The following is a 144,179-nucleotide window of genomic DNA, read 5'->3' as shown; positions in this document are numbered from 1 at the left end:
AGTTTGATCCACCGTCTCCTTGTGTGATTGCACAGTTAGAGCACTGCACACTATGACAGTATAGTTTTTTGCACTGTTTTTTGCACCTTACATACATGAAGGGCACTTTTTGGCATTTGCTGTATGATCGATGAGAAACTCCATATTGTAAATGTACGGTCCCTTACTAGACGTCCGCAAATGTTTGTAAATTCACGGATGTCGGCGGGCCGTGCACCGGGGCCAGATCTTCCAGGAAGTCATCGAACGAAGTCTCTCGGACATTCGGTTTCCTTTTTATAAAATTGTCACATTTTGGTAATTTTTCCTCTGTCTCGTTAAATTCCAGCAGATGGCAAATGGAATCTTATTGCAAATGTGCAAAACATCACCAATCACGACATGGCCATTTCTCCTAAACGGAAAAGACTTCGAAGACGAAACTTGGTGAGCATAGGTTGAGCATAATGGCCAGTTAGCCCCGAACAAGATGGCGTCGAGGCCTCAACGCTTTTTGAGTTAAGGCCTTTCTTTCTGGGATTAAAGGTCAAAAACGAAAATAGAGCGCTAATTTGACCGCTTTACGTCAAAGTACATGACCCTATGGTGTCAGGAAAGAAAGAACCAGACATTTATCTATCATAATTTAAGAGAAATCGTACAATGTACAATTGGAGATGTTCAAAATTATTTATTTATTTTTCTAAAAAGTTACAGATCTAGTTGCAGCGTGTTCAGACGAATCCGTTAAGGTGGGTTTCGGAGCTCTGCGAGATTTCTGTGATTCTCTGTGATTTTCTAAAATAACACACACTCATTCAACCCTCTGTAAATAAGTCAGTTCTTAACGTAAAGACTTAAAACACAATATTCTTTAAGAACCTACGACAAGGAGGATATGTGTTCACTTTCAGCTTCCTGTGTCAACCGGAAGTGCATTAAAATGGTGTCATAGGGGCTGTTTCGAAGGATTAAAAAGGTCAGATCTTTTGAAAACTTCATATGTGCGATTAGGCAACCCTCATAAACTGTAAATCAGTAATTTCTCCAACAGATGTCAAAGAAAAGCTCACACACACACACACACACACAGCAAAAATGGATTGACATAGTGCGTGGCTTAAAGACACACAGAGCCTTTAATGGCATTACCATAATCTCTAGGCTGTGCCGAGTTTAACGAGATGCCCCGCTTGACCGTAGCTCGCTCGGTCTGAGCGCAGCGACCATGGAAAAAAGTAGGCCCATAATGAAGCCTGGCCCTAAATTTCAGGTGCTTTTGGGTGACAGCGGGAGAACCGTTAGGGTTAGAAGCACAATTCGACCTCAGGAACGTTCCTGAGGTCGTCCCAATCTGTGCAAGCCTAACCTTGACCGTGTGGCATTAACCCTTAACCTCTATGGGACCGGCGGGACGAATTCGTCCCACCTACGTAACAGCCAGTGTAATCCTGTGGCGCGATTTTCAAAACGTTTGAAATGCTATTACTTCAATTTCTCAAACATATGACTATTTTATAGCTATTTAAAGACAAGACTCTCGTTAATCTAACCACACTGTTCGATTTCAAAAAGGCTTTACAACGAAAGCAAAACATTAGATTATGTCAGCAGAGTACCCAGCCAGAAATAATCAGACACCCATTTTTCAAGCTAGCATATAATGTCACAAAAACCCAGAAGACAGCTAAATGCAGCACTAACCTTTGATGATCTTCATCAGATGACACACCTAGGACATTATGTTATACAATACATGCATGTCTGTTCAATCAAGTTCATATTTATATCAAAAAACTGCTTTTTACATTAGCATGTGACGTTCAGAAAAAGCATACCCCCCGCAAACGTCCGGGGAATTTACTAACAATTTACTAAATTACTCACGATAAACGTTCACAAAAAGCATAACAATTATTTTAAGAATTATAGATACATTACTCCTCTATGCACTCGATATGTCCGATTTTAAAATAGCTTTTCGGATGAAGCACATTTTGCAATATTCTGAGTAGATAGCCCGGCATCACGGGCTAGCTATTTAGACACCCACCCAGTTTAGCCTTCACCAAAATCACATTTCCTATAAGAAAAATGGTCTTACCTTTCCCAGGACTTCTACTTCAATAACAAATGTAGGTTTGGTCCCAAATAATCCATAGTTATGTTCCATCAGCGACGTTTTGTTCGTGCGTTCTAGACACTATCAGAATGGTAAATCACGGTCGTGCGCATGGCGCATAACGTGACAAAAAAATTCTAAATATTCCATTACCGTACTTCGAAGCATGTCAACCGCTGTTTAAAATCAATTTTTATGCCATTATTCTCGTAAAAAAGCGATAATATTCCGACCGGGAATCTGCAATTAGCTAAACAGCCGAAGGAAAATACTGCACAGGGTCGAATCGGGCACGCGCCTAATTCCATTGTCCTCTGATGGGCCACTTGGAAAAGGCGATAATGTGTTTCAGCCTGAGGCTGCCTCGTCATCGTTCAGGTTTTTCCCGGGCTCTGAGAGCCTATTGGAGCCGTAGGAATTGTCACGTTACAGCTAAGATCCTGACTCTTCAATAAACAGAAGCAAGAACAACAACACCTTGTCAGACAGGCCACTTCCTGCATGAAACCTTCTCAGGTTTTTGCCTGCCATAGGAGTTCTGTTATACTCACAGACACCATTCAAACAGTTTTAGAAACTTTAGGGTGTTTTATATCCATATATAATAAGTATATGCATATTCTAGTTACTGGGTAGGATTAGTAACCAGATTAAATCGGGTACGTTTTTATCCGGCCGTGTGAATACTGCCCCCTAGCCCCAACAAGTTAACAGTGAAAATAAGGTGTTTACATCAAACAGTTTGCAATGACTTCTCTCCCCATAGGAATACATTGACTGCTCCCCTAAATTCAACCTGAAGCCTATGTGGGTTATGAATGCCTTATGAACCTGTCTTCGATGACAATTCATCAGGTCACTATGAGGTCTACCTGTGTTGATTCTAAGCTTCCTGGAGCAACCGGAAGTGGTTAAATTTACCCTAAAGGTGTTTTGATGTACCAAACCTGCAGTTTGTGAAAATCACAGCATTCAACCCTGTGTAAATCAGTCGATTCTTAAGGTAAAGACTATAAACTCAGGATTCTGTAAAAGCCTACCCCAATGAGGATATGTGTTCACTTTTACCGGTTGTGCCTTAACTTCTGTGGGCTAGGTGGGACGTTTGCGTCCCACCCTAGTCCACAGCCAGTGGAATCGCGTGGCGCGAAATACAGTGGGGAAAAGTATTTAGTCAGCCACCAATTGTGCAAGTTCTCCCACCTAAAAAGATGAGAGAGGCCTGTAATTTTCATCATAGGTACACGTCAGCTATGACAGACAAAATGAGAAAAGAAATCCAGAAAACCACATTGTAGGATATTTAATGAATTTTTTTGCAAATTATGGTGGAAAATAAGTATTTGGTCACCTACAAACAAGCAAGATTTCTGGCTCTCACAGACCTGTAACTTCTTCTTTAAGAGGCTCCTCTGTCCTCCACTCGTTACCTGTATTAATGGCACCTGTTTGAACTTGTTATCAGTATAAAAGACACCTGTCCACAACCTCAAACAGTCACACTCCAAATCCACTATGGCCAAGACCAAAGAGCTGTCAAAGGACACCAGAAACACAATTGTAGACCTGCACCAGGCTGGGAAGACTGAATCTGCAATAGGTAAGCAGCTTGGTTTGAAGAAATCAACTGTGGGAGCAATTATTAGGAAATGGAAGACATACAAGGCCACTGATAATCGCCCTCGATCTGGGGCTCCACACAAGATCTCACCCCGTGGGGTCAAAATGATCACAAGAACGGTGAGCAAAAATCCCAGAACCACACGGGGGGACCTAGTGAATGACCTGCAGAGAGCTGGGACCAAAGTAACAAAGCCTACCATCAGTAACACACTACGCCGCCAGGGACTCAAATCCTGCAGTGCCAGACGTGTCCCCCTGCTTAAGCCAGTATATGTCCTGGCCCGTCTGACGTTTGCTAGAGAGCATTTGGATGATCCAGAAGAGGATTGGGAGAATGTCATATGGTCAGATGAAACCAAAATATAACTTTTTGGTAAAAACTCAACTCGTCGTGTTTGGAGGGCAAAGAATGCTGAGTTGCATCCAAAGAACACCATACCTACTGTGAAGCATGGGGGTGGAAACAGCATGCTTTGTGGTTGTTTTTCTGCAAAGGGACCAGGACGACTGATCCGTGTAAAGGAAAGAATGAATGGGGCCATGTATCGTGAGATTTTGAGTGAAAACCTCCTTCCATCAGCAAGGGCATTGAAGATGAAACATGGCTGGGTCTTTCAGCATGACAATGATCCCAAACACACCGCCCGGGAAACAAAGGAGTGGCTTCGTAAGAAGCATTTCAAGGTCCTGGAGTGGCCTACCAGTCTCCTGATCTCAACCCCATAGAAAATCTTTAGAGGGAGTTGAAAGTCAGTGTTGCCCAGTGACAGCCCCAGAACATCACTGCTCTAGAGGAGATCTGCATGGCGGAATGGGCCAAAATACCAGCAACAGTGTGTGAAAACCTTGTGAAGACTTACAGAAAACATTTGACCTGTGTCATTGCCAACAAGGGCATATAACAAAGTATTGAGATAAACTTTTGTTGTTGACCAAATACTTATTTTCCACCATAATTTGCAAATAAATTCATAAAAAATCCTACAATGTAATTTTCTGGATTTTTTTTCTCATTTTGTCTGTCATCGTTGAAGTGTACCTATGATGAAAATTACAGGCCTCTCTCGTCTTTTTAACCTGTTAGGGCTAGGGGGCAGTATTTACACGGCCAGATAAAAAACGTACCCGATTTAATCTGGTTACTACTCCTACCCAGTAACTAGAATATGCATATAATTATTGGCTTTGGATAGAAAACACCCTAAAGTTTCTAAAACTGTTTGAATGGTGTCTGTGAGTATAACAGAACTCATATGGCAGGCAAAAACCTGAGAAGATTCCTTACAGGAAGTGCCCTCTCTGACAAGATCTTGTTCTTCTTGTCTCTGTTTATTGAAGACTGAGGATCTTTGCTGTAACGTGACACTTCCTACGGCTCCCATAGGCTCTCAGAGCCCGGGAAAAAGCTGAATGATATCGAGGCAGCCCCAGGCTGAAACACATTTGCGCTTTTGGCAAGTGGCCGATCAGAGGACAATGGGCTAAGGCGCGTGCACGAGTCGACCCCCTGCTTTATTTTCTTTCGTCTATTTACCTAAACGCAAATTTCCGGTCGGAATATTATCGCTTTTTTATGAGAAAAATGGCATAAAAATTGATTTTAAACAGCGGTTGACATGCTTCGAAGTACGGTAATGGAATATTTAGAATTTGTTTGTCACGAAATGCGCCGTGCTCGTAACCCTTATTTACCCTTTCGGATAGTGTCTTGAACGCACGAACAAAACGCCGCTGTTTGGATATAACTATGGATTATTTGGGACCAAACCAAAATTTGTTATTGAAGTAGAAGTCCTGGGAGTGCATTCTGACGAAGAACACCAAAGGTAATCAAACTTTTCTAATAGTAAATCGGAGTTTGGTGAAGGCTAAACTTGCTAGGTGTCTAAATAGCTAGCCCTGTGATGCCGGGCTATCTACTTAGAATATTGCAAAATGTGCTTTCACCAAAAAGCTAATTTTAAAATCGGACATATCGAGTGCATAGAGGAGTTCTGTATCTATAATTCTTAAAATAATTGTTATGCTTTTTGTGAACGTTTATCGTGAGTAATTTAGTAAACTGTTAGTAAATTCACCGGAAGTTTGCGGGGGGTATGCTAGTTCTGAACGTCACATGCTAATGTAAAAAGCTGGTTTTTGATATAAATATGAACTTGATTGAACGAAACATGCATGTATTGTATAACATAATGTCCTAGGTGTGTCATCTGATGAAGATCATCAAAGGTTAGTGCTGCATTTAGCTGTCTTCTGGGTTTTTGTGACATTATATGCTAGCTTGAAAAATGGGTGTCTGATTATTTCTGGCTGGGTACTCTGCTGACATAATCTAATGTTTTGCTTTCGTTGTAAAGCCTTTTTTAAATCGGACAGTGTGGTTAGATTAACGAGAGTCTTGTCTTTAAAATGCTGTAAAATAGTCATATGTTTGAGAAATTGAAGTAATAGCATTTCTAAGGTATTTGAATAACGCGCCACAGGATTCCACTGGCTGTTACGTAGGTGGGACGATTTCGTCCCGCCGACCCTAGAGAGGTTAAGTGGGAGAACTTGCAGAATTGGTGGATGACTAAATACTTTTTTTCCCCACTGTACATATATCTCAAACATGCTATAACTTCAATTTCTCAAACATTTGACTATTTTACACCATTTTAAAGACAAGACTCTTGTTAATCTAACCACATTTTCCGATTTCAAAAAGGCTTTACAGCGAAAGCAAAACATTAGATTATGTCAGGAGAGTACACTGCCAAAAATAATCACACAGCCATTTTCAAAGCAAGCATATACAGTGGGGGAAAAAAGTATTTGATCCCCTGCTGATTTTGTATGTTTGCCCACTGATAAAGAAAGGATCAGTCTATAATTTTAATGATAGGTGTATTTGAACAGTGAGAGACAGAGTAACAACAAAAAAACAGAAAAACGCATGTCAGAAATGTTATAAATTGATTTGCATTTTAATGAGGGAAATAAGTATTTCACCCCCTCTAAATCAGAAAGATTTCTGGATCCCAGGTGTCTTTTATACAGGTAACGAGCTGAGATTAGGAGCACACTCTTAAAGGGAGTGCTCCTAACTGCAGCTTGTTACCTGTAAAAAAGACACCTGTCCACAGAAGCAATCAATCAATCAGATTCCAAACTCTCCACCATGGTCAAGACCAAAGAGCTCTCCAAGGATGTCAGGGATAAGATTGTAGACCTACACAAGGCTGGAATGGGCTACAAGACCATCGCCAAGCAGCTTGGTGAGAAGGTGACAACATTTGGTGTGATTATCGCAAATGGAAGAAACACAAAAGAACTGTCAATATCCCTCGGCCTGGGGCTCCATGTAAGATCTCACCTCGTGGAGTTGCAATGATCATGAGAACGGTGAGGAATCAGCCCAGAACTACACGGGAGGATCTTGTCAATGATCTCAAGGCAGCTGGGACCATAGTCACCAAGAAAACAATTGGTAACACAATGCCGTGAAGGACTGAAATCCTGCAGCGCCCGCAAGGTCCCCCTGCTCAAGAATACATATACATGCCCATCTGAAGTTTGCCAATGAACATCTGAATGATTCAGAGGACAACTGGGTGAAAGTGTTGTGGTCAGATGAGACCAAAATGGAGCTCTTTGGCATCAACTCAACTCGCCGTGTTTGGAGGAGGAGGAATGCTGCCTTTGACCCCAAAACACCATCTCCACCGTCAAACATGGAGGTGGAAACATTATGGGGTTAGTGGTTAGATAAAGGAGAGGCTTGTCTTTAAAATGGTGTAAAATAGTCATATGTTTGAAAAATTGAAGTTTTTGCATATTTGAGATATTTGTAATTCATGCCACTCTATACCATTGGATATTGTCCCTAACAGGTTAACTGCCTTGTTCAGGGGGAGAACAACAGATTTTAACCTTGTCAGCTCAGGGATTCAATCTTGCAACCTTTCGGTTACTAGTCCAGTGCTCTAACCACTAGGTTACCTGCCACCCCAATTGAACGACATCTATTGCAGGATAAATCAATGTTAAAGTTTACATAGCTGGCCATATATGGATGTTGCATTTCACTTTATGGGTTGGTTATGTCTGCTTCTTCTACTACAAATAATCAAAAGTGTGCTAGTTTGAGCATGTGTCCATCAGGCCTATTATGGGGGTTTTCTGTTTAGAGAATGTGTTTTTGTTAAAAGGTTGAATAGCACTAAAGGGAGTAAGCAAAGGCACTATATATAATTGTAGTGAGGTACGTACTGGCGGCAGAGAAGTCAGGCGCAGGAGAGCGAAAACTGATTTACAACGGTGTCGTTTTATTAAACATAAAACCACCGTCAATAGGACAATACATGAAATGGGTCAAACAAAACCCGGTAATAACCAGCATACCATGCACAAGCACTACAAGAAACAATTACGGACAAGGACATGGTGGGGAACAGAGGGTTAAATGCACAACATGTAATTGATGGAATTGGAACCAGGTGTGATGGAAGACAAGACAAAACCAATGGAAAATGAAAAGTGGATCGGCGATGGCTAGAAGGTCGGCGATGGCTAGAAGGTCGGTGACGTCAACCGCTGAACGCCGCCCGAACAAGGAGAGGGACCAACTTCGGCGGAAGTCGTGACAGTAATCCTGGGATTGAGTGTATTTATTGGTAAAATTCTATAATATCCTATAGTTATCTGTACTTAATCCTATAATCGCCCGTAGTAATATTATAGTCCAGCAGCATACCACCCTGCATCCCACTACTGGCTTGCTTCTGAAGCTAAGCAGGGTTGGTCCTGGTCAGTCCCTGGATGGGAGACCAGATGCTGCTGGGAGTGGTGTTAGAGGGCCAGTAGGAGGTACTCTTTCCTCTGGTCTAAAAAGATAAAAAATATCCCAATGCCCAGGGCAGTGATTGGGGACCCTGCGTAGGGTGCTGTCTTTTGGACGGGACGCTAAATGGGTATCCTGACTCTCTGAGGTCATTAAAGGTCATTGCAGTGATGCAACTCGTCAGGATGCTCTCGATGGTGCAGCTGTAAAACCTTTTGAGGATCTGAGGACCCATACCAAATCTTTTCAGTCTCCTAAGGGGGAATTGGTTTTGTCATTCCCCACCATAGTTTGTTGGTGATGTGGACACCAAGGAACTTGAAGCTCTCATCCTGCTTCACTGCAGCCCCGTCGATGAGAATGGGGCGTGTTCGGTCCTCCTTTTCCTGTAGTCTAGAATTATGTCCTTTGTCTTGATCCCGTTGAGGGAGAGGTTGTTGTCCTGGCACCACACGGCCAGGTCTCTGACCTCCTCCCTATAGGTTGTCTCATCGTTGTTGATCATTCCTTTGCTGACAGTTGATCATTGGAGTGTTAGTATTAGTGGCCCTGACACAGTGTTGCCTGGGAGGCAATACATCTTTACCTTCGAGGTGAACTGCACTGTCGACCTGGACTACTCCATGCACTGGCCGTTGAGGGGGGGTATCCTCACTAGCGCCTACCTCTCCGTGAACAGGGACATCCTGATATGGATCCCGTCGGAACCTGGTAAGGTCCAGAACTTCACCTGTGTGGTGGAGAACACAGCAACTGGATGCTCTACAGAGGCAATCAAGACAGTGAAGATCACAGGTAGTCACTCGTGTTTTATTGTTGGATAAAATGAAGCTTCACTGCAGAATAAATTCTTGCAATGGCAGTTTGTGATTGTAGTTTGAGGGTTCCTAAGATCGTGAATAGATGACTCTCCAGACAAACCCTGGATGGAGACTGATTACTCTTTGGCAGATTTAATGATGAACTGACCACATTCATTCAGCCATGCATAAAGGTAGATAATCAATTACTATCACAATTCCAGACAACTGATTCACCATAATGTAAAAGTACACTACACTTCGGCTTATATAATAATATCTCTCATAAAATATTCCTACACTATTATCACCATGTTATCGTGATACAAAATGTATTAACTCATGCTTAAACCCAGTTGTAGGTACTGTTAAATCTAAATATTTCAATTGAAATGCTTTGTTTTTTAACATAGCTAGAATACCTGCGTACTACATAGTGTTAGGTTCTTATTTTTCAGAGTAAATAACTCACGCACACTAGAGAAGCTTTAACCAAGTTTAATCATTCCCCAAAGGCTCTGTACAGCTGAAAACAGACAACTCAACATTTGTCCCACTCAGATATATATATCCAACTTAAGACACTCCTCCTTCTTACAGTTTATGGCTCCACAGACTGAAATCATGTTATTGTTCCCTCATGCAGGACCCACAGTATCAGGATCTGAAACAGTGAGGCTGAGTGGAGTTTTAATAAGACTGGTCCTCTGTGTGGGTCAGCTGTTCCTCCTGGATCCCTAGAGGGGGCGCTATAAGACTACAGACGATGGGAAGGACAGAGGAGAACATTGAATGAGTTCAGGTTCATCTTCAGAACAAACAATAAAACAGGAACCAATGTTTTGAAATTCTTAATCCTGTCCAATAGAATGCTAATTTCTCAGAATAAGAATATAAGAATGTAAGAATGTTTCCTATGTTGTGGCATAATGATAGGTCAGTCATTGGAAGTTTCCAGTGAATTATGTTTATCATTCACATGCAGTGGATAATGATGAGACATTATCTGTCTAATATTTTCTTATTTGCAATACGTACTGTATTATTATTTGTATTATTTCTGTACTTTGTTTTTGTTGAGATGACCTTGTAAAATATAGTCCTAAATGAGTGTGGTAATAGATACCTGTCTATGTATGGAGTTGTCACTTTTGGTCTTTGATTGGCCGGGATAAGTGGCCAACTACTGTACAGTGGCACATTATATTAAAAGAAGGACCAACCATACCTCCAGATCCACTCCCAGATGTAACAGCAGAGTACACTGTACTGTCTCTCCTCTCACTAGGGAGCAGAGACAACCCTGCTGTCTCCTCAGGGTGTTGAGTTTCAAGGAAATAGTCCTATGAAAAGCTACTGTTATAATCACACCATCTTCACACCATAACATCACTTGTTTATGTGAGAGTGGTATTATGAGACTAGCCTGACCTACATACACAGAAGTCATTTCATAACATGATAGTATACTGTAGGCTGTCAGTGTGTAGGCTCATATAGCTACATCAGCCTACTTATTGCAAAGGCTAACCTGATGTACAAGTTGTACAAATCTTTACCCCAGTCCTAGCCCCATGTCCAACACAAACACACACATGCAAATGTCTTTGTTGGCAAATCACTTTCTGTGTGATAAGGTATTGTCAACCTCAGGCCATGTTTGCCTACCCTGTTTGGTCAGAGCATGACATGGTGAAATTGAACAATGGACACCATTTGTCATTGACCCAGAATACCACAAACTAGATATTGAAGCTAACCTCAATCCTGGAAATGGCACATGGAGAGAGGAGGCGTTCATTTATCAATACAACTGGCACAATACCATTGGTTATTTGTCGTTTACAGGGTAACCTATACTGGATGCGTCATACTCAAGCATCTGTTTTGATATACTCCTTCATTTATGACCACATCATTTGTGTCACAACTTCCGCCGAAGTCGGTTCCTCTCCTTGTTCGGGCGGCGTTCGGCGGTCGACGTCACCGGTCTTCTAGCCATCGCCGATCCACCTTTCATTTTCCATTTGTTTTGTCTTGTTTTACCGCACACCTGGTTTACATTCCCTCATCACTTGATGTGTATATAACCCTCTGTTCCCCCCATGTCTGTGTGTGGAATTGTTTGTTGTGTTTTGTGTATTTAGACTGGTTTGCGACGGGTTGTTTCAACCCGTATTTTGCTGTACTGGGTGCAATTTGGTTTTTGCATCATTAACCTCTCTAGGGGAGGTGGGACGAAATCGTCCCACACTATTCAACAGCCAGTGACAAATCAGAGCGCCAAATTTAAAACCACAAAATGTCATAATTCAAAGTACTCAAAGATAGGACTATTTTACACCATTTGAAAGATAAGACTCTCGTTAACCTAACCACATTGTCCGATTTCAAAAAGGCTTTACAGCGAAAGCAAAACATTAGATTATGTCAGGAGAGTACCCTGCCAAAAATAATCACACACCCATTTTTCAAGCTAGCATATAATGTCACAAAAACCAAAACCACAGCTAAATGCAGCACTAACCTTTTGATCTTCATCAGATGACACTCCTAGGACATTATGTTATACAATACATGCATGTTTTGTTCAATCAAGTTCATATTTATATCAAAAACTAGCTTTTTACATTAGCATGTTTTGTTCAGAACTAGTATACCCACCGAAAACTTCCGGTGAATTTACTAAATTACTCATGATAAACGTTCACAAAAAACGTTATTTTAAGAATTATAGATACAGAACTCCTTTATGCAAGCGCTATGTCTGATTTTAAAATAGCTTTTCGGCGAAAGCACATTTCGCAATATTCTGAGTACATAGCTCGGCCATCAAGGCTAGCTATTCAGACGCGCCAACGTCGGGGCTCAGTAAACTCAGAATTACAATTAGAAAAATTGGATTACCTTTGCTGTTCTTCGTCAGAATGCACTCCCAGGACTTCTACTTCAACAACAAATGTTGTTTTTGTTCCAGAAAATCCATAGTTATATCCAAATACCTCCGTTTTGATCGTGCGTTCAGGTCACTATCCGAAGGGTAACGCGCGAGCGCATTTTGTGACAAAAAAAATCAAAATATTCCATTACCGTACTTAGAAGCATGTCAAACGCTGTTTAAAATCAATTTTTATGCTCTTTTTCTCGTAAAATAGGGATAATATTCCAACCGGGCAATGTTGTATTCATTCAAAGAGAGAAAGAAAGAAATGGCGAGTTCTCATGACTGCGCATCTCCAGTGTCACTGTCCCCAGGCTGACCACTTACAAACTCTGCTATTATACTTTGCCCAGAGACAGCAGACACCCCATTACACTTTCTGGTGGCTTTAGAGAGCCAATGGAAGCCTTAGAAAGTGTCACGTAACAGCACAGATGCTGTAATTTCGATAGAGATGCAACAGAAGGACAACAAATTGTCAGACAGGGCACTTCCTGCATGGAATCTTCTCAGGTTTTGGCCTGCCATATGAGTTCTGTTATACTCACAGACACCATTCAAACAGTTTTAGAAACTTTAGAGTGTTTTCTATCCAAATCTACTAAGTATATGCATATTCTAGTTTCTAGGCAGGAGTAGTAACCAGATTAAATCGGGTCTGTTTTTTATCCGGCCGTGAAAATACTGCCCCCTATCCCAAAGAAGTTAACAAGTTACATCAATAAGAAACCACAGCTTTCACCTGGATTCACCTAGTCGGTCTATGTTATGGAAGGACTTTTGTACACTCAGTATGTATGTAAAAGCACCATTAATTAATTTATATGGTCCCTGACATATTATTATTATGGCATCCTACCATTATATCCTTAATCCAAGATGGCGTAGCAGTCAGACATCTTTGCCCTTCGTCTTGTCGTGTCCCATGTATATATCTTTTTATATATTTTTCTTTGCGTATCTTTTTTTATATTATTCTTAACCTTAACTTCAAAATACTCTCCTGCAACCCGCCTCACCAAATGTGGTGTGGATCTGTTTTTTTATTTTTATTTACTTCGGAACCGGAATCCCCCAACAGAAGCTAGCCAGCTCACTAGCTAGTAGTCAGCTAACCACTGCTAGCGGTCATCAGCTAACCTTTAGCTCGGAAAGCTCTCGCCAGCTATTTTCTCTCTATATCCCCGGATTCCTACCGTAAGCTCTGAACCTTTTCATTGGATCATCGCAGCTAGCTAGCTGCTATCCGAGGGACTACTCCTGGCTAACATCTGTCCCGAAACAATCACCAACTAGCCTGGAGCTAGCCCATGCTAGGCCAATTCTCCTGGCTAGCTGAAGAGGCTCATCAGCCACTCCTGGGTTACAATACCTGGACCCCGTCTACTGCCGGTATGAGGCACGGAAACCCACCGATCCTTCACGACTGGACTACCAACGTAACCTGCTCGAGGGGGTACTCAACTGGCCCCTGCGCCGCGATGTCCCCTGAATGCCCATCCGCTAGCCCGCTAGTTGTCTAGAGTATATACTCTAGTTGTCTAGAGTATATTGGACTGTTAGCTGAATAGATCCATGGGCCAATTTCTTGGGCCACTATACCTATTTTGCCAATTGGACTTGGACCCCTCTGCTACTAAGAACCCTACTAATCCATCAGGACTGGTCTACCGACGTCACTGCACGTGGAGGCTAAAACAGACTTTCCTCCGTCGCGACGTCCTTCTAAGGCCCTTCTGCTAGCTTGCTAGCCCCGGCCTGCTAGCTGTCTGAATCGTCGTGTCTCCAGCCAGCCCAACAACTCACTGGACCCCTATGATCACTCGACTACACATGCCTCTCCCTAATATCAAAATGCCTTGTCCATTATATTGTCATGTTTAGTGATTATTGTCTTATTTCACTGTAGAGCTTCTAGCCCTGCTCAATATGCCTTAACCAACCATTTAGTTCCACCTCCCACATATGCGGTGACATCACCTGGTTTAAACATCTCTAGAGACAATATCTCTCTCATCATTACTCAATGCCTATGTTTACCTCCAATGTACTCACATCCTACCATACCATTGTATGTACATTATGCCTTGAATCTATTCTATCGCGCCCAGAAACCTGCACCTTTTACTCTCTGTCCCGAACGTACTAGACGACCAGTTCTGTTAGCTTTTAACCGTACCCTTATCCTACTCCTCCCCTGATCCTCTGGTGATGTAGAGGTTAATCCAGGCCCTGCAGTGCCTAGCTCCACTCCTACTCCCCAGGTGCTCTCATTTGTTGACTTCTGTAACCGTAAAAGCCTTGGTTCCATGCATGTTAAATCCACTTCAATCAGTAGAGATGCTCGGGGGGAGAAAGGTTAAATAAGGGGTTTTAAGCCTTGAGACAATTAATATATGGATTGTGTATGTGTGCCATTCAGAGGGTGAATGAGCAGAAGAAAATATTTAAATGCCTTTGAAGGGGGTATGGTAGTAGCTGCCAGGCGCACAGGTTTGAGTGTGTCAAGAACTGCAACGCTGCTGGGTTTTTCCTGCTCAACAGTTTCCTGTGTGTATCAAGAATAGTCCACCACCTAAAGGACATTGTGCCAACTTGACACAACTGTTGGACACATTGGAGTCAACATGGGCCAGCATCCCTGTGGAATGCTTTCGAGACCTTGTAGAGTCCATGCCTGACGAAATGAGACTGTTCTGAAGGCAAAACAGGGTGCAACTCAATATTGGGAAGAATGGATTATGATTTCCATGGGACAATTTCACTTTGACGTACCTCTTCTACATGTGTAGAGTAGACAGGGTAGACAGGGAAGATGTAAGAAGGCAGGGCATGTTAATGGGGGGAACACAGAAGGAGAAGGAAGTGTGCAACATTAAAAAGAGCACTTACACCACCAAAAGGAATGTACACTAATATAATACATGGGTACTGCTCAGATTTTGTGTAAATATATAACATGAAATACAACACTTGTTACATGAGCAGGCAGAACATTCAGGCACTGAGATAAGTACAATGTCCCACTGTTCAACTCAGCTCTCATGTTTTGATGTTGTTATCATTGGGTGCCTGTTCTCTCTCTCAGGGCTTTATGTTGGTTAATATGACCTGTTACCCTCAACCTAAGAGCTTTGTAATGCAACATGTGGGTACTTATGTTGGTTTCATCGAATAGCTGAATGTCTTTCGCATGACCAGTTTGCTCCTCTATTCATGCTCCTTGGTTGGATAGTGAGATAATGACAGGCAGCATACCTTTTCCTCCACTGTTCAATAATCAAACCTGATCTGGCTTAGACACACATAGGTGTAGTCAGGTGTTCCCTGATAGGGACCTGTCCCCACAGATTAGACACTTCTACAGGTGTTGACCTGCGAGATGTGAAAGGAATGTGTTTTTGCCTTGTTACACACACACTGCCAGGAATAATTGTGAAATGGGAATGTCAATTATATAGGTTCTGTATGCTAAAGTATTACGTTACAATATCACAGACACGGTATATAATACTTGATGTACAGTATGTACCGTTCTATTCTATAATCGTTGACTACATTATAAACATTTAACACATTTTGTTGTCATGGTGTTTTTGTGAGACTTTAGTCCTGTTCCAAACCAGTAAAGCTGTCGTCAGAAAATATAGACTTAAACTACACACTATTAAATACTAAAGAAGTAATGCTATTTATGTACGTTTTTTTTATGTCTAATTGATCAGTGAAAATATTTGTAATGATTCTTTACTACAATACCATTGCCACAATAAGGCTACATACTGTATCAAAGTGTGAAGGAGTCAGACAGGAGGGATGAAGGGGGATAGGCGACTCAGAGATTACACACATTCTCTGTCACCATTTGTCAATCAGATTACCTTAATTGGTCATTCACACCATGCCACCAAGGAAAATATTTGTAGAAAACAAAAACGATAAAATGTGAGCCCTCTTTTGTAGTTTGACAAGAACGAGTACTATATGATGGACACTGGCATATAAAGATATGATATTAGCTTGTTTCCTGGGATTTTTGTGTAGGGGGCTGGACCCCAAAATACCAATATAAAAGAGTAGGTGCACTCATAGACCACCAAAACACAATGGGGGAGACAAGAGGAAGGGTCCCACATGTTCTCCTACTGGCTTTGATACAAGGTAACATGTCTTATTTTTCAATAATACAAGTAACTCAGAGAGTTAAGTTTCAGTTTCATTTACTGTGAATTTCAAGTCCAGAAGATGTAGAAATTAAAGTGTAAAATAGAGCCGTTTACAGTAAAATGTGAATTTATTACTTACAGCTTGTACTAAAGTGGATACAGTTTAAGACTAGATAGTTTGTGAAAACTTTTTTTGATTGAGTACCTTTTTATTTATTTTAGTATTATTTCATTACCTAAGAAATTACAAAGTTGTGTTTACCAGGTAGACTCTACCAAATGTCCCCAAAATATTGCATGTTAAAGACTAGTGACCTCAAGTTCATATTTGACCATCATAATATCACTTCAAAAATAACAAAAAATCGGTGAATTCAACTAATGTATGTCTAAATCAGCAACTGATTAGCTGGAAGAAGAACAAAAGTGGGTACACCCTGTTGTGTTCCAGGACCAGGATTGTTGACCACTGGATGCTAAAGACCCATCTTTCCACTCTTTTCCAGGTGTGCTGAGCTCCAGCACTGTGGAGGTGCTTTCCTCTGAGAACCCGGCCCATGCGGGCAACATGGTGACCCTGACGCTGTCTCCGGCCACTCAGCTGCAGAGCGGCAGCTGGGCTGTGGGGGGCGCTCAGATACTGACCTGGTCGGGGGGCCAGCAGGCTGTGTTCCTGAGCCACAATGGCAGTGCCTCGGTGGACGTCAGCATGGGGACTCTGACCCTGACCTCAATCACGGTGGTCGACTCAGGGGTCTATGTGGTCCAGAGCACCAGCCCTCAGCTCACGGCCACCTCCAACTCACTGTGATAGGTGAGTCAGAGACATCAGCCCAGCTCACTATTAGATTAGTTAGATTCGACAAGTAATATCCTGAAGGCCCTGTGGGTCCGTACTGTAACTGCTATTAAGATAACCTAGTGTAATACAATAATTCTGCCAGTCTGCTATGGCGTAGAGATACTGGTTTAGTTTGAGTGTGGACCTGCGTGTTCGGGAAGTATTCAGACCCCTTGACTTTTTCCACATTTTGTTACGTTACAGCCTTATACATAAAATCATCAATACTAATTTCATCAATCTACACACAATACCCCATAATGACAAAGCAAAAACTGGTTTTTAGAAACTTTTGCAAATGTATTAAAAATATCACATTTGCATAAGTTTTCAGACCCTTTACTGAGCACTTTGTTGAAGCACCTTTGGAGCGATTACAGCCTTAAGTTTTCTTGGGGATGGCTCTACAATCTTGGCACACCTGTATTTGGGGAGTTACAGCCATTCTTCTCTGCAGATCCTCTCAAGCTCTGTCAGGTTGGATGGGGAGCAATGGTGCTTCCAGCTTCCAGATGGTTTTCCATCTGGAAGGTTCTCCCATCTCCACAGAGGAACACTGGAGCTCTGTCAGAGTGATCATTGGGTTCTTGGTCACATCCCTGACCAAGGCACTTTTTTAAATTTATTTCACCTTTATTTAACCAGGTAGGCAAGTTGAGAACAAGTTCTCATTTACAATTGCGACCTGGCCAAGATAAAGCAAAGCAGTTCGACAACATACAACAACACAGAGTTACACATGGATTAAAACAAACATACAGTCAATAATACAGTAGAAAAATAAGTCTATATACAATGTGAGCAAATGAGGTGAGATAAGGGAGGTAAAGGCGAAAAAGGCCATGGTCGCAAAGTAAATACAATATAGCAAGTAAAACACTGGAATGGTAGATTTGTAGTAGAAGATACTGCAAAGTAGAAATAAATAATGGGGTGCAAAGGAGCAAAATAAATAAATACAGTAGGGGAAGAGGTATTTGTTTGGGCTAAATTATAGATGGGCTATGTACAGGTGCAGTGATCTGTGAGCTGCTCTGACAGCTGGTGCTTAAAGCTAGTGAGGGAGATAAGTGTTTCCAGTTTCAGAGATTTTTGTAGTTCGTTCCAGTCATTGGCAGCAGAGAACTGGAATAATTTCGTCAGATAATTTTAGAAAGAAAGGGTCCAGATTGTCTAGCCCGGCTGATTTGTAGGGGTCCAGATTTTGCAGCTCTTTCAGAACATCAGCTGAATGGATTTGGGAGAAGGAGAAATGGGGAAGGCTTGGGCGAGTAGCTGTGGGGGGTGCAGTGCTGTTGACTGCAGTAGGGGTAGCCAGGTGGAAAGCATGGCCAACCGTAGAAAAATGCTTATTGAAATTCTCAATTATAGTGGGTTTATCGGTGGTGACAGAGTTCTCCTGTCGGTGGTGGTGGTGACTTCTCCCCCGATTGCTCAGTTTGGCCGGGCGGCCAGCTCTAGGAAGAGTGTTGCTGTTTCCAAACTTCTTCCATTTAAGAATGATGGAGGCCACTGTGTTCTTGGGGATCTTCAATGCTGCAGACAATTTTTGGTACCCTTCCCCCGATCTGTTTCTCAACACAATTCACTCTCTGACATCTACGGACAATTCCTTCGACCTCATCGCTTGGTTTTTGCTCTGACATGTACTTTCAACTGTGCAACCTTACACAGACATATGTGTGCCTTTCCAAATCATGTCCAATCAATTGAATTTTCCACAGGTGGACTCCAATCAAGTTGTAGAAACATCTCAAGGATGAGCAATAGAAACAGGATGCACCTGAGCTCAATTTTGTGTATCATAGCAAAGGGTCTGAAAACTTATGTAAATAAGGTATTTCTGTTTTTATTTTTTATAAATTGGCAAAAAAATCTCAAAACCTGTTTTCACTTTGACATTATGGGGTATTGTGTGTAGATTGATGAGTAAAAATTGTAATTGAAGCAATTTTAGAACAAGGCTGTAACGTAACAAAATGTGGAAAAAGTCAAGGGGTCTGAATGCTTTCCAACTGCACTGTATGTATGTGTGCATTAGTGGTGCGCGGGTCAGCTGTTGTTCACCCGCATCTGCCCATAATTGCTAATAGTTCTTCCGCAACTGCCCGACTAGATGTGATAAAGTGAAAATCTGAGGCCCGCACCCAACCCTGACCCGCAAATATAGAATTGGACTGTAGGCTACAGTCAAAGACGGAATGATGATTTTTTTGACAGAGGATGCAGGATGTTTTTTTGCCTGATTTGTATACAGTATGTTTCTGCTTATAATTTCTGACATTTTGGTTGGCTACTTGTTAGTCAGTCAACTTGTCTATAATTAGATACATGCAGCTTCTCTTTTGTCATTATATGTTATAAACTCTTGCTCAACAAAATAATATAATAGATCGATAAAATGAATGCTTCAATCTACCCTGAACAAAAATATAAACGCTCCATGCAACAATTTCAACGATTTTACTGAGTCAGTCAGTTGAGGCCCTGATGAATTGTCAGGGGCGCAGCCATGGGTAGGCCTGGGAGGGTCACAGGCTTGTGCCTTGGGGGCCAGGCCTAGCCAGTCAGAATGAGGTTTTCCCCGCAAAAAGGCTTTATTACAGACAGAAATACTCCTCAGTTTCATCAGCTGTCTGGGTGGCTGGTCTCAGACGATCCCGCAGTGATGAAGCCGGATGAGGAGGTCCTGGGCTGGCATGCTTACATGTGGTCTGCGGTTGTGAGGCCGGTTGGACGTACTGCCAAATTCTCTAAAACGATGTTGGAGGCAGCTTATGGTAGAGAATTGAACATTAAATTATCTGGCAACAGCTCTGGTGGACATTCCTGCAGTCAGCATGCCAATTGCACGCTCCCTCAAAACTTGAGACATCTGTGGCATTGTGTTGTGTGACAAAACTGCACAATTTAGAGTGGCCTTTTATTGTCCCCAGCACAAGGTGTACCTGATATGACACACCTGTTAGATGGTGGATTATTTTGGCAATGGAGAAATGCTCACTAACAGGGATGTAAAAAAATTGGGCAAAACAATTTGGAGAAATATGTTTTTGTTCGTAATGAAACATTTGTGTGATCTTTAATTTCAGCTCATGAAAACATGTGACAAATCCTTTAAATGTAGTTGACATCGGTAAACTTTTCTCTGTCATCTTTTTTTTGCAGAGCAAAGACGTTTAGGATCTGGGGAGTAAATGCAATGACTGTCACGTCCTGACCAGTACAAAGGTTATTTGTTATGGTAGTTGGGTCAGGACGTGGCAGAGGATATTTGTTTTATGTGGTTCGGGGTGGTGGTTTTGTAGAAGGGTATTTGATTTATGTATTCCGGGGTTTTGGGCACTGTTCTATGTTAATGTATTTCTATGTTCAGTCTAGTTAGTTGTATTTCTATGTTTAGGTTAATGGGGGTTGGACCCTCAATTGGAGGCAGGTGCTTTCTCGTTGCCTCTGATTGGGAGTCCTATATATGGGTAATTGTTTGGTGTAGTGTTTGTGGGAGATTGTTTCTTGTTTTGTGTGTGTGAGCATGACAAGACTGTTTTGTTGATCGTTCGTTCTTCTTTTATTATTTTGGTGTTCACTTTAAGTTAAAAATAAATACAAGATGAGCATCCACATTCCTGCTGCGTTTTGGTCCTCCATTCCCGACGACAACCGTGACAGAATCTCCCACCACAAATGGACCAAACAGCGGAGTAAGGAGCAAGGGGAATTCGGTGAGGACCGGGAATGCTACCGGGGTACACGACTGGCGAGGAAACCGGAGAGGCAGCCCCAATAATTTTTGGGGGGGAGGCACACGGACAGATCGGCGGAGCCGAGGATGGAACCAGAGCTAGTCGGGGTAAAATTGGAGGTGAGAGAAACAGAGACAATAAAGGAATTGATGGGAAAATTGGAGGAGAAAAGGATTAGAGAGCTACTGTGTTGGTGTATTAGGCACGACATTCGCCCTACAGAGCGTGTCCTAATGATATCACCTGTGTTAGCGTTTATTACTAGTCCTGAGGTGCGTGCTAGCTGTCTGGTGAGGATAGTACCAGCACCACGCACCAGGCCTCCAGTTTGTCAGCCCAGTCCAAGTCGTCGTGTTCCCGCTCCCCGCACTAGCCCTGAAGTGCGAACCCCTAGTCTGGCACGTCCAGTACCAGCACCACGCACCTGGCTTCCAGCGCGTCAGCCCAGTCCAACTCGTCCTGTTCCCGCTCCCCGCACTAGCCCTGAGGTGCGTGTTCCCAGGCTGATACCTCCAGTACCAGCACCACGCATGAGGCTTCCAGTGCGTCAGCCCAGTCTGACTCGGCCTGTTCCCGCTCCCCGCACTAGCCCTGAGGTGCGTGTCCCCAGGCTGATACCTCCAGTACCAGCACCACGCATCAGGCTTCCAGTGCGTCAGCCCAGCCTCGAGAGTTTGGCAATAGTGTGCAGTCCAGAGTATCCGGCAACAGTATGCAGTCCAGAGTATCCGGCAACAGTGTCTAGTCCGGAACCGAAGGGGTCTGCCTGTGACCCGGAACCGAAGGGGTCTGCCTGTGACCCGGAACCGAAGGGGTCTGCCTGTGACCCAGAACCGAAGGGGTCTGCCTGTGACCCGGAACCGAAGGGGTCTGCCTGTGACCCGGAACCGAAGGGGTCTGCCTGTGACCCGGAACCGAAGGGGTCTGCCTGTGACCCGGAACAGGGTGAGTCTGCCTGTGACCCGGAACCGGGTGAGTCTGCCTATGACCCAGAACCAAGGGAGTCTATCAGCGACCCGGAACTGAGTAAGTCTATCGACGATCCAGAACTAAATATAAGTAACTGTGTTTCAAATGAGTCTGCCTACAGTGTGGAACGGAAGAGGTCTGCCTACGATCCGGAACGAGGGGAGTCTGCCTACGGCCCGAAACTGATCAAGTCTGTCTGCATTCTGGAGGACAGTAGGCCGGAGCCTGAACCACCACCTGTATCGGTGGGTTGGGGAGGGGGGGGTGTAGCACAAGTGCCGTCGGGGACGACAGCCACCCTCCCTTCCCTCACTTTAGTTTGGGGGGATTTTTTGTTTTGTTGTTTTTGTTTTTTTTGTTTATTTATGAGGTGCATCCGGGGTCTGCACCTTTAGAGGGGGGGGGGGGGGTACTGTCACGTCCTGACCAGTATAAAGGTTATTTGTTATGGTAGTTGGGTCAGGACGTGGCAGAGGGTATTTGTTTTATGTGGTTCAGGGTGGTGGTTTTGTAGAAGGGTAGGTTAGGGTTAGGTTAATGGGGTTGGACTCTCAATTGGAGGCAGGTGTTTTCTCGTTGCCTCTGATTGGGAGTCCTATATATGGGTAATTGTTTCTTGTTTTGCGTGTGTGAGCCTGACAAGACTGTTTTGTTGATCGTTCGTTCTTCTTTTGTTATTTTGGTGTTCACTTTAAGTTAAAATAAATACACGATGAGCATTCACATTCCTGCTGCGTTTTGGTCCTCCATTCCCGACGACAACCGTGACAATGACGCTTAAAAAACGGGAAGATTTTCTGTGCAAAATGTCCAAATTACATCTGTTTGACCAGGTGAAAGGACATTGAAAGCTGTGAAAACGACCCAAAGTGTTTCTGAAACATTTCAGTTCGGCTTCGATGCATATTTTCTGTGGTTGAAATACTATCAGATTTTATGATACTAACAGCATCTCAAGATGCAGAAATAAATACATCATATTTCTCCACTTCTGTTCCCAAGTCAAAATTGTGCCTACATTTGGTGTATCATTTACTGCAAGAAATACTTAATTCTGCAGGAGTTAATATTAAGGCTATGTGAGAGGTTATAGACCTACAGTCAGTGTCCAGGTTTCATTTTCCATTGAACCCATCTGAACAGTAGGCTACAGTTCCCTTGACTTGCCATAGGCCTATTTGAAGTCCAGTCTTGTGACTGTGGAATTTGTATAGCGCCTCACAATCATCACACATAACATCACACTGCTATCATCCTCTTTTACCATTTCACCAAATCTTTCCCAAACATTACTTTTCTGGCCCTACCTTCTCTTTATTTTCAACTCTCCTTTCGCAGCTTTTGTCTTATTTAGTTAAACTTCGACAATGTCCCTTCTGCCTCCGTGGATTGATAACTTTTTCTTCCTGTTCCCAAAAGCATTATTTGATGATTGGTGTGTAGGCTATCTGGCTCATGTACAGTTAAGCCCTGAAGTTTAGGTTTATGCACTAATGCCCGATAGCCTAAAATAACTAAAGAAAAACCTCAATGTAGCCTATAGATAAAAACTGCACAAGAATTAGAGATTTATAGATTTTTTTAAGGTATTGTTTTCTTTATTCAAATTGCCCGCCACCCACAGTCCCTTCAGCCACACAATACTTAATGACCATAAATCTGTCCACCCCACAGATATAACTGTGGGGACTGCGGGTTTAGAGTGAACCTGCGCATCAATAGTATGCATGGAAATGCTGACTACACTGTTGACAATGTCTGTGTTGGCATTTTCTCCGGGCCAGGTGACTGATAACTTGGCTGTTGGTCTCTGATCAAGCATAACATTGACTTTCTCATACTATTATACAAAATACAAGGCTCACAAACAACTAGTAACCTTCATAAAATTACCTCAAGCTGTTTTAATTGAACTAAAAGACAATCATACTGAAAGGCAGTGAAGTAAAGTTACTTAAGTCATTTTTTTGGGTATCTGTACTTTATATTTGTAACTACTTTTACTTTTACTTCACTACATTCCTTAAGAAAATAATGTACTTTTTAGTCCATACATTTTCCTTGACTCCCAAAAGTACTTGTTACATTTTGAATGCTTAGCAGGACAGGACAATCGTCCAATTCATGCACTTATCAACATCCCTGGTCATCCCCCCCTGCCTCTGATTTGGTGGACTCATTAAACACACAGGCTTCATTTGTAAATGATGTCTGAATGTTTGAGTGTGCCCCTGGCTATCCGTAATTTAAAAAAAACAAGAAAATGGTGCCGTCTGGTTTGCTTAATATAAGGGATTTTAAATTATTTATAATTTTACTTTTTATACTAAAGTATATTTTTGAAATTACATATACTTTTGATACGGAAGTATATTTAAAACCAAATACTTTTAGACTTTTACTCAAGTAGAATTTTACTGGGTTACTTTTACTTTTACTTGAGTCATTTTCTATGAATGTATATTTAGTTTTACTCAAGTATGACTTTTTTCACTACTGCTGAAAGGGCCATAACATATTTAGATTTGATTCTGCAAGTCATCATGGCTACAGACAAGTTTGGCCTAAAGATGGGCTGACACCAACAAACTCCACTAAAACAATGGGCATAATGGAAACAGGTTGTCTTTGTCCCTTTTCCCGCATGGTGTTCCTACTGGTTTCTGTTATGTGTTTTCTCTCTCTCTCTCTCTCTCTCCACAGAACCTGTTTCTGCTGTGAGACTGGTGGCCAACAACACAGGCGATTTATTGGAATTCAAAGCTCTGTCAGTCTGTTTTGCTCGTCCTCTGGCTCCTCCCTCTCTTACCTCTTACCGCAACTCTGAAGTCACAGCCAGTAATGGAATTCAGCTTAGTGATGGGAACAGCACTCTCACCATAGTCAATGTGACTCGATTCAATGGTGGGCCGTTTAGCTGTAATACTTTCAATGTGTCAGTAATGGAACCACTGAGCCTCTACATCTCAATATCAGCTGTGAGTATGAGAGTATGCACACTAACTCTACTTGATGAATTCACATATTTTGGCTGCAGTCCACATGTCAAGCTTTGACTGACACTTTACAGTGATTTGGGAATGACACAATACTGTAACATAGCTACAATCATACGACCAGTGATGTATGATCTATCATGATCAATTGATTTTGTTCTATAACACATCGGCTCCCTGAATATCCCTTCAAGCCACAGGTTCCTCTCTACCACCAGGCCTACTTGGGTATCACGACAGTAATTCATATCTCCCAACACAGACGGTTCAGATGGTGTGTCCTTCACAGTCAACGGGCTGAGCACCACTACCTCTTTCCTGATCGGGTCTACTCTGACCATGTCCTGCTCTGCCCAGTCCAACCCTCAGGCTGAGTTTCAATGGACTTTCAATGGGAAGGATCTGAATTGGACGAGTCCAGATCTGAAGCTATACAGGGCTGTGGAGAGCCAGAGTGGCCTATGCTCCTGCCTGGCCTTCTACAACAGGACAGAGCTACAGCAACATCACTAGACAGATCATCATCAGCAGTGGGTCAGTGTCAGAACAGCTGGGGGTCAGTGTCTGGCTCCTTCTCCTCTCCTCATTGGCTGGGGTCCTCTTCTGAACGCCAACGGGAAAGCAAGTCTCACTGACTGAAAAATAACACACAGACCAAAAAATGCTTTCAATTAAGTAAACCAATAAAATATATTTATTCAAACATTAATTTCATTTACGTAGTGCCATGGGCCAGGGAAATGTGAATAAATTATGCAATTGACAAAAAAATCGTTTTATAATATGGTAAAATAATGTAATAGATATTGCTATAACCAAACATGGTCACTCTTGTGCAATGATCTCTTATTGATGCCACTTGTTACAGTACATCCACTTCAATCAGTGTAGATGAAGGGGAGGAGACAAATTAAAGAAGGATTTTTAATCCTTGAGACAATTGAGACATGGATTGTGTATGTGTGCCATTCAGAGGGTGAATGGGTAAGACAAAATATTTAAGTGCCTTTGAATGGGGCATGGTAGTAGGTCCCAGTCCAACAGTTTGAGTGTCTAGAACTGCAATGATTCTGGGTTTTTCACACTCAACAGTTTCCCATGTGAATCAAGAATGGTCCACCACCTAAAGGAATCCAGCTAACTTGACACAACTGTGGGAAGCATTGGAGTCAACATGGGCCAGTATCCCTGCGGAACGCTTTTGACACCTTGTAGTCCATGCCCCAACGAATGAGGCAGTTCTGAGGGCAAAACAGGGTGCAATTCAATATTAGGAAGGTGTTCCTAGTGTTTTGCAAACTCAGTGTATTTAGAAAGAGAAAATACATTGCACCATATTCATATAGTAAAATATCCATCTATTCAAATATTAACAGAGAAGAATAAAAAAGCAGTAGAAATAATAGAACATGCCAAACTTGTCCGCAAATCAAGAATGCACTGTGTATCCTTATGGAACATTTTGATTTATTCAATAACAACCACAAAAATCTGCTTTTATATAGGCAATTAAGACATTTACTGTATGTTCAAGTCATATTAAAACAAGAACGTTTGACATATTTTTGTTATTCCATCAGGTCTTAAGATAATTACAGTACTGAGGTGTGTTGAAATACATGTTATATGATTCTTCTCAGTGATACTAATCTGGATAAATAACATTTGAATAAAGAAAAAATACAATAAAAAACTGTTTTCAGATAAATCATTCCTTTGCAATTACAGCAGAAATGTTCCTTCTCAGGATGACAGGTCCAAAAATCTGCGGAAAATACTTGTAAGTGATTGGGAAAGAGTCATGAGTCAGTTTCCCCAAGTTTTACTCCTGTAAATGCCATGGTGATGATGAGTGATGCCGTGTTTGAAATAACATCATAATGGTTAAATATATTTCTGAACAAAAATATAAATGCAACATGCAACAATTTTAAAGATTTTGCTGAGTTTACAGTTCATATAAGGAAATCAGTCAATTGAAATAAATTCATTAGGCTCTAATCTATGGATTTCACATGACTGTGCAGGGGCACAGCCATGGGTGGGCCTGGGAGGGCATAGGCCCACCCACTTGGGTGCCAGGCCCACTCAATGAGGAGCCAGGCCCAGCCAATTAGAATGAGTTTTCCCCCACAAAAGGGCCTTTTAACAGAAATAAATACTCCTCAGCACCCCAACCTCCCTCCCCTCCCCACACCCTTGATAGTCTACCTGTGCCAAGTGTATTTGAGTGGCATTTTGTATAGAAGCCTTCCTGTTTGTGTCAATCAGGGGATCATTTTACTGAGAGGACGGGAGCAGTGATGGTGTTTAAAAAAAAGTTAATATAAGAAATAGGAATCATTGTGAATGTAGTGCTTTTAGGCATTGGCACCCATCTTCCACCTAGACCTGCACTACTTCTCCCTGGGCACTCCCTCCATGAGTGTTCCAACACATTGTCTGTTTGAGTATGTAAATAAAACATATAAACCTAGTGGTATTTGGTTGTGAGAAATCTGACATTGCTCTGTTGAAGTCTGTCTTGTAGGAAGCTCCTGGAGCAGAAGATGTATGGAAATGATTACGTAATATAGAGGTTGTACCTTTCTTGTGACGCTGAAAACGACAATAAATTGTTGCATCCTAATATTGTTGTCTGATTCCCATGCTCCACTCCTTGATGCAAAGAACCTTTAGCTTAGTCCTGAGGATCTCACCTCACGTATAAAAGCTGCGTAGTATGGTTACAGGAATAGGTTACTGTTAAATCCCGATGTTACATGTTTTAACAGAACAATACCAACATTCACTAATGCTCCTTTTTATTTTGTGCTGACTGAAAACATGTCATAAATTATGATTCATTTGAGAGTTGCTGCTAAAAAAGTTCCACTCACCATGCACTTCAAACCCTTGTCCATAGATATACATGTTAATTTTTTTACATTTTCATTTCACCTTTATTTAACCAGGTAGGCTAGTTGAGAACATGTTCTCATTTACAACTGCAACTTGTCCAAGATAAAGCAAAGCAGTGCAACACAAACAACAACACAGAGTTACACATGAAATAAACAAACATACATTCAATAACACAATAGAAAAAGTATATATACAGTGTGTGCAAATGAGGTAAGATAAGGGAGGTGAGGTAATAAATAGGCTATAGTGGCAAAATAATTACAATTTAGCAATTAAACACTGGAATGATAGATGCGCAGAAGATGCATATGCAAGTAGAGATACTGGGGTGCAAAGGAGCAAAAAAATTACAATTAAAATAACAGTATGGGGATGAGGTAGTTGGATGGGCTATGTACAGGTGCAGGAATCTGTGAGCTGCTCTGATGGCTGGTGCTTAAAGTTAGTGAGGGAGATATGGGTCTCCAGCTTCAGTGATTTTTGCAATTCGTTCCAGTCATTGGCAGCAGAAAACTGAAAGGAAAGGCGGCCAAAGGAGGAATTGGCTTTTGGGATGACCAGTGAAATATACCTGCTGGAGAGTGTGCAACGGGTGGGTGCTGCTATGGTGACCAGTGAGCTGAGATCACATTTACATTTACATTTAAGTCATTTAGCAGACGCTCTTATCCAGAGCGACTTACAAATTGGTGCATTCACCTATAATATCCAGTAGAACAACCACTTTACAATAGTGCATCTAAATCTTTTAAAGGGGGGGGGGGGGGGTTAGAAGGATTACTTTATCCTATCCCAGGTATTCCTTAAAGAGGTGGGGTTTCAGGTGTCTCCGGAAGGTGGTGATTGACTCCGCTGTCCTGGCATCGTGAGGGAGCTTGTTCCACCATTGGGGTGCCAGAGCAGCGAACAGTTTTGACTGGGCTGAGCGGGAACTGTGCTTCCTCAGAGGTAGGGAGGCGAGCAGGCCAGAGGTGGATGAACGCAGTGCCCTTGTTTGGGTGTAGGGCCTGATCAGAGCCTGAAGGTAAGGAGGTGCCGTTCCCCTCACAGCTCCGTAGGCAAGCACCATGGTCTTGTAGCGGATGCGAGCTTCAACTGGAAGCCAGTGGAGAGAGCGGAGGAGCGGGGTGACGTGAGAGAACTTGGGAAGGTTGAACACCAGACGGGCTGCGGCGTTCTGGATGAGTTGTAGGGGTTTGATGGCACAGGCAGGGAGCCCAGCCAACAGCGAGTTGCAGTAATCCAGACGGGAGATGACAAGTACCTGGATTAGGACCTGCGCCGCTTCCTGTGTGAGGCAGGGTCGTACTCTGCGAATGTTGTAGAGCATGAACCTACAGGATCGGGTCACCGCCTTGATGTTAGTGGAGAACGACAGGGTGTTGTCCAGGATCACGCCAAGGTTCTTAGCACTCTGGGAGGAGGACACAAGGGAGTTGTCAACCGTGATGGCGAGATCATGGAACGGGCAGTCCTTCCCCGGGAGGAAGAGCAGCTCCGTCTTGCCGAGGTTCAGCTTGAGGTGGTGATCCGTCATCCACACTGATATGTCTGCCAGACATGCAGAGATGCGATTCGCCACCTGGTTGTGAGAAGGGGGAAAGGAGAAGATTAATTGTGTGTCGTCTGCATAGCAATGATAGGAGAGACCGTGTGAGGATATGACAGAGCCAAGTGACTTGGTGTATAGCGAGAATAGGAGAGGGCCTAGAACAGAGCCCTGGGGGACACCAGTGGTGAGAGCGCGTGGTGAGGAGACAGATTCTCGCCACGCCACCTGGTAGGAGCGACCTGTCAGGTAGGACGCAATCCAAGCGTGGGCCGCGCCGGAGATGCCCAACTCGGAGAGGGTGGAGAGGAGGATCTGATGGTTCACAGTATCAAAGGCAGCAGATAGGTCTAGAAGGATGAGAGCAGAGGAGAGAGAGTTAGCTTTAGCAGTGCGGAGAGCCTCCGTGACACAGAGAAGAGCAGTCTCAGTTGAATGCCCAGTCTTGAAACCTGACTGATTAGGATCGAGAAGGTCGTTCTGAGAGAGATAGCAGGAGAGCTGGCCAAGGACGGCACGTTCAAGAGTTTTGGAGAGAAAAGAAAGAAGGGATACTGGTCTGTAGTTGTTGACATCGGAGGGATCGAGTGTAGGTTTTTTCAGAAGGGGTGCAACTCTCGCTCTCTTGAAGACGGAAGGGACATAGCCAGCGGTCAAGGATGAGTTGATGAGCGAGGTGAGGTAGGGGAGAAGGTCTCCGGAAATGGTCTGGAGAAGAGAGGAGGGGATAGGGTCAAGTGGGCAGGTTGTTGGGCGGCCGGCCGTCACAAGACGCAAGATTTCATCTGGAGAGAGAGGGGAGAAAGAGGTCAAAGCACAGGGTAGGGCAGTGTGAGCAGGACCAGCGGTGTCGCTTGACTTAGCAAACGAGGATCGGATGTCGTCAACCTTCTTTTCAAAATGGTTGACAAAGTCATCCGCAGTGAGGGAGGAGGGGGGGGGGAGGGGGAGGAGGATTCAGGAGGGAGGAGAAGGTAGCAAAAAGCTTCCTAGGGTTAGAGGCAGATGCTTGGAATTTAGAGTGGTAGAAAGTGGCTTTAGCAGCAGAGACAGAAGAGGAAAATGTAGAGAGGAGGGAGTGAAAGGATGCCAGGTCCGCAGGGAGGCGAGTTTTCCTCCATTTCCGCTCGGCTGCCCGGAGCCCTGTTCTGTGAGCTCGCAGTGAGTCGTCGAGCCACGGAGCAGGAGGGGAGGACCGAGCCGGCCTGGAGGATAGGGGACAGAGAAAATCAAAGGATGCAGAGAGGGAGGAGAGGAGGGTTGAGGAGGCAGAATCAGGAGATAGGTTGGAGAAGGTTTGAGCAGAGGGAAGAGATGATAGGATGGAAGAGGAGAGAGTAGCGGGAGAGAGAGAGCGAAGGTTGGGACGGCGCAATACCATCCGAGTAGGGGCAGAGTGAGAAGTTTTTGATGAGAGCGAGAGGGAAAAGGATACAAGGTAGTGGTCGGAGACTTGGAGGGGAGTTGCAATGAGATTAGTGGAAGAACAGCGAGGCTTTACCTTGCAAAGACTTATATATGACCTGGAGCCAGTGGATATGGCGACGAATATGTAGCGAGGGACAGCCAACGAGAGCATACAGGTCGCAGTGGTTAGTAGCATATGGGGCTTTGGTGACAAAACGGATGGCACTGTGATAGACTGCATCCAATTTGCTGAGTAGAGTGTTGGAGGCTATTTTGTAAATGACATTGCCGAAGTCAAGGATCAGTAGGATAGTCAGTTTTACGAGGGTATGTTTGGCAGCTTTGTTGCAAAATAGGAAGCCGATTCTAGATTTAATTTTGGATTGGAGATGCTTAATGTGAGTCTGGAAGGAGAGTTTACAGTCTAACCAGACACCTAGGTATTTGTAGTTGTCCACATATTCTAAGTCAGAACCGTCCAGAGTAGTGATGCAAGACGGGCGGGCGGGTGCAGGCAGCGATCGGGTTGAATAGCATGCATTTAGTTTTACTTGCATTTAAGAGCAGTTGGAGGCCACATAAGGAGAGTTGTATGGCATTGAAGCTCGTCTGGAGGTTAGTCAACACAGCGTCCAAAGAAGGGCCAGAAGTATACAGAATGGTGTCGTCTCCATAGCGCTGGATCAGAGAATCACCAGCAGCAAGCGCGACATCATTGATGTATACAGAGAAAAGAGTCGGCCCGAGAATTGAACCCTGTGGCACCCCCATAGAGACTGCCAGAGCGCCGGACAACAGGCCCTCCGATTTGACACACTGAACTCTGTCTGAGAAGTAGTTGGTGAACCAGGCGAGGCAGTCATTAGAGAAACCAAGGCTGTTGAGTCTGCTGATAAGAATGTGGTGATTGACAGAGTCGAAAAGCCTTGGCCAGGTCAATGAATACAGCTGCACAGTATTGTCTCTTATCGATGGCGGTTATGATATCGTTCAGGACCTTGAGCGTGGCTGAGGTGCACCCATGACCAGCTCGGAAACCACATTGCATAGCGGAGAAGGTACGGTGGGAATCGAAATGGTCGGTGGTCTGTTTGTTAACCTCTCTAGGGCCGGCGGGACGAAATCGTGTCACCTACGTAACAGCCAGTGGAATCCTGTGGCGCGTTATTCAAATACCTTAGAAATGCTATTACTTCAATTTCTCAAACATATGACTATTTTACAGCATTTTAAAGACAAGACTCTCGTTAATCTAACCACACTGTCCGATTTAAAAAAGGCTTTACAACGAAAGCAAAACATTAGATTATGTCAGCAGAGTACCCAGCCAGAAATAATCAGACACCCATTTTTCAAGCTAGCATATAATGTCACATAAACCCAGAAGACAGCTAAATGCAGCACTAACCTTTGATGATCTTCATCAGATGACAACCCTAGGACATTATGTTATACAATACATGCATGTTTTGTTCAATCAAGTTCATATTTATATCAAAAACCAGCTTTTTACATTAGCATGTGAAGTTCAGAACTAGCATACCCCCGCAAACTTCCGGCGAATTTACTAACAATTTACTAAATTACTCACGATAAACGTTTACAAAAAGCATAACAATTATTTTAAGAATTATAGATACAGAACTCCTCTATGCACTCGATATGTCCGATTTTAAAATAGCTTTTTGGTGAAAGCACATTTTGCAATATTCTAAGTAGATAGCCCAGCATCACAGGGCTAGCTATTTAGACACACAGCAAGTTTAGCCTTCACCAAACTCCGATTTACTATTAGAAAAGTTTGATTACCTTTGGTGTTCTTCGTCAGAATGCACTCCCAGGACTTCTACTTCAATAACAAATGTTGGTTTGGTCCCAAATAATCCATAGTTATGTTCAAACAGCGGCGTTTTGTTCGTGCGTTCAAGACACTATCCGAATGGTAAATAAGGGTCACGCGCACGGCACATTTCGTGACAAAAAAATTCTAAATATTCCATTACCGTACTTCGAAGCATGTCAACCACTGTTTAAAATCTATTTTTATGCCATTTTTCTCGTAAAAAAGCGATAATATTCCGACCGGGAATCTGCAATTAGGTAAACAAACGAAAGAAAATAAAGCACAGGGTCGACTCGGGCACGCGCCTAAGTCCATTGTCCTCTGATCAGCCACTTGTCAAAGGCGATAATGTGTTTCAGCCAGAGGCTGCCTCGATATCGTTCAGCTTTTTCCCGGGCTCTGAGAGCCTATGGGAGCCGTAGGAAGTGTCACGTTACAGCAAAGATCCTCAGTCTTCAATAAACAGAGGCAAGAAGAACAACACCTTGTCAGACAGGCCACTTCCTGCATGAAATCTTCTCAGGTTTTTGCCTGCCATATGAGTTCTGTTATACTCACAGACACCATTCAAACAGTTTTAGAAACTTTAGGGTGTTTTCTATCCAAAGCCAATAATTATATGCATATTCTAGTTACTGGGCAGGAGTAGTAACCAGATTAAATCGAATACTTTTTTTATCCGGCCGTGTAAATACTGCCCCCTAGCCCTAACAGGCTAACTTGGCTTTCGAAGACCTTAGAAAGGCAGGGTAGGATAGATATAGGTCTGTAACAGTTTGGGTCAAGAGTGTCTCCCCCTTTGAAGAGGGGGATGACCGCGGCAGCTTCCAATCTTTGGGGATCTCATATGATATGAAAGAGAGGTTGAACAGGCTAGTAATAGGGGTTGCAACAATTTCGGCGGATAATTTTAGAAAGAGATGGTCCAGATGTATGTCTTGATCAGCAACTGATCAGCTGGCAGAGGAACAAAAGTCGATACACCCTGTTGTGTTCCTGTGACCACTGGATGCTAAAGACCCATCTTTCCCCTCTTCACCTGGTGTGCTGAGATCCAGCGCTGTGAAGGTGCTTCCCTCTGAGAACCCAGGCAGTGGGGACAACACATTGACCCTAACCTCCATTAAAGAGGTCAACTTGGGGGTGTATGTGGTTCAGAGCACCAGCCCAAAGCTCACAGCCACTTCCACCTTCACTGCGATAGGTGAGTCACATCAGCTGACACATCAGACACATCAGCTGATCTTACTATTAGATTAGTTAGATTAGTAATATCCTGCAGGCCCTGTGGGTCTCTACTGTAACTACTGTTAAGATAGCCTGGCTTGTACCATGACTTGCAGTGTAATACAACAATTCTGCCTGTCTGATATGGTGTAGAGATACTGGTTTCATTTGAGTGTGTACCTATGTGTGTCCTTGTCTCTGTTTGTACTTTTGTGTGTGTGTGCATAGAAATGCTGACTTAATTGATGACAATGTCTGTGTTGGCATTTTGTCAGGGCCAGGTGAGGGATGACTTGACTGTTGGCCTTAATCATCTACATCAAGCTGTGTGAATTGAGTATGGTTGTTTGAAGGTCAGCCGTACTCAAATGGCTTGTATTGGTAGAATTCTGCAAGTCACCATTGTTATAGACACATTTTTAATGGAAACTGGTTGTCTTTGTCATTTTCCAGCTTGGTGTTCCCTCTGGTTTCTGTTAAGTGTCCCCCCCTCTCTATCTCACCCACATTACCTGTTTCTGCTGTGAGACTGGTGGCCAACAACACAGACGACTTAGTGGAGTTCAATGGAACAACTGACCCTCTACATCTCAATATCAGCAGTGAGTATGTCAAGCTTTGACCGACTCTTTACAGTGATTTGGGAGTGACACAATAACATAGCTACAATCATATTGCCAATGATGTATGATTTATCATGATCAATTGGTTTTGCTCAAAAACACATAGTCTCCCTGAATATCCCTTTAAGCGACTGGTTCCTCTCAACCACCAGGCCTCATTGGGTATCTACTACATTTCCATAGTAGATTCACTGTATATACAAATGTATGTGGACACCCCTTCAAATTAGTGGATTCGGCTATTTCAGCCGCACCCATTGCTGACAGGTGTTTAAAATCGAGCACACCGCCATGCAATCTCCATAGACAAACATAGGCAGTATAATGGCCTTACTGAAGAGCTTAGTGACTTTGAACGTGGCACCGTCATAGGATGCCACCATTCCAACAAAGTCAGTTGGTTAAATGTCTGTCCTGCTAGAGCTGCCCTGGTCAACTGTAAGGGCTGTTAATGTGAAGTAGAAATGTCTAGGAGCAACAACGGCTCGGTCGTGTAGTGGTAGGATACAAAACCTCACAGAGCGGGACCACCGAGTGCAGAAGCACGTTGCGCGAAAAAATCTTCTCTCCTCTCAAGCATGACAATGGTCCTGTGCACAAAGCGTGGTCCATACAAAAATAGTTTGTTGAGATCGGTGTGGAAGAACTTGACTGGCCTGCACAGAGCCCTGACCTCAACCCCATCGAACACCTTTGGGATGAATTGGAATGCCGACTGCGAGACAGGCCTAATCGCCCAGCATCAGTGCCCGACTTCACTAATGCTCTTGTGGCTGAATGGAAGCAAGTCCCCACAGCAATGTTCCAACATCTAGTGGAAAACCTTCCCAGAAGAGGGAGGCTGTTATAGCAGCAAAGGGGGGACCAACTCCATATTAATGCCCATGATTTTGGAATGAGATGATTGACAAGCCGGTGTCCACATACTTATGGTCATGTAGTGTACCAACACGATCTGTTGAGTCATGATAGTAATGCATATCTCCATACACAGATGGTCCAGACGGTGTGTCCTTCACGGTCTTCAACAACAAAACCATGAGATACAGCAACGTCACCAGACAGATCACCATCAGCACTGGGTCAGTGTCAGTACAGTTGGAGATCAATGCCAAGAAATGCATTCAGTTAAGTGAACCCATAAAATATATTTATTTAAACACTCATTTCCTGTACGTAGTGCCATGGTCCAGGGCAATGTGAATACATTATGTAATTGACTGAAACAAAACTATTTGAGTTTTATATTATGGTGAAATAATGTCATAGATATTGATAAAACCGAACATGGTCACTCTTGTTTAATGCCCTACTACAGTGTACTTGCTGTGATAAAAGTAGAATGGCTATATTATCAGGAGGGTGTGTGTTCCCACTGGCTTGAAATATAAAGAAAGAGAAAATACATTGCACCATATTCAACTATTTAAATATATATATTGTCAAATATTAACAGAGAATAATACCATGGTATTTACAGGAGTAAAATTTAGGGAAACTGACTCATGACCGTTCTTTCCCAATCTCTTACAAATATTTCCACAGGTTACTGGACCTGTCATCCTGAGAAGGTGTAATGGCATCCTGATACAGAATATATATTTCATTACACTATCATGCTGTCAATGGAATTATTTCTCTGAACATTTTAGAATATTTTTTTTTTATTGTCTTTTTTCTTTATTGAAGCTTTATTCTTCCAGATTACTATCACAATGAGGAGTCATATATCATGTACAGTATTTCAACACCCCTCAGTGCTGTAATTTTCTAGAGACCTGGTGGAATAACCAAACTATATCAAGCATTCTTGTTGGAATAAGACTCTGACTTGAATATAAAGTTTTTAATTGTTTTTGATAAAAGTTGTTTTAAACAAATTATTATTTGAAATAAATCTAAATGTTCCATAATGGTACACAGTATATTCATTCAACATATTCTACAGTATATGGAAGGGAAAGGTATGATTTGATTTAACAGAACAATACTAACACATCACTAATACTCCTTATTGTTTTGAGCTGACTGAAAACAAGTCATTAAGCATGCCTCATTTGAGACAGTATAGATTATGCTAAAATAAGCTCCAAGCATCACACACTTCAAACCCTTAACCATAGTTATAAAGCAGTGTTCTATATGCCCTTGACCCTGTTTAGTGTTTACATCTGTCAACATGTTGGTGACATTCATAAGGAATGACTCTTCACAGCAACACTGCGTGTGAGCTGAATCTGCTGGGTGGGATCACTATACCATTATTCAGACAAATGTCATTTACCTGTCAAAAACACGAAGATCGTCACCAAGTTCTGGATGTTTTTAGCTTTACAGACAAACAAAACTCATGACATAGTGTTCTTGGAAGACACTATTAAATACCTTCAAATTACAACTTTAGCTCTAAAGATTATCCACAGAATTATAATAATTCTATGTGGTAGTTATCTTGTTCTTGTCCCTCATGCCCAGTAGTAATACCCAGACACCCGATACTACTACTCCTAAATATAGTCTGTGTTTTGTTAGATAGTGAGATATACAGTGAGCTCCAAAAGTATTGGGACAACGACACATTTTTTGTTGTTTTGGCTCTGTACTCCAGCACTTTTCCATATAGGGTACATCGTTTAGAAATTACAGCACTTTTTGTAAATAGTCCCCCCCATTTTAGGGGACCAAAAGTATTGGGACAAATTCACTTATGAGTATTAAAGAAGTCAAAAGTTTAGTATTTGGTCCCATATTCCTAGTATGCAATGACTACATCAATCGTGTGACTCTACCAACTTGTTGGATGCATTTACTGTTTGTTTTGGTTGTGTTTTCTATTATTTTGTGCCCAATAGAAATGAATGGTAAATAATGTATTGTGTCATTTTGGAGTCACTTTTATTGTAAATAAGAATAGAGTATGTTTGTAAACATTTCTACATTTAATCATATGCAAAAAGTGCTGTAATTTCTAAATGGTTCACCCGATATACAGTAGATGAAAAGACCCTCAATGTCAAGGAACCCTCCGGTACTGTTGCTCATTCCGTGCACCAGTTTCGGCGGTCTACGTCACCGGCCTCTAGGCACTGAACTGTCTAATTACGCACACCTGGTTCCTTTTTCCCACTGATTGTATTGGTATAAATGTGCCCTTTGTTCTCCGTTGGGCTGTCGATTATTGTTCCAATGTCTGTTGGTTGTGTGAGTAGCTGTGCCTTGTTGTTTTGGTTTTCGTGCCGCTTGTATTGTGCAGATGATCACGGGTCTCCTTCTGTGTTGTATCATTGTGTGCTTGTGTTTTCGGGTCTCATCCCGTGTACTTATTTTGCTCTTCGTTTGGGTCTCAACCCTGTGTTTTGTATACTTGTTTGTTTGGTCTTCGTCCCCATGCCTTTACATGGCACGCTGTAATTTGGGTAGTAATAACAAAAACTGTTACGCATTCCTGCGCCTGTCTCCCTATCCTTTCTACCAACGTGACACTCAAATTAAAGCTGACAGTCTGCACTTTAACCTCATAGTCATTGTATCATTTAAAATCCAAAGTGCTGTAGTACAGAGCCAAAACAACAAAAAATGTGTCACTGTCCCAATACTTTTGGAGCTCACTGTGTCCTGTATAAAGAGCCTGATCAAAATGTACACTGTGAGTCCTTCATTTGCTGTGGTGCAATAGTCAGTGCGTCACAGTTTGTCACACTTTGTGTGTAAAGGTGACCTTGTGTGTGTTTAGGTGTGTTACTCTCTTTCAGGTGGGTTGTGGGTTCTAGTCCCAGATACAATTAATCATATCTATTGTGTCTGACACCTGTGTTGTATTAATGTACATTTAAATGAAAACCCCAAGCCAGTATGGAAGCCCAGAGATCAGTATTGAAATTACTCTCTATCAAGGGATAGGTGGCATTTTTTGAAAATACATTTTACCATTTGTTAAATTTCCAACTTCCTTGTATCACAACCCTGTTCATCTCTCCAGACCAGGATGGTTACGGTATTTATGTCTGACCTTAGAGTTATTTACAGCTGGACCGTGTAGATACAGTAAACAGTGACTAGAGTGATGTGTGTGGAGGCAGAACCTGTGGTTAGTGGGCTTGTATAATAAAGGGTAAACAGAGAGACAGACGGATTCATGTCTCTATTAAATCCCAGTCAATATTGCTGACTGCAAAGCAGTCCATGAGCAAACATGCAATAATAAAGGGACAGCAAAAGGCTTTGATGTAGATGGCATATTCACTCTTAGACAAAAGGATTCCAAAAGGGTTCCTTGATAAGGGATAGGGTTCTGCCAATAACCATTTTCATCTGAAGAACCCCTTTTTGGAAGACGAGGGTTCTTTGTAAGGCAAAGGGTTCTACCTAAAACCTTTTTACCATCATTCTAAAGAAAGGGTTCTACCTAAAACCTTTTTACCATCATTCTAAAGAAAGGGTTCTACCTAAAACCTTTTTACCATCCTTCTAAGAAAGGGTTCTTTGATGATACTTTGGAAGTCAAGAAGGGTTCTAGATGAATAAGCTTTTTTATAGTCTTTTTTTCTTTATATTTAATAGTGAAATAAGACTTGAAATGTCTATATTTTTAAAACTTTTATGAGTGCAATATTTAAAGTTAATTTCAAATCGTTTTTTGTTGATGTTGTTTTGTGTCTTGTCACTTTTGTTTCTTGTTTATTTAACTTCATTTGGCTGTTTAAACATGTTTCCCATGCCAATAAAGTCCCTTTGAATTTAATTGAATAGTGCCTGAGCATTACTGTTTACCTAAATATCTATATCTATGTGGAAATTGTACCTATATGGGAATATTTGTACATGTACAGCAAAACAGGTTTTAGAATCTTTTGCAAATGTATTAAAAATAAAAAACTGAAATATCACATTTACATAAGTATTCAGACACTTTACTCAGTACTTCGTTGAAGCACCTTTTGCAGCGATTTCAGCCTCGATTCTTCTTTTAGGGTATGATGCTACAAGCTTGGCACACCTGTACTTGGGGAGTTTCTCCCACTCTTCTCTGCAGATTCTATCAAGCTCTGTCAGGTTGGATGGGGAGTGTTGCTGCACAGTTATTTTCAGGTCTCTCCAGAGATGTTCGATTGGGTTCAAGTCTGGACTCTGGCTGGGCCACTCAAGGACATTCAGAGACTTGTCCCAAAGCCACTCCGGTGTTATCTTCGCTGTGTGCTTAGGGTCGTTGTCCTGTTGGAAGGTAAACTGTCACTCCAGTCTGAGGTCCTGAGCACTCTGGAGCAGGTTTTCATCAAGGATCGCTCTGTACTTTGCTCCGTTCATCTTTCCCTCCATCCTGACTAGTCTCCCAGTCCCTGCCGCTGAAAAACATCCCCCCAGCATGATACTACCACCACGTTGCTAGGTTTCCTCCGGACGTGACGCTTGGCATGCATGCCAAAGAGTTCAATCTTGGTTTTATCAGACCAGAGAATTTTGTATCTCATGGTCTGAGACTCTTTAGGTGCCTTTTGCAAACTCCAAGCAGTCTGAGGAGAAGCTTCCAAATGGCCACTCTACCATAAAGGCCTGATTGGTGGAGTGCTGCAGAGATGGTTTTCCATCTGGAAGGTTCTACCAATCTCCACAGAGGAACTCTGGAGCTCTGTCAGTGTGACCATCGTGTATTTGGTCACCTCCCTAACCAAGGACCTTCTTCCCCAATTGCTCAGTTTGGCCAGCTCCAGGAAGAGTCTTGATGGTTCACCAGGCATAATTGTTTTTTTTTATTTTACCTTTATTTAACTTGGCAAGTCAGTTAAGAACAATTTCTTATTTTCAATGACAGCCTAGGAACAGTGGGTTAACTGCGTTGTTCAGGGGCAGAATGACAGATTTGTACCTTCTCAGCTCGGGGATTCAAACTTGCAACCTTTCGGTTACTAGCCCAACGCTCTAACCACTAGGCTACCCTGCCGCCCCAATGGGACCCATGTCGTCCAAAACGTTGATTCAAGTTTGGCAAAAATCATCTGGATGCACCCGGATTATCATCAAGACTTTTGGAAGAATGTTCTATGGACAGATGATTCAAAAGTATACCTTTTTGGATGAGATGGGTCCCATTATGCCTGGTGAAAACCAAACACTGCATTCCACAGTAAGAACCTCATACCAATGGTCAAGCATGGTGGTGGTAGTGTGATGGTTTGGGGATGCTTTGGTGCCTCAGGATCTGGACAACTTGCCTTAACGGAAGGAACCATGAATTCTGCTCTGTATCAGAGAATTCTACAGGAGAATATCAGGGCAACTGGCTGTGAGCTGAGTCATGCAGCAAGACAATGATGCAGAACACAATCTGATGTTTTGGAATGGCCTAGTCAAAGTCCAGACCTAATCCCAATTGAGATGCTGTGGCAGGACTTGAAATGAGCAGTTCATGCTTGAAACCCCCAAAAGTATCTGAGTTAAAGCAGTTCTGCACGGAAGAGTGGGCCAAAATTCCTCCACAATAAGGTGAGAGACTGATGGCGTTTGGTTGCAGTCATTGCAGCCATTGCAGCTAAAGGTGGCACAACCAGGTATTGGGTGTAAAGGAGCTGTCACGTCCTGACCAGTATAAGGGTTATTTGTTATTGTAGTTTGGTCAGGACGTGGCAGAGGGTATTTGTTTTATGTGGTTCGGGGTGGTGTTTTATGTAGTAGGGTGTTTGATTTATTATTTCCGGGTTTTTGGTCTATGTTCTATGTTTTGGTATTTCTATGTTCTTTCTGGTTTGTTGTATTTCTATGTTTAGGTTAATGGGGGGTTGGACTCTCAATTGGAGGCAGGTGCTTTCTCGTTGCCTCTGATTGAGAGTCCTATATATGGGTAATTTTTTGGTGTAGTGTTTGTGGGAGATTGTTTCTTGTTTTGCTGAGTGTGCCTGACAAGACTGTTTTGTTGTTTGTGAGTTCTTTATTTTGTTATTTTGGTGTTCTCTTGATTTAAAATAAATACAAGATGAGCATCCACATTCCTGCTGCGTTTTGGTCCTCCATTCCCGACGACAATCGTTACAGGAGCAATTACTTTTTCACACAGAGGAATTGGGTGTAGCATAACTTTTTAAATTAAATAAATAAGTATTCATTTATTTTATTTGTAAACGCAGGTTCCTTTATTCTAAAATTGGGTTTTGGTTGAAGATCTGATAACATTCAGTATGAAAACTGCAAAAATATAGAAAGTCAGAAAGGCAGCAAATACTTTTTCACTGCGCTGTAAGTGTTTCTTGTCAGGTTCAATGTGAACAGTGTCTTATGAGCCCACGTAGCCTTAGCCACTGTTGATAGATCATGAGTTTCGACAGGGTCAGAGATTCTATCCCCGGCCTCATTGGCCATGTACCATCCAGCCTTCTCCCAGGACCCGTATAGGACAGACAGAGTTGATCAGATTTACAGTAAACCATAATCAGCTTGAAAACACCCCTGTGTGTCAACAAAAAACACAGCGGGAAAAATGTGCGTGGGCAAAACAGGGCGTGGGTAGTTGGGTAGGTGTGGCTGAGTGTGTTCTGGCGACAGATAGGGTGGGTAGGTACATTTGCATCACCTGACTCCAGCCCCATTACATGATCCTGAATAAATATTTGTTGTTTAAGAGGAGACTGTGACTGAGCAGTATCGACATTTTCGGATTTACCAAGAAGTCTGGACAGTCATTTGGTTCATAGGAAAGATTACCGTTCATTTCTGATCCGTGGTGTTTGATAAGTGGTAGAACTATGGAGTATCCTCTGGTGTGGGTTCTCATCCTGGTGCTGCTCAACTTCACTACAGGTAAAGAGGACAAAACACTCATTCTGGAAATATATTGATGCCTATTTGCGCTATAACGCTTTGTTAAATAAGTAACAGGAAATAAGTAACAGGTTGTTCAAATGTCTCTGTTTGGTTGATGCACTTCAGTCAAACAGTATCAAGTCAGAAAAGTTGAGATTTCTATTTATCTGACATTGACAACAATGTCTAGAGTAGACATTAGAAATAGATAGTAGGTCATGTTGTAAATTGTGCGTTCAACTTGAAGGCACAAATTTGTAAACAAAAGCTTTGATTTCTGTTAAAGTGCCATAGTCTAAAGATTTGATTAATCTCAATTTATATATTTTAAAGAACTTTAAAGACTTTTGTACTGATTAATATTATCTCAAAACATGAACTAAACTCATCAATCCATCCTCTTCTAGGTGTTTCTGGCCAGGTGGTGGTTCCCTCGATGAACCCCTTAGCTGTGGGCAGTAATGTCACACTGAACCTAGTTCCTCAAAGCCCCATCAACATAGGGACCTGGTCATATGAAACTACAATCATCGTACTGTTCTATCCTGGTGGCAGTAGTGTGAGTACAAGTTATCAAGGCAGAGTCTCATTCAACCGCTCCTCCTCAGAGCTGTCCATAAGCTCTCTCCAACTCAACGACTCAGGACGATATACCGTGCAGGGAATGGAGCCAGTCCTGAAAGCTGTGGTGACTTTGTCTGTCCAGGGTAAGGAACTGACCTCTGCCTGTCTGTTTATCTTTCTATGATTGTAGACTCTCACTCACTGGCACACACGGTCATTTCCTCGCACACATGCTCACCCGCACACTTACTTGCCCATTCACATACCTTCTTCCACGCAGGTTCACATGCAAACATGTTTGCACATCAGTGGAGGCTGTTGAGGGAAGGACAGCTAATAATAATGTCTGGAATTGAGTGTAATGGAGTAAATGGAATGGTATCAAACACATGAAAACCATGTTTTTGATACCATTCCATTTACTCCATTCCAGCCATTATCATGAGCCATTCTCCCCTCAGCAACCTCCACTGATGGGCATACATTACCTATGAATGGTTAATCTCTATCACAACAATGAAAGTCATTTTCCTGACATAGAAAGCTAACACTTAAACGTGTCAATGTTTTCTGAACCTATAGTGAAGTTGACCTACATCATACCTTTGAAAAGAATGAACCTGAACAGATCACAGAGCAAACTGTTCTTTTCAAGGCATACACAATACTTTTTATGTGTGTGCAAAGAGACTAAGGGCTCTACATGGCTCAATCCTGAAACTTAGTCTCCATGATAAGTAAACAAAATAGCATATTTAGATTGATTTCCAAAACAAGTTTTACAGTGTGAAAGAAATATCAACTATATGGTTGTAATTCAGTAAGACACAAAAAAACCTTTCTTGAGACACATCCATCTTATCTTGACTGCCATCTACTCTCTTACCCACAGAGCCCATTTCAAACGTGACTCTGAGGGCCAACGCCACTGATCTAGTGGAATTAAACGACACTTCCATTTTCACCTGCTCTGTCTCCTCTGGCACCTCCCTCTCCTACCGCTGGCTGAATGGCAGCTCAGAGGTCACAGCCAGTGACAGAGTTTGGCTTGGTGGTGGGAACAGCACTCTCACCATAGTCAGTGTGACACGACACGATGAAGGGCCGTTCAGATGTGAGGTCATCAATGGAATCAGCAATGGCACCAGCCAGCCCATTGGCCTCAATGTTAGATGTGAGTATCAGAGTATGCAGTATACTGTACATTAATCATACACAACAGACATGGATTGTACCTTGTCATTGAGAGCCAGCATTCCATGCAATGATGTAATATGCCTATTTTCATCCCAAACCATTCCTCTGTGTACACATGATCCAGATCATTATTTGGAGAGATCATTAGTACACTGTGTTTAGTAGAGCAGGACAGAAACATATTCTAGGTAATGTTTACCCAACACTTCATTGTTATTTGTTCCTCCCATAGATGGCCCAAGTAACCTCACCATGATGGTAGTTCCTGAGATGACCATAGGACATACAGCCTACAAGACGGGCTCTGACATCATTCTGTCCTGCTCCGCTCAGTCCAAACCCACTGAGTCCTACAAGTGGAGGTTTAATGAGGCGTTCCTCAATGAGCAAAGTCCACAGCTCAGCCTGCAGAACACCAGAGAGAACCAGACAGGAAGTTACGCCTGCTTAGCCTACAACAATGTCACACTCCGATACGCCACCTTGACCACAATGATAAAGATCGTGGGTAAGGCAACATTCATCGTTACGAAATGTCATATAGTTGGTAGTGAATATTTGATTATTGATGGTTATGAATACAATGTTATATCATGGTATTTTTTACCACCAATCAAGTGAAGTACTCTTCCTCTTCCTTTCTTTTTACCATAGAGCCGATATCAGCGGTTTCGTTGAACCGTGATGGGAAGCCACCGATACTGGATCAGTCGTTCACTCTGCGGTGTGAGGTGACTGGACCTGTAGACTACATTCACTGGTTGATGAACGGCCAGCTTATCTCCCTAAACAACAGAACATTCTTCTCTACGGGCAACAAGACAATGGTTATCAACCCAATCCAGTTTTCTGACAGTGGAGAATATCTCTGTGAGGCCTTTAATGCTGTCAGCAACCTGACCAGCATGACATACAAGCTTGTGGTGAACTGTGAGTATTACAAGAGCTGGTAGTCTTTGTCTGATAAAAACAATTCAATGGCCTTGTAGTTAAGAGTGTCCACCCTGAGATTAGAAGGTTGGGAGCTTGCAGTGGTGTAAAGTCCTTAAGTAAAATACTTTAAAGTACTACTTAAGTAGTTTTTTGGGGTATCTGTACTTTACTTTACTATTTATATGTTGGACAACCTTTACTTCACTACATTCCTCAATAAAATGATGTACTTTTTACTCCTTACATTTTCCATGATCCCCAAGAGTACTTGTTACATTCTGAATGCTTAGCAGGACAGAAAAATGGTCCAATTAATGCACTTATCAAGAGAACATGCCTTGTCCCTACTGCCTCTGATTAGGCGGACTCACTAAACACAATGCTTGGTTTGTATATGATGTTTGAGTGTTCCCCTGGCTATCCGTACATTTTAAAAACAAGAAAATGATGCAGTCAAATTTGTTTAATGTAAGGAAATTGAAATGATTTATACTTTAACTTTTACTTTTGATACTTAAGTATATTTTAGGAATTACATTTACTTTTGATACTTAAGTAGATTTAAAACAGACTTTTACTCAAGTAGTTTTTTACTGGGTGACTTTCACTTTTACTTGAGTCATTTTTTATGAAGGTATCTTTACTTTAACTCAAGTATGACAATTGGGTACTTTTTCCACCACTGGGAGCTTGATCCCTGGATGAGTCATACCAGCGACTGTAAAAATAGGACCCAATGTGTCTTTACTTGGCGCTCAGAATGAAGGACTGTTTGGGGGTAAAGGCCTGTGATTGACTAGCATCCTGTCCAGAGGATGTACTTACACATCAAGCTGCAACACTCTACAGAAATAGGAGATAGGCTCTGCTCATATGAGCTGTTCCGACTTGCACAAGCCAAGGATTGTGGAAGACTACTTATTTACTAAACTTTGTCAAAATAGTAAAACCATAAGATTAACCATACTGTCTTGTGTTTAACAGTTGGACCAGAGAGATCTGCTATGACTAGTCCGGATATAGCAATGACAGGACACAGCGTGACCTTCAACTGCTCAGCCTCCTCTCAGCCTCCCAGCCAGTTCAGCTGGTTCTTCAATGGCTCCCAGGTGGCGGCTGGCTCAGCGTATGAGACTGGCCCACTGACCTTAGCCAGTCATGGGGACTACACCTGTGTGGCCTTCAACAACATCACTGGCAAAAACAGCACTGTCTCCAAGATGCTCACTGTTGTTGGTAAGACGGAAGAGACATCCAAACTGTTTAACTTGTAGATATAGGCCATTCAGCATGCAGTGATTGAAGTCAATATCTTGTAATACTCTGGTGTTTTCTTCACAGAACCAGTCACCATGGCCATGGCGAAAGCCATGGGATCCCAGCCAATACTGAACCAGACATTCTCTCTGACCTGTGAGACATCTGGAACAATTTACTCCATTCATTGGATGATGAATGGCTGGTCTCTGTATGCTGACAACAGAATAGACTTCTCTATGAACAACAATACACTGACATTCAACTCTGTCCAGCATTCTGACAACGGAGACTATCAGTGTTTTGCCTCCAACCCTGTCAGCAAAATGACCAGCCCATACTACAAACTGATCGTCAACTGTGAGTGGTTATTATGGCCCAAACCAAACTTGATATCTGCCAATTTAATTCCGATTTTGACCTATAATGAGGGCAAGAGGGAATTTTTAGTAATGGATTTGGGGTAAGTTTTGATCCCACTTCTGACACCAATGTAATAAAGCCAAGGGGATGGTTGGGTATTGCTGGGGTCAGACCAAGGCATATGCACTAATGGCAGTTCCAATAGCTAATCTCATTAATATCTTCATTACCTTGTGTTTCCCAGATGGTCCAGAGAGACCTGTTATCATGAGTCTGGATATAGCAATGACAGGATACATTGTGATCTTCAACTGCTCAGCCTCCTCTCAGCCTCTCAGCCAGTTCAGCTGGTTCTTCAATGGCTCCCAGGTGGCAACTGGCTCAAAGTATGAGACTGGCCCACTGACTTTAGCCAGTCATGGGAACTACACCTGTGTGGCCTTCAACAACATCACTGTCAGAAACAGCACTGTCTCCAAGATGCTCACCGTCATTGGTAAGACAGAAGAGTCATCCAAACTGTTTAACTTGTACATGTAGATATAGGCCTTTCAACATACAGTGATTGTGATTGTAGTCAATATTCTTGTGACCCTGACGTTTTCTTCACAGACCCAGTAACCATGGCCATGGTGAAAGTCATGGGTGCCCAGCCAATAGCAGACAACTTGTTTACTCTGACATGTGACACCGCTGGAACCATTTACTCCATTCAGTGGATGAGGAACGGCTGGTCGCTGTTTGCTGATAACAGAACAGACTTCTCTATGAACGACAATACACTGACCTTCAATTCCGTCCAGGATTCTGACAACGGAGACTATCAGTGTTTTGCCTCCAACCCACTCAGCAACATGACCAGCCCATACTACAAACTGATCGTCAACTGTGAGTAGTTATTATTGCCCAAAACCAACCTTATCTGCAAATTAAATTAAAATTTTGACCTATAAGGAGGGAAATATGGAATTCATAGTAAAGGAGTTGGGGTAAGTTTGGATCCCACTTATGACACCAATGTAATAAAGTCAAGGGGATGGTTGGGTATTGCTGGGGTCAAACCAAGGCAAACGCACTAATGGCAGTTCCAATAGCTAATATAATACTTCTATCTTCATTATCTTGTGTTTCCCAGATGGTCCAGAGAGACCTGTTATCATGAGTCCGGATGTAGCGATGACAGGACACATCATGACCTTCAAGTGCTCAGCTTCCTCTCAGCCTCCCAGCCAGTTCAGCTGGTTCTTCAACGGCTCCCAGGTGGCGACTGGCTCAGTGTATGAGACTGGCCCACTGACCTTAGCCAGTCATGGGGACTACACCTGTGTGGCCTTCAACAACATCACTGTCAGAAACAGCACTGTCTCCAAGATGCTCACTGTTGTTGGTGAGTCAGTAACTGCTACTTAAAATCAAGGGACTAAAACTTTCTTTACTTTCTTTGTGTTCATTTGGTTTTAGACACAGCCTAAGTGCTGTTGAACCAACAGTATAATTAGATGGAAGTTGAGATATAAAGTGCTGAAAAACCATTTGATCTACTTTCCACAGTACCTGTGACCATGACCATCGTGAAAGTCATTGGAGCCCAGCCAATACTGAACGAGAGATTCTCTCTGACCTGTGAGACCACTGGAACGGTTTACTCCATTCAGTGGATGAGGAACAGCTGGCCTCTGAATGCTGACAACAGAACAGAGTTCTCTATGGACAACAAAACATTGACCTTCAACTATGTCCAGCATTCTGACAACGGAGACTATCAGTGTTCTGCTTCCAATCCCCTTAGTAACATGACCAGCCCAAACTATAGACTGATCGTGAACTGTAAGTACACGCTTAGAAAAATTTGTTCCAAAAGGGTTTTGCTGCTGTCCCCATAGGAGAACCCTTTTTGTTTCCAGGTAGAACTCTTTTTGGTTCCATGTATAACCCTCTGTGGAAAGGGTTCAACATGGAACCCAAAACGGTTCTACCTGGAACCAAAAGGGTTTTTCTGTGGGGACAGCCAAAGAACCCTTTTTTGGTTCTAGATAGCACCTTTTTTTCTAAGAGCGCAGTTAACAAGTGCTATAAAGTTCAACTTTAACCCCACGGCTTAAGGTGGAATCTTTGAGAACTTCCTTAATAAATATTGTAGTAAAGTCAATGTAAATGTTTAGATCCCACCTCTAACATCATTAAAATATTTTGTTGACCCTTGACCTTCTGGCCAATAACATCTATTGAGTGACATTCAGATGTTGGGTCTAGCTGATTGTCTTTTGTATTATAGATGGACCAGAGATGCCTGTTATAATGGAACCTGCATTAGGAGAAACAGGACACAACTTGACCTTAAACTGCTTGGCCTCCTCTCAGCCTCCCAGCCAGTTCAGCTGGTTCTTCAATGGCTCCCAGGTGGCAACTGGCTCAGTGTATGAGACTGGCCCACTGACCTTAGCCAGTCAAGGGGAGTACACCTGTGTGGCCTTCAACAACATCACTGGCAGAAACAGCACTGCTTCCAAGATGCTCACCGTTATTGGTAAGTCAGACTTCAGAATCTTTGCTTTGTTGTGTTCATTTACAATCTGAGAAGAATTACAATAAACATACTTATCATACAAAAGAGACAAAACGTTTCAAATCTTTACTCAGTGAATATGTACAGCAAAATACATCCATTCAATACAGTGCAGTGTCCACTTATACCTTGAGCTCTCACCCCCTACTTCCACAAAGATGTACATATCCATCAGCCAGGATTTATCTGTGCTCCTCTGTGCATATCACAGGACTTCTCATCAGTCAGGAGAGGCCTTGAGAGTACACATTCTTACTGTCCACTGCAGTCCACTAAATAATTAAACTCTTCTCATACACAGAGTTTGAACCTAACACTACTTTCAATCTCTAAAGATATAAAAACTCATACTAAGAGGATATAATGATATAAAACAGGAAATATATAAAACAGTAATATAAAACAGTATTTTACAATCCATCAGATCGTACAACCATTTGTTTTATATATATAAACTCAGCAAAAAAAGAAACGTCCTCTCACTGTCAACTGCGTTTATTTTCAGCAAACTTAACATGTGTAAATATTTGTATGAACATAATAAGATTCAACAACTGAGACATAAACTGAACAAGTTCCACAGACATGTGACTAACAGAAATTGAATAATGTGTCCTTGAACAAAAGGTGGGTCAAAATCAAAAGTAACAGTCAGTATCTGGTGTGGCCACCAGCTGCATTAAATACTGCAGTGCATCTCCTCCTCATGGACTGCACCCGATTTGCCAGTTCTTGCTGTGAGATATTACCCCACTCTTCCACCAAGGCACCTGCAAGTTCCAGGACATTTCTGGGGGGAATCGCCCTAGCCCTCACCCTCCGATCCAACAGGTCCCAGACATGCTCAATGGGATTGAGATTTGGGCACTTCGCTGGCCATGGCAGAACACTGACATTCCTGTCTTGCAGGAAATCACGCACAGAACGAGAAGTATGGCTGGTGGCATTGTCATGCTGGAGGGTCATGTCAAGATGAGCCTGCAGGAAGGGTACCACATGAGGGAGGAGGACGTCTTCCCTGTAACGCACAGCATTGAGATTGGCTGCAATGACAACAAGCTCAGTCCGATGATGCTGTGACACACCGCCCAAGACCATGACGGACCCCGCTCCAGAGTACAGGCCTTGGTGTTATGCTCATTCCTTTGACAATAAACGCGAATCTGAACATCACCCTTAGTGATACAAAACCGCTACTCATCAGAGAAGAGCACTTTTTGCCAGTCCTGTCTGGTCCAGCGACGGTGGGTTTGTGGCCATATGCAACGTTGTTGCGGGTGATGTCTGGTGAGGACCTGCCTTACAACAGGCCTACAAGACCTCAGTCCAGCCTCTCTCAGCCTATTGTGGACAGTCTGAGCACTGATGGAGGGATTGTGCATTCCTGGTGTAACTCGGGCAGTTGTTGTTGCCATCCTGTACCTGTCCCGCAGGTGTGATGTTCGGATGTACCAATACTGTGCTGGTGTTGTTACACGTGCTTTGCTACTGCGATGACGATCAGCTGTCCATCCTGTCTCCCTGTAGCGCTGTCTTAGGCATCTCACAGTACAGACATTGCAATGTATTGCCCTGGCCACATCTGCAGTCCTCATGCCTCCTTGCAGCATCCCTAAGGCGCGTTCACGCAGATGAGCAGGGACCCTGGGCATCTTTCTTTGGTGTTTTTCAGAGTCAGTAGAAAGGCCTCTTTAGTGTCCTAAGTTTTCACAACTGTGACCTTAATTGCCTACTGTCTGTAAGCTGTTCGTGTCTTAACGACCGTTCCACAGGTGCATGTTCATTAATTGTTCATGGTTCATTGAACAAGCATGGGAAACAGTGTTTAAACCCTTTACAATGAAGATCTGTGAAGTTATTTGAATTTTTACGAATTATCTTTGAAAACAGGGTCCTGAAAAAGGGACTTTTTTTTTTGCTGAGTTTACACACACACACACACACACACACACACACACACACACACACACACACATATATATATATATATATATATATATATATATATATATTTGTTTTATGTATCCAACTATTGCATCGCTGGAACTAACCATTTGATAAAATGACAAATCTTGATACTGTACATAAAGCAATACTCTGTCCTCACAGAGCCTATAAAGTCGGTGATGGTGAAACGAAACAAAATACCAATATCATCTGACAACCTAACCCTGACCTGTGATGTCACCGGGCGCTATGACACCATCTACTGGATGAAGGACAACCTGTCTCTGGTCCTGAACAACACCTTGAACTCTGACATAACCATCTCTAACAACTCTCTGCACTTCAGTCCAGTCAAGCTGTCTAACGATGGAAACTATCAGTGTGTTGCCACCAACCTCTTTGGTCCACACACCAGCCCTAAATACCAGCTACTGGTGAACTGTAAGTACTGGTGTTTTAGTAATATTTAAAATATACACGTTTATGTAATGCAGAAACAGTCAGAAAGCCACCACTGGTATGATGGTTAGTGCTATCTGGGATACTTGGAATGTCCCTAGCCTAAACCCTAACCTTAACTGTTTTAAATTTCAACCTCAATGCCCCCCCCCACCTGTGTAGATGGCCCTCTGAGTGTGAACGTCTCTGGCCCAGTCTCAGCGGTGATTGGCTCAGTAATCACAGTCACGCTGAAGTGCTCTGCCGACTCCCGGCCAACCAGCGAGTACGGGTGGATATTCAACAACCAATCAGTGCTAGGGACTGGTCCTTTGATGGCTGTTATCGCCTCCTTGGAGAATGCAGGGGACTACACTTGTGTGGCCAAGAACCCTGTGACCAACATCTCAATGTCCAAGACCATTAGTCTGGATGTCACTGGTAAGTGGGTGGGTTCTTATACTAAGACCTTGGTGGGATGTACTGAGTAATTAAATGTCACAAAGTTGTTTTTATTATGTTGAATTTAATTTGGTTCTAGTTTGCATACGTGTTTGTCCAAGGATCATTTTCATGCATCAGGGAAATGCAATACAGACATTTTCTGAACTAGGGGGGTACAGACAGGAATAAAAACAAATACATTTTTTTAAAACTTCTTCACTCATTCTCTTTGTCCCCCTCTCCAATTCTTCGTCCCCCTCCTCTCCCATTCTCTTTCTCTCCCATTCTCCTTTCTCTCTCAGGCCACTCGCCTGCCCCTCCATTCCAGTCCAGAGTTGGTCTGATGCTGACGGCCCTGCTAGCTCTCTCTCTCTGCCTCTGATCAACCACTGAGACCACCACAGTAAGCACCCTGCATGTCTGTCTGCTGGCTGGGAGCCAATCATTCCCTTCCATCTACCCTCACTGACTCCCTTCACTGATCTGAAAAAGGACTCGATAGAAATAAATGGTATTGTTGATATTGTAAATTCCCCATCTTGCCACTATAGGGCTGGGTTTAGTATGCTCAGCTCCTTTCCAATGCTTTTACACTGTGAGGAGAGAGAACAAGAGGTCAGAAGGGAATAGAACCCAGAATAGAATCCACCTCGACAGTGTGTTTTTGTCAATCATCTCTATAAATATAAACAAAAATCTTGAAAACTGGTCTTCAACATGGTAAATCAAAGGGCAAACATCCACTGCTCAGCAGCACTGCCTAGTTCTGTTTCTAAAAGTTCTTAGATATTCACTGCCCTTGTGACTGTGACTGTTGCCCTGGAGTCCATTCACTGAGTCTCTTTCTGTTTTGTTCTGTGTTTGATCATGTATGTAAACTCTATTATTTAAGTACAAATTCAGGTTTATTTAACTTGTAAATATCTTGAAGGTAAAACATTTCAATTGATAGTACAGTTAACTGGTGTTTATGTAAAATATGGCTTGTTTTTGCATAAGCTTGTAAATTCTCGGAGGAGACGGAGGCTTGTGCTGTTGTCTAATGTTTATATTTCCTCTTCATTAATTATTGTCTTAAATAAAGTGTTGTCTTTTCACACCTGTCTTACTGAATGTTGCAATCTTGGGTAATTTCTTTATCGGCAGAATTGCTGTGAAGAAATGTGGATCTTGGGCCTCCTGAGTGGCGCAGCGGTCTAAGGCACAGCATCGCAGGCGCTAGAGGCGTCACCACAGGCACACTTTCGATCCCGGGCAGTATCACAACCAGGCCATGATCTGGAGTCCCATAGGGCGGCGCACAATTGTCCCAGCGTCGACGGGTTAGGGGAGGGTTTTGCCGGAGGGGGGGGCTTTACATGGCTCATCGCGCTCTAGCAACTCCTTGTGGCGGGCCGGGTGCCTGCAGTCTGACCTTGGTTGTCAGGTGAACGGTGTTTCCTCCGAGACATTGGTGCGGCTGGCTTCCTTGTTAAGCAGGCAGGAGTTAAGAAGTGCGGTCTGGCGGGTCATGTTTCAGAGGACGCATGACTCGACATTACCCTCCCGAGCCCATTGGGGAATTGCAGCGTGAGACAAGATCGAAATCGGGTAGAAAAGGGGGTAAAATACAGAAATAATGTGGATCTAATGAAGTAGCAACAGAGGGATTTAGAGTTGCACAATACACGCAAAAGGAAATATGAAATCTAGTGATAAAATGCTAAAATAACACATTGGAAATCACTCCACACGCATAGTGAAACTTGTTATAAAAAATGTGTATTACAAAGGAGTATAATTATATAATACATTTTTATTAAAAAAAACGAGTCATAGTTCTTGAGAGAGCAACATGAGATTACAAAACATTGTTACAAGGTTTATAAAGTAGTTATTAAAAGGTCAACTCTTTAAATTGGGATACTCATTAAGTTTTTGCCTTGGTCACCCTTTGACCTCTCTACCATTTTCATGATCTTCTGGCATTACCAATGATTCTGGAATCCTTTCCTTAGGCACATTGCCACAACTGGATTGTGCGTAGGTCAGAGAGGATGGGATGGGAGAGAGATACACAGATTGGTGACTTTGGGAGAGTCCATGGTAACAAGTATTGTAGAAACTCTTCAATGTACAGCTGTTAGTGTTACAGAAGCACAGGACTACTCACAGGCCTTCCTGGGCTTGCGGTAGGTATTGGCAGACTCCTGGCAGAGGCAACCTCCACTCAAACCCTCTCTCCTCCTCCCTGAGTGACACAAAGCAATCTGCTGTATTAGTCTGAGTGCCATTCAGTTTCTGCCAACTATTTCACATCCAAAAACATTACTATCATGGGCTGTCAGAAACAGAGTGACAAGCAGGCTAGGATTGTATCCCCTTACTGGACAAATAGCACTGATTTTCTAATCACTCACCCTTACAGTCACACAGTCTGTCATGGTGTCTGGGGGGGTTGATCTTGTCTCCAACTCTCCGTGGGTCCTCCGCTGTACCTGAAGCGGCAATGACACCGGAACGTTGTACATCAGTTTCAGGAATCCCTTGGTAGAGAGGATGAGAGAGAGAAAGGTTGATCAGAATGGATATGTTCAGTGCATTTGGAAAGTATTCAGACCCCTTGATTTTTTTCAACATTTTGTTATTACGTTACAGCCGTATTCTAAAATTGATAAAATGATTTTTCTCCCTCATCAATCTACACACAATACCCCATAATGACGCAAACTGTTTTTAGAATTTTTTGAAAATGTATAAAAAAAATCAAGAAATATCACATTTACATAAGTATTCAAACCATTTACTCAGTAATTTGTTAATGCACCTTTGGCAGCGATTAAAGCCTTGAGTCTTGTTGGGTATGACGCTACGAGGTTGGCACACCTGTACTTGGGGAGTTTCTCCCATTCTTTTCTGCAGATCCTCTCAAGCGCTGTCAGGTTGGATGGGGAGGGGCACTGCACAGCTATTTTCAGGTCTCTCCAGAGATGATTGATCGGGTTCAAGTCCGGGCTCTGGCTGGGCCCTTCAAGGACATTCAGAGACTTGTCCCAAAGCAACTTCTGCGTTATCTTGGCTGTGTGCTTAGGTGTCCTGTTGGAACGTGAACCTTCACCCCAGTCTAAGGTCCTGAGCACTCTGGAGCAGGTTTTCATCAAGGATCTCTCTGTACCTTGCTCTGTTCATCTTTCCCTTGATCCTGACTAGTCTCCCAGTCCCTGCCACTGAAAAACATCCCCAAAGCATGATACTGCCACCAACATGCTTCACTTTAGGGATGGTGCCAGGTTTTCTCCACACTAGGCATGCAGGCCAAAGATTTCAATCTTGGTTTCATGAGACCAGAGAATCTTGTTTCTCATGGTCTGAGAGTCCTTTAGGTGCCTTTTGGCAAACTCCAAGTGGGCTGTCATGTGCCTTTTACTGAGGAGTGGCTTCTGTCTGGCCACTCTACCATATGGGCCTGATTGGTGGAGTGCTGCAGAGATGGTTGTCCTTCTGGAAGGTTCTCCCATCTCCACAGAGGAACTCTGGAGCTCTGTCAGAGTGACCATTGGGTTCTTAGTCACCTCCCTGACCAAGGCCCATTCCCCGATTGCTTAGTTTGGCCGCGCGGCCAGCTATAGGAATAGTCTTGGTGGTTCCAAACTTCTTCAATTTAAGAATGATGGCCACTGTGTTCTTGGGGACCTTCAATGCTGCAGACATTTATTGGTACCCTTCCCCAGATCTCTGCTTTGACACAATCCTCTCTCCCGGAGCTCTACGGACAATTCCTTCAACCTCATGGCGTGGTTTTTGCTCTGATATGCGCTGTGAACTGTGGGACCTTATATGGACTGGTGTGTGCCTTTCCAAATCATGTCCAACCAATTAAATTGACCATAGGTGGACTCCAATCATGTTGTAGAAACATCTCAACAATGATCAATGGAAACAGGATCAAATCAAATGTAATTTGTCATGTGCCGAATACAACAGGTGTAGACCTTACCGTGAAATGCATACTTACAAGTCCTTACCCAACAATGTAGTTCGGGAAATAGAGATAACATAATATTTTCAAAATAAACTCAAGTTAAAAAAATATACAGTTGAAGTCGGAAGTTTACATACACCTTAGCCAAATACATTTATACTCAGTTTTTCACAATTCCTGACATTTAATCCTAGTAAAAATTCCCTGTCTTAGGCCAGTTAGGATCTGTCATAATAACAGTAGAGAGAATTATTATTTTCAGCTTTTATTTCTTTCATCACATTCCTAGTGCGTCAGAAGTTTACATACGCTCAATTAGTATTTGGTAGCATTACCTTTAAATTGTTTAACTTGGGTCAAACGTTTTAGGTAGCCTTCCACAAGCTTCCCACAATAAGTTAGGGGAATGTTGGCCCATACCTCCTGACAGAGCTGGTGTAACCGAGTCAGTTTTTTAGGCCTCCTTGCTCGCACACACTTTTTCAATTCTGCCCACAAATTTTCTATGGGATTGACGTCAGGGCTTTGTGATGGCCACTCCAATACCTTGACTTTGTTGTCCTTAAGCCATTTTGTGACAACTTTGAATGTAAGCTTGGGGTTATTGTCCATTTGGAAGACCCATTTGCGACCAAGCTTTAACTTCCTGACTGATGTCTTGAGATGTTGCTTCAATATATCCACATCATTTCCCTTCCTCATGATGCCACCTATTTTGTGAAGTGCAGCAGTCCCTCCTGCAGCAAAGCAGCCCCACAACATGATGCTGCCACCGCCGTGCTTCACGGTTGGGATGGTGTTCTTCGGCTTGCAATATGTCTGTATGATGGATATTTCTGTATGATGGATATGTCTGTATGATGAATATTAATGTATGATGAATGTCTGTATGCAACTACTATGAGATGGCTATGTCTGTTTGCAACACTTCATGAAACGCTCAAAACATCAGAAAGAAACAATCAAATTCACATGTCAATCTATAAGACTCCCTATGAGTTAAGAGCTAAATGTAGTGCTCTCACAGACACCTCACATGATGCACACCAGTAGCAGTTGTATTACGTGTAACCTGCTATAACTCACTGTACATGATGAAGCCAAATACATTCAACAGTAAATCAAACAGAATGTTTAATACTTTACCTTGCCCTTGGCCAGTGAATGCCAATACACAGAACAGCATTAGCATCTTTAATCCCATTCCTATGGCCACACCATCCTTGTGAATGTGCAATATAACCTCTGCAGCTACTGCTGAATGAACAACTAAACTCGGCAGTTACTTCAGCCCTTTATATAGACGTGTGTCTCAGTCTGAGATGAAAGGGCCATGTTGTGTGAAGCATGTGCCCCTACCTACAGCTGCCTTGTGGCTTGTTATATACGCCAAGAGTTTTGGAAAGAGTGGACGTTGGCCAAAACAACACCTCATAGTGTTACTGATGAGTGAAGTCAGCCTGACAGGTGGATGAGGGCCCTTTATGATATTGACCTGTGAAAGTGTCTATAGGAAAACACTATTCTGCCTTTATGGCTTATGTTCAATAAATATACCTTCTTTGAGAGCAAACTAACAAATAACTTTCATTAAATAGAATGTTCACCTGAAGACTTGAAGGCCGCTTGAAACTGTCAGCCAGACGCTGTGATTGTGTTTCCTTGGCAAACATTAAGACAATGATCAAATGTTCCTCTAGCAAAACAATGAGGAAATAAAAGTATCATTGATCTGATAGGTCAATATGCTGCCCAGATCATCATTCAAGCGATTAGAGCAAACTAAAAAATGACAGTGTGTGTGAAAGGTTTAGAGAATTTCTGTTTGCACCTAGTCAAATCTCACATTGACTATCACAGTACATGAACATTCTTTCACAGCATAACGGTTTGGTGCTTGCTGGATTCCACTAATCAGTCACGGTATTGGGCTCCACACCGCTACGCTGGATTGGCTGGATCATTCAACCCCATGTCGATGATATCTCTGAAGACCAACTTAAAAACAGATATTTACACTTGGTCTCTTGAGCTTCTATTTTCAGGCGTGTTAGAAGCTGTAAGGTGGAACTGGTAAATAAATACTTCTTGACAACTGACATTGCCAACTAACCATACAAAGGAGTGGGTCCAATGTCTCATCACAGTACTGTGTGTCACTAGACGGCTCTCTTGTGGTTCTCTGCTCAGGCATAACTCAATTCGTACAGGTACCGTATCTTGGATGTGCTCAGGGCATCACATGCAGGTATAAAACTGTTTGGTCATCCCAATCCAATACATCACTCCAATGTTGTGTTCCATGTGTACTCTTGCTGCACCCATTAGTTTGAGTACATTAATCAAACACACACACACTGGAACACACACACACCAGATGTTTTGACAAGCTACAGCTAAAGGTCAATTATTTTATTATTTTGGTTTAAAAAAAAAATCTTTGCAGAGCCGTCATGCAGACACACTTCAGTGGTTGGAAGCTGCAAACAAAGCAATGTCCAAGCTTTCATTGGTTTTAATGCATTGCATTTTGATGCAATCAACATTCAAGATCAACGACACAAACATGGTCAAGTACAGAGGCGGGTAGGCCTACATACACAGTATATACAAACAGTCAAAGCAGCCTTTTATAGGGAGTCTTGGGTCTCGTGGGGTGACTGCCTTTGAATAAAGAGTATAAGCTAGCTACACCACATCCATACACACTGACCACAGTATCATACCATATCCATGCCAAATACCCACCAGTCTCAGCGCTACTTTGAAATGCCCTCATCGTTCACTCCAAATACACCATACCCTTCCCTTTCATTCTCCATATGTGTGCAGCCAAAATAAGACATATTCAGCCTAAATCTTCACAAATAAAAAAAAAGCAACGGTGGTAAACAGACACAGGAAACTAGTAATGCTATAACAGTGGAGCCGACTGGCCAAGTGATGCCTTATTGCACCGTCACCGTAAATGGTCTACGTGTTTAAACACATGACACCATTAAAGAGATTTTAAATGATACTATTAGTAACCAATCAGATCAATAGGACTGTATATGTTTTCAAAGTGAAGAGAAAAAGACAGGAAGTGCGGTTATTTGACAGAGGAAACAAAACAAACCTTTAGTATTGTAGCTTTTCAGATTCTCCTAACCTTTCTGTGGGGAAGCTCTTATAATGTATCTATCAGCCAGAGGAGAGAGATCCTGGTATATTGTTCATCATATCACCATACAGCATGAAACTAAAGAGAAGGATAATCTCTCAAATCAGCTCAATCAAATCTCAGTTGGTGATAAGAGGTCAAATCTGACTAGCAACACAGATATTTGATCTTATTAGTGCTTAGAGATCCTCTACTCTGCCATTTTGGTGGTAAGTTACAGTATGGTCCCATAGAATGGAGTAGTGCAGTGGTTACCAACCCTGGTTCTGGAAAGCCTTTTTAGAGCAGGCTTTTCTTCCTGTCATGCCTGCTCCCGCTCTCCCTCCCCAGGATTACGCACTCCTGCCACCAGCAGTACGCACACCTGCTTTTCCCCGTCACTCGCATCAGCGATTATTGGACTCACCTGGACTCAATCACCTCTGTCATTACCTCCTTTATATCTGTCTGGTTTCCCGCTCTATTCCCTGCTGAAGCATTGCTTGTCGTATGTCCTTGTTTACCCGTTTGCTGAAGCTGTGCCTGTCTTGTTACCTGTTTATTCCTGATTAAATGTTGGCTCCCCGTACCTGCTTCACATCTCCAGCGTCGGTTACTTACACTTCCAACCCAGTATTCAAAACATAAAATGTGATTCAACTAATCAAGGACTAGATCCTTATTTGAATCATGGTTGGAACAAAAGGCTGTACTAAAATACTAAAAAGTATTCTTAAAGTAGTGAATGTGCTAAAAGGCTGTACTCTTGTGGCTCTCCAGGACCAGGGTTTTTACCTCTGATGTAGTGAGTGGGTCATTGGCCATCAGTTCTCCATCAGTTTGTCTTTGGCCCTTGAGGTGGGCATGTAGCGGCTGGCACACAGCCTGGTAGCCCCGAGGGGTGAGGTGGAGGTAGTCATACAGGTCCTGGTGGGAGATGCTGCCGTCCGAGTGCATAAAGCCAGGCTCTACGTTGGGGAGGGAGGACAAGTCCTCCTGGGCTTTCCTTGCCCATTGGGCATCTTACCCCTGGGCAGCACTCCCTGTGGTTGGAAACATACATGATAGCACAGGAGGCTCATAACAGCCGGAACAGAGCAAATGGAATGGCTTCAAACACCTAAAAACCATGTGTTTGATACCATTCCACTGATTCAGCTCCAGCCATTACCACGAGCCCCTTCTCCCCAATTAAGGTCCCACCAACCTCCTGTGCATGATAGTCACTAGATGGCCATGCTAGAAAGGACAAACGTGCCAATATACTGTAGTTAGCAACGATAGTTTAGGTTTGTAGTTAGCAATGATAATTTAGGTTTGGGTTATCATACAGGTTAATGGTTGTAAAGGGGATTTTACATGTGAGCAAAGGGGAGAGTAGTCAATCACATTAATCTAAATCATTTCAGTTTATTACAAGAATTCAAGGAGAACACTCCAGAGCAGAAGCCAAGAGAAATGTCTAATGGGCTTCTCTGAGAAGGCACATATCTATTAATCCCACAGCACCAAGTGTTGAGTAAACACCAGCCCGAGAGGCTTGTAGGAAGTCACAAAAACAGAATTACATTGTCACAGATACATTATCAGTGTGTCCTTGGCGATGTCTGGCAGCAAACCTTAACCATAACATTCAACACTGGCAGACATTTGATACTGGCAGTTAAACAGGTCAAAGATAGAACATCACTACTTAGTAACAGTAAATCAAATACAGGAAAACAATTAATAAAAAAGGTCCCATTAATGGTTTAAGTCACATTTGTGGTAGAAAAGAGGTAGTACAACCTACCAGTACGAGAGTGTAAGCCTTCAGCAGCTTGTCCTTGATGAGTTGAACTATGGCCATGATGCCTCCACAGATCTGTTCTGCAGTGTGACCATGATTATTGGTGTCCACCCACAGCACCACAACCTGGTGGAGGCAGAGACACAAACATCAACTTGGTGGGCAGTTTCATTCATACCACTTGATTTAAAAGCATGTTCAATGGGTCTGTGCAGCCATTAGGGATTAAATCTGAACAATGAGGAGTGTATGATCAACTCTAATATAATGTACTAACGTGTTGTCTGTGTGTATACATGCCTTTGGGCTGATGTGGGCCAACTCTCCATTGCTCAATCTCCACTAGGCATTCTATGTTGCGTCACCTTCCACCCCAAAGTTGAGAGCGTGGAGAACAGCTCTCGCCACATCTGATGAAGACACATCAACACAACACTAGTATGTCAGCTTGAACAACATAGTAGCTGTTATTCAGTTGTGCAACTGGTTACCAACAGTGGTAAAGAGCGCCACAGTCAGGCAGAAAAATCTGAATGTTCTATCAGTGAGAACAATTATTTTCCCTAACTGATACTTACAAATACATCCATTCTAAAAATGCATCTCTTTATGAAAAGGTGTCCACTGGTCTGTTTTGTCGACGAACTCAATGTATTACAAACACTGGTGGCAAATTATTAAATATTAAAGCTTTAAACCTTCCACTCAAAGCTTCACTCATACATAAGTTATACTTAAACCGAAAATGTTTCTCCAGTAGATTAATAATAAGGAAAGCTCATCCTTGTTCAAAAATGTTTGTTTTTTTGCCTATATACATATTACTTCTCATTTGCAACTAACGGAAAATGAAATTTTGTTTAAAGTATCGCCCTTTCTTAAACAAGCCATACAAAGCGGGGTACAATTTCAGTTTTATCCTCCAGAAAAGATAGAACAAATATTACAACAAATGTTATGGTTAAACTTAAATATACTGATTAATAAAAAAGCATTCTTTATGGAAGAAATGTTTAAAAATGTTATTATATTTACAGTTGAGGTCGGAAGTTTATATACACTTAGGTTGGAGTCATTAAAACTCGTTTTTCAACCACTCCACAAATCTCTTGTTAACAAACTATAGTTTTGGCAAGTCAGTTAGGACATCTACTTTGTGCATGACACAAGTCATTTTTCCAACAATTGTTTACCGACAGATTATTTCACTTAAAATTCAAATTCGCTCAGAAGTTTACATACACTAAATTGACTGTGCCTTAAAACAGCTTGGACAATTACAGAAAATGATGTCATGGCTTTAGAAGCTTCTGATAGGCTAATTGACATCATTTGAGTCAAATTGTACCTGTAGATGTATTTCAAGGCCTACCTTCAAACTCAGTGACTTTTTGCTTGACATCATGGGAAAATCAAAAAGAAATCAGCCAAGACCTCAGAAGAAAAAATTGTCGACCTCCACAAGTCTGGTTCATCCTTGGGAGCAATTTCCAAATGCCTGAAGGTACCACGTTCATCTGTACAAACAATAGTATGCGAGTATAAACACCATGGGACCACGCAGCTGTCATACCGCTCAGGAAGGAGACACATTCTGTCTCCTAGAGATGAACGTACTTTGGTGCGAAAAGTGCAAATCAATCCCAGAACAACAGCAAAGGACCTTGTGAAGATGCTGGAGGAAACCGGTACAAAAGTATCTATATCCACAGTAAAACGAGTCCTATATTGACATAACCTGAAAGGCCGCTCAGGAAGGAAGAAGCCACTGCTCGAAAACCGCCATAAAAAAGCCAGACTATGGTTTGCAACTGCACATGGGGACAAAGATGGTACTTTTTGGAGAAATTTCCTCTGGTCTGATGAAACAAAAATAGAACTGTTTGGCCATAATGACACAAAATAGATGGCATCGTGAGGTAGGAACATTTAGTGGATATATTGAAGCAACATCTCAAGACATCAGTCAGGAAGTGAAAGCTTGGTCGCAAATGGGTCTTCCAAATGGACAATGACCCCAAGCATACTTCCAAAACTGTGGCAAAATGGCTTAAGGACAACACAGTCAAGGTATTGGAGTGGCCATCACAAAGCCCTGACCTCAATCCCATTGAAAATGTGTGGGCAGAACTGAAAAGCGTGTGCGAGCAAGGAGGCCTACAAACCTGACTCGGTTACACCAGCTCTGTCAGGAGGAATGTGCCAAAATTCATCCTACTTATTGTGGGAAGCTTGTGGAAGGCTACCCGAAATGTTTTAACCCAAGTTAAACCATTTAAAGGCTATGCTACCAAGTACTAATTGAGTGTATGTAAACTTCTGACCCACTGGGAATGTAAAATCTGAAATAAATCATACTCTCTACTATTATTCTGACATTTCATATTCTTAAAATAAAGTGGTGATCCTTACTGACCTAAGACAGGGAATTTTTACTAGGATTAAATGTCAGGAATTATGAAAAACTGAGTTTAAGTGTGTTTGGCTAAGGTGTATGTAATCTTCCGGCTTCAACTGTATTAATGATGTTCTGAATAAAAAGGGAGGAGTTATGTCACATATGCAGTTATCGAAAGTATATGGGAATATCTGCTCAATCCAAATTTACAACCAACTGTTTGCAGCACTACCACAAAAATGGTAGAAGGTAGGGAAAAGGGAGAAGGTAGGGAACTTGTTTCCCTGCCACATATTAAATATACAAATTGGCTGAAAGGAACTGGCATAAATAGAAAAATATACCAGTTTCATCTGAGGACAAAAATGTTCACAGCTGCGCCATACAGGTTGCAAAATAAATGGGATGAGATTTTCAATGTACCAATTCCATGGCATATGGTTTATGAACTGGTACAAAAAATTACACTTGATTCAACACTTCAAGTTTTTCAATTTAAATGATTATGTAAAATTCTTGCCACCAACAGAATGCTGTATATATGGGGCATAAAACAATCTCAGCTCTGTAGATTTTTTTGTGAAGAGACAGAATCAATAGATCATTTATTCTGGTATTGCCCCTATGTAACTTGTTTCTGGTCACAGGTTCAGGAATGGCAAAAAAAAAATCACAACATGCACTTAAAATTAACCTTACAAATAGCAGTGTTGGGTGATTTGGAAAGCCATAGTCAGTCAATAAATAATATAATAATACTCATAGGAAAGTTTTTCATCTTTAGCTCACAATCTGTGGATAACATACAATTAGAAAGGTTAAAAAATGTTGTAAAACATCACAATTGAAAAATATATGCCACATGGAAACCAAACGAGGATGGTTTATGGTGAGAGGTGGGATGGGCTGAAAGTGGCTGAGGGTTGGGATTAAAGACTTTATGTTTGGTAATGTATTATTGTTATGTGACTGCTTTATATAAATATACCATGTATTTAAAATGTATATGTAAAATGTAAATGTAGCAAAATAGCAGTAAAAATATATATATTTGTCCTCCAAAGAGGGGTTTGAGGGGTTAATAAAAATAAATAAAAAAACACACTGGTGGCAACCAGATGATCCCAATAATATAGGCAGCCTAGTAAACGATGCCCCCCCCCCACCCCCCCACTAAGTCAAAGACTAAATGAACTGCAATACACTGGTCTCAAATATATTAGCATAACTAAGCTACACAGAACCACGGCCGACCAATTGCAAAATTATATATTTTTATAATATTATACAGTAACGTGTCCCAGTCCAACATGCCTAGCTCTGCCCATTGGGCCATGGCTTACAGAGCGCTCTTTGAAATAAGTTCTCCTCATCTTTGTATTTCCCCAGATCAAGTTACAGTATCTCACCACACTTTCTTCTATGATATCATGGTGGTCCGCAAACAAACGTTTAAAGTGCATGGCGTCACTTACTGTGCTGGAATGTACGATCAATCATGTTCTGCCCAATTCTGTACTACCATGAAAATAAAAGTTAAAACCAAACAAATCCGTACTAACTTCTACACACCCTCCCCCTTCCCCCAAAATCATTATGTATATCATGCTGAAATACTCCATCCTTAGGATTGTTCAGCATGTCAACAACCATTTCAACAGTAACATCTCTTTTGCCATCTCCACAATAACCTTCAACCTGGCATTTCTGCGTTCTACAACCCAAGTCGTATTGATAGCCTTATCAACAAAAGCTATGAAGTCACCTTTATTCATTATCAAAGTGTCCCTTGACACCGCACATTCATGAGCGCAATATTTCTGAACAGGCCTCGAGAACCATGCTAGGACCATCAGAAGCACGTGCCCCGATAGTAGACCTACTTAATACATGAACATCCATGTAAGCTCCGTCCATCCACATTGTATTTCTTCACTGCCTCAGCATATGACACCTTCTGCGCTACTCTGACTCTGGCCACCACCACCTGTCTCTCTTGCACCGGACACTTGCGATCCCCAGCAACATGGGCACCCCGACAATTGACACACACAATTCTATCCACTTAAACTACCAAATGCTATGTCCCATGCTCTCCAGCAACCCTTCCCACATCTTGAAATCTCCCTCCTACACACTGCTGCAACATGACCATAATTGTTGCACCTGAAACAAAGCAGTGGGTTTGGCACAAAAGCTCTGACATTATAATGGATATATCCTAACATGACATTGTCAGGTAAAAACTCAGACTCCAAACTCGAAGGACTGACAGTGACTCCTCTGTTTCACAACTCAAACCATCGAGTCTGAGTCGCACCAAACGGCAGGCATCACAAACACCAGGAATTTTCATCTCCAATTGCTCCACCTGCACACTTAACACATAACCCCAGAAATCACTCCTTTCAATGGTGTGTGTGCTGCAGGGTTGAAGCTATGAACACATAGGCTTGGCTATCTCATCCCTTACAGGCATCTGGGAGGGAGGATGGGTGGACAATGAGCCTGTCATAGTGAATGTAAGCAATGTCCCCATGTGCTCTGGCAGCTTTCATGGCTGTGTCAGTTCTTTCCTCTTCTGACGCACAGTTTCAGGATAGTCCTCGTTGAGGAAGATATACGTTCCTCTCAGTCACCGTATCCGTGTATGCGTCTAGATTATTTTCACACGCATTTTCGCACGGAACATATCCCAGTCCACGTGATCAAAACAATCCTGAAGTGTGGATTCTGATTGGTCAGACCAGCGTTGAAAAGTACGAAGCACGGGCACTTGTTTGAGTTTATGCCTATAGGACGGAAGGAGCAAGATAGAGTAGTGGTCTGATTTGCCGAAAGGAGGGCGGGGGAGGGCCTTGTAAGTATACCGAAAGTTTGAATAGCAATGGTCGAGAGTCTTAGTAGCGCGAGTAGGACAGTCAATATGTTGATAGAATTTTGGCAGCCTAGTCCCCAGATTTGCTTTGTTAAAATCCCCAGCTACCATAAATGCAGCCTCAGGAAATGTGGTTTCCAGTTTGCCTAAAATCCAGTGAAGTTCTTTGAGGGCCGTCGAGGTTTTCGCTTGAGGTGGGATGTAAACGACTGTGGAGATGATGGAGGAGAATTCTCTTGGGAGATAATACGGTTGGCAGTTGATTGTGAGGTATTCTAGGTCGGGTGAACAAAATGACTTGAGTTCCTGTATGTTCCTAGAATTACACCATGAGTCATTAATCATGAAACACAACCCTGCCACGTCCTGACTAGTAAAGGGGTTATTTGTTATTGTAGTTTGGTCAGGACGTGGCAGGGGGGTGTTTGTTTTATGTGGTTCGGGGTTTGTTGGGTTATGTGTTATGTAGAGGGGTGTTTGTTTAGAGTGTTCCGGGGTTTATGGGTTATGTTCTAGGTTAGTGTATTTCTATGTTAGATCTAGGGTGTTTAGTTCTATGTTTAGTTAATTGGGATTGGCCTTCAATTGGAGGCAGCTGTTCCTCGTTGCCTCTGATTGAAGGTCCTATGTATAGGGGTGTGTTTGTAATGGGAAGTGTGGGAAGTTGTTTTTGCATAGCTGTGTGTAGCCTGCAAGACTGTTTGTCGTTCGTTCGTTTTCTTGTTTTTGTTACGTGTCTCAAATAAAGTTAACATGAGCACTCAACCCGCTGCGCCTTGGTCTACTATATATTCGACGACCGTTACAAACCCTTCTGCTTCCCAGAGAGATATTTATTCCTGTCAGTGCGATGTACTGAGAATCCTGCTGGCTTTACTGATCCCGACAGAGTATCCCGAGAGAGCCGTGTTTCCGTGAATAAAGTTTGGGCGGTCTTGATACAACATTTTGAACAGAAATGCAATGGTTCATTGGATCAGTCTAAAACTTTGCACATACACTGATGCCATCTAGTGGCCAAAATCTAAATTGGACCTGGGCTGGAATAATACATTATGGCCTATCTCTTGCATTTCAAAGATGATGGTACAATTTTGTTTTTAGATATTGGTTGTTTTTTTCTTTGAATAATCTTTACCAGATCTATTGTGTTATATTCTCCTACATTCCCTTCACATTTCCATAAACTTCAAAGTGTTTCCTTTCAAATGGTACCATCATATCCATATCCTTGCTTCAGGGCCTGAGCTACAGGCAGTTAGATTTTGGGTATGCCATTTTAGGCAAAAATTGAAAAAAAGGGTCTAATCCTTAAGAGGTTGCAGTGACACATCCATAACCTGAGTGGAAACCAGATTGCATACCAGATAAAATACTATAGACATCAAGAAAGCCAGTCAGTTGATTATTGACAAGTTTTTCCAACACTTTGATAAACAGGGCAAAATAGAAATAGGTCCATAACAGTTAGGATCACCTTGATCTCGCCCTTTTAATAAAGGATGAACCATGGCTGCCTTCCAAGCAATGGGAACCTCCCCAGAAAGGAGAGACAGACTTGGCGATGATAGGGGCAACAACTTTAAAGAAAAAAGGGTCTAAACCATCTGACCCAGATGTTTTTTTGGAGTCAAGTTTCATGAGCTCCATTAGAGCCTCTGACTCAGTGACTGCCTGCAGGGAGAAACTTTGTAGAGGGGCAGGGGAAAAAGAAGTAGAAGCATCGGGGCTAGTCGCATTAGAAGGGGTGGGAGATGAGGAAATGTTGGACGGGCAAGGAGGCATGGCTGAGTCAAATAGGAATCCTGACTTAATGAAGTGGTGATTAAAGAGCTCAGGCATGTGCTTCTTGTCAGTAACAACCACATCATCAACATTAAAGGACATGGGCAACTGTTAGGAGGGTTTATTCTCCAAGTCTTTAACAGTTTTCCAGAACTTCTTGGGGTTAGACCCACAGAGAGAGAACTGCTCCTTAAAGTAACTAACTTTGGCCTTCCGGATAGCCTGGGTGGACTTATTTCTCAATTGCCTGAACAAGAGCCAGCCTGAGTATGCGTGTGCCGAGCGTTTCGCCAAAAGCAATTCTTGAGGTGAAGTAATTCTGCAAGATCACTGTCGAACCAGGGGCTGAACCTGTTTTTAATTCTAATTTTCTCTATGGGAGTGTGTTTGTAAACAATACCACTGAAAATATAAAAAAAGAAGGTCCAAGCGTCGACAGAGGGGATCGAGCTGATTCTATACCATTTTACAAAGACCAGTTCATGAAGGAAGGCTTGCTCATTGAAGTTTTTTAGCAAACGACTATGACAAATCAGTACAGGCCGTTTCACTGAGCAGGCTGTAAAACCGTGATCACTAAGGTCATTAAAGAAAACACCAGACTGATACCTATCAGGATTATTCGTGAGGATAACATCGAGAAGAGTAGCCTTTTCTGCGTGTTTGGAGTAGAGGTCGACCGATTATGATATTTCACTGCTGATACCGATTATTGGAGGACCAAAAAAGCCGATACCGATTAATTTTCTTTATATATATTTAAAAATATATATATATTTCTATACATATATATACACTGCTCAAAAAAATAAAGGGAACACTTAAACAACACAATGTAACTCCAAGTCAATCACACTTCTGTGAAATCAAACTGTCCACTTAGGAAGCAACACTGATTGACAATAAATTTCACATGCTGTTGTGCAAATGGAATAGACAACAGGTGGAAATTATCGGCAATGAGCAAGACACCCCCAATAAAGGAGTGGTTCTGCAGGTGATAACCACAGACCACTTCTCAGTTCCTAGGCTTCCTGGCTGATGTTTTGGTCACTTTTGAATGCCGGCGGTGCTTTCACTCTAGTGGTAGCATGAGACGGAGTCTACAACCCACACAAGTGGCTCAGGTAGTGCAGCTCATCCAGGATGGCACATCAATGCGAGCTGTGGCAAGAAGGTTTGCTGTGTCTGTCAGCGTAGTGTCCAGAGCATGGAGGCGCTACCAGGAGACAGGCCAGTACATCAGGAGACGTGGAGGAGGCCGTAGGAGGGCAACAACCCAGCAGCAGGACCGCTACCTCCGCCTTTGTGCAAGGAGGAGCAGGAGAAGCACTGCCAGAGCCCTGCAAAATGACCTCCAGCAGGCCACAAATGTGCATGTGTCTGCTCAAACGGTCAGAAACAGACTCCATGAGGGTGGTATGAGGGCTCGACGTCCACAGGTGGAGGTTGTGCTTACAGCCCAACACCGTGCAGGACGTTTGGCATTTGCCAGAGAACACCAAGATTGGCAAATTCGCCACTGGCGCCCTGTGCTCTTCACAGATGAAAGGAGGTTCACACTGAGCACGTGACAGACGTGACAGAGTCTGGAGATGCCGTGGAGAACGTTCTGCTGCCTGCAACATCCTCCAGCATGACCGGTTCGGCGGTTGGTCAGTCATGGTGTGGGGTGGCATTTCTTTGGGAGGCCGCACAGCCCTCCATGTGCTCGCCAGAGGTAGCCTGACTGCCATTAGGTACCGAGATGAGATCCTCAGACCCCTTGTGAGACCATATGCTGGTGCGGTTGGCCCTGGGATCCTCCTAATGCAAGACAATGCTAGACCTCATGTGGCTGGAGTGTGTCAGCAGTTCCTGCAAGAGGAAGGCATTGATGCTATGGACTGGCCCGCTCGTTCCCCAGACCTGAATCCAATTGAGCACATCTGGGACATCATGTCTCGCTCCATCCACCAACGCCACGTTGCACCACAGACTGTCCAGGAGTTGGCGGATGCTTTAGTCCAGGTCTGGGAGGAGATCCCTCAGGAGACCATCCGCCACCTCATCAGGAGCATGCCCAGGCGTTGTAGGGTGGTCATACAGGCACGTGGAGGCCACACACACTACTGAGCCCCATTTTGACTTGTTTTAAGGACATTACATCAAAGTTGGATCAGCCTGTAGTGTGGTTTTCCACTTTAATTTTGAGTGTGACTCCAAATCCAGACCTCCATGGGTTGATAAATTGGATTTCCATTGATTATTTTTGTGTGATTTTGTTGCCAGCACATTCAACTATGTAAAGAAAAAAGTATTTAATAAGATTATTTCTTTCATTCAGATCTAGGATGTGTTGTTTAAGTGTTCCCTTTATTTTTTTGAGCAGTATATATATATATGTTTGTAATAAATGACAATTACAACAATACTGAATGAACAATGAACACTTATTTTAACTTCATATAATACATAAATAAAATCAATTAAGTCTCAAATACATAATGAAACATTCAATTTGGTTTAAAAAAATGCAAAAACACAGTGTTGGAGAAGAAAGTAAAAGTGCAATACGTGCCATGTAAAAAAGCTAATGTTTAATTTCCTTGCTCAGAACATATGAATGCTGGTGGTTCCTTTTAACATGAGTCTTCAATATTCCCAGTTAAGAAGTTTTAGGTTGTAGTTATTATAGGACTATTTCTCTCTATACCATTTTTATTTCAAAGACCTTTGACTATTGGATGTTCTTATAAGCACTATAGTATTGCCAGCCTAATCTCGGGAGTTGATAGGCTTGAAGTCATAAACAGCGCTGTGCTTCAAGCATTGTGAAAAGCTGCTGGCAAACAGAGGAAAGTGAGGTTTGAATGAATGCTTACGAGACTGCTGCTGCCTACCACCGCTCAGTCAGACTACTCTATCAAATCATAGACTTAATTATAATAAACACACAGAAATACAAGCCTTAGGTTATTAATATAGTCAAATCCGGAAACTATAATTTTGAAAACATAACGTTTATTCTTTCAGTGAAATACGGAACTGTTCTAAGTATTGCTGTTACATTGCACAACCTTCAATGTTATGTCATAATTACAGTTGAAGTCGGAAGTTTACATACACCTTAGCCAAATACATTTAAAGTCCGTTTTTCACAATTCCTGACATTTAATCCTAGTAAAAATTCCCTGTCTTAGGTCAGTTAGGATCACCACTTTATTTTAAGAATGTGAAATGTCAGATAACAGTAGAGAGAATGATTTATTTGAGCTTGTATTTCTTTCATCACAGTCCCAGTGGGTCAGAAGTTTACATACACTCAATTAGTATTTGGTAGCATTGCCTTTAAATGATTTAACTTGGGTCAAACGTTTCGGGTAGCCTTCCACAAGCTTCCCACAATAAGTAGGGGGAATCTTGGCCCATTCCTCCTGACAGAGCTGATGTAACTGAGTCAGGTTTGTAGGCCTCTGTCACGACTTCCGCCGAAGTCGGTCCCTCTCCTTGTTCGGGCGGCGTTCAGCGGTCGACGTCACCGGCCTTCTAGCCATCGCCGATCCACTTTTCATTTTCCATTTGTTTTGTCTTTGTCTTACACACCTGGTTTCAATTCCCCAATTACTTGTTCATTATTTAACCCTCTGTTCCCCCATGTTTGTTTGTGAGTAATTGTTTATTGTAATGCGGTCAGTATTTGTGGCCTTGTATTTATACAACGTGTATTGTGATATTATTGAGTAAAATTGCTTTCATTACTCATATCTGCTGTCCGCTTGACTCATCTCACCAGCTGCACACAGACGCTTTACTGAATTGCTCACCTGAAATGGAGTCAGCAGGAGCAGACGACCCCCCTTCTGCGGTCGAAGAGCGCCTCCAGCAGCACGCGACCATGTTACAACGTCTGGGCACCGGCATGGATCGATTGCTGCAGACGATGGATAGATGGGAGAGAGAAGGATGTCTTCCAACGCCTCCACCAGCCCCACTACAGCAGGCTCCACTGTCCACCCCTCCTTCAGCGGAATTCGGCTCGCACTCCCGAGGGAGTATGATGGGACGGGGTTCCTACTCCAGCTGGAGCTCTACCTGGTGACCGTCCACCCAGCTCCTTCGGGACTCGAGAGTGTGTCCGCCCTTGTCTCCTGCCTCTCAGGCAAAGCCCTGGAGTGGGCCAACGCCGTATGGAGTGAGGGAGACGCGGGGCAGGGATACATTCGGCCCTCGACTTCACCTGCCTCCTCGAGTTTCTTTTTTGTGAGGAAGAAGGATGGGGATCTGCTCCCGTGTATTGACTATCGAGGTATCAATCAGATCACTGTGAGGTACAGCTATCCGCTGCCTGTCATTGTCAGTGCAATCGAGTCAATGCACAGGGCGCGCTTCTTCACAAAATTGGATCTCAGGAGCGCTTACAACCTGGTGCGTATCCAGGAGGGGGTCGAGTGGAAGACGGATATTAAGTACCACCTCAGGGCACTATGAGTACCTCGTCATGCCGTACGGGTTGATGAATGCTCCATCAGTCTTCCAGGCCATTGTTGACGAGATTTTCCGGGACCTGCACGGGCAGGGTGTAGTGGTGTATATCGACAACATTCTGATATACTCCGCTACACACGCCGAGCATGTGTCCCTGGTGCGCAGGGCGCTTGGTCGACTGTTGGAGCATGACCTGTACGTCAAGGCTGAGAAATGTCTGTTCTTCCAACAGTCCATCTCCTTCCTAGGGTACCGCATTTCCACCTCAAGGGCGGAGATGGAGAGTGACCACATTTCAGCCGTGCGTAATTGGCCGACTCCCACCACGGTAAAGGAAGTGCAGCGGTTTCTAAGGTTTGCCAACTACTACCGGTGGTTTATCCGGGGTTTTGGTCAGGTAGCGGCTCCCATTACCTCACTGCTGAAGGGGGGACCGGTGCGGCTGCAGTGGTCGGCTGAGGCGGACAGGGCTTTTGGTCACCTGAAGGCTCTGTTTACCTCGGCTCCCGTGCTGACTCATCCGGAACCCTCTTTGGCGTTCATAGTGGAGGTGGATGTGTCTGAGGCTGGGATAGGAGCCGTGCTCTCTCAGCGCTCGGGCACGCCACCAAAGCTCCGCCCCTGTGCTTTCTTTTCAAAGAGGCTCAGCCCGGCGAAGATAAACTATGATGTAGGGGACCAGGAGCTGTTGGCTGTTGTCAAGGCCCTGAAGGCGTGGAGACATTGGCTTGAGGGGGCTTAACACCCTTTTCTCATCTGGACTGACCACCGCAATCTGGAGTACATTCGGGTGGCGAGGAGACTGAACCCTCGCCAGGCAAGGTGAGCCATGTTCTTTACCCATTATCTTTTCACTCTGTCCTACAGACCAGGTTCCCAGAACGCTAAGGCAGACGCACTGTCCCGGATGTATGACACAGAGGAGCGGTCCATGGCTCACACTCCCATACTTCCGGTCTCTTGCCTGGTGGCACCGGTGGTGTGGGAGCTGGACATGGACATTGAGCGGGCATTACGCACAGAGCCCACTCCCCCCCAGTGTCCAGCTGGGCGCCTGTACGTTCCGTCTGCTGTCCGCGACCGTTTGATCTATTGGGCCCACATGTCACCCTCCTCTGGTTGCCCTGGCATCGGTCAGACGGTGCGTTGCCTTAGTGGGAAGTACCGGTGGTCCACCTTGGCCAAGGACGTGAGGGTTTATGTTTCCTCCTGCTCGGTGTGTGCCCAGTGCAAGGCTCCCAGGCACCTGCCCAGAGGGAAATTACAACCCCTACCCGTTCCACAACGGCCGTGGTCGCACCTGTCGGTGGGCTTGTTCACTCACGTCTTCCGTCACTACGTGGTGCCTGAGGACATAGTCTCTGATTGGGGTCCCCAGTTCACGTCCAGGGTCTGGAGAGCGTTCATGGAACTTCTGGGGGTCTCGGTCAGCTTCAGCTCAGGTTTTCACCCTGAGAGTAACGGACAGGTGGAGAGAGTAAACCAGGATGTGGGTAGGGTTCTGTGGTCATATTGCCAGGACCGGCCGGGGGAGTGGGCGGCGTTCATCCCCTGGGCAGAGGAGACTGAACGAGGTATGCTACAGGTTACAGCTTCCCCCAGATTACCGTATTAATCCCTCGTTCCATGTGTCTCTCCTCAGGCCGGTGGTGGCTGGTCCACTCCAGGAGTCTGAGGTGTGGGAGGTTCATCCGCCCCATGTTTGTGAGTAATTGTTTATTGTATTGCGGTCCGTATTTGTGGCCTTGTATTTATACAACGTGTATTGTGATATTATTGAGTAAAATTGCTTTCATTACTCATATCTGCTGTCCTACGTCTGACTCATCTCACCAGCTACACACAGACGCTTTGCTCGCACACGCTTTTTCAGTTCTGCCCACACATTTTCTATAGGATTGAGGTCAGGGCTTTGTGATGGCCACTCCAATCCCTGGACTTTGTTGTCCTTAAGCCATTTTGCCACAACTTTGGAAGTTTGCTTGGTGTTGTCCATTTGTCCATTTGGAAGACCCATTTGCGACCAAGCTTTAACTTCCTGACTGATGTCTTGAGAAGTTGCTTCAATATATCCACATAATCTTCCCTCCTCACGATGCCATCTATTTTGTGAAGTGCAGCAGTCCCTCCTGCAGCAAAGCACCCCCACAACATTATGCTGCCACCGCCGTGCTTCATGGTTGGGATGGTGTTCTTCGGCTTGCAAGCCTCCCCCTTTTTCCTCCAAACATAGCGATGGTCATTATGGCCAAACAGTTCTATTTTTGTTTCATCAGACCAGAGGACATTTCTCCAAAAAGTACCATCTTTGTCCCGATGTGCAGTTGCAAACCGTAGTCTGGCTTTTTTTATAGCGGTTTTCGAGCAGTGGCTTCTTCCTTCCTGAGCGGCTTTTCAGGTTATGTCAATGTTTTTCTGTGGATATAGACACTTTTGTATCTGTTTCCTCCAGCATCTTCACAAGGTCCTTTGCTATTGTTCTGGGATTGATTTTCACTTTTCGCACCAAAATACATTCATCTCTAGGAGACAGAACACGTCTTCTTCCTGAGCAGTATGATGGCTGCGTGGTCCCATGGTGTTTATACTCGTGTACTATTGTTTGTACAGATGAATATGGTACCTTCAGGCATTTGGAAAAAACTTCCAAGGATTAACCAGACTTGTGGAGGTCTACAATTGTGGAGGTCTACAACTGATTTCCCCATGATGTCAAGCAAAGAGGCACTGAGTTTGAAGGTAGGCCTTGAAATACATCCACAGGTACACCTCCAATTGACTCAAATTATGTCAATTAGCCTATCAGAAGCTTCTAAAGCCATGACATGCTTTTCTGGAATTTTCCAAGCTGTTTAAAGTTATGGATGTTTTTAGCTTTACAGACAAATAAAAACTCATGACATAGTATTCCTGGAAGCAACTATTAAATACCTTCAAATTATAACTCTAAAGATGATCCACAGAATTACATTAATTAAATGTGATAGTTATCTTGTTCTTGGCCCTCATGCCCAATAATCACACCCACACACCCAGTACTACTACCCCTAAATATACAGTACCTGTCAAAAGTTTGGACACACCTATTCATTCAAGGGGTTTTCTTTATTTTTAAGATTTTCTACATTGTAGAATAATAGTGAAGACATCAAAACGATGCATATCCAATCCCACTTGTCTCCAATTCCACATCCCAACCCTCAGCTTCCCTCAGCCCCTCCCACCTATCCCTGCTGGCCACCCTCTTCGGATTTCTATGCACCATATATCTTTCAACTATGCTGTGGTGATTAACATACAATTTCAATCTATCTAATCGAATAGTACCCATAGATTGCGAGATGAAGATAAATAATTGTATTAGTGTATTAGTATTAGTATATTAGTAATTGACTGACCCGGTCTCTCCAGATCTCCCAACAGTACTATTTCTAGGGTCAATTTTAAATCAATGTTTTGCATTTTCAGCCATTCCTGAACCTGAGACCAGAAACAGGCTACCTGAGGCCAATACCAAAATAAATGGTCAACTGATTCTGTATCCTCACAACAAAATCTGCAGAGCTTCGATGATTTAATGCCCCAAATATTCAACATTTTGTTGGTGGAAAGAATTCTATATAATAATTTTAACTGAAAAGCACGAAGTCTTGAATCTTGCGTCGTTTTATATATCAGCTCATACACCCTGTAACATGGAATCGGTACATCAAAAATCTCTTCCCAAATATTTTGCAATCTGTATGGCACAGCTGTCCACATCCTGGTCCTCAAATGAAACTGGTATACTTTCCTATTTACGTTATACTCTGCAAAAAAAGAAACGGCCCATTTTCAGGACCGTGTCTTTCAAAGAAAACTAGTCAAATTTCAAATTGCTTGTTCAATGAACCATAAGCAATTAATAAACATGCACCTGTGGAATGGTCGTTAAGACACTAACAGCTTACAGACAGTAGGCGTTTAAGGTCACAGTTATGAAAATGTAGGACACTAAAGAGGCCTTTCTACTGACTCTGAAAAACACCAAAAGAAAGATGCCCAGGGTCCTTGCTCATCTGCGTGAACGTGCCTTAGGCATGGTGCAAAGAGGCATGAGGACTGCAGATGTGGCCAGGGCAATAAATTGCAATGTCCATCCTGTGAGACGCCTAAGACAGCGCTACAGGGAGACAGGACGGACAGCTGATCGTCCTCGCAGTAGCAGAGCACGTGTAACAACACCAGCACAGGATCGGTACATCAAACATGACACCTGCGGGACACGTACAGGATGGCAACAACAACTGCCCGAGTTACACCAGGAAGGCACAATCCCTCCATCAGTGCTCAGACTGTCCGCAATAGGCTGAGAGAGTCTGGACTGAGGGCTTGTAGGCCTGTTGTAAGGTAAGTCCTCACCAGACATTATCGGCAACAACGTCGCCTATGGGCACAAACCCACCGTCGCTGGACAGGACTGGCAAAACGTGCTCTTCTCTGATGAGTCTCGATTTTGTCTCACCAGGGGTGATGGTCGGATTCGCGTTTATCGTCAAAGGAATGAGTGTTACACCGAGGCCTGTACTCTGGAGCGGGATTGATTTGGAGGTGGAGGGTCCGTCATGGTCTGGGGAAGACGTCCTCCTCCCTCGTGTGGTACTCTTCCTGCAGGCTCATCCTGACATGACCCTCCAGCATGACAATGCCACCAGCCATACTGCTCGTTCTGTGCGTAATTTCCCGGAAAACAGGAATGTCAATGTTCTGTCATGGCCAGTGAAGAGCCCGGATCTCAATCCCATTGAGCACGTCTGGGACCTGTTGGATCGGAGGGTGAGGGCTAGGGCCATTCCCCCCAGAAATGTCCAGGAACTTGCAGGTGCCTTGGTGGAAGAGTGGGGTAACATCTCACAGCAAGAACTGGCAAATCTGGTGCAGTCCATGAGGAGGAGATGCACTGCAGTACTTAATGCAGCTGGTGGCCACACCAGATACTGACTGTTACTTTTGATTTTGACCCCCCTTTGTTCAGGGACACATTGTTCCATTTATGTTAGTCACATGCCTGTGAAACTTGTTCAGTTTATACAAATATTTACACATGTTAAGTTTGCTGAAAATCAACACTGTTGACAGTGAGAGGACATTTCTATTTTTGCTGAGTTTATTTTTATTCCTCCACCAGTTTTGATGCTTTATATTGTGCAGACAGACCAGTTCCCTACCTCCTCCCACTGCCACCTGCCTTCTCCATCTTTGGGGTAATGCTGTAATCAATTGGTTGTACTCTTGGATTGAGAAGACCTTCCCATACAATTCTGACATCTCCATGAAATACGTAACTCTGCCATTCCCATTTACAATATAATTTAAAAACAAAATACTCTTTACTAACATCTTTCCCATAAATACAGTTATCTTATCAACCAGCACATTTGAGTTCAGCCATAATATTTGCTGTAATATTTGTTCTATCTTTTCATGGGGATGAAATAGAAATTGTAGCCAGCTCTGCAATGCTTGTTTGAAGAGGAGAGATACATTTTTCAAAGTATCATTTTCATTAATCGAAAATGAGACATGGCAATCTGCACAAAGGCAAAAAGGTAATTTTTTAACAATGGATGAGCTTTTCTTAGTAATCTACTTGAGAACCATTTTGGGTTCAAGTAAAACTTTTGAACAAGTGAAGCTTTTAGAGAGAGGTTTACTGCTTTTATATTTAATTGTCTCAACCCACCCAATTCATATTCCTTATATGGTTAGGCACGTTTTATTTTGTTTGGTTTACCGTCCCAGATAAAGCAAAATATTTTTTGCTCATGTGATTTGAAAAATGAATCATCAGGAGTAGGCAGCACCATAAGTAAGTGAGTAAACTGAGATATGACTAAGGAGTTAATCAGGGCAATTTTTCCATAAATAGACAGGTATTTACATCTCCATGGTTGCAGGATCTTGTCTATTTTTACAAGTTTTCTATTGAAATTCATTGTGGAGAGCTCATTTATATATTTTGTGGTTTGAATATCAAGTACGTCTACTTGACCGTCAGCCCATTTTATAGGTAAACTGCAGGGTAATGTAAATGTTGTATTTTTTAAAGATCCAATATGTAATATTGTACACTTATCATAATTAGGTTTTAGTCAAGAGAGTCCAGAAAAGTTACCTAGATCTTCAATGAGACATTGCAGGGATCTAGCTTGCGGACTTAATAATATAAAACTTGAGTCATCGGCATACATGGACACCTTTGTTTTTAAGCCTATGATTTCCAATCCTCTAATGTTGTTATTTGATCTAATTTTAATAGCTAGCTTTTTGATATCCATAATTAATAGATATGGTGACAGCTGACATCCTTGTTTAACTCCTCTTGACAATTCAAAACTCGGAGAAGTAACCGCTATTTACTATTTTACATCTGGGGTTGTTATACATTACTTTTTCCCATTTTAAAAGAGAATCACCGAAATTGAAAAAGTCCAGGCATTTTTTTATAAAATCCAGTCTTACTTTATCAAAGGCCTTTTCAAAATCCACTATAAATATTAGGCCTGGCTTCTTAGATGTTTCATAATGTTATTTTATTTCTAGTAATTGTCGTATATTATCTCCAATGTATCGTCCATGTAAAAAACCTGTCTGATCTGGATGAACAATACCTGGTAAAACCTTTTTCATTCTGAGTGCTATGCATTTCGCTAGTATTTTTGCATGTGTAAGAGGCCTCCAGTTTTTTAGATTGAATGGATCTTTATATTTGCCATCTGGGTCTTGGTTTAATAATAGTGAAATCAGACCTTCCTGCTGAGTACATGACAGACTACCAGTTTTCTATATGAGTAGTTAAAACAAGCTAGCAATGGAGCATTGAGTATATCAAAAAAAGGATTGATATACCTCTACCGGTATGCCATCAAGCCCTGGGGTTTTTCCAGACTGAATGGATTTAATAGCCTCAAAAGGTTATTCCTCTGTAATTTGGCCTGCACACTGATCTTTCTGAACATTTGTGATATTTCCCCAAAAAAAATATTATTTGGAAAGATTTAATTACAGTAATCGTCATTCAGTGGGTGAGGATGAGACGTTAAAGAGAACATCTGCTTAAAACATTTAGCTTCCGCTTTTAAAATATAATTTAGAGAATCATAGATGACTACGTCTTCAGTAACGAGTTTCTGCAAATTATTTTTGTTAGCATTCCTGTGTTGGAGATTCAGGAATAATTTGATGCATTTTACTCCATATTCCATCAAGTTTGCTTTACTTTTGTAATAGACTACATTAGATCGTCCTTGAATGAGTTCCTCCAGTTCTTGTTTTTCCTTTAACTTATTTTGTATCTCTCTAGTATCGTTTTTATTGCTATCTACCTGTACTATTGGTTCAAGAATTTCCCTTGTTAGTCTTGTCTCTTTAGCCAGAAACTGCTTTTTTATTATAGATGAATATTGAATTGAATGACCTCTGAAGGTACATTTAAAGGTATCCCAAACAATAAGGGTATTTGCTAATGTAACGGGTTTTGTTGGAAGGAGTGGACCAAAGTGCAGCGTGGAATGTGTTCATGATTTTATTAACAATGAAACACTCAAACAAATATAACAAAACGAAAAGCGCACAGTTCTGTCAGGTACAGAAATACAAAACAGTAAACAACTACCCACAAACAAAGGTGGGAAAAGGCTGCCTATGTATGATTCCCAATCAGAGATAACGATAGACAGCTGCCTCTGATTAGGAACCATACTCGGCCAAAACAAAGAAATATATGACATAGAATGCCCACCCCACACCCTGACCTAACCAAATAGAGAAATAAAACAGCTCTAAGGTCAGGGCGTGACAGCTGAACCTATATTATACTGGAAATATTAAGTTATACATTATTTTCTTAATTAAAAATAAATTGTCCTCCATTAAACGTTGATTACATTTCCAATATCCTCATCCACGTGGAAATTCTATGAGAGTTATGTGAAGGCCAATTAGATGATGATTCGATCGCATTCTGTCTCCTATTAAATCTTCTTTAACCTTTAGTGCAAGAGAGAAAGAGACAAGAAAGTAGTCAAGACAACTACAGTGAGGGAAAAAAGTATTTGATCCCCTGCTGATTTTGTACGTTTGCCCACTGACAGAGAAATGATCAGTCTATAATTTTAATGGTAGGTTTATTTGAACAGTGAGAGACAGAATAACAACAAAAAATCCAGAAAAACGCATGTCAAAAAAATGTTATAAATTGATTTGCATTTTAATGAGGGTAATAAGTATTTGACCCCCTCTCAATCAGAAAGATTTCTGGCTCCCAGGTGTCTTGTATACAGTTAACGAGCTGAGATTAGGTGCACACTCTTAAAGGGAGTGCTCCTAATCTCAGCTTGTTACCTGTATAAAAGACACCTGTCCACAGAAGCAATAAATCAATCAGATTCCAAACTCTCCACCATGGCTAAGACCAAAGAGCTCTCCAAGGATGTCAGGGACAAGATTGTAGACCTACACAAGGCTGGAATGGGCTACAAGACCATCGCCAAGCAGCTTGGTGAGAAGGTGACAACAGTTGGTGCGATTATTCGCAAATGGAAGAAACACAAAAGAACTGTCAATCTCCCTCGGCCTGGGGCTCCATGCAAGATCTCACCTCGTGGAGTTGCAATGATCATGAGAACGGTGAGGAATCAGCCCAGAACTACACGGGAGGATATTGTCAATGATCTCAAGGCAGCTGGGACCATAGTCACCAAGAAAACAATTGGTAACACACTACGCCGTGAAGGACTGAAATCCTGCAGCGGTCGCAAAGTCCCCCTGCTCAAGAAAGCACATATCCATGCCCGTCTGAAGTTTGCCAATGAACATCTGAAGGATTCAGAGGACAACTGCGTGAAAGTGTTGTGGTCAGATGAGACCAAAATGGAGCTCTTTGGCATCGACTCAACTTGCCGTGTTTGGAGGAGGAGGAATGCTGCCTATGACCCCAAGAATACCATCCCCACCGTCAAACATGGAGGTGGAAACATTATGGGGGTGTTTTTCTGCTAAGGGGACAGGACAACTTCACCGCATCAAAGGGACGATGGGCGGGACTATGTACCATCAAATCTTGGGTGAGAACCTCCTTCCCTCAGCCAGGGCATTGAAAATTGGTCGTGGATGGGTTTTCCAGCGTGACAATGACCCAAAACCCACGGCCAAGGCAACAAAGGAGGTGCTCAAGAAGAAGCACAATAAGGTCCTGGAGTGGCCTAGCCAGTCTCCAGACCTTAATGCCATAGAAAATCTGTGGAGGGAGCTGAAGGTTCGTGTTGCCAACGTCAACCTCGAAAGCTTAATGACTTGGAGAAGATCTGCAAAGAGGAGTGGGACAAAATCCCTCCTGAGATGTGTGCAAACCTGGTGGCCAACTTCAAGAAACGTCTGACCTCTGTGATTGCCAACAAGGGTTTTGCCACCAATTACTAAGTCATGTTTTGCAGAGGGGTCAAATACTTATTTCCCTCATTAAAATGCAAATAATCTTATAACATTTTTGACATGCGTTTTTCTGGATTTTTTTGTTGTTGTTCTCTCTCTCACTGTTCAAATAAACCTACCATTAAAATTATAGACTGATCATTTCTTTGTTAGTGGGCAAACGTACAAAATCAGCAGGGGATGAAATACTTTTTTCCCTCACTGTAGCTTGATTAAGTCTCCTCCATGTATATCTCACTAGGTCGGGGTTTTTTAGTCCCCAAATATATTCACTATTTCTAATGTGTCCATAATATTTGTAATTTCCTTAAGGGCACGGTGATGATAATTTGTAGAGTGATTTCCTTTACGGTCCATTGAGGTACTTAACACTGTGTTATAGTCTCCCACCATAATGATTTGATCTTTTGTTGCCTGTAAATTCAATAAATTGGTATAAATATTTTTGAAGAAGCATGGATCATCCTGATTTGGACCATATAGATTAATGAGCCAAATCTCTTTTTCGTCCACTTTCATATTCAAAATATCAATCTTCCTTGCGAGTCATTTTTGACTATTTGCACATTCAGATCGAAATTCTCACCTTTTGAGTTCCTTTGTCCATGACAGAAAATTATTTCACCACCCCATTCCTTTTTCCATGCAACGTCATCTAAAGATGAAGAGTGAGTATATGTTATATTCCTTTTCTTTTAGCCATGTAAAGAATGATCTTCTTTTTTTATAATCTGCTAAACCATTACAATTATAACTGACTATACTTATTTCATCCTTTACCATAACTAGATACTATTCTCAGTCTAAATTGACCATAATTAGTGCTTGTAAAGTTACTGCCATAGGAGGTACTATGACGGTCAAAATTTGAGATTTCAAATGTCTGATATTTAGAATTCAAGAAACAGGTTCTAGCAATATTTGTTTCATTGACTTGCCTGTTTGCCTGTGGGCCAATGCCACAGATGTTAGAAAATTGGGTCAAGATTTTATGTGTGTAGTAAATCTGAGTAGGTTGATGTGTATGAAATTGGATGTGATTTAGTGAGATTGTGAATGATGTCTGGATTACAGTAAAACTATAATGTGTGATGTCCAAATAAATAATAACCCAGCCAATTTGCATGGTTGAGTGTCTATGTGTGTAACATGAAGTGAGTATAGCCTTAATATTCAGTATCACCATCATAGTTGCATCATAATTGCCTTTAACATAATTTTCATAGGAAAACACATCCCAGCATTTCCATTGCAATTGACGTTTCACATGATCATGAAAGAGACCTTGCATTACAATAGAGATGAGTTCACTACAGTACAAATGTATCCTGTACAATATGTCATTATTCCAAACGTCCCTGTTCTGATATCTTCCCCTTGCTTCCCCTAGATGGAAGTTTTTTTAAACATTTTACCATTTGGCTAATTTCCAACTTCCTTGTATCGCAACCCTGTTCATCTCTCCTGACCAGGATGGTTACGGTATTTATATCTGACCTTAGAAAAGTTATTTACATTTGGACTGTGTAGATACAGTAAACAGTGACTAGAGTGATGTGTGTGGAGGCAGGACCTGTGGTTAGTGGGTTTGTATATAAATGGTAAACAGAGAGACAGACAGATACATGTCTCTATTAAATCTCAGTCAATATTAAAGAGTGCAAAGCAGTCCATGAGCAAGCGTAATAAAGGATAAAGGGACAGCAAAAGGCTTTGATGAAGATGGCATATACACTCTTAGACAAAATGATTCCAAAAGGGTTCTTTGCGAAGGGATAGGGTTCTACATTGTAGAATAATAGTGAAGACATCAAAACTATGAAATACCACATATGGAATAATGTCGTAACCAAAAAAGTGTTAAACAAATCAAAATATATTTTAGATTTTAGATTCTTTAAAGTAGTCACCTTTGACTTGATGACAGCTTTAAACACTCTTGCCATTCTCTCAACCAGCTTCAGCTGGAATGCTTTTCCAACAGTCTTGAAGGAGTTCCCACATATGCTAAGCACTTGTTGACTGCTTTTCCTTCACTCTGCGGTCCAACTCATCCCATAGCATCTCAATTGGGTTGAGGTCGGGTGATTGTGGAGGTCAGGTCATCTGATGCAGCACTCCATCACTTTCTTTTTTGATCAAATAGCCCTTACACAGCCTGGAAGTGTGTTGGGTCAAATGATAGTCCCACTAAGCGCAAACCAGATTCGATGGGACATCGCTGCGGAATGCTGTGTTAGCCATGCTGGTTAGGTGTGACTTGAATTCTAAATAAATTACAGACAGTGTCATCAGGAAAGCACACCATCACACCTCCTCCTCCATGCTTCACGGTGGGAACCACGCATGCGGAGATTATCCGTTCACCTACTCTGCGTCTCACAAAAACACAGCTGTTGGAACCAAAAATCTCAAATTTGGACTCATCAGACCAAAGGACATATTTCCAATGGTATATTGTCCATTGCTGGTGTTTGTTGGCCCAAGCAAGTCTCTTCTTCCTATTGGTGTCCCCTTAGTTGTGGTTTCTTTGCAGCATTTCGACCATGAAGGCCTGATTTCATGCAGTCTCCTCTGAACAGCTGATGTTCAGATGTCTGTTACTTGAACTCTGTGAAGCATATACTTGGGCTGCAGTTACTGAGGCTGGTAACTCTAATGAACTTATCCTCTGCAGCAGAGGCAACTCTGGCTCTTCCTTTCCTGTGGCGGTCCTCATGAGAGCCAGTTTCATCATAGCGCTGATGGTCTTTGCGACTGCACTTGAAGAAACTTTCAAAGTTATTTTTCCCCCTTCCACTTGCCTCTTCCATTTTTGCAGTAGTGGTTTTTCCACAAATAGACAGGTATTTTCCTTTCCATAGTAGCAAGATCTATTTTTGCTAACTTTCTTTTAAATGTATTTGTCACGGTTTTTGTAGGAAGGAGCGGACCAAAGTGCAGCGTGTGTGTTGTTCCACATTTTATTTTCACTGTGAAACTATGCAATACATACAAAATAAACTGACTGAACAAAAACAACAAACCGTGACGAAGAGTTAACATACACGTAATCCAAATCAATCTCCCACAAACCCAGGTGGGAAAAACACCTACTTAAGTATGATCTCCAATTAGAGACAACGATGACCAGCTGCCTCTAATTGGAGATTTAAGTCATTTAGCATTTACATTTAAGTCATTTAGCAGACGCTCTTATCCAGAGCGACTTACAAATTGGTGCATTCACCTATAATATCCAGTAGAACAAACACTTTACAATAGTGCATCTAAATCCTTTAAAGGGGGGGGGGGGGTTAGAAGGATTACTTTATCCTATCCCAGGTATTCCTTAAAGAGGTGGGGTTTCAGGTGTCTCCGGAAGGTGGTGATTGACTCCGCTGTCCTGGCATCGTGAGGGAGATTGTTCCACCATTGGGGTGCCAGAGCGGCGAACAGTTTTGACTGGGCTGAGCGGGAACTGTGCTTCCTCAGAGGTAGGGAGGCGAGCAGGCCAGAGGTGGATGAACGCAGTGCCCTTGTTTGGGTGTAGGGCCTGATCAGAGCCTGAAGGTACGGAGGTGCCGTTCCCCTCACAGCTCCGTAGGCAAGCACCATGGTCTTGTAGCGGATGCGAGCTTCAACTGGAAGCCAGTGGAGAGAGCGGAGGAGCGGGGTGACGTGAGAGAACTTGGGAAGGTTGAACACCAGACGGGCTGCGGCGTTCTGGATGAGTTGTAGGGGTTTGATGGCACAGGCAGGGAGCCCAGCCAACAGTGAGTTGCAGTAATCCAGACGGGAGATGACAAGTGCCTGGATTAGGACCTGCGCCGCTTCCTGTGTGAGGCAGGGTCGTACTCTGCGAATGTTGTAGAGCATGAACCTACAGGATCGGGTCACCGCCTTGATGTTAGTGGACCGCCTTGATGTTAGTGGAGATCATCCCAAACAAAACCCAACATAGAAATACAAAACTAGAACATAACAACATAGAAAAACTAAACTAGAAAACCCCCCTGTCACGCCCTGACCTACTATACCATAGAAAATAACAGCTTTCTATGGTCAGGACGTGACAGTATTGGAGTGAGTTAATTTCTTTCTTTCGGGATATGTATACCGAGTATGTCCACACGAGTATGTACACATCACCGTCACACAATTTTATTGGTAAACTACACGGTAATGTAAAAGTTGTATTATTTATTGATCCAGTATGTAATAAAGTACACTTACCATAATTTGGTTGTAATCCAGAGAGGTTAGAAAAAGTATCTAAATCCCCTATGAGGCTGTGGAGTGATCCAAATTGTGGATTTACTCTTTTACACTTAGGGTTACTACACATAACTTTAACCCATTTTATAAGAGATTCTCCAAAATTGAAATATTCCAGGCATTTACATATAAACTCCAGTAGTACTTTATCAAAAGCCTTTTCAAAGTCAGATATGAATACCAGGCCTGGTTTCCCAGATTTTTCAATGTTCTATTGTTTCAGTACTTGTCTTATATTATCTCCAATGTACCGTCCATGTAAAAACCTGTCTGATTAGGATAAATAACATCCGACAATACCTTTTTAATTCTATGCGCTATGCATTTTGCTACCATTTTTCCATCACAACACTGACGTGTAAGAGGCCTCCAATTGTGTAAATGTACTGGATCTTTATATTTACCACTTGGATCTTGTTTCTATAATAATGAAATCAGACCTTATTGTTGAGAGTCTGATAATCTAGCATTAATATAGGAGTGGATAAAACATGGTAATAACGGTCTTCTGACTATATAAAAAAAGGTTTAATAAAGCTCCACTGGTATGCCATCCAGCCTGGAGTTTTCCCGGACTTAAAGGCTTTAATTGCATCAAGAAGTTCCCCCTCTGTAATTTGGCCTTCACATGAGTCTTTCTGTACAGCTGTTAATTGTACATTATTAATAGAAATAAATCCATACAATTAGCTTCAGTGAGTGGAGATGGAGGAGACTGAAACGAAAACTTTCCTTCCTCTTTCAAAATATTGTTTGGTGAATCATGGGTGACTCGGTCATTTGTAACAAGTTTCGGTAAATCATTTTTGGTAGCATTTCTATGTTGAAGATAAAATACATTTGGTGCATTTTTCCACATATTCCATCCAGTTTGCTTTATTTTTTAGAATATATTACATTTCATCTTTCTTGATTAAGTTCCTCCATTTCTTTTTGTTTTTCCTACAACTTATTCTGAGCCTTTATGGTACCGTTTTTATTGCTATCTATTTGTACTGTTAGTCCTTCCATTTCCTTTGTTAATATGGAATCTTTTGACCTAAAAGTGTCCCATACAATAAGGGGATCTGCTGTTGTAACGGCTGTCGTATAGAGGGGACCAAGGCGCAGCGTGTTGAGTGCTCATAATGACGTTTATTTAAACTCAGAATACTAAAGAAAATAACAAAGAGAAAACGAACAGCTAACAGTTCTGTCAGGTACTGAAGTCTACACAGAACACAACTAAACATAAAACAACTGCCACAAACACACTAGAAAAAAAAACAACGTAAATATGATCTCCAATTAGAGACAACGCGAACCAGCTGCCTCTAATTGGAGATCATCCCAAAAAACCTCCAACAGAGAAATAGAATACTAGAACAAAACATAGAAATAGAAAACATAGACAAACCACGCAAAACACCCCCTGTCACGCCCTGACCTACTCTACTATAGAAAATGACGTCTTACTAGGGTCAGGACGTGACAGCTGTACCTATGTTATGTCAGAAAAAGTCAGCTATAAATTATTCTGTCCTAGTTAAAAACAAGTCATCATCCAATAGGCTTCGATAAAATGTCCAATATCCTCACCCACGTGGAAATTCTGTAAGAGTAATATATATGCCAATTATTTGATGGTCCGACCGCATTCTGTCCCCCATCAACACTTTTTAATCTTTAGGGAGAGTGACATAAGTAAGTAGTCAAGACTAGCTTGATTGAGCATCCGCCATGTACATGTATATCTCACTAGGTCAGGATATTTAAGCCTCCATACAGTGCATTCGGAAAGTACTCAGACCCCTTGACTTTTTTCACATTTTGTTAGGTTACAGCCTTATTCTAAAATTGATTAAAGCGTTTTTTTCCCTCTCATCAATCGACACACAGTATCCCATAATGAAAAAGCAAAAACAGGTTTTTACACATTTTTGCTAATTTCTTAAAAATGGAAAAATGAAATATAACATTTACATAAGTATTGAGACCATTTACTCTTTGTTGAAGCATCTTTGGCAGTGATGACAGCCTTGAGTCGTCTTGGGTATGACGCTACAAGCTTGGCACACCTGTAAATAGGGAGTTTCTCCCATACTTCTCAACAGATCCTCTCAAGCTCTGTCAGGTTGGATGGGGAGCATTGCTGCACAGCTATTTTCAGATCCCTCCAAAGATGTTGGATCAGGTTCAAGTCCGGGCTCTGGTTGGGCCACTCAAGGACATTCAGAGCCTTTTCCCGAAGCCACTCCTGCGTTGTCTTGGCTGTCTGCTAAGGGTCGTTATCCTGTTGGAAGCTGAACCTTCGTCCCAGACTGAGGTCCTGAGAGCTCTGGAGTAGGTTTTCATCAAGGATCTCTCTGTACTTTTCTCTGTTCATCTTTGCCTCAAATCTGACGAGTCTCCCAGTCCCTGCCGCTGTACAACATCCCCACAGCATGATGCTGCACCGCCATGCTTCACCGTAGGGATGGTGCCAGGTGTCCTCCAGATGTGACGCTTGGCATTCAGGCCAAAGAGTTCAATCTTGGTTTCATCAGACCAGAGAATCTTGTCATGTGCTTTTTGTTAAGCATTGGCTTGCGTCTGGCCACTCTACCATAAAGGCCTGATTAGCGGAGTTCTGCAAAGATGGTTCTCCCTCTGGAAGGTTCTCCAATCTCCACAGAGGAACTCTAGAGCTCTTTCAGAGTGACCATCAGGTTCTTGGTCACCTCACTGACCAAGGCCCTTCTCCCCCGATTGCTCAGTTTGGCTGGGAGGACAGGTCTAGCAAGAGTCTTGGTGGTTCCAAACTTCTTCCATTTAAGAATGATGGAGGCCACTGTGTTCTTGGGACCTTCAATGCTGCAGAAATGATTTGGTACCCTTCCCCCAGATTGGACTCTCAAGGATGATCAATGGAAACATAATGCACCTGAGCTCGATTTCGAGTCGCATAGCAAAGGGTCTGAATACTTATGTAAATAAGTTATTTATGTTTTAAATTTTTAATGCACTTGCGAAAATTTCAAAAAAAAATGTTTTTGCTTTGTCATTATGATGGGGGAAAATATTTATTTAATCCATTTTAGAATAAGGTTGTAGCGTAACAAAATGTGGAAAAAGACAAGGGGTCTGATTACTTTCCAAAGGCACTGCATATATAATGTAAAAAAAAGCTGCTAGACCGTTGGTATGAGGTTCTTACTGTGTAATACAGTGTTTGGATTTCGCCACGAATAATGGGATCCATGTCATTCAAAACTTTGACTCAAGTTTAGAAAAAAGCATCTGGATGCACCTGGATGATCATCAAGACTTTTGGAAGAATGGTCTATGGACAGATGATTCACAAGTATAACATTTTGGACGAGATTGGTCCCAATATGCCTGGTGAAAACCAAACACTGCATTCCACAGTAAGAACCTCATACCAATGGTCAAGCACGGTAGTGGCAGTGTGATGGTTTTGGGATGCTTTGGTGTCTCAGGATCCGGAAGACTTGCCTTAACAGAAGGAACCAGGAATTCTGCTCCATTTCAGAGAATTCTACAGGATAATGTCAGGCCATCTAGCTGTGAGCTGAGTCATGCAGCAAGACAATGATGCAGAACACAATCTGATGTTTTGGAATGGCCTAGTCAAAGTCCTGACCTAATCCCAATTGAGATGCTGTAGCAGGACTTGAAATGAGCAGTTCATGCCATTTATTAAGTGTAAGGGGGCAATTACTTTTTCACACAGGTGAATTGTGTGTTGCATAACGTTTTTAAATAAATAAAGTATACTTTTTTTAAACTCAGGTTCCCTTTTTCTAAAATTGGGTTTTGGTTGAAGATCTGATAACATTCAGTATCAAAAGTATGCAAAAACATAGAATATCAGAAAGGGGGCAAATCATTTTTCAAGGCACTAGAAGTGTTTCTTGACAGGTTCAATGTGAACAGTGTCTTATGAGCCCAGGTTGCTTTAGCCACTTTAGCCACCTATCCCCGGCCTCATTGGCCAAGTATGATCCAGCCTCCTCCCAGGACCTGTGTAGGACAAACAGAGTTGATCAGATTTACAGTAAACCATAATCAGCTTGAAAACACCCCTGTGTGTCAACAAAAAACACAGTGGGAAAAATGTACGTGGGCAAAACAGGGCGTGGGTAGTTGGGTGGGTGTGTGTGAGTGTGTTCTGGCGACAGGTAGGGTGGGTAGGTACATTTGCATCACCTGACTCCAGCAACATTACATGATCCTGAATAAATATTTGTTGATTGAGAGGAGACTGTGATTGTGGAGTATTGACATGTTTGGATTTACCAAGAAGGGTGGACAGTCATTTGGTTCATAGGAAAGATTACCGTTAATTTCTGATCCATGGTGTTTGATAAGTGGTAGAACTATGGAGTATCCTCTGGTGTGGGTTCTCATCCTGGTGCTGCTCAACTTCACTACAGGTAAAGAGGACAAAACACTCATTCTGGAAATATATTGATGCCTATTTGTGCTATAACGCTTTGTTAAATTAGTAACAGGTTGTTCAAATGTCTCTGTTTGGTTGATGCACTTCAGACAAACAGTATCAAGTCAGAAAGATGGAGATTTCTATTTATCTGACATTGACAACAATGTCTAGAGTAGACATTAGAAATAGATAGTAGGTCATGTTGTAAATTGTGGGTTCAAATTGAAGGCACAATGTTGAAACAAAAGCTTGTATTTCTGTTAAAGTTCCATTGTCCGAAGATTTGATTAATCTCAATTAAAATATTTTAAGAACTTTAAAGACTTTTGTACTGATTTTAATAATATCTCAAAACATGAACTAAACTCATCAATCCATCCTCTTCTAGGTGTTTCTGGCCAGGTGGTGGTTCCCTCGATGAACCCCTTAGCTGTGGGCAGTAATGTCACACTGAACCTAGTTCCTCAAAGCCCCATCAACATAGGGATCTGGTCATATGAAACTACAATCATCGTACTTTTCTATCCTAATGGCAGTAGAGTGAGTACAAGTTATCAAGGCAGAGTCTCATTCAACCGCTCCTCCTCAGAGCTGTCCATAAGCTCTCTCCAACTCAACGACTCAGGTCTATATACCGTGCAGGGAATGGAGCCAGTCCTGTATGCTGTGGTGACTTTGTCTGTCCAGGGTAAGGAAATGACCTCTGCCTGTCTGTTTATCTTTCTACTATGATAGACTCTCACTCACTGGCACACACGGTCACTTGCTCGCACACATGCTAACCTGCACAATTACTTGCCCATTCATATACTTTCTTAAAACTTGCATGCACATACATTCTCTATCAATGATTCATCTCTGTCACAATAATAAAAGGCAAAGTCATTTTCCTGACCTCCGAAGCTAACACTTAAATATGTCAATGTTTTCTGAACCTATAGTGAATTTGGCCTACGTAATACCTAAAACAGATCACAGAGTTTGAGCAAACTGTTCTTTTCAATTTCAGATAAGACGAACACAATATTTTTTATGTGTTCAAAGAGACTAAGGGCTCTACAGGGCTCAATCCTGAAACCTGGTCTCTATGATAAGTAAACAAAATAGCATATTTAGATGGATTTCCAAAACAAGTTTTACAATATGAAACAAATATCAACTATATGGTTGTAATTCAGTAAGACACAAAACAACCTTTCTTGAGACACATCCATCTTATCTTGACTGCCATCTACTCTCTCACCCACAGAGCCCATTTCAAACGTGACTCTAAGGGCCAACGCCACTGATCTAGTGGAATTGAACGACACTGCCATTTTCACCTGCTCTGTCTCCTCTGGCACCTCCCTCTCCTACCGCTGGCTGAATGGCAGCTCAGAGGTCACAGCCAGTGACAGAGTTTGGCTTGGTGGTGGGAACAGCACTCTCACCATAGTCAGTGTGACACGATACGATGAAGGGCCGTTCAGATGTGAGGTCATCAATGGAATCAGCAATGGCACCAGCCAGCCCATTGGCCTCAATGTTAGATGTGAGTATCAGAGTATGCAGTATACTGTACATTAATCATACACAACAGACATGGATTGTACCTTGTCATTGAGAGCCAGCATTCCATGCAATGATGTAATATGCCTATTTTCATCCCAAACCATTCCTCTGTGTACACATGATCCAGATCATTATTTGGAGAGATCATTAGTACACTGTGTTTAGTAGAGCAGGACAGAAACATATTCTAGGTAATGTTTACCCAACACTTCATTGTTATTTGTTCCTCCCATAGATGGCCCAAGTAACCTCACCATGATGGTAGTTCCTGAGATGACCATAGGACATACAGCCTACAAGACGGGCTCTGACATCATTCTGTCCTGCTCCGCTCAGTCCAAACCCACTGAGTCCTACAAGTGGAGGTTTAATGAGGCGTTCCTCAATGAGCAAAGCCCACAGCTCAGCCTGCAGAACACCAGGGAAAACCAGACAGGAACTTACGCCTGCTTAGCCTACAACAATGTCACACTCCGATTCGCCTCCATGACCACAATGATAAAGATCATGGGTGAGACAACATTCATCGTTACGAAATGTCGTATAGTTGGTAGTGAATATTTGATTATTGATGGGTATAAATAGAATGTTATATAATGGTATTTTTACCACCAATCAAGTGAAGTACAGTATGACAAATGATTCCTCCTCTTCTTTTTACCATAGAGCCGATATCAGCGGTTTCGTTGAACCGTGATGGGAAGCCACCGATACTGGATCAGTCCTTCACTCTGCGGTGTGAGGTGACTGGACCTGTAGACTACATTATCTGGCTGATGAACGGCCAGCTCATCTCCCTAAATAACAGAACATTCTTCTCTACGGACAACAGCACAATGGTTATCAACCCAATCCAATTTTCTGACAATGGAGAATATCTCTGTGAGGCCTTTAATGCTGTTAGCAACCTGACCAGCATAGCATACAAGCATGTGGTGAACTGTGAGTATTACAAGAGCTGGTAATCTTTGTCTGATAAAACCAATTCAGTGGCCTTGTAGTTAGAGTTTCCATACTGAGATAACTGTATAAGTTTGGGAGTTTGATCCCTGGATGAGTCATACCAACAACTGTAAAAATTGGACCCAATGTGTCTTTACTTGGCAAGCAGCATTAAGGAGATAGATTGGGGGTAAGGGCCTGTGATAGACTAGTGTCCTGTCCAGGGGATGTGCTTATACATCAAGCTGCAACACGCTACAGAAACAGGAGATAGGTTGCTGCTCCCATGAGCTGTTCTAACTTGCAAAAGCCAAAGATTGTGGAAGGCTACTTACTCACTAGTCTTTGTAAAAAAAGTCAAACCATAAGATTAACCATACTGTCTTGTGTTTATTAATAGTTGGACCAGAGAGACCTGCTGTAACTAGTCCAGATATAGCAATGACAGGACACATCGTGACCTTCAACTGCTCAGCCTCCTCTCAGCCTCCCAGCCAGTTCAGCTGGTTCTTCAATGGCTCCCAGGTGGCGGCTGGCTCAGCGTATGAGACTGGCCCACTGACCTTAGCCAGTCATGGGGAGTACACCTGTGTGGCCTTCAACAACATCACTGGCAAAAACAGCACTGTCTCCAAGATGCTCACCATCATTGGTAAGACAGAAGAGTCATCGAAACTGTTTAACTTGTACATGTAGATATAGGCCATTCAAATCAAATCAAATCAAAGTTTATTTGTCACGTGTGCCGAATACAACAGGTGTAGACCTTACAGTGAAATGCTTACTTACAGGCTCTAACCAATAGTGTGAGAAAAAAAAAGGTATATGTGTGTGTGTAGGTAAGTAAAGAAATAAAACAACAGTAAAAAGACATTTGAAAATAAGAGTAGCAAGGCTATATACAGACACCGGTTAGTCAGGCTTATTGAGGTAGTATGTACATGTGGTATGGTTAAAGTAACTATACATGGGTATGGTTAAAGTGACTATGCATATATGATGAACAGAGAGTAGCAGTAGCGTAGAAAGAGGGGTTGGTGGGTGGTGGGACACAATGCAGATAGCCCGGTTAGCCAATGTGTAGGAGCACTGGTTGGTCGGGCCAATTGAGGTAGTATGTCCATGAATGTATAGTTAAAGTGACTATGCATATAAGATAAACAGAGAGTAGCGGGGGGGGGGGGGGGGGGGAGGGGGAGGGCACACAATGCAAATAGTCCGGGTAACCATTTGGTTATCTGTTCAGGAGTCATGGCTTGGGGGTAAAAACTGTTGAGAAGCCTTTTTGTCCTAGACTTGGCACTCCGGTACCGCTTGCCATACGATAGTAGAGAGAACAGTCTATGACTGGGGTGGCTGGGGTCTTTGACAATTTTCAGGGGCCTTCCGCCTGGTGTAGAGGTCCTGGATGGCAGGCAGCTTTGCCCCAGTGATGTACTGGGCCGTACGCACTACCCTCTGAAGTGCCTTGCGGTCGGAGGCCAAACAATTACCGTACCAGGCAGTGATGCAACCGGTCAGGATGCTCTCGATATTGCAGCTGTAGAACCTTTTGAGGATCTCAGGACCCATGCCAAATCTTTTTAGTTTCCTGAGGGGGAATAGGCTTTGTCGTGCCCTCTTCACGACTGTCTTGGTGTGTTTGGACCATTCTAATTTGTTGTTGATGTGGACACCAAGGAATTTGAAGCTCTCAACCTGCTCCACTACAGCCCCGTCGATGAGAATGGGATGTGCTCGGTGCTCCTTTTCCTGTAGTCCACAATCATCTCCTTAGTCTTGGTTACATTGAGGGATAGGTTGTTATTCTGGCACCACCCGGCCAGGTCTCTGACCTCCTCCCTATAGGCTGTCTCATCATTGTCGGTGATCAGCCCTACCACTGTTGTGTCGTCAGCAAACTTAATGATGGTGTTGGAGTCGTGCCTGGCCATGCAGTCGTGGGTGAACAGGGAGTACAGGAGGGGACTGCGCACGCACCCCTGGGGAGCTCCAGTGTTGAGGATCAGTGTGACAGATGTGTTGTTACCTACCCTCACCACCTTGGGGCGGCCCATCAGGAAGTCCAGGATCCAGTTGCAGAGGGAGGTGTTTAGTCCCAGGTTACTTAGCTTAGTGATGAGCTTTGAGGGTACTATGGTGTTGAACGCTGAGCTGTAGTCAATTAATAGCATTCTCACATAGGTGTTCCTTTTGTCCAGGTGGGAAAGGGCAGTGTAGAGTGCAATAGAGATTGCATCATCTGTGGATCTGTTTGGGCGGTATGCAAATTGGTGTGGGTCTAGGGTTTCTGGGATAATGGTGTTGATGTGAGCCATTACCAGCCTTTCAAAGCACTTCATGGCTACGGACGTGAGTGCTACGGGTCTGTAGTCATTTAGGCAGGTTGCCTTTGTGTTCTTGGGCACAGGGACTATGGTGGTCTGCTTGAAGCATGTTGGTATTACAGACTCAATCAGGGACATGTTGAAAATGTCAGTGAAGACACCTGCCAGTTGGTCAGCACATGCCCGGAGCACACGTCCTGGTAATCCATCTGGCCCCGCAGCCTTGTGAATGTTGACCTGTTTAAAGGTCTTACTCACATCGGCTACGGAGAGCGTGATCACACAGTCGTCCGGAACAGCTGATGCTCTCATGCATGCCTTAGTGTTGCTTGCCTCGAAGATAGCATAGAAGTGATTTAGCTCGTCTGGTAGGCTCGTGTCACTGGGCAGCTCGCGGCTGTGCTTCCCTTTGTAGTCTGTAATAGTTTGCAAGCCCTGCCACATCCGACGAGCGTCGGAGCCGGTGTAGTATGATTCAATCTTGGCCCTGTATTGAAGCTTTGCCTGTTTGATGGTTCGTCACAGGGCATAGCGGGATTTATTGTAAGCTTCCGGGTTAGAGTCCCGCACCTTGAAAGCGGTTGCTCTACACTTTAGCTCAGTGCGAATGTTGCTTGTAATCCATGGCTTCTGGTTGGGGTATGTACGTACAGTCACTGTGGGGACGACGTCCTCAATGCACTTATTGATAAAGCCAGTGACTGATGTGGTATATTCCTCAATGTCATCGGAAGAATGCCGGAACATGTTCCAGTCTGTGATAGCAAAACAGTCCTGTAGTTTAGCATCTGCTTCATCTGGCCATTTTTTTATAGACCGAGTCACTGGTGCTTCCTGCTTTAATTTTAGCTTGTAAGCAGGAATCAGGAGGATAGAGTTGTGGTCGGATTTACCAAATGGAGGGCGAGGGAGAGCTTTGAACGCGTCTCTGTGTGTGGAGTACAGGTGATCTAGTGTATTGTTGTCCATAGAGAAGTCTGTTCTGTTATCAACAAATAGTGATTGTGATTGTAGTCAACATTCTTGTGACACTGAAGTTTTCTTCACAGTCCAGGTAACCATGGCCATGGTGAAAGTCATGGGTTCCCAGGTAATAGCAGACTACATGTTTACGATGACCTGTGAGACTGCTGGAACCATTTACTCCATTCATTGGATGAGGAACGGCTGGCCGCTGTATGCTGATAACAGAACAGACTTCTCTATGGACAACAATACACTGACCTTCAACTCTGTCCAGCATTCTGACAACGGAGACTATCAGTGTTCTGCCTACAACCCCCTCAGCAACATGACCAGCCCAGAATACAGACTGATCGTCAACTGTGAGTAGTTATTATGGCCCAAAACCAAACTTGATATCTGAAAATGTTATTCAAATTTTTACCTATAATGAGGGGAAGATGTAATTTATAGTAATGGAATTGGGGTAAGTTTGGATCTGACTTCTGACATAAAGTATGAAAAGCCAAGGGGATGGTTGGGTATTAATGGGGTCAAACCAAAGCAAGCACCTAATGGCAATTCCAATAGCTAATCTCATTCGATATCTTCATTATCTTGTGATTCCCAGATGGTCCAGAGAGACCTGTTATCATGAGTCCGGATATAGCAATGACAGGACACATCATGACCTTCAAGTGCTCTGCCTCTTCTCAGCCTCCAAGCCAGTTCAGCTGGTTCTTCAATGGCTCCCAGGTGGCGGCTGGCTCAGTGTACGAGACAGGCCCACTGACATTAGACAATCATGGAGAGTACAACTGTGTTACCTTCAACAACATCACTGGCAGAAACAGCACTGTCTCCAAGATGCTCACCATCATTGGTAAGACAGAAGAGACATCCAAACTGTTTAACTTGTACATGTAGATATAGGCCATTCAACATACAGTGATTGTGGTTGTAGTCAATATTCATGTGACACAAACATTTTCTTCACAGTCCCAGTAACCATGTCCACGGTTAAAGTCATTGGTGCCAAGCCAATTGCAGACTACATGTTTACTCTGACCTGTGAGACATCTGGTACCATTTACTCCATACAGTGGATGAGGAACGGCTGGCCTCTGTATGCAGAAAACAGAACAGACTTCTCTATGGACAACAATACACTGATATTTAACTCTATCCAGCATTCTGACAACGGAGACTATCAGTGTTCTGCCTCCAACCCCTTCAGCAACATGACCAGCCAATACTACAAACTGATTGTCAACTGTGAGTAGTCATTAACAAGTTCAACTTTGACCCCAAAGCCATAGATGGAATCTTTGAGAACTTCCTTTATTAATAATGTAGTAAAGTCAACGTGATGGTTTGGATCCCACCTCTTATACCATCTGACATTCGTTGATGACATTTGACCTTCTGACCAATGTCAGATGTTGGGTTTAATTCAAATGTGTCAAACTCATTCCACAGACGGCTAATTGTCAGCAGGTTTCTCGATCCTCCCTTGAACTTGATTGATGTATTAACGTACTTTATTAGTAAGGAAATCCCCAAACCTGGCTGTCTAGGTCTTATTTGAATGGAAAAACCAAAAACCAGCAGACTCTAGGAATTCCATGGAAGGAATTTGACACCCCTGGTCTAACTGATTGTATTTTGTATCATAGATGGACCGGAGATGCCTATTATAACAGGGCCAGCATTAGGAGAAACAGGACAAAACGTGACCTTCAACTGCTCAGCCTCCTCTCAGCCTGTCAGCCAGTTCAGCTGGTTTTTCAATGGCTCCAAGGTGGCAACTGGCTCAAAGTATGAGACTGGCCCACTGACTTTAGCCAGTCATGGGAACTACACCTGTGTGGCCTTCAACAACATCACTGTCAGAAACAGCACAGTCTCCAAGATGCTCACTGTTGTTGGTGAGTCAGTAATTGCTACTTAAAATCAAGGGGAAAAAATGTCTTTACTTTGTGTTTGTTTGGTTTTAGAGTCAGCATACGTGCTGATGAACCTACAGTATAATAAGATGTAAGTTGAGATAAAAGTGCTGAAAAACCCTTTGATCTGCTTCCCCAGCAACTGTGACCATGACCATCGTGAAAGTCATTGGAGCCCAGCCAATACTGAACGAGAGATTCTCTCTGACCTGTGGCACCACTGGAACGGTTTACTCCATTCAGTGGATGAGGAACGGCTGGCCTCTTTATGCTAGCAACGGAACTGACTTCTCTACGAACAACAATACACTGACATTCAACTCTGTCCAGCATTCTGACAACGGAGACTATCAGTGTTCTGCCTCCAACCCCTTCAGCAACATGACCAGCCCATACTACAAACTGATCGTCAACTGTGAGTAGGCATTAACAAGTTCAACTTTGACCCAATGGCCTTGGTGGAATCTTTGAGAACTTCCTTTATTAATATTGTAGTAATGTCAACGTGATGGTTTGGATCCCACCTCTTATTCCATCTGACATATGTTGATGACATTTGACCTTCTAAACAATGGCAGATGTTGGGTTTAATTCAAATGTGTCAAACTCATTCCACAGAAGGCTGAGTGTCAGCAGGTTTTTCGATCCTCCCTTGAACTTCAATGACGTATTAACATACTTTATTAGTAAGGAAATCCCCAAACCTGGCTGTCTAGGTCTTATTTGAATGGAAAAACCAAAAACCAGCTGACACTAGGAAATCCATGGAAGGAATTTGACACCACTGGTCTAACTGATTGTCTTTTGTATCATAGATGGACCGGAGATGCCTATTATAACAGGACCAGCATTAGGAGAAACAGGACAAAACGTGACCTTCAACTGCTCAGCCTCCTCTCAGCCTCTCAGCCAGTTCAGCTGGTTCTTCAATGGCTCCCAGGTGGCAACTGGCTCAAAGTATGAGACTGGCCCACTGACTTTAGCCAGTCATGGGAACTACACCTGTGTGGCCTTCAACAACATCACTGTCAGAAATAGCACTGTCTCCAAGATGCTCACTGTTGTTGGTGAGTCAGAAATTGCTACTTAAAATCAAGGGGAAAAAATGTCTTTACTTTGTGTTTGTTTGGTTTTAGAGTCAGCATACGTGCTGATGAACCTACAGTATAATAAGATGTAAGTTGAGATAAAAGTGCTGAAAAACCCTTTGATCTGCTTCCCCAGCAACTGTGACCATGACCATCGTGAAAGTCATTGGAGCCCAGCCAATACTGAACGAGAGATTCTCTCTGACCTGTGGCACCACTGGAACGGTTTACTCCATTCAGTGGATGAGGAATGGCTGGCCTCTGTATGCTAGCAGCAGAACTGACTTCTCTACGAACAACAATACACTGACATTCAACTCGGTCCAGCATTCTGACAACGGAGACTATCAGTGTTCTGCCTCCAACCCCTTCAGCAACATGACCAGCCCATACTACAAACTGATCGTCAACTGTGAGTAGGCATTAACAAGTTCAACTTTGACCCAATGGCCTTGGTGGAATCTTTGAGAACTTCCTTTATTAATATTGTAGTAATGTCAACGTGATGGTTTGGATCCCACCTCTTATTCCATCTGACATATGTTGATGACATTTGACCTTCTAAACAATGTCAGATGTTGGGTTTAATTCAAATGTGTCAAACTCATTCCACAGAAGGCTGAGTGTCAGCAGGTTTTTCGATCCTCCCTTGAACTTGATTGACGTATTAACATACTTTATTAGTAAGGAAATACCCAAACCTGGTTGTCTAGGTCTTATTTGAATGGAAATACCAAAAACCAGCAGACACTAGGAACTCCATGGAAGGAATTTGACACCCCTGGTCTAACTGATTGTCTTTTGTATCATAGATGGACCGGAGATGCCTATTATAACAGGACCAGCATTAGGAGAAACAGGACACAACGTGACCTTCAACTGCTCAGCCTCCTCTCAGCCTCTCAGCCAGTTCAGCTGGTTCTTCAATGGCTCCCAGGTGGCAACTGGCTCAAAGTATGAGACTGGCCCACTGACTTTAGCCAGTCATGGGAACTACACCTGTGTGGCCTTCAGCAACATCACTGTCAGAAACAGCACAGTCTCCAAGATGCTCACTGTTGTTGGTGAGTCAGTAATTGCTACTTAAAATCAAGTGGAAAAAATGTCTTTACTTTGTGTTTGTTTGGTTTTAGAGTCAGCATACGTGCTGATGAACCTACAGTATAATAAGATGTAAGTTGAGATAAAAGTGCTGAAAAACCCTTTGATCTGCTTCCCCAGCAACTGTGACTATGACCATCGTGAAAGTCATTGGAGCCCAGCCAATACTGAACGAGAGATTCTCTCTGACCTGTGGCACCACTGGAACGGTTTACTCCATTCAGTGGATGAGGAACGGCTGGCCTCTTTATGCTAGCAACAGAACTGACTTCTCTACGAACAACAATACACTGACATTCAACTCGGTCCAGCATTCTGACAACGGAGACTATCAGTGTTCTGCCTCCAACCCCTTCAGCAACATGACCAGCCCATACTACAAACTGATCGTCAACTGTGAGTAGGCATTAACAAGTTCAACTTTGACCCAATGGCCTTGGTGGAATCTTTGAGAACTTCCTTTATTAATATTGTAGTAATGTCAACGTGATGGTTTGGATCCCACCTCTTATTCCATCTGACATATGTTGATGACATTTGACCTTCTAAACAATGTCAGATGTTGGGTTTAATTCAAATGTGTCAAACTCATTCCACAGAAGGCTGAGTGTCAGCAGGTTTTTCGATCCTCCCTTGAACTTGATTGACGTATTAACATACTTTGTTAGTAAGGAAATACCCAAACCTGGCTGTCTAGGTCTTATTTGAATGGAAATACCAAAAACCAGCAGACACTAGGAACTCCATGGAAGGAATTTGACACCCCTGGTCTAACTGATTGTCTTTTGTATCATAGATGGACCGGAGATGCCTATTATAACAGGACCAGCATTAGGAGAAACAGGACACAACGTGACCTTCAACTGCTCAGCCTCCTCTCAGCCTCTCAGCCAGTTCAGCTGGTTCTTCAATGGCTCCCAGGTGGCAACTGGCTCAAAGTATGAGACTGGCCCACTGACTTTAGCCAGTCATGGGAACTACACCTGTGTGGCCTTCAGCAACATCACTGTCAGAAACAGCACAGTCTCCAAGATGCTCACTGTTGTTGGTGAGTCAGTAATTGCTACTTAAAATCAAGGGGAAAAAATGTCTTTACTTTGTGTTTGTTTGGTTTTAGAGTCAGCATATGTGCTGATGAACCTACAGTATAATAAGATGTAAGTTGAGATAAAAGTGCTGAAAAACCCTTTGATCTGCTTCCCCAGCGACTGTGACCATGACCATCGTGAAAGTCATTGGAGCCCAGCCAATACTGAACGAGAGATTCTCTCTGACCTGTGGCACCACTGGAACGGTTTACTCCATTCAGTGGATGAGGAATGGCTGGCCTCTGTATGCTACCAACAGAACTGACTTCTCTACGAACAACAATACACTGACATTCAACTCGGTCCAGCATTCTGACAACGGAGACTATCAGTGTTCTGCCTCCAACCCCTTCAGCAACATGACCAGCCCATACTTCAAACTGATCGTCAACTGTGAGTAGGCATTAACAAGTTCAATTTTGACCCCATGGCCTTGGTGGAATCTTTGAGAACTTCCTTTATTAATATTGAAGTAAAGTCAACGTGATGTTTTGGATCCCACCTCTTATTCCATCTGACATATGTTGATGACATTTGACCTTCTGACCAATGTCAGATGTTGGGTTTAATTCAAATGTGTCAAAATCATTCCACAGAAGGCTGAGTGTCAGCAGGCTTTTCGATCCTCCCTTGAACTTGATTGACGAATTAACATACTTTATTAGTAAGGAAATCCCCAAACCTGGCTGAATGGAGAAACCAAAAACCAGCAGACACTAGGAAATCCATGGAAGGAATTTGACAGCCCTGGTCTAACTGATTGTCTTTTGTATCATAGATGGACCGGAGATGCCTATTATAATAGGACCAGCACTAGGAGAAACAGGACACAACGTGACCTTCAACTGCTCAGCCTCCTCTCAGCCTCTCAGCCAGTTCAGCTGGTTCTTCAATGGCTCCCAGGTGGCAACTGGCTCAAAGTATGAGACTGGCCCACTGACTTTAGCCAGTCATGGGGACTACACCTGTGTGGCCTTCAACAACATCACTGTCAGAAACAGCACAGTCTCCAAGATGCTCACTGTTGTTGGTGAGTCAGTAATTGCTACTTAAAATCAAGGGGAAAAAATGTCTTTACTTTGTGTTTAATTGGTTTTAGAGTCAGCATACGTGCTGATGAACCTACAGTATAATAAGATGTAAGTTGAGATAAAAGTGCTGAAAAACCCTTTGATCTGCTTCCCCAGCAACTGTGACCATGACCATCGTGAAAGTCATTGGAGCCCAGCCAATACTGAACGAGAGATTCTCTCTGACCTGTGGCACCACTGGAACGGTTTACTCCATTCAGTGGATGAGGAACGGCTGGCCTCTTTATGCTAGCAACAGAACTGACTTCTCTACGAACAACAATACACTGACATTCAACTCGGTCCAGCATTCTGACAACGGAGACTATCAGTGTTCTGCCTCCAACCCCTTCAGCAACATGACCAGCCCATACTACAAACTGATCGTCAACTGTGAGTAGGCATTAACAAGTTCAACTTTGACCCAATGGCCTTGGTGGAATCTTTGAGAACTTCCTTTATTAATATTGTAGTAATGTCAACGTGATGGTTTGGATCCCATCTCTTATACCATCTGACATATGTTGATGACATTTGACCTTCTGACCAATGTCAGATGTCGGGTTTAATTCAAATGTGTCAAACTCATTCCACAGAAGGCTGAGTGTCAGCAGGTTTTTCGATCCTCCCTTGAACTTCAATGACGTATTAACATACTTTATTAGTAAGGAAATCCCCAAACCTGGCTGTCTAGGTCTTATTTGAATGGAAAAACCAAAAACCAGCAGACACTAGGAAATCCATGGAAGGAATTTGACACCCCTGGTCTAACTGATTGTCTTTTGTATCATAGATGGACCGGAGATGCCTATTATAACAGGACCAGCATTTGGAGAAACAGGACACAACTTGACCTTCAACTGCTCAGCTTCCTCTCAGCCTCTCAGCCAGTTCAGCTGGTTCTTCAATGGCTCCCAGGTGGCAACTGGCTCAAAGTATGAGACTGGCCCACTGACTTTAGCCAGTCATGGGAACTACACCTGTGTGGCCTTCAACAACATCACTGTCAGAAACAGCACTGTCTCCAAGATGCTCACTGTTGTTGGTGAGTCAGTAATTGCTACTTAAAATCAAGGGGAAAAAATGTCTTTACTTTGTGTTTGTTTGGTTTCAGAGTCAGCATACGTGCTGATGAACCTACAGTATAATAAGATGTAAGTTGAGATAAAAGTGCTGAAAAACCCTTTGATCTGCTTCCCCAGCAACTGTGACCATGACCATCGTGAAAGTCATTGGAGCCCAGCCAATACTGAACGAGAGATTCTCTCTGACCTGTGGCACCACTGGAACGGTTTACTCCATTCAGTGGATGAGGAATGGCTGGCCTCTGTATGCTAGCAACAGAACTGACATCTCTACGAACAACAATACACTGACATTCAACTCGGTCCAGCATTCTGACAACGGAGACTATCAGTGTTCTGCCTCCAACCCCTTCAGCAACATGACCAGCCCATACTACAAACTGATCGTCAACTGTGAGTAGGCATTAACAAGTTCAACTTTGACCCAATGGCCTTGGTGGAATCTTTGAGAACTTCCTTTATTAATATTGTAGTAATGTCAACGTGATAGTTTGGATCCCACCTCTTATTCCATCTGACATATGTTGATGACATTTGACCTTCTAAACAATGTCAGATGTTGGGTTTAATTCAAATGTGTCAAACTCATTCCACAGAAGGCTGAGTGTCAGCAGGTTTTTCGATCCTCCCTTGAACTTCAATGACGTATTAACATACTTTATTAGTAAGGAAATCCCCAAACCTGGCTGTCTAGGTCTTATTTGAATGGAAAAACCAAAAACCAGCAGACACTAGGAAATCCATGGAAGGAATTTACACCCCTGGTCTAACTGATTGTCTTTTGTATCATAGATGGACCGGAGATGCCTATTATAACAGGACCAGCATTAGGAGAAACAGGACACAACGTGACCTTCAACTGCTCAGCCTCCTCTCAGCCTCTCAGCCAGTTCAGCTGGTTCTTCAATGGCTCCCAGGTGGCAACTGGCTCAAAGTATGAGACTGGCCCACTGACTTTAGCCAGTCATGGGAACTACAACTGTGTGGCCTTCAACAACATCACTGTCAGAAACAGCACAGTCTCCAAGATGCTCACTGTTGTTGGTGAGTCAGTAATTGCTACTTAAAATCAAGGGGAAAAAATGTCTTTACTTTGTGTTTGTTTGGTTTCAGAGTCAGCATACGTGCTGATGAACCTACAGTATAATAAGATGTAAGTTGAGATAAAAGTGCTGAAAAACCCTTTGATCTGCTTCCCCAGCAACTGTGACCATGACAATCGTGAAAGTCATTGGAGCCCAGCCAATACTGAACGAGAGATTCTCTCTGACCTGTGGCACCACTGGAACGGTTTACTCCATTCATTGGATGAGGAACGGCTGGCCTCTGTATGCTAGCAACAGAACTGACTTCTCTACAAACAACAATACACTGACATTCAACTCGGTCCAGCATTCTGACAACGGAGACTATCAGTGTTCTGCCTCCAACCCCTTCAGCAACATGACCAGCCAATACTACAAACTGATCGTCAACTGTGAGTAGGCATTAACAAGTTCAACTTTGACCCAATGGCCTTGGTGGAATCTTTGAGAACTTCCTTTATTAAAATTGTAGTAATGTCAACGTGATGGTTTGGTTCCCACCTCTTATTCCATCTGACATATGTTGATGACATTTGACCTTCTGACCAATGTCAGATGTCGGGTTTAATTCAAATGTGTCAAACTCATTCCACAGAAGGCTGAGTGTCAGCAGGTTTTTCGATCCTCCCTTGAACTTCAATGACGTATTAACATACTTTATTAGTAAGGAAATCCCCAAACCTGGCTGTCTAGGTCTTATTTGAATGGAAAAACCAAAAACCAGCAGACACTAGGAAATCCATGGAAGGAATTTGACACCCCTGGTCTAACTGATTGTCTTTTGTATCATAGATGGACCGGAGATGCCTATTATAACAGGACCAGCATTTGGAGAAACAGGACACAACATGACCTTCAACTGCTCAGCTTCCTCTCAGCCTCTCAGCCAGTTCAGCTGGTTCTTCAATGGCTCCCAGGTGGCAACTGGCTCAAAGTATGAGACTGGCCCACTGACTTTAGCCAGTCATGGGAACTACACCTGTGTGGCCTTCAACAACATCACTGTCAGAAACAGCACTGTCTCCAAGATGCTCACTGTTGTTGGTGAGTGAGTAATTGCTACTTAAAATCAAGGGGGAAAAATGTCTTTACTTTGTGTTTGTTTGGTTTCAGAGTCAGCATACGTGCTGATGAACCTACAGTATAATAAGATGTAAGTTGAGATAAAAGTGCTGAAAAACCCTTTGTTCTGCTTCCCCAGCAACTGTGACCATGACCATCGTGAAAGTCATTGGAGCCCAGCCAATACTGAACGAGAGATTCTCTCTGACCTGTGGCACCACTGGAACGGTTTACTCCATTCAGTGGATGAGGAACGGCTGGCCTCTGTATGCTAGCAACAGAACTGACTTCTCTACGAACAACAATACACTGACATTCAACTCGGTCCAGCATTCTGACAAAGGAGACTATCAGTGTTCTGCCTCTAACCCCTTCAGCAACATGACCAGCCCATACTACAAACTGATCGTCAACTGTGAGTAGGCATTAACAAGTTCAACTTTGACCCCATGGCCTTGGTGGAATCTTTGAGAACTTCCTTTATTAATATTGTAGTAATGTCAACGTGATGGTTTGGATCCCATCTCTTATACCATTTGACATTTGTTGATGACATTTGACCTTCTGACCAATGTCAGATGTTGGGTTTAATTCAAATGTGTCAAACTCATTCCACAGAAGGCTGAGTGTCAGCAGGTTTTTCGATCCTCCCTTGAACTTCAATGACGTATTAACATACTTTATTAGTAAGGACATCCCCAAACCTGGCTGTCTAGGTCTTATTTGAATGGAAAAACCAAAAACCAGCAGACACTAGGAAATCCATGGAAGGAATTTGACACCCCTGGTCTAACTGATTGTCTTTTGTATCATAGATGGACCGGAGATGCCTATTATAACAGGACCAGCATTAGGAGAAACAGGACAAAACGTGACCTTCAACTGCTCAGCTTCCTCTCAGCCTCTCAGCCAGTTCAGCTGGTTCTTCAATGGCTCCCAGGTGGCAACTGGCTCAAAGTATGAGACTGGCCCACTGACTTTAGCCAGTCATGGGAACTACACCTGTGTGGCCTTCAACAACATCACTGTCAGAAACAGCACAGTCTCCAAGATGCTCACTGTTGTTGGTGAGTCAGTAATTGCTACTTAAAATCAAGGGGAAAAAATGTCTTTACTTTGTGTTTGTTTGGTTTCAGAGTCAGCATACGTGCTGATGAACCTACAGTATAATAAGATGTAAGTTGAGATAAAAGTGCTGAAAAACCCTTTGATCTGCTTCCCCAGCAACTGTGACCATGACCATCGTGAAAGTCATTGGAGCCCAGCCAATACTGAACGAGAGATTCTCTCTGACCTGTGGCACCACTGGAACGGTTTACTCCATTCAGTGGATGAGGAATGGCTGGCCTCTGTATGCTAGCAACAGAACTGACTTCTCTACGAACAACAATACACTGACATTCAACTCGGTCCAGCATTCTGACAACGGAGACTATCAGTGTTCTGCCTCCAACCCCTTCAGCAACATGACCAGCCCATACTACAAACTGATCGTCAACTGTGAGTAGGCATTAACAAGTTCAACTTTGACCCAATGGCCTTGGTGGAATCTTTGAGAACTTCCTTTATTAATATTGTAGTAATGTCAACGTGATGGTTTGGATCCCATCTCTTATACCATTTGACATTCGTTGATGACATTTGACCTTCTGACCAATGTCAGATGTTGGGTTTAATTCAAATGTGTCAAACTCATTCCACAGAAGGCTGAGTGTCAGCAGGATTTTCAATCCTCCCTTGAACTTCAATGACGTATTAACATACTTTATTAGTAAGGAAATCCCCAAACCTGGCTGTCTAGGTCTTATTTGAATGGAAAAACCAAAAACCAGCAGACACTAGGAAATCCATGGAAGGAATTTGACACCCCTGGTCTAACTGATTGTCTTTTGTATCATAGATGGACCGGAGATGCCTATTATAACAGGACCAGCATTAGGAGAAACAGGACAAAACGTGACCTTGAACTGCTCAGCCTCCTCTCAGCCTCTCAGCCAGTTCAGCTGGTTCTTCAATGGCTCCCAGGTGGCAACTGGCTCAAAGTATGAGACTGGCCCACTGACTTTAGCCAGTCATGGGAACTACACCTGTGTGGCCTTCAACAACATCACTGTCAGAAACAGCACAGTCTCCAAGATGCTCACTGTTGTTGGTGAGTCAGTAATTGCTACTTAAAATCAAGGGGAAAAAATGTCTTTACTTTGTGTTTGTTTGGTTTCAGAGTCAGCATACGTGCTGATGAACCTACAGTATAATAAGATGTAAGTTGAGATAAAAGTGCTGAAAAACCCTTTGATCTGCTTCCCCAGCAACTGTGACCATGACCATCGTGAAAGTCATTGGAGCCCAGCCAATGCTGAACGAGAGATTCTCTCTGACCTGTGGCACCACTGGAACGGTTTACTCCATTCAGTGGATGAGGAATGGCTGGCCTCTGTATGCTAGCAACAGAACTGACTTCTCTACGAACAACAATACACTGACATTCAACTCGGTCCAGCATTCTGACAACGGAGACTATCAGTGTTCTGCCTCCAACCCCTTCAGCAACATGACCAGCCCATACTACAAACTGATCGTCAACTGTGAGTAGGCATTAACAAGTTCAACTTTGACCCAATGGCCTTGGTGGAATCTTTGAGAACTTCCTTTATTAATATTGTAGTAATGTCAACGTGATGGTTTGGATCCCACCTCTTATTCCATCTGACATATGTTGATGACATTTGACCTTCTAAACAATGTCAGATGTTGTGTTTAATTCAAATGTGTCAAACTCATTCCACAGAAGGCTGAGTGTCAGCAGGTTTTTCGATCCTCCCTTGAACTTCAATGACGTATTAACATACTTTATTAGTAAGGAAATCCCCAAACCTGGCTGTCTAGGTCTTATTTGAATGGAAAAACCAAAAACCAGCAGACACTAGGAAATCCATGGAAGGAATTTACACCCCTGGTCTAACTGATTGTCTTTTGTATCATAGATGGACCGGAGATGCCTATTATAACAGGACCAGCATTAGGAGAAATAGGACACAACGTGACCTTCAACTGCTCAGCCTCCTCTCAGCCTCTCAGCCAGTTCAGCTGGTTCTTCAATGGCTCCCAGGTGGCAACTGGCTCAAAGTATGAGACTGGCCCACTGACTTTAGCCAGTCATGGGAACTACACCTGTGTGGCCTTCAACAACATCACTGTCAGAAACAGCACAGTCTCAAAGATGCTCACTGTTGTTGGTGAGTCAGTAATTGCTACTTAAAATCAAGGGGAAAAAATGTCTTTACTTTGTGTTTGTTTGGTTTTAGAGTCAGCATACGTGCTGATGAACCTACAGTATAATAAGATGTAAGTTGAGATAAAAGTGCTGAAAAACCCTTTGATCTGCTTCCCCAGCAACTGTGACCATGACAATCGTGAAAGTCATTGGAGCCCAGCCAATACTGAACGAGAGATTCTCTCTGACCTGTGGCACCACTGGAACGGTTTACTCCATTCAGTGGATGAGGAACGGCTGGCCTCTGTATGCTAGCAACAGAACTGACTTCTCTACAAACAACAATACACTGACATTCAACTCGGTCCAGCATTCTGACAACGGAGACTATCAGTGTTCTGCCTCCAACCCCTTCAGCAACATGACCAGCCCATACTACAAACTGATCGTCAACTGTGAGTAGGCATTAACAAGTTCAACTTTGACCCAATGGCCTTGGTGGAATCTTTGAGAACTTCCTTTATTAATATTGTAGTAATGTCAACGTGATGGTTTGGATCCCACCTCTTATTCCATCTGACATATGTTGATGACATTTGACCTTCTGACCAATGTCAGATGTTGGGTTTAATTCAAATGTGTCAAACTCATTCCACAGAAGGCTGAGTGTCAGCAGGTTTTTCGATCCTCCCTTGAACTTCAATGACGTATTAACATACTTTATTAGTAAGGAAATCCCCAAACCTGGCTGTCTAGGTCTTATTTGAATGGAAAAACCAAAAACCAGCAGACACTAGGAAATCCATGGAAGGAATTTACACCCCTGGTCTAACTGATTGTCTTTTGTATCATAGATGGACCGGAGATGCCTATTATAACAGGACCAGCATTAGGAGAAATAGGACACAACGTGACCTTCAACTGCTCAGCCTCCTCTCAGCCTCTCAGCCAGTTCAGCTGGTTCTTCAATGGCTCCCAGGTGGCAACTGGCTCAAAGTATGAGACTGGCCCACTGACTTTAGCCAGTCATGGGAACTACACCTGTGTGGCCTTCAACAACATCACTGTCAGAAACAGCACAGTCTCAAAGATGCTCACTGTTGTTGGTGAGTCAGTAATTGCTACTTAAAATCAAGGGGAAAAAATGTCTTTACTTTGTGTTTGTTTGGTTTTAGAGTCAGCATACGTGCTGATGAACCTACAGTATAATAAGATGTAAGTTGAGATAAAAGTGCTGAAAAACCCTTTGATCTGCTTCCCCAGCAACTGTGACCATGACAATCGTGAAAGTCATTGGAGCCCAGCCAATACTGAACGAGAGATTCTCTCTGACCTGTGGCACCACTGGAACGGTTTACTCCATTCAGTGGATGAGGAACGGCTGGCCTCTGTATGCTAGCAACAGAACTGACTTCTCTACAAACAACAATACACTGACATTCAACTCGGTCCAGCATTCTGACAACGGAGACTATCAGTGTTCTGCCTCCAACCCCTTCAGCAACATGACCAGCCCATACTACAAACTGATCGTCAACTGTGAGTAGGCATTAACAAGTTCAACTTTGACCCAATGGCCTTGGTGGAATCTTTGAGAACTTCCTTTATTAATATTGTAGTAATGTCAACGTGATGGTTTGGATCCCACCTCTTATTCCATCTGACATATGTTGATGACATTTGACCTTCTGACCAATGTCAGATGTTGGGTTTAATTCAAATGTGTCAAACTCATTCCACAGAAGGCTGAGTGTCAGCAGGTTTTTCGATCCTCCCTTGAACTTCAATGACGTATTAACATACTTTATTAGTAAGGAAATCCCCAAACCTGGCTGTCTAGGTCTTATTTGAATGGAAAAACCAAAAACCAGCAGACACTAGGAAATCCATGGAAGGAATTTGACACCCCTGGTCTAACTGATTGTCTTTTGTATCATAGATGGACCGGAGATGCCTATTATAACAGGACCAGCATTAGGAGAAACAGGACACAACGTGACCTTCAACTGCTCAGCCTCCTCTCAGCCTCTCAGCCAGTTCAGCTGGTTCTTCAATGGCTCCCAGGTGGCAACTGGCTCAAAGTATGAGACTGGCCCAATTACTTTAGCCAGTCATGGGAACTACACCTGTGTGGCCTTCAACAACATCACTGTCAGAAACAGCACTGTCTCCAAGATGCTCACTGTTGTTGGTGAGTCAGTAATTGCTACTTAAAATCAAGGGGAACAAATGTCTTCACTTTGTGTTTGTTTGGTTTTAGAGTCAGCATACGTGCTGTTGAACCTACAGTATAGTAAGATGTAAGTTGAGATAAAAGTGCTGAAAAACCCTTTGATCTGCTTCCCCAGCAACTGTGACCATGACCATCGTGAAAGTCATTGGAGCCCAGCCAATACTGAACGAGAGATTCTCTCTGACCTGTGGCACCACTGGAACGGTTTATTCCATTCAGTGGATGAGGAACAGCTGGCCTCTGTATGCTAGCAACAGAACTGACTTCTCTACGAACAACAATACACTGACATTTAACTCGGTCCAGCATTCTGACAAAGGAGACTATCAGTGTTCTGCCTCCAACCCCTTCAGCAACATGACCAGCCCATACTACAAACTGATCGTCAACTGTGAGTAGGCATTAACAAGTTCAACTTTGACCCCATGGCCTTGGTGGAATCTTTGAGAACTTCCTTTATTAATATTGTAGTAATGTCAACGTGATGGTTTGGATCCCATCTCTTATACCATTTGACATTCGTTGATGACATTTGACCTTCTGACCAATGTCAGATGTTGGGTTTAATTCAAATGTGTCAAACTCATTCCACAGAAGGCTGAGTGTCAGCAGGTTTTTCGATCCTCCCTTGAACTTCAATGACGTATTAACATACTTTATTAGTAAGGAAATCCCCAAACCTGGCTGTCTAGGTCTTATTTGAATGGAAAAACCAAAAACCAGCAGACACTAGGAAATCCATGGAAGGAATTTGACACCCCTGGTCTAACTGATTGTCTTTTGTATCATAGATGGACCGGAGATGCCTATTATAACAGGACCAGCACTAGGAGAAACAGGACAAAACGTGACCTTGAACTGCTCAGCCTCCTCTCAGCCTCTCAGCCAGTTCAGCTGGTTCTTCAATGGCTCCCATGTGGCAACTGGCTCAAAGTATGAGACTGGCCCACTGACTTTAGCCAGTCATGGGAACTACACCTGTGTGGCCTTCAACAACATCACTGTCAGAAACAGCACTGTCTCCAACTTGCTCACTGTTGTTGGTGAGTCAGTAATTGCTACTTAAAATCAAGGGGAAAAAATGTCTTTACTTTGTGTTTGTTTGGTTTCAGAGTCAGCATACGTGCTGTTGAACCTACAGTATAATAAGATGTAAGTTGAGATAAAAGTGCTGAAAAACCCTTTGATCTGCTTCCCCAGCAACTGTGACCATGACCATCGTGAAAGTCATTGGAGCCCAGCCAATACTGAACGAGAGATTCTTTCTGACCTGTGGCACCACTGGAACGGTTTACTCCATTCAGTGGATGAGGAATGGCTGGCCTCTGTATGCTAGCAACAGAACTGACTTCTCTATGAACAACAATACACTGACATTCAACTCAGTCCAGCATTCTGACAAAGGAGACTATCAGTGTTCTGCCTCCAACCCCTTCAGCAACATGACCAGCCCATACTACAAACTGATCGTCAACTGTGAGTAGGCATTAACAAGTTCAACTTTAACCCCATGGCCTTGGTGGAATCTTTGAGAACTTCCTTTATTAATATTGTAGTAATGTCAACGTGATGGTTTGGATCCCATCTCTTATACCATTTGACATTCGTTGATTACATTTGACCTTCTGAACAATGTCAGATGTTGGGTTTAATTCAAATGTGTCAAACTCATTCCACAGAAGGCTGAGTGTCAGCAGGTTTTTCGATCCTCCCTTGAACTTGATTGACGTTTTAACATACTTTATTAGTAAGGAAATCCCCAAACCTGGCTGTCTAGGTCTTATTTGAATGGAAAAACCAAAAACCAGCAGACACTAGGAAATCCATGGAAGGAATTTGACACCCCTGGTCTAACTGATTGTCTTTTGTATCATAGATGGACCGGAGATGCCTATTATAACAGGACCAGCATTAGGAGAAACAGGACAAAACGTGACCTTGAACTGCTCAGCCTCCTCTCAGCCTCTCAGCCAGTTCAGCTGGTTCTTCAATGGCTCCCAGGTGGCAACTGGCTCAAAGTATGAGACTGGCCCACTGACTTTAGCCAGTCATGGGAACTACACCTGTGTGGCCTTCAACAACATCACTGTCAGAAACAGCACTGTCTCCAAGATGCTCACTGTTGTTGGTGAGTCATTAATTGCTACTTAAAATCAAGGGGAAAAAATGTCTTTACTTTGTGTTTGTTTGGTTTTAGAGTCAGCATACGTGCTGTTGAACCTACAGTATAGTAAGATGTAAGTTGAGATAAAAGTGCTGAAAAACCCTTTGATCTGCTTCCCCAGCAACTGTGACCATGACCATCGTGAAAGTCATTGGAGCCCAGCCAATACTGAACGAGAGATTCTCTCTGACCTGTGGCACCACTGGAACGGTTTATTCCATTCAGTGGATGAGGAACAGCTGGCCTCTGTATGCTAGCAACAGAACTGACTTCTCTACGAACAACAATACACTGACATTTAACTCGGTCCAGCATTCTGACAAAGGAGACTATCAGTGTTCTGCCTCCAACCCCTTCAGCAACATGACCAGCCCATACTACAAACTGATCGTCAACTGTGAGTAGGCATTAACAAGTTCAACTTTGACCCCATGGCCTTGGTGGAATCTTTGAGAACTTCCTTTATTAATATTGTAGTAATGTCAACGTGATGGTTTGGATCCCATCTCTTATACCATTTGACATTCGTTGATGACATTTGACCTTCTGACCAATGTCAGATGTTGGGTTTAATTCAAATGTGTCAAACTCATTCCACAGAAGGCTGAGTGTCAGCAGGTTTTTCGATCCTCCCTTGAACTTCAATGACGTATTAACATACTTTATTAGTAAGGAAATCCCCAAACCTGGCTGTCTAGGTCTTATTTGAATGGAAAAACCAAAAACCAGCAGACACTAGGAAATCCATGGAAGGAATTTGACACCCCTGGTCTAACTGATTGTCTTTTGTATCATAGATGGACCGGAGATGCCTATTATAACAGGACCAGCACTAGGAGAAACAGGACAAAACGTGACCTTGAACTGCTCAGCCTCCTCTCAGCCTCTCAGCCAGTTCAGCTGGTTCTTCAATGGCTCCCATGTGGCAACTGGCTCAAAGTATGAGACTGGCCCACTGACTTTAGCCAGTCATGGGAACTACACCTGTGTGGCCTTCAACAACATCACTGTCAGAAACAGCACTGTCTCCAACTTGCTCACTGTTGTTGGTGAGTCAGTAATTGCTACTTAAAATCAAGGGGAAAAAATGTCTTTACTTTGTGTTTGTTTGGTTTCAGAGTCAGCATACGTGCTGTTGAACCTACAGTATAATAAGATGTAAGTTGAGATAAAAGTGCTGAAAAACCCTTTGATCTGCTTCCCCAGCAACTGTGACCATGACCATCGTGAAAGTCATTGGAGCCCAGCCAATACTGAACGAGAGATTCTTTCTGACCTGTGGCACCACTGGAACGGTTTACTCCATTCAGTGGATGAGGAATGGCTGGCCTCTGTATGCTAGCAACAGAACTGACTTCTCTATGAACAACAATACACTGACATTCAACTCAGTCCAGCATTCTGACAAAGGAGACTATCAGTGTTCTGCCTCCAACCCCTTCAGCAACATGACCAGCCCATACTACAAACTGATCGTCAACTGTGAGTAGGCATTAACAAGTTCAACTTTAACCCCATGGCCTTGGTGGAATCTTTGAGAACTTCCTTTATTAATATTGTAGTAATGTCAACGTGATGGTTTGGATCCCATCTCTTATACCATTTGACATTCGTTGATTACATTTGACCTTCTGAACAATGTCAGATGTTGGGTTTAATTCAAATGTGTCAAACTCATTCCACAGAAGGCTGAGTGTCAGCAGGTTTTTCGATCCTCCCTTGAACTTGATTGACGTTTTAACATACTTTATTAGTAAGGAAATCCCCAAACCTGGCTGTCTAGGTCTTATTTGAATGGAAAAACCAAAAACCAGCAGACACTAGGAAATCCATGGAAGGAATTTGACACCCCTGGTCTAACTGATTGTCTTTTGTATCATAGATGGACCGGAGATGCCTATTATAACAGGACCAGCATTAGGAGAAACAGGACAAAACGTGACCTTGAACTGCTCAGCCTCCTCTCAGCCTCTCAGCCAGTTCAGCTGGTTCTTCAATGGCTCCCAGGTGGCAACTGGCTCAAAGTATGAGACTGGCCCACTGACTTTAGCCAGTCATGGGAACTACACCTGTGTGGCCTTCAACAACATCACTGTCAGAAACAGCACTGTCTCCAAGATGCTCACTGTTGTTGGTGAGTCATTAATTGCTACTTAAAATCAAGGGGAAAAAATGTCTTTACTTTGTGTTTGTTTGGTTTTAGAGTCTGAATACGTGCTGATGAACCTACAGTATAATAAGATGTAAGTTGGGATAAAAGTGCTGAAAAACCCTTTGATCTGCTTCCCCAGCAACTGTGACCATGACCATCGTGAAAGTCATTGGAGCCCAGCCAATACTGAACGAGAGATTCTCTCTGACCTGTGGCACCACTGGAACATTTTACTCCATTCAGTGGATGAGGAACGGCTGGCCTCTGTATGCTAGCAACAGAACTGACTTCTCTACGAACAACAATACACTGACATTCAACTCGGTCCAGCATTCTGACAAAGGAGACTATCAGTGTTCTGCCTCCAACCCCTTCAGCAACATGACCAGCCCATACTACAAACTGATCGTCAACTGTGAGTAGGCATTAACAAGTTCAACTTTGACCCCATGGCCTTCGTGGAATCTTTGAGAACTTCCTTTATTAATATTGAAGTAAAGTCAACGTGATGGTTTGGATCCCACCTCTTATACCATGTGACATTTGTTGATGACATTTGACCTTCTGACCAATGTCAGATGTTGGGTTTAATTCAAATGTGTCAAACTCATTCCACAGAAGGCTGAGTGTCAGCAGGTTTTTCGATCCTCCCTTGAACTTCAATGACGTATTAGCATACTTTATTAGTAAGGAAATCCCCAAACCTGGCTGTCTAGGTCTTATTTGAATGGAAAAACCAAAAACCAGCAGACACTAGGAAATCCATGGAAGGAATTTGACACCCCTGGTCTAACTGATTGTCTTTTGTATCATAGATGGACCGGAGATGCCTATTATAACAGGACCAGCACTAGGAGAAACAGGACACAACGTGACCTTCAACTGCTCAGCCTCCTCTCAGCCTCTCAGCCAGTTCAGCTGGTTCTTCAATGGCTCCCAGGTGGCAACTGGCTCAAAGTATGAGACTGGCCCACTGACTTTAGCCAGTCATGGGAACTACACCTGTGTGGCCTTCAACAACATCACTGTCAGAAACAGCACAGTCTCCAAGATGCTCACTGTTGTTGGTGAGTCAGTAAATGCTACTTAAAATCAAGGGGACAAAATGTCTTTACTTTGTGTTTGTTTGGTTTTAGAGTCTGAATACGTGCTGATGAACCTACAGTATAATAAGATGTAAGTTGAGATAAAAGTGCTGAAAAACCCTTTGATCTGCTTCCACAGCAACTGTGACCATGACCATCGTCAAAGTCATTGGAGCCCAGCCAATACTGAACGAGAGATTCTCTCTGACCTGTGGCACCACTGGAACGGTTTACTCCATTCAGTGGATGAGGAACGGCTGGCCTCTGTATGCTAGCAACAGAACTGACTTCTCTACGAACAACAATACTCTGACATTCAACTCGGTCCAGCATTCTGACAAAGGAGACTATCAGTGTTCTGCCTCCAACCCCTTCAGCAACATGACCAGCCCATACTACAAACTGATCGTCAACTGTGAGTAGGCATTAACAAGATCAACTTTGACCCCATGGCCTTGGTGGAATCTTTGAGAACTTCCTTTATTAATATTGTAGTAATGTCAATGTGATGGTTTGGATCCCATCTCTTATACCATGTGACATTCGTTGATGACATTTGACCTTCTGACCAATGTCAGATGTTGGGTTTAATTCAAATGTGTCAAACTCATTCCACAGAAGGCTGAGTGTCAGCAGGTTTTTCGATCCTCCCTTGAACTTCAATGACGTATTAACATACTTTATTAGTAAGGAAATCCCCAAACCTGGCTGTCTAGGTCTTATTTGAATGGAAAAACCAAAAACCAGCAGACACTAGGAAATCCATGGAAGGAATTTGACACCCCTGGTCTAACTGATTGTCTTTTGTATCATAGATGGACCGGAGATGCCTATTATAACAGGACCAGCATTAGGAGAAACAGGACAAAACGTGACCTTGAACTGCTCAGCCTCCTCTCAGCCTCTCAGCCAGTTCAGCTGGTTCTTCAATGGCTCCCAGGTGGCAACTGGCTCAAAGTATGAGACTGGCCCACTGACTTTAGCCAGTCATGGGAACTACACCTGTGTGGCCTTCAACAACATCACTGTCAGAAACAGCACAGTCTCCAAGATGCTCACTGTTGTTGGTGAGTCAGTAAATGCTACTTAAAATCAAGGGGAAAAAATGTCTTTACTTTGTGTTTGTTTGGTTTTAGAGTCAGCATACGTGCTGTTGAACCTACAGTATAATAAGATGTAAGTTGAGATAAAAGTGCTGAAAAACCCTTTGATCTGCTTCCCCAGCAACTGTGACCATGACCATCGTGAAAGTCACTGGAGCCCAGCCAATACTGAACGAGAGATTCTCTCTGACCTGTGGCACCACTGGAACGGTTTACTCCATTCAGTGGATGAGGAACGGCTGGCCTCTGTATGCTAGCAACAGAACTGACTTCTCTACGAACAACAATACACTGACATTCAACTCGGTCCAGCATTCTGACAAAGGAGACTATCAGTGTTCTGCCTCCAACCCCTTCAGCAACATGACCAGCCCATACTACAAACTGATCGTCAACTGTGAGTAGGCATTAACAAGTTCAACTTTGACCCCATGGCCTTGGTGGAATCTTTGAGAACTTCCATTATTAATATTGTAGTAAAGTCAACGTGATGGTTTGGATCCCACCTCTTATACCATGTGACATTTGTTGATGACATTTGACCTTCTGACCAATGTCAGATGTTGGGTTTAATTCAAATGTGTCAAACTCATTCCACAGAAGGCTGAGTGTCAGCAGGTTTTTCGATCCTCCCTCGAACTTCAATGACGTATTAGCATACTTTATTAGTAAGGAAATCCCCAAACCTGGCTGTCTAGGTCTTATTTGAATGGAAAAACCAAAAACCAGCAGACACTAGGAAATCCATGGAAGGAATTTGACACCCCTGGTCTAACTGATTGTCTTTTGTATCATAGATGGACCGGAGATGCCTATTATAACAGGACCAGCACTAGGAGAAACAGGACACAACGTGACCTTCAACTGCTCAGCCTCCTCTCAGCCTCTCAGCCAGTTCAGCTGGTTCTTCAATGGCTCCCAGGTGGCAACTGGCTCAAAGTATGAGACTGGCCCACTGACTTTAGCCAGTCATGGGAACTACACCTGTGTGGCCTTCAACAACATCACTGTCAGAAACAGCACAGTCTCCAAGATGCTCACTGTTGTTGGTGAGTCAGTAAATGCTACTTAAAATCAAGGGGAAAAAATGTCTTTACTTTGTGTTTGTTTGGTTTTAGAGTCAGCATACGTGCTGTTGAACCTACAGTATAATAAGATGTAAGTTGAGATAAAAGTGCTGAAAAACCCTTTGATCTGCTTCCCCAGCAACTGTGACCATGACCATCGTGAAAGTCACTGGAGCCCAGCCAATACTGAACGAGAGATTCTCTCTGACCTGTGGCACCACTGGAACGGTTTACTCCATTCAGTGGATGAGGAACGGCTGGCCTCTGTATGCTAGCAACAGAACTGACTTCTCTACGAACAACAATACACTGACATTCAACTCGGTCCAGCATTCTGACAAAGGAGACTATCAGTGTTCTGCCTCCAACCCCTTCAGCAACATGACCAGCCCATACTACAAACTGATCGTCAACTGTGAGTAGGCATTAACAAGTTCAACTTTGACCCCATGGCCTTGGTGGAATCTTTGAGAACTTCCATTATTAATATTGAAGTAAAGTCAACGTGATGGTTTGGATCCCACCTCTTAAACCATGTGACATTTGTTGATGACATTTGACCTTCTGACCAATGTCAGATGTTGGGTTTAATTCAAATGTGTCAAACTCATTCCACAGAAGGCTGAGTGTCAGCAGGTTTTTCGATCCTCCCTCGAACTTCAATGACGTATTAGCATACTTTATTAGTAAGGAAATCCCCAAACCTGGCTGTCTAGGTCTTATTTGAATGGAAAAACCAAAAACCAGCAGACACTAGGAAATCCATGGAAGGAATTTGACACCCCTGGTCTAACTGATTGTCTTTTGTATCATAGATGGACCGGAGATGCCTATTATAACAGGACCAGCACTAGGAGAAACAGGACACAACGTGACCTTCAACTGCTCAGCCTCCTCTCAGCCTCTCAGCCAGTTCAGCTGGTTCTTCAATGGCTCCCAGGTGGCAACTGGCTCAAAGTATGAGACTGGCCCACTGACTTTAGCCAGTCATGGGAACTACACCTGTGTGGCCTTCAACAACATCACTGTCAGAAACAGCACAGTCTCCAAGATGCTCACTGTTGTTGGTGAGTCAGTAAATGCTACTTAAAATCAAGGGGAAAAAATGTCTTTACTTTGTGTTTGTTTGGTTTTAGAGTCAGCATACGTGCTGTTGAACCTACAGTATAATAAGATGTAAGTTGAGATAAAAGTGCTGAAAAACCCTTTGATCTGCTTCCCCAGCAACTGTGACCATGACCATCGTGAAAGTCACTGGAGCCCAGCCAATACTGAACGAGAGATTCTCTCTGACCTGTGGCACCACTGGAACGGTTTACTCCATTCAGTGGATGAGGAACGGCTGGCCTCTGTATGCTAGCAACAGAACTGACTTCTCTACGAACAACAATACACTGACATTCAACTCGGTCCAGCATTCTGACAAAGGAGACTATCAGTGTTCTGCCTCCAACCCCTTCAGCAACATGACCAGCCCATACTACAAACTGATCGTCAACTGTGAGTAGGCATTAACAAGTTCAACTTTGACCCCATGGCCTTGGTGGAATCTTTGACAACTTCCTTTATTAATATTGTAGTAATGTCAACGTGATGGTTTGGATCCCATCTCTTATACCATGTGACATTCGTTGATGACATTTGACCTTCTGACCAATGTCAGATGTTGGGTTTAATTCAAATGTGTCAAACTCATTCCACAGAAGGCTGAGTGTCAGCAGGTTTTTCGATCCTCCCTTGAACTTGATTGACGTATTAACATACTTTATTAGTAAGGAAATCCCCAAACCTGGCAGTCTAGGTCTTATTTGGATGGAAAAAACAAAAACAAGCAGACACTAGGAAATCCATGGAAGGAATTTGACACCCCTGGTCTAACTGATTGTCTTTTGTATCATAGATGGACCGGAGATGCCTATTATAACAGGACCAGCATTAGGAGAAACAGGACACAACGTGACCTTCAACTGCTCAGCCTCCTCTCAGCCTCTCAGCCAGTTCAGCTGGTTCTTCAATGGCTCCCAGGTGGGAACTGGCTCAAAGTATGAGACTGGCCCACTGACTTTAGCCAGTCATGGGAACTACACCTGTGTGGCCTTCAACAACATCACTGTCAGAAACAGCACAGTCTCCAAGATGCTCACTGTTGTTGGTGAGTCAGTAATTGCTACTTAAAATCAAGGGGAAAAAATGTCTTTACTTTGTGTTTGTTTGGTTTTAGAGTCAGCATACGTGCTGTTGAACCTACAGTATAATAAGATGTAAGTTGAGATAAAAGTGCTGAAAAACCCTTTGATCTGCTTCCCCAGCAACTGTGACCATGACCATCGTGAAAGTCATTGGAGCCCAGCCAATACTGAACGAGAGATTCTCTCTGACCTGTGGCACCACTGGAACGGTTTACTCCATTCAGTGGATAAGGAACGGCTCGCCTCTGTATGCTAGCAACAGAACTGACTTCTCTACGAACAACAATACACTGACATTCAACTCGGTCCAGCTTTCTGACAAAGGAGACTATCAGTGTTCTGCCTCCAACCCCTTCAGCAACATGACCAGCCCATACTACAAACTGATCGTCAACTGTGAGTAGGCATTAACAAGTTCAACTTTGACCCCATGGCCTTGGTGGAATCTTTGAGAACTTCCATTATTAATATTGAAGTAAAGTCAACGTGATGGTTTGGATCCCACCTCTTATACCATGTGACATTTGTTGATGACATTTGACCTTCTGACCAATGTCAGATGTTGGGTTTAATTAAAATGTGTCAAACTCATTCCACAGAAGGCTGAGTGTCAGCAGGTTTTTCGATCCTCCCTCGAACTTCAATGACGTGTTAGCATACTTTATTAGTAAGGAAATCCCCAAACCTGGCTGTCTAGGTCTTATTTGAATGGAAAAACCAAAAACCAGCAGACACTAGGAAATCCATGGAAGGAATTTGACAACCCTGGTCTAACTGATTGTCTTTTGTTTCATAGATGGACCGGAGATGCCTATTATAACAGGACCAGCACTAGGAGAAACAGGACACAACGTGACCTTCAACTGCTCAGCCTCCTCTCAGCCTTTCAGCCAGTTCAGCTGGTTCTTCAATGGCTCCCAGGTGGCAACTGGCTCAAAGTATGAGACTGGCCCACTGACTTTAGCCAGTCATGGGAACTACACCTGTGTGGCCTTCAACAACATCACTGTCAGAAACAGCACAGTCTCCAAGATGCTCACTGTTGTTGGTGAGTCAGTAAATGCTACTTAAAATCAAGGGGAAAAAATGTCTTTACTTTGTGTTTGTTTGGTTTTAGAGTCAGCATACGTGCTGTTGAACCTACAGTATAATAAGATGTAAGTTGAGATAAAAGTGCTGAAAAACCCTTTGATCTGCTTCCCCAGCAACTGTGACCATGACCATCGTGAAACTCACTGGAGCCCAGCCAATACTGAACGAGAGATTCTCTCTGACCTGTGGCACCACTGGAACGGTTTACTCCATTCAGTGGATGAGGAACGGCTGGCCTCTGTATGCTAGCAACAGAACTGACTTCTCTACGAACAACAATACACTGACATTCAACTCGGTCCAGCATTCTGACAATGGAGACTATCAGTGTTCTGCCTCCAACCCCTTCAGCAACATGACCAGCCCATACTACAAACTGATCGTCAACTGTGAGTAGGCATTAACAAGTTCAACTTTGACCCCATGGCCTTGGTGGAATCTTTGACAACTTCCTTTATTAATATTGTAGTAATGTCAATGTGATGGTTTGGATCCCATCTCTTATACCATGTGACATTTGTTGATGACATTTGACCTTCTGACCAATGTCAGATGTTGGGTTTAATTCAAATGTGTCAAACTCATTCCACAGAAGGCTGAGTGTCAGCAGGTTTTTCGATCCTCCCTTGAACTTCAATGACGTATTAGCATACTTTATTAGTAAGGAAATCCCCAAACCTGGCAGTCTAGGTCTTATTTGAATGGAAAAACCAAAAACCAGCAGACACTAGGAAATCCATGGAAGGAATTTGACAACCCTGGTCTAACTGATTGTCTTTTGTATCATAGATGGACCGGAGATGCCTATTATAACAGGACCAGCACTAGGAGAAACAGGACACAACGTGACCTTCAACTGCTCAGCCTCCTCTCAGCCTCTCAGCCAGTTCAGCTGGTTCTTCAATGGCTCCCAGGTGGCAACTGGCTCAAAGTATGAGACTGGCCCACTGACTTTAGCCAGTCATGGGAACTACACCTGTGTGGCCTTCAACAACATCACTGTCAGAAACAGCACAGTCTCCAAGATGCTCACTGTTGTTGGTGAGTCAGTAAATGCTACTTAAAATCAAGGGGAAAAAATGTCTTTACTTTGTGTTTGTTTGGTTTTAGAGTCAGCATACGTGCTGTTGAACCTACAGTATAATAAGATGTAAGTTGAGATAAAAGTGCTGAAAAACCCTTTGATCTGCTTCCCCAGCAACTGTGACCATGACCATCGTGAAAGTCATTGGAGCCCAGCCAATACTGAATGAGAGATTCTCTCTGACCTGTGGCACCACTGGAACGGTTTACTCCATTCAGTGGATGAGGAACGGCTGGCCTCTGTATGCTAGCAACAGAACTGACTTCTCTACGAACAACAATACACTGACATTCAACTCGGTCCAGCATTCTGACAACGGAGACTATCAGTGTTCTGCCTCCAACCAATTCAGCAACATGACCAGCCCATACTACAAACTGATCGTCAACAGTGAGTAGGCATTAACAAGTTCAACTTTGACCCCATGGCCTTGGTGGAATCTTTGAGAACTTCCTTTATTAATATTGAAGTAGTCAACGTGATGGTTTGGATCCCACCTCTTATTCCATCTGACATATGTTGATGACATTTGACCTTCTGACCAATGTCAGATGTTGGGTTTAATTCAAATGTGTCAAACTCATTCCACAGAAGGCTGAGTGTCAGCAGGTTTTTCGATCCTCCCTTGAACTTCAGTGACGTATTAGCATACTTTATTAGTAAGGAAATCCCCAAACCTGGCTGTCTAGGTCTTACTTGTATGGAAAAACCAAAAACCAGCAGACACTAGGAAATCCATGGAAGGAATTTGACACCCCTGGTCTAACTGATTGTCTTTTGTATCATAGATGGACCGGAGATGCCTATTATAACAGGACCAGCATTAGGAGAAACAGGACACAACGTGACCTTCAACTGCTCAGCCTCGTCTCAGCCTCTCAGCCAGTTCAGCTGGTTCTTCAATGGCTCCCAGGTGGCAACTGGCTCAAAGTATGAGACTGGCCCACTGACTTTAGCCAGTCATGGGAACTACACCTGTGTGGCCTTCAACAACATCACTGTCAGAAACAGCACTGTCTCCAAGATACTCACTGTTGTTGGTGAGTCAGTAATTGCTACTTAAAATCAAGGGGAAAAAATGTCTTTACTTTGTGTTTGTTTGGTTTTAGAGTCTGCATACGTGCTGTTGAACCTACAGTATAATAAGATGTAAGTTGAGATAAAAGTGCTGAAAAACCCTTTGATCTGCTTCCCCAGCAACTGTGACCATGACCATCGTGAAAGTCATTGGAGCCCAGCCAATACTGAACGAGAGATTCTCTCTGACCTGTGGCACCACTGGAACGGTTTACTCCCTTCAGTGGATGAGGAACGGCTGGCCTCTGTATGCTAGCAACAGAACTGACTTCTCTACGAACAACAATACTCTGACATTCAACTCGGTCCAGCATTCTGACAAAGGAGACTATCAGTGTTCTGCCTCCAACCCCTTCAGCAACATGACCAGCCCATACTACAAACTGATCGTCAACTGTGAGTAGGCATTAACAAGTTCAACTTTGACCCCATGGCCTTGGTGGAATCTTTGAGAACTTCCTTTATTAATATTGTAGTAATGTCAATGTGATGGTTTGGATCCCATCTCTTATACCATGTGACATTTGTTGATGACATTTGACCTTCTGACCAATGTCAGATGTTGGGTTTAAATCAAATGTGTCAAACTCATTCCACAGAAGGCTGAGTGTCAGCAGGTTTTTCGATCCTCCCTTGAACTTCAATGACGTATTAGCATACTTTATTAGTAATGAAATCCCCAAACCTGGCTGTCTAGGTCTTTTTTGAATGGAAAAAACAAAAACCAGCAGACACTAGGATATCCATGGAAGGAATTTGACACCCCTGGTCTAACTGATTGTCTTTTGTATCATAGATGGACCGGAGATGCCTATTATAACAGGACCAGCATTAGGAGAAACAGGACACAACGTGACCTTCAACTGCTCAGCCTCCTCTCAGCCTCTCAGCCAGTTCAGCTGGTTCTTCAATGGCTCCCAGGTGGCAACTGGCTCAAAGTATGAGACTGGCCCACTGACTTTAGCCAGTCATGGGAACTACACCTGTGTGGCCTTCAACAACATCACTGTCAGAAACAGCACAGTCTCCAAGATGCTCACTGTTGTTGGTGAGTCAGTAAATGCTACTTAAAATCAAGGGGAAAAAATGTCTTTACTTTGTGTTTGTTTGGTTTTAGAGTCAGCATACGTGCTGTTGAACCTACAGTATAATAAGATGTAAGTTGAGATAAAAGTGCTGAAAAACCCTTTGATCTGCTTCCCCAGCAACTGTGACCATGACCATCGTGAAAGTCATTGGAGCCCAGCCAATACTGAATGAGAGATTCTCTCTGACCTGTGGCACCACTGGAACGGTTTACTCCATTCAGTGGATGAGGAACGGCTGGCCTCTGTATGCTAGCAACAGAACTGACTTCTCTACGAACAACAATACACTGACATTCAACTCGGTCCAGCATTCTGACAACGGAGACTATCAGTGTTCTGCCTCCAACCAATTCAGCAACATGACCAGCCCATACTACAAACTGATCGTCAACAGTGAGTAGGCATTAACAAGTTCAACTTTGACCCCATGGCCTTGGTGGAATCTTTGAGAACTTCCTTTATTAATATTGAAGTAGTCAACGTGATGGTTTGGATCCCACCTCTTATTCCATGTGACATTCGTTGATGACATTTGACCTTCTGACCAATGTCAGATGTTGGGTTTAATTCAAATGTGTCAAACTCATTCCACAGAAGGCTGAGTGTCAGCAGGTTTTTCGATCCTCCCTTGAACTTCAGTGACGTATTAGCATACTTTATTAGTAAGGAAATCCCCAAACCTGGCTGTCTAGGTCTTACTTGTATGGAAAAACCAAAAACCAGCAGACACTAGGAAATCCATGGAAGGAATTTGACACCCCTGGTCTAACTGATTGTCTTTTGTATCATAGATGGACCGGAGATGCCTATTATAACAGGACCAGCATTAGGAGAAACAGGACACAACGTGACCTTCAACTGCTCAGCCTCGTCTCAGCCTCTCAGCCAGTTCAGCTGGTTCTTCAATGGCTCCCAGGTGGCAACTGGCTCAAAGTATGAGACTGGCCCACTGACTTTAGCCAGTCATGGGAACTACACCTGTGTGGCCTTCAACAACATCACTGTCAGAAACAGCACTGTCTCCAAGATACTCACTGTTGTTGGTGAGTCAGTAATTGCTACTTAAAATCAAGGGGAAAAAATGTCTTTACTTTGTGTTTGTTTGGTTTTAGAGTCTGCATACGTGCTGTTGAACCTACAGTATAATAAGATGTAAGTTGAGATAAAAGTGCTGAAAAACCCTTTGATCTGCTTCCCCAGCAACTGTGACCATGACCATCGTGAATGTCATTGGAGCCCAGCCAATACTGAACGAGAGATTCTCTCTGACCTGTGGCACCACTGGAACGGTTTACTCCCTTCAGTGGATGAGGAACGGCTGGCCTCTGTATGCTAGCAACAGAACTGACTTCTCTACGAACAACAATACTCTGACATTCAACTCGGTCCAGCATTCTGACAAAGGAGACTATCAGTGTTCTGCCTCCAACCCCTTCAGCAACATGACCAGCCCATACTACAAACTGATCGTCAACTGTGAGTAGGCATTAACAAGTTCAACTTTGACCCCATGGCCTTGGTGGAATCTTTGAGAACTTCCTTTATTAATATTGTAGTAATGTCAATGTGATGGTTTGGATCCCATCTCTTATACCATGTGACATTTGTTGATGACATTTGACCTTCTGACCAATGTCAGATGTTGGGTTTAAATCAAATGTGTCAAACTCATTCCATAGAAGGCTGAGTGTCAGCAGGTTTTTCGATCCTCCCTTGAACTTCAATGACGTATTAACATACTTTATTAGTAAGGAAATCCCCAAACCTGGCTGTCTAGGTCTTATTTGTATGGAAAAACCAAAAACCAGCAGACACTAGGAAATCCATGGAAGGAATTTGACACCCCTGGTCTAACTGATTGTCTTTTGTATCATAGATGGACCGGAGATGCCTATTATAACAGGACCAGCACTAGGAGAAACAGGACACAACGTGACCTTCAACTGCTCAGCCTCCTCTCAGCCTCTCAGCCAGTTCAGCTGGTTCTTCAATGGCTCCCAGGTGGCAACTGGCTCAAAGTATGAGACTGGCCCACTGACTTTAGCCAGTCATGGGAACTACACCTGTGTGGCCTTCAACAACATCACTGTCAGAAACAGCACAGTCTCCAAGATGCTCACTGTTGTTGGTGAGTCAGTAATTGCTACTTAAAATCAAGGGAAAAAAATGTCTTTACTTTGTGCTTGTTTCTTTTTAGAGTCTGCATACGTGCTGATGAACCTACAGTATAATAAGATGTAAGTTGAGATAAAAGTGCTGAAAAACCCTTTGATCTGCTTCCCCAGCAACTGTGACCATGACCATCGTGAAAGTCATTGGAGCCCAGCCAATACTGAACGAGAGATTCTCTCTGACCTGTGGCACCACTGGAACGGTTTACTCCATTCAGTGGATGAGGAACGGCTGGCCTCTGTATGCTAGCAACAGAACTGACTTCTCTACGAACAACAATACACTGACATTCAACTCGGTCCAGCATTCTGACAAAGGAGACTATCAGTGTTCTGCCTCCAACCCCTTCAGCAACATGACCAGCCCATACTACAAACTGATCGTCAACTGTGAGTAGGCATTAACAAGTTCAACTATGACCCCATGGCCTTGGTGGAATCTTTGACAACTTCCTTTATTAATATTGTAGTAATGTCAACGTGATGGTTTGGATCCCATCTCTATATACCATGTGACATTCGTTGATGACATTTGACCTTCTGACCAATGTCAGATGTTGGGTTTAATTCAAATGTGTCAAACTCATTCCACAGAAGGCTGAGTGTCAGCAGGTTTTTCGATCCTCCCTTGAACTTGATTGACATATTAACATACATTATTAGTAAGGAAATCACCAAACCTGGCTGTCAATGTCTTATTTGGATGGAAAAAACTAAAACAAGCAGACACTAGGAAATCCATGGAAGGAATTTGACACCCCTGGTCTAACTGATTGTCTTTTGTATCATAGATGGACCGGAGATGCCTATTATAACAGGACCAGCACTAGGAGAAACAGGACACAACGTGACCTTCAACTGCTCAGCCTCCTCTCAGCCTCTCAGCCAGTTCAGCTGGTTCTTCAATGGCTCCCAGGTGGCAACTGGCTCAAAGTATGAGACTGGCCCACTGACTTTAGCCAGTCATGGGAACTACACCTGTGTGGCCTTCAACAACATCACTGTCAGAAACAGCACAGTCTCCAAGATGCTCACTGTTGTTGGTGAGTCAGTAATTGCTACTTAAAATCAAGGGGAAAAAATGTCTTTACTTTGTGTTTGTTTGGTTTTAGAGTCAGCATACGTGCTGTTGAACCTACAGTATAATAAGATGTAAGTTGAGATAAAAGTGCTGAAAAACCCTTTGATCTGCTTCCCCAGCAACTGTGACCATGACCATCGTGAAAGTCATTGGAGCCCAGCCAATACTGAATGAGAGATTCTCTCTGACCTGTGGCACCACTGGAACGGTTTACTCCATTCAGTGGATGAGGAACGGCTGGCCTCTGTATGCTAGCAACAGAACTGACTTCTCTACGAACAACAATACACTGACATTCAACTCGGTCCAGCATTCTGACAACGGAGACTATCAGTGTTCTGCCTCCAACCCCTTCAGCAACATGACCAGCCCATACTACAAACTGATCGTCAACAGTGAGTAGGCATTAACAAGTTCAACTTTGACCCCATGGCCTTGGTGGAATCTTTGAGAACTTCCTTTATTAATATTGAAGTAAAGTCAACGTGATGGTTTGGATCCCACCTCTTATTCCATCTGACATATGTTGATGACATTTGACCTTCTGACCAATGTCAGATGTTGGGTTTAATTCAAATGTGTCAAACTCATTCCACAGAAGGCTGAGTGTCAGCAGGTTTTTCGATCCTCCCTTGAACTTGATTGACATATTAACATACATTATTAGTAAGGAAATCACCAAACCTGGCTGTCAATGTCTTATTTGGATGGAAAAAACTAAAACAAGCAGACACTAGGAAATCCATGGAAGGAATTTGACACCCCTGGTCTAACTGATTGTCTTTTGTATCATAGATGGACCGGAGATGCCTATTATAACAGGACCAGCACTAGGAGAAACAGGACACAACGTGACCTTCAACTGCTCAGCCTCCTCTCAGCCTCTCAGCCAGTTCAGCTGGTTCTTCAATGGCTCCCAGGTGGCAACTGGCTCAAAGTATGAGACTGGCCCACTGACTTTAGCCAGTCATGGGAACTACACCTGTGTGGCCTTCAACAACATCACTGTCAGAAACAGCACAGTCTCCAAGATGCTCACTGTTGTTGGTGAGTCAGTAATTGCTACTTAAAATCAAGGGGAAAAAATGTCTTTACTTTGTGTTTGTTTGGTTTTAGAGTCAGCATACGTGCTGTTGAACCTACAGTATAATAAGATGTAAGTTGAGATAAAAGTGCTGAAAAACCCTTTGATCTGCTTCCCCAGCAACTGTGACCATGACCATCGTGAAAGTCATTGGAGCCCAGCCAATACTGAATGAGAGATTCTCTCTGACCTGTGGCACCACTGGAACGGTTTACTCCATTCAGTGGATGAGGAACGGCTGGCCTCTGTATGCTAGCAACAGAACTGACTTCTCTACGAACAACAATACACTGACATTCAACTCGGTCCAGCATTCTGACAACGGAGACTATCAGTGTTCTGCCTCCAACCCCTTCAGCAACATGACCAGCCCATACTACAAACTGATCGTCAACAGTGAGTAGGCATTAACAAGTTCAACTTTGACCCCATGGCCTTGGTGGAATCTTTGAGAACTTCCTTTATTAATATTGAAGTAAAGTCAACGTGATGGTTTGGATCCCACCTCTTATTCCATCTGACATATGTTGATGACATTTGACCTTCTGACCAATGTCAGATGTTGGGTTTAATTCAAATGTGTCAAACTCATTCCACAGAAGGCTGAGTGTCAGCAGGTTTTTCGATCCTCCCTTGAACTTCAATGACGTATTAACATACTTTATTAGTAAGGAAATCCCCAAACCTGGCTGTCTAGGTCTTATTTGTATGGAAAAACCAAAAACCAGCAGACACTAGGAAATCCATGGAAGGAATTTGACACCCCTGGTCTAACTGATTGTCTTTTGTATCATAGATGGACCGGAGATGCCTATTATAACAGGACCAGCACTAGGAGAAACAGGACACAACGTGACCTTCAACTGCTCAGCCTCCTCTCAGCCTCTCAGCCAGTTCAGCTGGTTCTTCAATGGCTCCCAGGTGGCAACTGGCTCAAAGTATGAGACTGGCCCACTGACTTTAGCCAGTCATGGGAACTACACCTGTGTGGCCTTCAACAACATCACTGTCAGAAACAGCACAGTCTCCAAGATGCTCACTGTTGTTGGTGAGTCAGTAATTGCTACTTAAAATCAAGGGAAAAAAATGTCTTTACTTTGTGCTTGTTTCTTTTTAGAGTCTGCATACGTGCTGATGAACCTACAGTATAATAAGATGTAAGTTGAGATAAAAGTGCTGAAAAACCCTTTGATCTGCTTCCCCAGCAACTGTGACCATGACCATCGTGAAAGTCATTGGAGCCCAGCCAATACTGAATGAGAGATTCTCTCTGACCTGTGGCACCACTGGAACGGTTTACTCCATTCAGTGGATGAGGAACGGCTGGCCTCTGTATGCTAGCAACAGAACTGACTTCTCTACGAACAACAATACACTGACATTCAACTCGGTCCAGCATTCTGACAAAGGAGACTATCAGTGTTCTGCCTCCAACCCCTTCAGCAACATGACCAGCCCATACTACAAACTGATCGTCAACTGTGAGTAGGCATTAACAAGTTCAACTTTGACCCCATGGCCTTGGTGGAATCTTTGACAACTTCCTTTATTAATATTGTCGTAATGTCAACGTGATGGTTTGGATCCCATCTCTATATACCATGTGACATTCGTTGATGACATTTGACCTTCTGACCAATGTCAGATGTTGGGTTTAATTCAAATGTGTCAAACTCATTCCACAGAAGGCTGAGTGTCAGCAGGTTTTTCAATCCTCCCTTGAACTTGATTGACATATTAACATACATTATTAGTAAGGAAATCACCAAACCTGGCTGTCAATGTCTTATTTGGATGGAAAAAACTAAAACAAGCAGACACTAGGAAATCCATGGAAGGAATTTGACACCCCTGGTCTAACTGATTGTCTTTTGTATCATAGATGGACCGGAGATGCCTATTATAACAGGACCAGCACTAGGAGAAACAGGACACAACGTGACCTTCAACTGCTCAGCCTCCTCTCAGCCTCTCAGCCAGTTCAGCTGGTTCTTCAATGGCTCCCAGGTGGCAACTGGCTCAAAGTATGAGACTGGCCCACTGACTTTAGCCAGTCATGGGAACTACACCTGTGTGGCCTTCAACAACATCACTGTCAGAAACAGCACAGTCTCCAAGATGCTCACTGTTGTTGGTGAGTCAGTAATTGCTACTTAAAATCAAGGGGAAAAAATGTCTTTACTTTGTGTTTGTTTGGTTTTAGAGTCAGCATACGTGCTGTTGAACCTACAGTATAATAAGATGTAAGTTGAGATAAAAGTGCTGAAAAACCCTTTGATCTGCTTCCCCAGCAACTGTGACCATGACCATCGTGAAAGTCATTGGAGCCCAGCCAATACTGAATGAGAGATTCTCTCTGACCTGTGGCACCACTGGAACGGTTTACTCCATTCAGTGGATGAGGAACGGCTGGCCTCTGTATGCTAGCAACAGAACTGACTTCTCTACGAACAACAATACACTGACATTCAACTCGGTCCAGCATTCTGACAACGGAGACTATCAGTGTTCTGCCTCCAACCCCATCAGCAACATGACCAGCCCATACTACAAACTGATCGTCAACAGTGAGTAGGCATTAACAAGTTCAACTTTGACCCCATGGCCTTGGTGGAATCTTTGAGAACTTCCTTTATTAATATTGCAGTAAAGTCAACGTGATGGTTTGGATCCCACCTCTTATTCCATCTGACATATGTTGATGACATTTGACCTTCTGACCAATGTCAGATGTTGGGTTTAATTCAAATGTGTCAAACTCATTCCACAGAAGGCTGAGTGTCAGCAGGTTTTTCGATCCTCCCTTGAACTTCAATGACGTATTAACATACTTTATTAGTAAGGAAATCCCCAAACCTGGCTGTCTAGGTCTTATTTGTATGGAAAAACCAAAAACCAGCAGACACTAGGAAATCCATGGAAGGAATTTGACACCCCTGGTCTAACTGATTGTCTTTTGTATCATAGATGGACCGGAGATGCCTATTATAACAGGACCAGCACTAGGAGAAACAGGACACAACGTGACCTTCAACTGCTCAGCCTCCTCTCAGCCTCTCAGCCAGTTCAGCTGGTTCTTCAATGGCTCCCAGGTGGCAACTGGCTCAAAGTATGAGACTGGCCCACTGACTTTAGCCAGTCATGGGAACTACACCTGTGTGGCCTTCAACAACATCACTGTCAGAAACAGCACAGTCTCCAAGATGCTCACTGTTGTTGGTGAGTCAGTAATTGCTACTTAAAATCAAGGGAAAAAAAATTCTTTACTTTGTGTTTGTTTCTTTTTAGAGTCTGCATACGTGCTGATGAACCTACAGTATAATAAGATGTAAGTTGAGATAAAAGTGCTGAAAAACCCTTTGATCTGCTTCCCCAGCAACTGTGACCATGACCATCGTGAAAGTCATTGGAGCCCAGCCAATACTGAACGAGAGATTCTCTCTGACCTGTGGCACCACTGGAACGGTTTACTCCATTCAGTGGATGAGGAACGGCTGGCCTCTGTATGCTAGCAACAGAACTGACTTCTCTACGAACAACAATACACTGACATTCAACTCGGTCCAGCATTCTGACAAAGGAGACTATCAGTGTTCTGCCTCCAACCCCTTCAGCAACATGACCAGCCCATACTACAAACTGATCGTCAACTGTGAGTAGGCATTAACAAGTTCAACTTTGACCCCATGGCCTTGGTGGAATCTTTGACAACTTCCTTTATTAATATTGTAGTAATGTCAACGTGATGGTTTGGATCCCATCTCTATATACCATGTGACATTCGTTGATGACATTTGACCTTCTTGCCAATGTCAGATGTTGGGTTTAATTCAAATGTGTCAAACTCATTCCACAGAAGGCTGAGTGTCAGCAGGTTTTTCAATCCTCCCTTGAACTTGATTGACATATTAACATACATTATTAGTAAGGAAATCACCAAACCTGGCTGTCAATGTCTTATTTGGATGGAAAAAACTAAAACAAGCAGACACTAGGAAATCCATGGAAGGAATTTGACACCCCTGGTCTAACTGATTGTCTTTTGTATCATAGATGGACCGGAGATGCCTATTATAACAGGACCAGCACTAGGAGAAACAGGACACAACGTGACCTTCAACTGCTCAGCCTCCTCTCAGCCTCTCAGCCAGTTCAGCTGGTTCTTCAATGGCTCCCAGGTGGCAACTGGCTCAAAGTATGAGACTGGCCCACTGACTTTAGCCAGTCATGGGAACTACACCTGTGTGGCCTTCAACAACATCACTGTCAGAAACAGCACAGTCTCCAAGATGCTCACTGTTGTTGGTGAGTCAGTAATTGCTACTTAAAATCAAGGGGAAAAAATGTCTTTACTTTGTGTTTGTTTGGTTTCAGAGTCAGCATACGTGCTGTTGAACCTACAGTATAATAAGATGTAAGTTGAGATAAAAGTGCTGAAAAACCCTTTGATCTGCTTCCCCAGCAACTGTGACCATGACCATCGTGAAAGTCATTGGAGCCCAGCCAATACTGAACGAGAGATTCTTTCTGACCTGTGGCACCACTGGAACGGTTTACTCCATTCAGTGGATGAGGAACGGCTGGCCTCTGTATGCTAGCAACAGAACTGACTTCTCTATGAACAACAGTACACTGACATTCAACTCAGTCCAGCATTCTGACAAAGGAGACTATCAGTGTTCTGCGTCCAACCCCTTCAGCAACATGACCAGCCCATACTACAAACTGATCGTCAACTGTGAGTCGTCATTAACAAGTTCAACTTTGACCCCATCGCCTTGGTGGAATCTTTGACAACTTCCTTTATTAATATTGTAGTAATATCAACGTGATGGTTTGGATCCCATCTCTTATCCCATGTGACATTTGTTGATGACATTTGACCTTCTGACCAATGTCAGATGTTGGGTTTAATTCAAATGTGTCAAACTCATTCCACAGAAAGCTGAGTGTCAGCAGGTTTTTCGATCCTCCCTTGAACTTCAATGACGTATTAACATACTTTATTAGTTAAGAAATCCCCAAACCTGGCTGTCTAGGTCTTATTTGAATGGAAAAACCAAAAACCAGCAAACGCTAGGAACTCCATGGAAGGAATTTGACACCCCTGGTCTAACTGATTGTCTTTTGTATCATAGATGGACCGGAGATGCCTATTATAACAGGACCAGCATTAGGAATAACAGGACTCAGTGTGACCTTCAACTGCTCAGCCTCCTCTCAGCCTCTCAGCCAGTTCAGCTGGTTCTTCAATGGCTCCCAGGTGGCAACTGGCTCAAAGTATGAGACTGGCCCACTCACCTTAGCCAGTCATGGGGAGTACACCTGTGTGGCCTTCAACAAAGTCACTGTCAGAAACAGCACTGCTTCAAAGATGTTCACCGTCATTGGTAAATCAGACTACAGATTCTTTGCTTTGTTGTGTTCATTTACGATCTGATTAGAAGACCAATATCTCAATATACACTGAGTATACCAAATATTAGGAATACCTTGCTAATATTGACTTTCCCTCAGAACAGCCTCAATTCGTCGGTGCTTGGTGTCCACAAGGTGTCTTAAGCATTCTACATGGATGCCAGCCCATGTTGACTCCAATGCTTCCAATAAAAAGCATGAGCTGGTGCACACCAAGAGAAAAGAATTATGTGTAGATGTGCTGACTAACCGCGATTAAACTGTAAGCTATAAAAATAAATAGTCGCACACTCTATTTATATACCTATATATATATGAAGATTCGTCCCTTTTTCAGGATTTTGTCTTTCAATGATAATTCATAAAAATCCAAATAACTTCACAGATCTTCATTGTAAAGGGTTTTAACTCTGTTTCCCATGCTTGTTCAATGAACCATGAACAATTAATGAACATGCACCTGTGAAACTGTCATTAAGACACTAACAGCTTACAGACGGTAGGCAATTAAGGTCACAGTTATGAAAACTTAGGACACTAAAGAGGCCTTTCTACCGACTCTGAAAAACACCAAAGAAAGATGCCCAGGGTCCCTGCTCATCTGCGTGAACATGCCTTAGGGATGCTGCAAGGAGGCATGAGGACTGCAGATGTGGGCAGGGCAATACAATGCAAAGTCCGTACTGTGAGACGCCTAAGACAGCGCTACAGGGAGACAGGACGGACAGCTGATCGTCCTTGCAGTGGCAGACCACCTGTAACAACATCTGCACAGGATCGGTATATCTGAGTATCACACCTGCTGGACAGGTACAGGATGGCAACAACAAATGCCCGAGTTACACCAGGAACGCACAATCCCTCCATCAGTGCTCAGACTGTCCGCAATAGGCTGAGAGAGTCTGGACTGAGGTCTTGTAGGCCTGTTGTAAGGCAGATCCTCACCAGACATCACTAGCAACAACGTTGCCTATGGGCACACTCTTTTGTGTGCCCGTAGGGCACACAAAAGTACAACGACCAATCACTGCTCGCAACTGGTCCTTTGATGGCCGTAGGCTTCTCCTTGAAAAATGCAGGGATATACACCTGTGTGGCCAAGAACTCTCTAACTAACATCTCAATGTCCAAGACCATTAGTCTGGATGCCACCGGTAAGTGGGTGGACTGTTGTAGTACGACCTAGGTGGGATATAATGAGTAATTAAATGTCACAAAGTTGTTTTTATTATGTTGAATTTAATTTGGTTCTAGTTTGCGTACGTGTTTATGCAAGGATCATTTTCATGCATCATGGAAATGCAATACAGACATTTTCTGAACTGGGGGGTACAGGCAGGAATCAAGAAGATGTATACACTGTATAAATATTTTTGAAAGTCCTCACTCACTTATTCTATTTGTTCTCCCTTGCCTCCCCTCCTCTCCCATTCTTCTTTCTCTCTCAGGCCTCTCATCTGCCCCTCCATTCCAGTCCAGAGTTGGTCTGATGCTGACGGCCCTGATAGCTCTCTTTCTCTGCCTCTGATCAACCACTGAGACCACCACAGTAAGCACACTGCATGTCTGCTGGCTGGGAGGCAATCACTCCCTTCCCTCTACCCTCACTGACTCCCCTCGCTAATCTGAAAAAGGGCTGGATAGAAATAAGTGGTATTGTCGATATTGTAATTGCCCCATCTTACCACCACAGGGCTGGGTTTAATGTGCTTAGCTCCTTTCCAATGCTTTTAGATTGTGAGGAGAGAATCAACAAGAGGTCAGATGGGAGGGATCTATCCCCTTAGAATAGAACCCACCTCTACAATGTGTTTTTATGTCAATCATCTCTATAAACTGATTATTATTTTTTTTTTAACTAAAGTCTTTAAAACTGGTCTTCAACAATGTAATTGAAGGGGCAAAGATTCGCTGCTCAGCTCAGCTGCGCTGCCTATTTCTGTTTCTAATTAAATGTTCTTAGATATTCACTGCCCTTGTGACTGTTGCCCTGGAGTCCATTCACTGAGTCCCTTTCTGTGTTCTGTGTTTGATCATGTACTGTATCTAACCTCTATAGTTCAAGTACAAATTCAGGTTAATCTAACTTAGAAATACCTTTAAGGTAAAACGTTTCAAACGATAATACATTTATCTTGTGTTTATGTAAAACATGGCTTGTTTTTGCACATATTTAATGTATAAGCTTGTAAATTCTCGGAGGAGACGCAGGCTTGTGCTGTTGTTTTATGTTTATATTTCCTCTTCATTAATTATTGTCTTAAATAAAGTGTTGTCTTTTCACACCTGTCCTACTGAATGTTGCAATCTTGGGTGATTTCTTTATCGGCAAAATCGCTGTGAAGAAATGTGAATTTAATGAAGTAGCAACAGAGGGATTTAGAGTGACACAATACACGCAAAAGGAAATATGAAATTTAGTGATAAAATGCTAAAATAATACATTGGAAATCACTCCACATACACATAAAAAAATGTGTATTACAAAAGAGTATAGTTATATAATACATTTTTTTTTAAATTAATGGTTCCTGAGAGAGCAATATGAGATTACAAAACATTGTTACAAGGTTTATAAAGTAGTTATTAAAGGTCAACTCTTTAAATTGGGATACTCATGAAGTTTTTTGCCTTGGTCACCCTTTGACTTCTCTACTCTTTCAATGATCTTCTGGCATTTCCACTGATTCTGGAATCCTTTCCTTAGGCACATTGCCACAACTGGATTGCGTATAGGTCAGAGAGGATGGGATGGGAGAGAGATACACAGATTGGTGACTTTGGGAGAGTCCATGGTAATAAGTATTGTAGAAACTCTTCAATGTACTGCTGTTAGTGTTACAGAAACTCACAGGCCTTCCTGGGCTTGCGGTAGGTATTGGCAGACTCCTGGCAGAGGCAGCCTCCACTCAAACCCTCTCTCCTCCTCCCTGAGTGACACAAAGCAATCTGCTGTATTAGTCTGAGGGCCATTCAGTTTCTGCCAACTATTTGCCATCCAAAAACATTACTATGATGGGCTGTCAGAAACAGAGTGACAAGCAGGCTAGGATTGTATCCGCTTAAAAAATCCAACTACTGTTTACCCTTAAAATATACATACTGGACGAATAGCAATGACTTCCTAATCACTCACCCTTACAGTCACACAGTCTGTCATGGTGTCTGTGGGGGTTGATCTGGTCTCCAACTCTCCCTGGGTCCTCCACTGTACCTGTAGCTTCACTGACACCTGAATGTTGTACATCAGTTTCAGGAATCCCTTGGTAGAGAGGATGAGAGAGAGGTTGATCAGAATTGATATGTATAGTGCACTCGGACAGTATTCAGACCCCTTGACCTTTTCCACATTTTGTTACATTACAGCCTTATTCTAAAATATATATTTTTTTTATTCCCTCATCAATCTACACACAATACCCCACAATGACAAAACAAGTTTTTAGATTTTTTTTGCAAATGTATTAAAAATAAAAACGGAAATATCATTCAGACATTTTACTCAGTAATTTGTTGAAGCACCTCTGGCAGCGATTACAGCCTCGAGTCTTCATGGGTATGACACTACAATTTTGGCAAACCTTTATTTGGGGAGATTCTCCCATTCTTCTCTGCAGATCCTCTCAAACTCTGTCAGGTTGGATGGGGAGGGTCACTGCACAGCTATTTTCAGGTCTCTCCAGAGATGTTCGATCGGGTTCAAGTCCAGGCTCTGGCTGGGCCACTCAAGGACATTCAGAAACTTGTCCCGAAGCCACTTTAGCGTTATCTTGGCTGTGTGCTGAGGGTCGTTGTCCTATTGGAAGGTAAACCTTCACCCCAGTCTAAGGTCCTGAGCACTCTGGAGCAGGTTTTCATCAAGGATCTCTCTGTACTTTTCTCCGTTCATCTTTCCCTTGATCCTGACTATTCTCCCAGTCCCTGCCGCTGAAAAACATCCCTAAAGCATGATGCTACCACCACCATGCTTCACTGTAGGGATTGTGCCAGGTTTCCTCCAGATGTGACACTTGGCAATCAGGCCAAAGATTTCAATCTTGGTTTCATCAGAGCAGAGAACCTTGTTTTTCATGGTCTGAGAGTCCTTTAGGTGCCTTTTGGCTAACTCCAAGCGGACTGTCATGTTCCTTTTACGGAGGAGTGGCATCCGTCTGGCCACTCTACCATAAAGGCCTGATTGGTAGAGTGCTGCAGAGATGGTTGTCCTTCAAGAAGGTTCTCCCATTTCCACAGAGGAACTCTGGAGCTCTGTCAGAGTGACCATCAGGTTCTTGGTCACTTCCCTGACCAAGGCCCTTCTCCACCCAATTGCTTAGTTTGGCTGGGCGGCAGGCTCTAGTGAGAGTCTTGGTGGTTTCGAACTTCTTCAATTTAAGAATGATGGAGGACTCTGTGTTCTTGGGGACCTTCATTGCTGCAGAGATATTTTTTGGTACCCTTCCTCAGATCTGTTCTTTGACACAATCCTGTATCGGAGCTCAACGGACAATTCCTTCGACTTCAGGGCTTGGTTTTTGCTCTGATATGCATTGTCAACTGTGGGGCCTTATATAGACAGGTGAGTGTCTTTCCAAATCATGTCCAATCAATTTTATTTACTCCAATCAAGTTGTAAAAATATCTAAAGGATAATCAATGGAAACAGGATGCACCTGAGCTCGATTTCGAGTCTCACAGCAATGGGTCTGAATACTTTTGCAAAAATGTCTAAAAACCAGTTTTTGCTTTGTCATTAGGATTGATGAGGAAAAAAATGATTTAATCCATTTTAGAATAAGGCTGTAACATAACAAAATGTGGAAAAAGTCAAGGTGTAACGGCCGTTGAAAGGATGGGACCAAGGTGCAGCGGAGAATGTATTCATCTTGACTTTTAATAGAATGAATGAACACTTTACAAAATAAACGAAAAAACGACTAGCAACAGTTCTGTCAGGTTATCAAGAACTAAACAGGAAAATAACTACCCACAAACCCCAACGGAAAAACAGGCTGCCTAAGTATGGCTCCCAATCAGAGACAACGATATACAGCTGTCCCTGATTGAGAACCATACCCGGCCAAACAAAGAAATACTAAAACATAGAAAAAAGGACATAGAATGCCCACCCTAGTCACACCCTGGCCTAACCAAAATAGAGAATAAAAACCTATCTATGGCCAGGGCGTGACACAAGGGGTGTGAATACTTTCCAAATCCACTGTATGTGTGATGGATGAGTCTGCATGATTGATGTGTCTGTATGATGGATATGTCTGTATGATGAATATTAATGTATAATGGATGTCTGTATGCAACTACTATGAGATGGCTATGTCTCTCTGCAACGCTTCATGAAACGCTCAAAACATCAGAAGGAAACAATCAAATTCACATGTCAATTTGTCTATAAGACTCCCTATGAGTTAAGAGCTAAATGTAGGGCTTTCACAGACACCTCAAATCATGCACACCAGAAGCAGCTGTAATAAGTGTAACCTGTTATAAAGCCAAATATATTCAACAGTAAATCAAACAGAATGTTCAATAATTGACCTTGACCTTGGTCAGTGAATGGCAATACACAGAACAACAAAATCATCTTTAATCCCGTTCCTATGGCCACACCATCCTTGTGAATGTGCAATATAACCTCTGCAGCTTCTGCTGAATGAACAACTACAGTCTGCAGTTACTTCACCCCTTTATATGGATGTGTGTCTCAGTCTGAGATTAAATGGGCCATGTTGTATGAGGCGTGTCCCCCCTCCTAAACCAACACCTGCCTTGTGGCTTGTTGTGTTATATACACCAAGAGTTTTGGAAAGAGTGGGCGTTTGCCAAAACAACACCTCATAGTGTTACTGATGAGTGAAGTCAGCCTGACAGGTGGATGAGGGCCCTTTATGATATTGACCTGTGAAAGTGTCTATAGGAAAACACTATTCTGCCTTTATGGCTTATGTTCAATAAATATACCTTCTTTGAGAGCAAACTAACAAATAACTTTCTTTATGTTGAATGTTCACCTGAAGACTTGAAGGCCGCTTGAAACTGTCAGCCAGACGCTGTGATTGTGTTTCCTTGGCAAACATTAAGACAATGATCAAATGTTCCTCTAGCAAAGCAATGAGGAAATAAAAGTATCATTGATCTGATAGGTCAATATGCTGCCCAGATCATCATTCAAGCGATTAGAGCAAACTAAAATTACAGTTTGTGTGAAAGGGTTAGAGAAGTTCTATTTGCACAGTCAAATCTTACATTGACAATTACAGGAAATAAACTTTATTTCACAGCATAATGGTTTGATGCTTGCTGGATTCCATTAATCAGTCATGAAATTGGGCTCCTCACCGCTACGCTGGATTGGCTGGATCAGTCACACACACATTGACGATACCTCTGAAGACCAACTTAAAAACAGATATTTACACTTCAGGCATGTTAGAAGCTGTAAGGTGGAACTGGTAAACAAATACTTCTTCTTCAAATACTTCTAGTGGGTCCAATGTCTCATCACAGTACTGTGTGTCACTAGACTCTCTTGTGGTTCTCTGCTCAGGCATAACTCAATTCGTACAGGTACCGTATCTTGGATGTGCTCAGGGCATCACATGCAGGTATAAAACTGTTTGGTCATCCCAATCCAATACGTCACATTGTTGTGTTCCATGTGTACTCTTGCTGCACCCATTAGTTTGAGTACATTAATCAATCAAACACACACACCAGATGTTTTGACAAGCTACAGCTAAAGGTCAATTATTTTATTATTTTGGTTAAAAAACTTATTTGCAGAGCTGTTGGCATGTGGAGTAATATTTTGTTGAGTTGTGTTCTTACACTGGTACAGTCATGCCCTATGAGAGATGTATGACTGCGCATGTGCGAAAATAAATAAAGTGCATTTTCCCCTGTTCTGGTTAACCTGTTAGGGTATAGGGGGCAGTATTGAGAATTTTTTGAAAAAAGATGTGCCCATTTTAAACTGCCTCCTACACCTACCCAGTAACTACAATATGCATATACTTATTATATATGGATAGAAAACACCCTAAAGTTTCAAAAACTGTTTGAATGGTGTCTGTGAGTATAACAGAACTCATTTGGCAGGCAAAACCCTGAGACAGATTCTGACAGGAAGTGGATACCTGATGTGTTGAATTGACTTTGAGCCTATGCCATTGAAAAACAAAGGGGGTGAATTATATTCTGGCACTTCCTATTGCTTCCACAAGATGTCCCCAGCCTTTACAAAGTGTTTTGAGTGTTCTACAGTGAGATCTGACCGAATAAGAGCCATGGAACGTGATGGTCCATCATTCACCCTGGCGCGCGATTTGATGGTGGGTACTCTCATTCCGAAACGTTTTAAAAGAAAACCCAATGGTCCGCCTTGAATTTTATTCATGTTCTGGTTAAAAAAGGCCCTAATGATTTATGCGATACAACGTTTGACATGTTTGAACGAACGGAAATATATTTTTTCCGTTCTTGAAGTGAAGTGAAGTCCGGCTGGCTTAGATCATGCGCTACAACACGGAGGTTTTTCGACATAAATGATGAGCTTTTTTGAACAAAAATACATTCGTTATGGACCTGGGACTCTTTGGAAGTGACATCTGATGAAGAGAATCAAAGGTAATGGATTATTTATATAGTATTTTCGATTTTAGATTCCTCCAACATGGCGGTTAGTCTGTATCGCGATGCGTATTTTTCTGGGCGCAGTGCTCAGATTATTGCAAAGTGTGATTTCCCAGTAAGGTTAATTTAAAATCTGACAAGTCCATTGCGTTCAAGAGATGTAAATCTATAATTCTTTGAATGACAATATAATATTTTAGCAATGTTTTCTAATATTAATTAATTATTTTGTCGTCATGACTTGACTGCCGGTATTGGAGGGAAACGATTTCCTGAACATCAACGCCATAGTAAAACACTGTTTTTAGATATAAATATGAACTTGATAGAACTAAAAATGCATGCATTGTCTAACAAAATGTCCTAGGAGTGTCATCTGATGGAGATTGTAAAAGGTTAGTGCATAATTTTAGCTGATTGTATGGTTTTGGTGAGGCATGTCTTTGAATCGACAATGCATTGCACACAGCTATTGTCAATGTACTCTCCTAACATAACCTAACTTTATGCTTTCCCCGTAAAACCTTTTTGAAATCGGTAAACGTGGTTAGATTAAGAAGATGTTTATCTTTCAAAGGCTGTAAGTTAGTTGTATGTTTGAGAAATTTGAATTTGTACATTTATTTGGTTTCAAATTTGCCGCTCTTGAAATGCACCTGCTGTTGATAGGGTGCGCCACAGGTGGCACGCTAACGTCCCAGGTAGCCTCAAGAAGTTAAAACACCAATGATGAACATGTGTGTTTATTTCTCCGTTAAGTAAACCGGTATTCCTGTCCTGAAGATGTCAGAACCAACAGGTTATGGGCCCAGGAGGGAACATGGAAGCCGATGGAATAGATTATATTTCGACGGAGATGAAAAAAACTACGAGTTACGGGAGACAAAGTTTTTGGGGCACTTGCATTTGCTTGGGCTAAAGGCCGCCATATTGAGCGTGGATGAAGATGAAGAAGACAGAGAGAAAAATGAAGAAGCCTATGCCGAATTGATACAGGTTTTGGATGATAAAAGTCTTTCCCTGATAATGAGAGAAGCAGCAGATAATGGGAGAAAAGCGTTGAAGATATTAAGGGAACATTATGCAGGTAAAGGGAAGCCACGTGTGATTAGCCTCTACACTGAACTAACTTCTCTTCAGAAAGCCGCTGACGAAAGTGTTACGGACTATATCATTCGTGCTGAGACGGCTATTACAGCACTGAGAAATGCTGAAGAGACTTTAAGTGACGGGCTGTTGATTACAATGATTCTGAAAGGTTTGCCCGAATCATTTAAGCCGTTTGCCATCCACATAACGCAGAGTGATGAGCCGACATCTTTTGGCAATTTCAAA

General features: G+C 42.8%; 1 protein-coding gene and 1 pseudogene across 12 annotated transcripts; one reads left to right on the top strand and one right to left on the bottom strand.

Annotated features, from left to right (window-relative positions):
• Positions 1-42,154: 42,154 nt before the first annotated feature.
• On the top strand, positions 42,155-137,514 carry LOC115184011 (hemicentin-2). Of its 12 annotated transcripts, XM_029745013.1 has the most exons (79): positions 42,156-42,343; positions 42,754-43,053; positions 43,803-44,084; positions 44,340-44,615; positions 44,762-45,037; positions 46,025-46,276; positions 46,382-46,657; positions 46,905-47,156; positions 47,273-47,548; positions 97,020-97,271; positions 97,388-97,663; positions 98,065-98,316; positions 98,474-98,749; positions 99,150-99,401; positions 99,559-99,834; positions 100,235-100,486; positions 100,644-100,919; positions 102,390-102,641; positions 102,799-103,074; positions 103,475-103,726; positions 103,884-104,159; positions 104,559-104,810; positions 104,968-105,243; positions 105,644-105,895; positions 106,053-106,328; positions 106,729-106,980; positions 107,138-107,413; positions 107,814-108,065; positions 108,223-108,498; positions 108,898-109,149; positions 109,307-109,582; positions 109,982-110,233; positions 110,391-110,666; positions 111,067-111,318; positions 111,476-111,751; positions 112,152-112,403; positions 112,561-112,836; positions 113,237-113,488; positions 113,646-113,921; positions 114,322-114,573; positions 114,731-115,006; positions 115,407-115,658; positions 115,816-116,091; positions 116,492-116,743; positions 116,901-117,176; positions 117,577-117,828; positions 117,986-118,261; positions 118,662-118,913; positions 119,071-119,346; positions 119,747-119,998; positions 120,156-120,431; positions 120,832-121,083; positions 121,241-121,516; positions 121,917-122,168; positions 122,326-122,601; positions 123,002-123,253; positions 123,411-123,686; positions 124,085-124,336; positions 124,494-124,769; positions 125,170-125,421; positions 125,579-125,854; positions 126,253-126,504; positions 126,662-126,937; positions 127,338-127,589; positions 127,747-128,022; positions 128,424-128,675; positions 128,833-129,108; positions 129,509-129,760; positions 129,918-130,193; positions 130,594-130,845; positions 131,003-131,278; positions 131,680-131,931; positions 132,089-132,364; positions 132,765-133,016; positions 133,174-133,449; positions 133,851-134,102; positions 134,260-134,535; positions 134,936-135,187; positions 136,664-137,514. In XM_029745013.1, the coding sequence occupies exons 1-79, from the start codon at positions 42,289-42,291 to the stop codon at positions 136,741-136,743; spliced, it is 20,529 nt and encodes a 6,842-aa protein (XP_029600873.1). In that variant the 5' UTR covers positions 42,156-42,288; the 3' UTR covers positions 136,744-137,514. The 12 variants fall into 12 exon arrangements, with proteins under 12 accessions (XP_029600927.1, XP_029600873.1, XP_029600877.1 ...); XM_029745017.1 differs by lacking the exons at positions 46,382-46,657; positions 46,905-47,156; XM_029745023.1 differs by lacking the exons at positions 105,644-105,895; positions 106,053-106,328.
• On the bottom strand, positions 59,909-61,537 carry LOC115163803 (platelet-activating factor acetylhydrolase IB subunit gamma-like; annotated as a pseudogene).
• Positions 137,515-144,179: the final 6,665 nt, after the last annotated feature.

Source organism: Salmo trutta, chromosome 3 (genome assembly GCF_901001165.1).
Source record: "Salmo trutta chromosome 3, fSalTru1.1, whole genome shotgun sequence".
NCBI classification, from domain to species: Eukaryota; Metazoa; Chordata; class Actinopteri; order Salmoniformes; family Salmonidae; genus Salmo; species Salmo trutta.
The sequence above is the reverse complement of the archived record's forward strand: the minus strand, read 5'-3'. Positions and strand labels throughout refer to the sequence as shown.

Excerpts from the sequence above, each read along its gene's own strand:
- LOC115184011 (XM_029745013.1), top strand. The coding sequence starts at position 42,289 with ATGGAGTATCCTCTGGTGTGGGTTCTCATCCTGGTGCTGCTCAACTTC. Across the intron at positions 99,402-99,558 it reads CAAGATGCTCACTGTTGTTG|CAACTGTGACCATGACCATC; the intron begins GTGAGTCAGAAA and ends CTGCTTCCCCAG. Across the intron at positions 100,920-102,389 it reads CTACAAACTGATCGTCAACT|ATGGACCGGAGATGCCTATT; the intron begins GTGAGTAGGCAT and ends TTTGTATCATAG.